This window comes from Neoarius graeffei, chromosome 6, assembly GCF_027579695.1.
Source record: "Neoarius graeffei isolate fNeoGra1 chromosome 6, fNeoGra1.pri, whole genome shotgun sequence".
NCBI lineage: Eukaryota > Metazoa > Chordata > Actinopteri > Siluriformes > Ariidae > Neoarius > Neoarius graeffei.
In genome coordinates this window covers 80,855,645-80,999,823 of record NC_083574.1, presented here as the reverse complement: position 1 = coordinate 80,999,823, position 144,179 = coordinate 80,855,645, and the positions used below count along the sequence as shown (strand labels likewise).

At 44.8% G+C, this 144,179-nt stretch overlaps 1 protein-coding gene across 1 annotated transcript; it reads left to right on the top strand.

Moving 5' to 3' along the window:
- Window positions 1–31,349: 31,349 nt before the first annotated feature.
- On the top strand, window positions 31,350–127,207 carry LOC132888105 (sodium- and chloride-dependent GABA transporter 3-like). Its single transcript, XM_060924098.1, has 14 exons — window positions 31,350–31,584; window positions 31,772–31,906; window positions 59,908–60,048; window positions 95,536–95,614; window positions 95,787–95,919; window positions 96,141–96,275; window positions 96,608–96,711; window positions 111,658–111,782; window positions 121,346–121,458; window positions 121,852–121,989; window positions 124,376–124,478; window positions 125,545–125,645; window positions 125,993–126,163; window positions 127,076–127,207. The coding sequence occupies exons 1-14, from the start codon at window positions 31,449–31,451 to the stop codon at window positions 127,160–127,162; spliced, it is 1,701 nt and encodes a 566-aa protein (XP_060780081.1). The 5' UTR covers window positions 31,350–31,448; the 3' UTR covers window positions 127,163–127,207.
- The last annotated feature ends 16,972 nt before the right edge of the window (window positions 127,208–144,179 follow it).

Genomic DNA, 144,179 nt, shown 5'->3' with positions numbered 1-144,179 from the left:
GAGTCTCCGGGCCAAAACCAGCAGGCTCAAGGACAGTTTCTTTCACCAGGCAGTCAAGAGGCTCAACTCGCTCCCTGTTCTGCCCCTCCTCCCCCCTCTGCCCCCAGCCACAGATTCTGCTTGCACACTAGAGTGTGGATCGGGCTGATTTTTTCTGTCCGAGACCGGCCCGCATCCGACAGAGCGATGCTCGAAACCGACCCGAGTCCGAAAGGAATTGAGATATTTGTGCCCGAGCCCAACTGAAGCCCGAAGCCATTTAAAGCACACTATTTTCATTAGCCTACTAAAGACCCATGTATGATATTTTGTGTGGAAAGTTTGTGTGGTTTTATCAACAAACTGAAAAGGGCATTTTGAGTCATCAACACCGGTGAGCGCTTTAAGCGCACGCTTGGAGCAAGTCTGCCAGGCTCATGTAGCCTACTCACTTAACCTAAGCAAACCAAAAATAACGGAACAGCAGAACAAATCCACAACATTCAGACAAAGGGTTCTGTTGACCTAATAAACACTAGGCCATTTAATGAAATTCAATAAATAATTGAAATGAAAATCCCGCTGTCTGTCTGCACACGTCATAAACACACACTCGCGTGTGCACCAAAATAACATAGCCACAATATTGCCGTAAAGCCATCACATAGCCTACAAACAGGCCTAACCAAGATATTATATGGGCCTAGGTCTGTAAATTAAATTAACTTCTGCTCCCAGCACGGTAACAATAGCCTATTGGCCAAACATAAATGGTTTAGGGGGATTAACAAAAACACTCACCATTCAAACAGGGAATTATTTACATTTACATGAGTCCATCCAAAGATTATGCTAATCCATATGCTTGTGGAGAAAAAGGATTGCATCAACGGTGGATGGCTTCAAGGCTGTCCTCCTCTGCTCAATTGTCCTGCCAGCAGCGCTGAAGTTGCGCTCACTGCTGCTGCTGCTGGCTGGTACGGCAAGGATGCCGCGGGCAAGAACGCTGAGCTTCGGGTATTTATGTTGCTGATCTCTCCACCAGCCCAAAAGATCTCTCTCGTCCTGCATTGCATGATTTTCAGTTGAGTACATTTCGACTTCGTCCCTGCCCTCTGCCATGGGTACATTTTCCCAGTCCTCAAATTCACATGCCGCTTTCTTGGGTGCTGCTGGTCCTTCAGAGGCGGCCTCGTCAGTGCGGAGCTCACTGACTTGTCTGCGAACCTCCAGGTGAAGATTGTCTCTGTCCGAGGCGGACAACATACGGAGCTGACTAAATTTAGGCCAAAGGAAAGTTGCGATTTTGTGGAGTTCTTGGATCTCCACTTTACGCAAAATCCATGTGAGATGTCGCTCGCGGATGGTGACCTGATAGGGGCTGTCAGTTGTCTTTCTGTTGCAGTGGCGCTTCAGTCGCTCGAACCACAAAAACACCAGGTTAATTGTTGGGTACTGGTCCCCTTCCAGTTCACGCTGGGCATCATAGAATGGTTGCAGAAACTCGATAAGAAAGTCAAGGACATCTAGGGATATGCCATCGAGCCGCCAGCCCTCTGCACGGTCATCCAGTTTCTCGCGCAGTTCTTGATACACTGAGCGGACAGAGTTCAAGGTGAGATAGACTGTGCTAAATCTCGTGTCTGCCATTTGCGTCACTGTTTTTGACAGTAAAGCTGCCATGCCTGACTTTTTCACATATTTCACAAGTGCCTTGGTAGCTTGCAAATTCTCTGAAACCGTCGGAGCATATTCGGCCAGTTCTGTGAGGTCCAGGGCGTGCCTCATCACTGTGTTGTACAGGTGGTCTTGACAATCAAGTCTCCGGTATGGTCTGAGGGCACTAATGATGTTAGAGCCTTGGTCTGTCACCCAGACCACTTTGTTCAGCAAACTCATGTCTAGGCCATACCCTGTCAGAAGTCGGATGATTTCTCTCCTGATATTCTCCCCCGTTTTAGCATCTTCCAGTGGGAATGCTGCTGTTGTCAGCACGGCGCTTGTCAATATAAATCCCCTCGTCACAAAATGGCAAGTAATGGTGATGTAGCTTAATTTGTTGTAGTCTTCTGTCCAGATGTCCGTTGTCATGCCAATTAAATTCACCTCGGCCAGAATGGCATTTAAATGCTCTACCAGATTTGCACGTTTCTCTGTTGCTAGCGATTGGCACCGTTTCGACACGGTGGTGGGGTCAGGCAGTATGTCCTGTGCTGCCAGTGAACCATACGTAGCACCAACATTGATAAGTTGCTGGGCCAATTCCATGAAACCCCTTCCTTCGATAGAACGAAATGGCCGTATATCTTTGCAGCAGAACTCGACACATTTTTCAATCACTTTCTCCTTAGCCTGCATTGGTATTTTTCTTGAGGTAGCAAATGCGGTGATATTCGGCTGCAATGGCCCATGCGACTTGCAACCTCTGTCCACGTGTCTCTGCAGCTGGGAATTTCCCGTTTTTTTGCTGTCATACTTCAAGATGGTTCCGCACATCTTACACTGAACATGTCCGATAAATTCGTTACTCTCGGCTCCAACGATCATGTTGAAATGTTTCCACACAGTGGATTTGCCCTTATCATTTTCAGTGGTTTTCAATTCTCCGGAGTGTAACTTCTTTTTGATGTCAGCTTCCATTGCACACTCAACTGCGCTGACCACGCTTTGTCACTACATCAAATCCCGCGCACAACTATGACGCGTATGAAGCGAAACTGGTTTAAAGTGACTGCTTTTAAATTTACACAGTAATTTTACACAAAGTCTTATCGTGAGCATACAGTATGTCCAAGCCCGACCCAAGCCCGAGCATAATTTCTAAATATTTGTTCGAGTCCGACCGAGCCCGTCGGGTTCCGACGGGTCCCGACGGGCTTCGATCGGGTTTCCATGCCTTGTTGCACACCCCCTGCCCCCCCTTCAGCATCTGACATGTCACCCTCACAGTTTCCCCCCCAACACACACACACACACACACACACTCTCAATGTTCATTAACGCACTGAACTCAGGGACTGCACATTTCACTTTACCTCGCTCATTTGCACTATTCCGCACTACCTCACCTTAACAGCTATTAGTTTATTGTTTATACTGCTTATTTCATGTTTACCATACCTGCTATACCTCAAGTGCCCTTGACTGTTTATTTGCTCCAATTTATATGTGTGTGTGTGTATATATATATATATATATATATATATATAGGGCAGTACGGTGGTGTAGTGGTTAGCGCTGTCGCCTCACAGCAAGAAGGTCCGGGTTCAAGCCTTTCTGTGTGGAGTTTGCATGTTCTCCCTGTGTCCGCGTGGGTTTCCTCCGGGTGCTCCGGTTTCCCCCACAGTCCAAAGACATGCAGGTTAGGTTAACTGGTGACTCTAAATTGACCGTAGGTGTGAGTGTGAATGGTTGTCTGTGTCTATGTGTCAGCACTGTGATGACCTGGCGACTTGTCCAGGGTGTACCCCGCCTTTCGCCCGTAGTCAGCTGGGATAGGCTCCAGCTTGCCTGCGACCCTGTAGAACAGGATAAAGCGGCTAGAGATAATGAGATGAGATTATATATATATATATATATATATATATATATGAGTGTTTAGTCTATGTCTAGTGTTTAGTCTATGTCCTCCTCACCACTGTCTACTGTTTCATTCACTGACGGGGATGGCTAGCCTGCAAAATCCCATACTGCTTTGCACAATCGTTCTGATCTGAAAAGACAGCATGGAAACTATGGTCTAAAGGCTCGCCTGAGTTAGGGAGCCAATCAGAGAGTGGGGAGGGGTGGAAAGACGGTGACGCGTACTACTCGACAAACGGAAGCTTGTAGTTTATTTGGGACTGTTTACGGATCACATTTAACATGGCGGCGAGCGATACGAACCAAACTAACCAAACCAGCTTCTCTCATATTTGTCTTGCACAAATGGCAGTAATCGTTCGGTGCCATTGTTTTCCTATTTTTGTTTTGCCTTCTCTTTCTCTTTCCTTCTTTCTTCGCCTCTTCATCGCTCTAACTACGTCACCGGGTACAACTGCCATGATTGGCCATGGGCTACGTATACGCCAAATGATAGACATTCGCAACGTCCAATAAACGGCCGTTGACAACCGTAAACCACACCTCCCCTACGAGAAATTCAATAGGCGGATTCCAGACCATATTTCACTTGTGATATGGTCTGGTGTTAACCAGACTAGGGGACGGACAGACTCTCCACCTGACTTTCGTGTCTGTCCCCCTCTCTGTTTTCACATAATGGTATGATCCTATATCCTCACATGTGATTGGCCACAAGGCCGCCATGCTGCCAATCAAAACAAAGTTCTGCCGTGAGCAGAGCTGAGGAAACAGGGAGGTGGGCAAAGGGTGGGCTTCCGCAGAGGGCGACGGCAGATTGTTGGCATAAACCGATTTGTGACTGGGTCTGGATTAGCCTTAGATCATGGGTGATGAGGATATGGAAGAGGATATTGGTGGGGGGAGAGGAAGAGGGAGCGGAGTTAGTACTCTGCAGTTAGGTAGTTCTAAAGAGGAAAACAAGAGGAAAGAATGTGAAAATGAACTGGGAGAGAGGAGTAGAGATGTGAGAAGGAGAGTTGTTCACAATCCTGACTCTGACTTGAAGGTGATCATTAAGTTTAAGGAAGGTAATGATGTTGGAGATATTAGTTTAGTTGCTTTAACTACAGGGTTGAAGAAGGCTTGTGGAGAGATCGAAATGGCGAAGGTGTTGAGGGATGGAAGCCTACTGGTTAAATGTAAGAACGGTGGACAAAGGGAAAAAGAGATTCAAGATTCAAGATGTTTATTTGTCATATACACAATAACAGACACAGCGGTTTATTATTGGGTCATGAAATTCTTATTTTGCAACTGCCCGACCAAACTATGCTTACTAATATAAAAAGAAATATGGTATGTGCATCATTGGTGTAAACCTGGGGGCTAGACTTAATGGCTGGGGTTTGGTGTGTGTGTGTGTGTGTGTGGGGGGGGGGGGGGGGGGGGCTGGTTGATTCATGGGGAGCTGCTGTGCAGTTTGCATTTCTGGGAAGGTGGGGTATGGGAGGCTTTGAAAGTGCAGGGTGTGCGTGGGCCTGTTCACACTGGCTGGGAATGGAAGAGCAGAGACCACTGTTGTCTGTACATCTGGAGGGGCTTCACCTTGAAGGCTGTAGTCGGACTTGTTGGTCTGGTGGCTTGGTCTCGCAACACAACAGGACTGGCATCAAAACAGTGCAAGGGTGCCTCTGTTAGAGATCTAGAGCCTGGCAAGGTGGATGCATGAGCTGGAGGAGAGCAGTGGTCAGTGTGAGATGGCTGTATTGGGGCTGGTGGGATGGGCTGTGCCCTTGGTCCTGAGTAGGTGGGCTGCCCACCAGTGTGGTGGTCTTGAGTGGGGCTCTGCAGTTGAGTGCTGGTGGGCCTAGAGAGATATTTAAGCTTTGGCCTCACTGGTTGCTGTTGGTTCACTGGACGGGTGTCAGCTGTTGCCCCCTCTCTTAAAGGGTGGGATTGTGCCATGTTTGGAGAGTCATAGCTGTGGTCTGTTGTAGGTGCAGTGTAGGGCTGGATGCCTGGTATTGTAGCAGAGGCACCTTCTAGCTGTAACTGATAATCTGCATAGTCATTCAACATTCTGATTTTTTTTCCAAATTACATTAACTAGTGTAACTGTTAGTGAGTGACAAAGTGGAAAATAGTGTGTATCAATTGTTTTGTACAAGTATGTGTTGATGTAATACATTAGACTGTGTGTGTAAAACTGTGCTTTTTTCAGGAATGTGCAATGACAAACACATGAAACTCACATTAAACTTAAATTACATTCACATTGTCAAAACACAACTCTTAGCCTAACCCCAAAAAACATGATTGTGAATGATCAGTAACTCTAGCTTAATATCAAACACAGTGAAAGAAAAAGAAAGAAAGCGCAACTTTATTCATCACACACTTGTGAAATTTCCTCTATGCATTTAACCCATCTGAAGCAGTGAACATGCACACACGCGTGAGCAATGAGCACACACACATACCCAGAACAGTGGACAGCCATGCTAACAGCGCCCGCGGAGCAGTTGGGAGTTAGGTGCCTTGCTCAAGGGCACCTCAGCCCAAGGCTGTCCCATATTATCCTAACCGCATGTCTTTGAACATGTTCCAGAATCTCTCACAAGATATACTAAATTCAGTTAGCAGTTCAGTTTGACAGGGTATCATGAAAAGTCCTCAAATGAAAGCACAATACAAGAAGTTTCACTCCGGTCTTAAAAGGATATGCTGGAGAAGGTGAATACCTTGCCAACACAGATGCGCAGGTGATAGTAGGTCAGTCCAACACACTGTCTACTCACTGACAGGAACACAGTTCAATACAGCAGCGTAGTTAGGGATGCTGCCCTCATTTTCTTTATCTCTTTGGTCTCAATGCACCACAATCTGGGTCATGGCACCAAAGATGTAACCCTCTCTGACATGCTGAAGCCTCCCTACACACCCAGGTTAGGGAGGCTAAAACACACTCTACGTTGTGTTTTGTTGTTGTGATGGGGTGATGATTAAGGAGAGAATGAAGCACCAGAGACAGGGGTTCTGGATTGTGGCTGAGACTTGTCAACACTTTATTGGCTGCTGGCTCTGTCACCCTTTCAGATCCATATATAAAAACATTTAACCAAGATGGCGACCTACACAACTATGGTGTCCCATGACGGACAAACATCAGATTTACCAAAAGAACAGACGGCACCACAGTGCTGCCATGCAGGTTAATTAGGCTACTGCCTTATATATAAAATTGTGTTAATGCTAAAGCCCATGCAGCAAATGTTAGTGTCCTGTACCCTTTAATGAAAATCACCTGCTAAATTATTTATACAAATCTACACTTCCTTTGAGAGTGATACACATATTCAACCCTAAGCTATCTTGCATTCACCCATGCAAAAGAGAATAATGTAACGGGTACCATGGCAACGGCACCGTGTGTGAACAGATATACTCCTGTAATACAGGAGAGAAATGAGGACACAGCATGTCAGGTTCAAGCTCTCTGCAGCAATGAGGAAAACCAACAATGCACCCGATCCTGCCCCCTGCTGGCTCGGAGCAAATACACCACAATTCACTTCAAAGGAGGAAGACCATATTGGAATGCAAAAACCTTGGGGATACATTTTTCCAAAATAAAGTACATTAAATTGTATTCAAATAAAAGATAATAAGTCTGAATATTCTAATTTCTCAAAACACAAATGCAACACTTTTTTGGTCATCACAATAACAATGTGATTAATTTACACCAGGGCTTTTCAAAGTGTGGGGCGCACCTCCCCTGGGGGGCGCCAGAGTTCTTCGGGGGGGGGGGGGGGGGCGCAACGTGAGGAAACATTCTCATCCCATTCTCATTATCTCTAGCCACTTTATCCTTCTACAGGGTCGCAGGCAAGCTGGAGCCTATCCCAGCTGACTATGGGCGAAAGGCGGGGTACACCCTGGACAAGTCGCCAGATCATCACAGGGCTGACACATAGACACAGACAACCATTCACACTCACATTCACACCTACGGTCAATTTAGAGTCACCAGTTAACCTAACCTGCATGTCTTTGGACTGTGGGGGAAACCGGAGCACCCGGAGGAAACCCACGCGGACACGGAGAGAACATGCAAACTCCACACAGAAAGGCCCTCGCCAGCCCCGGGGCTCGAACCCAGGACCTTCTTGCTGTGAGGCGACAGCGCTAACCACTACACCATCGTGCCGCCGGTGAGGAAACATGAACCAGAATAAGTTACTATTGCGGACATTTAGCGAACTTCAGCTCGCCTTTGCCAGAGACAAAATGCGTCTATTTTTAGTACCTAAAGCTACAGTGAGTGAGGAGACAGAGTCTGGGCCAAGCAAAAAAACAGACCCTCCAGGATTTCGCGATGTTGCGATTTGCAACTTCAACGCAAATTCAACCAATCCCCACAAATTCAGGGCGGTGTTGCAATTATATCCAATCACTGCAACTTTCCCACAAATTTGACCAATTGTTGGCGTCGTCTTGAGGTGATGTCAACAAACTACCTTCCACCTTACTTCCGTGTATATGTTCAAGAGAAGCAGCATGCGCGCAGTGTTTCCAGATTGGGCAGTTTTAAGTGCATTTTGGCGGATTTTGAATATATTTTGGACTGGAAAACGTCAGCAGTATCTGGCAACATTGCATGATGTGTGAATCAGTGTTTATGTAGGCTTAAATTCTGTTACTGAAAGTGTGTTATGTTTACAGTGAAGGACTGTGTGCACTTTACATTATTTTGTTACTTAATACAAGAAATTAATGGATGCCAACATTTTTGCCAAAATGGTATTTTATTTCCCATTGTTTAGGCAGCGTCAGCATCATACTGTGAGATTCTGTTGAAATTGTTGTTTTTTTCTTCTATGAAGCCTGAGCCATTTATTTTATTAGTTTATAATTATTGTTTAATTTAGTCTTCAGTAGAGACTGCCTGCACACAGTACGAGTATTAATAGTTTTTTCTTACATGAAAGCTGAGGTATTTATATTATATTTTAAGGTAACTTCATGTTGTGCTGTGAGGTTCTATGCACTTTAACTTTTGAACCGACAGGTGCATTTGGAGCGGCGGCATGGTGGTGTAGTGGTTAGCGCTGTCGCCTCACAGCAAGAAGGTCCAGGTTCGAGCCCCATGACCGGCAAGGGCCTTTCTGTGTGGAGTTTGCATGTTCTCCCCGTGTCCGCGTGGGTTTCCTCTGGGTGCTCCGGTTTCCCCCACAGTCCAAAGACATGCAGGTTAGGTTAACTGGTGACTCTAAATTGACCGTAGGTGTGAGTGTGAATGGTTGTCTGTGTCTATGTGTCAGCCCTGTGATGACCTGGCGACTTGTCCAGGCTGTGCCCTGCCTTTCGCCCGTAGTCAGCTGGGATAGGCTCCAGCTTGCCTGCGACCCTGTAGAACAGGATAAAGTGGCTAGAGATAATGAGATGAGATGAGGTGCATTTGGATAAGTAAAGCCTATTTTTCTGCATTTTTGTAGTCCTGGTAATCTTTTATATTGGTAAAGTTGTTTATAGGACCATTTCTCAGTGTCTTTGTTTTTTTAATCGATAGTTTTTTGGTAATAACTTAATATTTAACATATCACTCAATTTTAATCACAAAAAGAGAAAATGGCAACAATTTCTCGCAACTTTCACTTTCTCCCGCAATGTAATTGCAACAAAAACCTAAAAAACACTGCAACTTTCATTGCAATTTTTTGGAAAACCCCCGCAACATCAGACATTTTAGCCCGCAACAATCACAAAAAAGGCCCGCGGAATCCTGGGGGGACTGAAAAAAGAAGGAAGTATGACCATGATGATTTAAAGTTTGGATTCTCATGGACTGGATCTGAAGATGCTCCACTGCCACAGTGTGTTGTCTGCCAAGAGGTGCTAGCTAACGATGCTATGAGATGTTTAAAATGTGTAAAACAAGATGTTTTAAAAAGAAAAGCACAGATGTTTAAAATGTGTAAAAGAAAAAAAATAAAAATGTGTACAACAACCTTTTTTTTTAAATACGAATGGAACATTAAGTATAGCAACAACAAAAATTGTGAGGGGGGGCGCTGTTGTTTATTTGCTCTCTGAGGGGGGGCTGACTCTCCCACACTTTGAAAACCCCTGATCTAGACAAAACCATTAAAAGACCTCAGTTGCTTGCTCTGAGTAGTGCATTTGTCTTGCAAATCATACCTTAGTCAAAACAATGCAAATTTATTGCATTTTCACAGCAACAATGCTGCTGTCATGTGGGAAAAAGAAAACAAAACAAACAAACAAAAAAACCCTATCTGGTCATAAGGAACTTCTCAACCACACCTAGGTAGTCACTGGGCATAAACCTTCTGAAAGTAAAAGGAATCAATAAAATAATGTTAACCATTATTTTATCCAAAAATGGTCTCATAGTTGCAATGTAAATAAGATTTCAGCAAGAATATCATAGATATTATGCCTCATTTGAGTGTAATGTAATTATGTAAATGTGTTTTAGGGACTGCTTTTGGCTGTGTCTGCTAAACAGTGGTACCAGTTTTGTAGCAGGCTTTGCAGTGTTCTCAGTTCTGGGTTTCATGGCTCATGTGCAAGGTGTTCCTATTGAGGATGTGGCAGAGTCAGGTATAACTTGTGTAAAAAATGAAAAAGAATAGATAAAGTGTCATTCATTCATATATCTCACCTTCTTTATATATACAACCCCGATTCCAAAAAAGTTGGGACAAAGTACAAATTGTAAATAAAAACAGAATGCAATGATGTGGAAGTTTCAAAATTCCATATTTTATTCAGAATAGAACACAGATGACATATCAAATGTTTAAACTGAGAAAATTTATCATTTAAAGAGAAAAATTAGGTGATTTTAAATTTCATGACAACACATCTCAAAAAAGTTGGGACAAGGCCATGTTTACCACTGTGAGACATCCCCTTTTCTCTTTACAACAGTCTGTAACCGTCTGGGGACTGAGGAGACAAGTGGCTCAAGTTTAGGGATAGGAATGTTAACCCATTCTTGTCTAATGTAGGATTCTAGTTGTTCAACTGTCTTAGGTCTTTTTTGTCGTACCTTCCGTTTTATGATGCGCCAAATGTTTTCTATGGGTGAAAGATCTTGACTGCAGTCTGGCCAGTTCAGTACCCGGACCCTTCTTCTATGCAGCCATGATGCTGTAATTGATGCAATATGTGGTTTGGCATTGTCATGTTGGAAAATGCAAGGTTTTCCCTGAAAGAGACGTCGTCTGGATGGGAGCATATGTTGCTCTAGAACCTGGATATACCTTTCAGCATTGATGGTGTCTTTCCAGATGTGTAAGCTGCCCATGCCACATGCACGAATGCAACCCCATACCATCAGAGATGCAGGCTTCTGAACTGAGCGCTGATAACAACTTGGGTCGTCCTTCTCCTCTTTAGTTCGAATGACACGGCATCCCTGATTTCCATGAAGAACTTCAAATTTTGATTCGTCTGACCACAGAACAGTTTTCCACTTTGCCACAGTTCATTTTAAATGAGCCTTGGCCCAGAGAAGACATCTGCACTTCTGGATCATGTTTAGATACGGCTTCTTCTTTGAACTATAGAGTTTGAGCTGGCAACGGCGGATGGCACGGTGAATTGTGTTCACAGATAATGTTCTCTGGAAATATTCCTGAGCCCATTTTGTGATTTCCAATACAGAAGCATGCCTGTATGTGATGCAGTGCCTTCTAAGGGCCCGAAGATCACGGGCACCCAGTATCGTTTTCCGGCCTTGACCCTTATGCACAGAGATTCTTCCAGATTCTCTGAATCTTTTGATGATATTATGCACTGTAGATGATGATATGTTCAACCTCTTTGCAATTTTACACTGTCGAACTCCTTTCTGATATTGCTCCACTATTTGTCGGCGCAGAATTAGGGGGATTGGTGATCCTCTTCCCATCTTTACTTCTGAGAGCCACTTCCACTCCAAGATGCTCTTTTTATACCCAGTCATGTTAATGACCTATTGCCAATTGACCTAATGAGTTGCAATTTGGTCCTCCAGCTGTTCCTTTTTTGTACTTTAACTTTTCCAGCCTCTTATTGCCCCGTCCCAAATTTTTTGAGATGTGTTGCTGTCATGAAATTTCAAATGAGCCAATATTTCGCATGAAATTTCAAAATGTCTCACTTTCGACATTTGATATATTGTCTATGTTCTATTGTGAATACAAGATCAGTTTTTGAGATTTGTAAATTATTGCATTCCATTTTTATTTACAATTTGTACTTTGTCCCAACTTTTTTGGAATCGGGGTTGTATATAAAGAGGGTGAGATTTACTCAAGTTGACATACTCTGGCAGAATTTGTGAATTACTGGCCATTTTTTGGAAAACAACCAAGCAGATAACCTTTTTGATTTAGAGATAGTGTTCAGATGAATTCGTTTATCATCACCCAAGTGTGTTTCCTTTTTAAATCACAATGATTACTGAAATCACCCAAATGTCCCTTTTCATAAAAAAAAGTTTACATGCCCTTGAATATTTGGCCTGATAACATGTACACAGAAGTTGACCCACATGCTTAAATGGCTATTAAGTGCCAATTTCCACATCTGTGACTTGACTGATTAATTTGTGTCTGTGTATTGTTAATGAGTTTATTATCTCTTGAAAGACACTGCACATTTCATCCAGGTCTGCACTGACTGTTAGATAGTGAGCTGTGGGGAAAGACAAAGAATTGTGAAAAGAAGGGCAATAAAAGGTTGCTGAACTTTGTAAACCAGGGAAAAGACTCGCACACACACACACACACACACACACACACACACACACACACACACACACACACCCCTCTAAGGTATCCAAACACTGGAAAATGCAAATCAGTAGTTTTCAAACCACCAGGAAAATTATTCAGGATGCAAAATAAACCCACAAGCAACTTCGGTTTCTTTCAAAAAAAAAAAAGTGATGTGGCTGTTGCATGGTTGAGTTGCCAGAAAAAAGCTGTTACTGTATCAGTGCCACCAAACCATATATTGTTTACAATATGCCAAGCAGGACAGAGACAAGCCTCAAAAACTGTGGAAGAAAGTCAGGCTTTTTTTTTTCTGGCAACTCAAACCTGTAGCCCATGTTTGTTTCTTTTGCAATGCACATGGCTCAGTATCTGGCAAAATCAGTGCAGCCCTAGATGAAATGTGCAGGGGTGTCTTAAGAGCTATGAAAGTCTCATCTCATCTCATCATCTCTAGCTGTTTTATCCTGTTCTACAGGGTTGCAGGCAAACTGGAGCCTATCCCAGCTGACTACGGGCGAAAGGCGGGGTACACCCTGGACAAGTCGCCAGGTCATCACAGGGCTGACACATAGACACAGACAACCATTCACACTCACGGTCAATTTCGAGTCACCAGTTAACATAACCTGCATGTCTTTGGACTGTGCGGGAAACCAGAGCACCCGGAGGAAACCCACGCGGACAGAACATGCAAACTCCACACAGAAAGGCCCTCGCCGGCCCCGGGGCTCGAACCCAGGACCTTCTTGCTGTGAGGCGACAGCGCTAACCACTACACCACCGTGCTACCCGCTATGAAAGTCACTGACTATTTATACATAGACACTAATGACAAACAAACAAGTCACAGGTATGGAAACCAGGGAAAAGACACACATTCTTATAGCCTTTTAAACCTGTGCATGTTAACTTCTGTGTATATTATGAGGCAAAACATTCAATAGTATATCAACTTTTGATTTGGCCCATTTGGTTGATTTTAAATAATAATGCTAAATTAAAAGGGCACACACAATTATGTGATAAATGGCTTCACCTGACCACTATCCTCTTAAAAAAAAATCTGCATGATCAGTCATATTGTCCCAAAATGGCCAATATTTCATACTAAATTTAATGAAGAAAATATACATTTCAATTCCTTACCCCTTTAATATATTCACCTTCTGCAACTACACATTACTGAATTCTGGTCTTCCACTAATCAAAGCAGTGCAGTAGGTCTTATTCCATTAGTTGTCTCAGAAACTCCATTTTTTTCTTAAAAACTTCTTAAACAGACTTGAAACACTTTCCCTTGAGTGCAGACTTGATTTTTAGGGAAAAGAAAAAAAGTACTGGGATGGATTTCAACTTCATTGAGAGTATTGGGTATGCTCATGCATTGTCCTGATGAAGGATGGAACTATGATCCCACAGTTGTGGCCTCTTTCTTCTGACCATTTCTTGCAAAGTTTCTAGAATCCATTTGTAGTGTTGGTTCACTGTTACTCAATATGGAACCCAATTCTCCATAATTATGCCCTTAATGTCAAAGAAAACAATGAACATGGTCTGGAACTTGGGCTTGCTTTGTCGGGCTTTCTTCATCTTGGGTGAGAAGGGTGTTTTCCTGTACATTGTGTTCTCAGTGAAGCAGTTTTTGGCCGAGAAACACATTGCAGTACTTGACTGCTTGAATTTGTTCTTTTCCCTAAAATCAAGCCTGCACTCAGGGGAACCTGGTTTGAGGCTGTTCAAGAAGTGAAGAAGAAAAGGATGGAGTTTCTGAGACAACTAACAGAAGAAGACCTACTGCACTGCTTTGATGGTTTATGGTTATTTAGCACAAAAGTCTTTTAGCACAAGTTTTAAAGTCTCTTAGCACAACTCTGTTCTCTAGCATAAGCTCCAAGAACACTTTATTATGAATACTTACTCATCATGTTTAAATATGTTTGATGGATTTTTTTTATGAAAGTTACTGAGATTCCGATCGAAAACGAGAGATTTCCCTGTAAACTAGCTACAGCTTCGAGACTTGTCTTGATGATCAAACAACCCTTACATCTTAGCGTAATCTCTTCTTCTTCCAATTCTAAATTGTTTTGATCTTTAGAAATAAGTTTGAACAGTGTGAGGGAATTTTTAATGGATGAACATTATTATTCTCTGTGTTTCTGTGTGTTGAGCTCAAGTGGCCTATACTGAGAAAGATGTTTTTTCCTATGTTCTAATCGCTTTTCTGTGGCCTTGGTGGTAATGAGCAGGGTGCTTGAGTTCATCCTAGCTTGCATCTTCTCATGATGTAACCACCTTTCCTGACCTTGGTGGTGATAAGCAGGGTGCCTGAGTTCTCATAACTATGCATCCACCCGCACACCAGGTGCACGCTCTAACAAAGCTTCATAGAAAATCTTGAGCCAATCACGTGAAGACACAAGCAGTGAGCGAATGCTTTCAGAGTATAATAGATAACATTCCTAAAACACAACTCAGAGTGCGCGTACTCTCGGCATCATCAGAAGTGGTGTCTTCTTCTATTCTTCTCTTTCCTTTCCTATTTTATATATCTTTTATATGATCTACTATAATAAATGACTGAAAAGACAACTGTTAAGCGTTCTGAAGTGTTTATTAGAAATTTCCATTACAACAGTTAAACTGTTAAGTATATTGCTGTACTTGTATTGTGTTCCAGTTTCTTGCAATGGAGGTCATCGTTACATCAGTGACTGACGTGTTTCCAAAAATGCTACGTAGAACTGGATGCCGAGAAATCTTCCTGCTTCTTTTCTGTATTGTCTGCTTCTTCATTCAATTGACCATGGTCACAGAGGTGGGGATAATAAAAAAAAAGAGGGTAGAAACGATGAAGCTTGCCAGTCACTGCAGTCAAAACCATGTACTGTATGTTAAAAGATGCTAAGCTGGTAATAGCCCTTGTAGGATCTTAACATAGTATGAGGCAATGAGAACACACAAGAGAAACAGAAATAATTTCTCTAAAATACTGTAAAATGTTTAATTTGAGTCTCAGTTAAGTCAGGATGTGTGGTTTCTGGTTTTCTTCTGGCAGGGTTTGCTGAACAGCATTAGAAGTCTGGCTTTTTTAACTCCGAGATTCAGCAGACAAATAAAGCAAGAGTTTCATATATTGACATAATATTTACATTAATAGATTTACATATTATTTGAGAGAATAATACGGCTATAAGCAAATACAAAAGCAAGGTTCGCTGGGTTTCTTTCCTTTGAAAGCAGAGTTTATTGAATTATTTCAAAGCTTTGTACATCAAGGTCTCAGGAAATTGCACAATATTGACAGAGACATCAAGTCCCTCCAACACATCCATCGGTCTTATAATGTGCGACTACACCTTTCTCTCCCAAAGCCTGTTTTTTTTTCTTCCAGTTTTGAAACTAGGAAAGCATCATTATTTTGTCACACACTTGGATCTGAAATTTAATTTGCGATTCTATCTTGCAGGGTGGTATGTACGTGTTTCAGTTGTTTGACTACTATGCCTGTAGTGGAACCTGCATCTTCTTCCTTTCTGTGTTTCAGTCTCTGGCTGTGGGCTGGGCCTTTGGTGGGTCACAAACACCTCACATATTAACTGCATTCTCAAATTCATTTGTAAATTTGTATTCACAAGCTGCTTATACGTAGTCCATGCATTTTAAGAGACTATAGTTAATTGGATAGTTAGCTACTCACTTCTACCATACATCCATGCACTTCTATATGATGGATAAACAGAAAATGCAAATAAATAGAGGTTCAAAACTCAGGAGGGTGCCCACTGGTGGTCTGGAATGGGAATGTCCAGGCAGGGACAGTTGTACCGAAGATCATTTTAATTACGATCATGTTGATTTGTCTGAATATTAAGGTGCCCTGCATTAAGAACAACTATCTATAATAATGGCTGTGATTCCTTCATGTTTCAAACAGTTTTGATACTAATTCCTTTAAAATGCTGGAGTACGGAGTCAAAAAACAAAATAAGTTAGATTATCTTGTATAGTTATTCACTCATTGCATTATAAATACAGCATCCTGCCTCACATTGAGAAGTGGAGACACATTTACTATATGCCTTTAAGCCTGGGACCCTTTGCTGAGCGTATAGGTAAATGTAAGTTATTTTCTATAGGTAAACACAATACTACTCGATTTTGGACACACCTTCTGATTCAGTGGTTTTGCTTGAATTAAAAGACACATCATGTCTTAAAGTAATAATGGATCATCATTTCTCTTTACTTAGTTGAGCGGTTCTTGACATAATATGGATTAGTACAGTTGTGGAATAGGGCAGTTACTATTTACTGTTTGATCTTAAACACATTAAGTAGGCAAAAAATTGCACTAATCAGCTTTTGATGAGGCACACCCACAAATTGAAAAATATTCCAGGTGACTACCTCATGAAGCTTGTTAATATAATGCCAATTGTGTGCAAAGCATCATTAAAACCCTTTGGTGACTGACCCCTTGAAAATGGTTCCTCCAGGAACGATGACGTTTCAGTTGTCAAGACAATGGAAAATCTAAAATACAAAAACAGAAAGATACGTCACAATGCTCTTGTGCACAAAACAAAATGCTCTTGTATTTTAGTTTTTCCATTGTCTTGACAACTGAAACGTCATCGTTCCTGGAGGAACCATTTTCAAGGGGTCAGTCACCAAAGGGTTAAGGTAAACAGTGAATACAACCCCGATTCCAAAAAAGTTAGGACAAAGTACAAATTGTAAATAAAAATGGAATGCAATGATGTGGAAGTTTCAAAATTCCATATTCTATTCAGAATAGAACATAGATGACATATCAAATGTTTAAACTGAGAAAATCTATCATTTAAAGAGAAAAATTTGGTGATTTTAAATTTCATGACAACAACACATCTCAAAAAAGTTGGGACAAGGCCATGTTTACCACTGTGCGATCCCCTTTTCTTTTTAAAACAGTCTGTAAATGTCTGGGGACTGAGGAGACAAGTTGCTCAATTTTAGGGATAGGAATGTTAACCCATTCTTGTCTAATGTAGGATTCTAGTTGCTCAACTATCTTAGGTCTTTTTTGTCATATCTTCTGTTTGATGATGCACCAAATGTTTTCTATGGGTGAAAGATCTGGACTGCAGTCTGGCCAGTTCAGTACCCGGACCCTTCTTCTACGCAGCCGTGATGCTGTAATTGATGCAGTATGTGGTTTGGCATTGTCATGTTGGAAAATGCAAGGTCTTCCCTGAAAGAGACGTCGCCTGGATGGGAGCATATGTTGCTCTAGAACCTGGATATACCTTTCAACATTGATGGTGTCTTTCCCGATGTGTATGCTGCCCATGCCACACACACTAATGCAACCCCATACCATCAGAGATGCAGGCTTCTGAACTGAGTGCTGATAACAACTTGGGTCGTCCTTCTCCTCTTTAGTTCGAATGACACGGTGTCCCTGATTTCCATAAAGAACTTCAAATTTTGATTTGTCTGACCACAGAACAGTTTTCCACTTTGTCACAGTCCATTTTAAATGAGCCTTGGCCCAGAGAAGACGCCTGCGCTTCTGGATCATGTTTAGATACGGCTTCTTCTTTGAACTATAGAGTTTTAGCTGGCAACGGCGGATGGCACGGTGAATTGTGTTCACAGATAATGTTCTCTGGAAATATTCCTGAGCCCATTTTGTGATTTCCAATACAGAAGCATGCCTGTATGTGATGCAGTGCCATCTAAGGGCCCGAAGATCACGGGCACCCAGTATGGTTTTCCGGCCTTGACCCTTACGCACAGAGATTCTTCCAGATTCTCTGAATCTTTTGATGATATTATGCACTGTAGATGATGATATGTTCAAACTCTTTGCAATTTTACACCGTCGAACTCCTTTCTGATATTGCTTCATTATTTGTCGGCGCAGAATTAGGGGGATTGGTGATCCTCTTCTCATCTTTACTTCTGAGAGCCACTGCCGCTCCAAGATGCTCTTTTTATACCCAGTCATATTAATGACCTATTGCCAATTGACCTAATGAGTTGCAATTTTGTCCTCCAGTTGTTCCTTTTTTGTACCTTTAACTTTTTCAGCCTCTCATTGCCCCTGTCCCAACTTTTTTGAGATGTGTTGCTGTCATGAAATTTCAAATGAGCCAATATTTGGCATGAAATTTCAAAATGTCTCACTTTCGACATTTGATATGTTGTCTATGTTCTATTGTGAATACAATATCAGTTTTTGAGATTTGTAAATTATTGCATTCCATTTTTATTTACAATTTGTACTTTGTCCCAACTTTTTTGGAATCGGGGTTGTACTTTGAAGAATATAAAATATGAAACATTTATCTTTAACAATTTTTGTTTACTACATAGTTCCATATATGTTACATATGTTATGTCATAGCTTTGATTTCTTCAGTATTGTTCTACAATGGAGAAAATAGTCAAAATACAGGGAAAAAAAGCTATGAAGAAGTAGGGGTGTCCAAACTTTTGATTGGGACTGAAGGAACCCATTAAATCTCCATTAAAGACCTCATTAAAACTTTAATACATGCCTACATTACTTTTTCAGGGGCTGAACGAATGTCTGAGATCATTGAAGACATGACAGGGTCATACCCCCATGTCATTTTTAGGCTGTGCTGGAAATACATTACCCCATTTCTTTTTCTGGTAAGCTTCTGTTTGGTTGTTACACTATTGTCTTTAACAAAAAGAACCTTACTCTTATTAGATTAACTAATATTTTATAGTGTCTCAAATGACCAGTAGATAAAGTCATTTCAGATAATCTGAACAATGCAAATAATAATTGATTTAATTATTAGAGAAGAACCTAAACAATTATTGGATATCCCTGGTCTCATAGTATTTTCTCCTCATATCAGTTACAGAGCTCATTTTCATGTCCTTTCCTCGTAAATGGAAAATGTGTCCTCTTCACACAAATACAACATTGCTGCTACCTGCTACTATTTGTGGGCTTTACTGTTGACTAACACTCTCTCTTCCTTTGACCCAAGGTATCTTTCATATATTCTTTGGTGGAGTACCAGCCTCTGACGTTTAACCGCTGGTATGTGTACCCAGCTTGAGCATATGGGTTGGGCTGGCTGATGGCCCTCTCCTCCATCCTGCTGGTTCCTGCATGGGCATTGGGCCACTTATGGAAAGCAGAAGGTAACCTCAAGCAGGTGAGAATAGCCACATAACTTCTCTTCCCTTCCTTATATGTTGCTCACCACTTGAATTTTACATGTTCCTCAGGCCTGTAAAGTTCAAGCAACTTACACCTTTACCCTGTTTGGCATTGACTATATATTTTGAGAAGGAAAAAAAATCAGTTTTCCAGGCCTGGAGAAAATTCTCACTAATTTTATCCAGAATTATTGGATGCAAATTTAACATATTGCATAGCCCATTGTTTGCAGTGAAACACAGCATCTAGATAGCAAGAATATTATGATGAGTCTGGTATTATGCTTTTTGCTTTCACGTTATAGTTCACATCATCTTAGTTGTGTATTGTATATCATAGTGTTGCTGTCTCACAGTTTTACAGTGTCTATTTTGGTTTTCTATGGGTTCTCTAGTTTCCTTCTACTTCATAAAACATCCCAGTAGATAAATTGGCTAAATTGCTCCAAGCTCTGAATAAGTGTGTGAATGTGTGTATTTGCATGCTGCTCAGCAGTGAACTGTATTCTTGACTTTTTCCAGTTTTCTTAAAATAAGCTCCAGATCCACCATAACACCCCTCCCTCCTAATCCTCATGCCAGCATGGCATTGAGCCCACCAGTGCCATGAACTCTGCCATCTCTCATGGTTTTGCCTGAGTGCCGGGATGTCCTCCAGCCTCAAATTAATCTGCTGGAGGTCTTGACGAATGGCATCATTCCAATGGGTGTGTGGTCAGCTGCGAGGGCATCTCCATCCCATCATTGGCGGATCAAACTCATAAATGGCTCTTGTGGGGTGGTCATCTGTGCAGCACAGGACATGTCTGAGCCAACGAACATGGTGCTGTGAGATGGTACGGAGGATGTTTGATTGATTAGTCCTTCGGTGGAGCTCCTTGTTAGAGACACGGTCATACCAACGGACCCCCTCAATGGTTCTGAGGGCATGGGTCTCAACACTGAGAACATGGGTGGCCACGGTCTTGCTGACAGGCCAAGTTTCAGTGCCATAGAGCAGCACACACAAAACTGCAGCATTGTAGACCCGTAGTTTGGTGTGTCAGGAGATGTCACGTCGTCTCCAGAGTGGTCTCCAAAGGCTTCTCATGATTCCTGCTGCCAGTCCACATCGCCTATTGATCTCAGTGAGAAGGTCACCATTGTTAGCGACTTCCGATTGCAGGTAAAAAAAAAATGACGTGACGAATGCAATGTGATCGGTGCCAATGATGATGGGTGGTGAGTCAGAACTGTCACCTATATGCATCAGCTTGGTCTTGGACCAGTTGACACGTAGCCCAAGCCTGGATGCCTCTTCACTGAAAGCATGAAGAGTTCCATTCAATTCTGCCAACGAGCAGCAGAACAACGTTGCGTCATTGGCATAATCCAAGTCCGTCAGGTGGTAGTCTCTGAGCTGGACACCTAGGAAGCAGTTGCAGACTGCAGTCATCAGGTGGTATATGATGCAGTTGAACAGGTCAGGGGGCGGCCACGCTGCCCTGGTGAACTCCGGCAGCAATTGGGAACCAGTCAGAATCCTTACTGTTGATCCGAACACAGCTCTCAGTGCCATCGTAGAGCATCATGAAGAGTGTGATTAGCTTTGGTGGGAGGGATAAGGTATGGAGGATATTCCACATGGTAGGTTGGTCGATGGCGTCAAAGGCAGCCTTGAGGTCAATAAAGGTGATAAAATTCGCGGGACTTCTCGACGAGGAGCCATAAAGCAAAGATGTGGTCAGTAGTTGATGGGCCAGGCATGAATCCCACCTGTTGAAGGTGGTGTCTGGATCTGATGGCAGGGAGGGCATGGTCAAGGAGGATTCAGGTGAAGAGTTTGGTGGGGATGGGTGCCAAAATCATTAGAATGCCAGAAAATACCCTCAAAAAGTAAAGTGATTCCTCAGTGGTTGTTGTATACGAGATGGTTGCCTTTCCTCTTCCAAAATGGGAGGATAACACCATGCTGCCAGTTGTCTGGCAGCTCCTCCATCACCCACACTTGGTTGATGATAGTGACCGGCCAGTTGATCATGCATTCCTCGCTCTCCTTGAGGAATTCAGCAGTGATGCTACAGATACCTGGGGCTTTATTGTTCTTGAGCTTGTGAAGGGCCTTCACTACCTCATGTCTGCAGACCAGGTCGGTGTGGCAGTCATGGTTGTAATTGGTAGTGGAGGCGGCAGCAGCGTGAAGGTCTGGATGGGGTGGTGGAGGAGGTTGCTGGAAGTGCTCCTGAAAGTGCTCAACCCACCAGGCAAGACAGACATGTTTGGTAGTTATGATGTCATCATATTTGGACTTCATATGGGTGACCTTCTTGCGAGGACCACTACAAGCATCATGAAGAAAACGGTAGACCAATCTCTGATCGTTGCGGTGGGTGGCATCTTCCAGCCTTGCAGCCTTGATGTTCCAGTATCTCTCATGGTTGATCTTTATGGCAATGTTACAGGTCATGTTCAGTCAATGATACTCTGGCTGATCACCGTGAATACGGGCAGCACTATGTTCTTCAATGATGATGAGGGTGTTGTTGGAGATCCAGGGCTGCTGAGCAGTGGTGGTAGGGCAGCCAATGTTCATGGTGGTCACCTTGTTAACTGAGTAAGGTCGACCAGTCAGTAATAACTTTGGCAGCCAACATGATGTATCTTTTGGAAATGGAGCAGTTGTACTGAGTATGAATGGTTGGGTCATGAAGCCAGGATGAGTTGGCTCAAGGTTGGTGCCTACTGGCAGGGTTGGCCTTCAGGTATGGTCTCAGATGGGCAACAAGGAGGCAGTGATCAGTGTTGCCAAGCTGAGTGCCACAATAAATGCGACAGATGGTAATGCTGGATTGCCAACGGCGACTGATCAGGACGTGGTCCAGAGCTCATTGCATCACTCTGTCATTGCTATACCAAGTTCAGTGGTGTATACACTTCCTTGGGAACCATGAGTATGCAACAGACACATTAGTGTCAGTGAAGACCTGGAGGCATTGGTGGCGGGGTCCACAAAGTTGGTACCAACAGTGGAGGAGTAATTCCGAGTGTGAGAGCTAAGGGTAGCATTGGTGTCAGTGAGGAGAATGGAGAAGTCATGTGGAGAAACACACTCAAGAATGGAGTGAAGTTGATTGTCAAAGGTGTCCTTCTCCTGGTCATCTGCAATGTTGGTTAGAGCATAGGCAACAGTGATGACAACGGTCATTCATAGGCTCCCAGCTAATCAGGGAGTGGTGTGCAGTTCTAGGTAGGGCCAGTGCTACTCCGCCATGTCCCCTCCCATTGAGTGGTCTGCTCCAGAGGAAGATGTGTTCACTGGCTGTACACTTGTCGCTATCCATCCAGTGAACCTCACAGAGACTGGCAAAGGTGGTGATGTAGATGGAGAGCTCATGGAATAGAAGGGTGGCTGCACCAGTATGGAGAAGGCTGAAGATGTTCAAAGTTGCGATGTGGATGGTGTGTCGTAGATCCATGAATTGTAGTCTGTTGTTAAGAGACAAGGGTTGATTCTGTTGAAGCTCAGTCCTGTTATCTCTGGTAGGCATCATAACAGGCTGGGGTGTTAACCCGATGCAGACTAGACAGGTGGTGGGGCTGCCACCTTAATACCCAGCCATGGGGTGTCCTGGCCAGCTGTCGTGGACAGGGGTAAGATTGGACTACTCCTTCATCTGGCCTCTTCCCTTTGACCTGTCTGGCTTGGGTGGCCCTACCAGGAGCAATAGCTCTCGGTTTTATCAAGACACACAAGGCCCTCCACAACAACAAGGTGGTAGTCGGCAGAGGGCCACCATAACACTGACCAGGAGAAAAAGGTTAAAAAAAACCCCTCTGGTGCATGGTTTTGACCAGCGTGTAACTGGTACAAAAAGCAGAATAAACTACAGTATGTTCAGTGAAAATTTAGGTTCACTTTATTTTTGGGTAGAGAAAAAAAAAGTGTGTGTGTTGTGTGCTGCTTGGATGAGTTGTGCATGATTGTTGGTTGAATAGGTGTGCAGATCTGTTTGCAAGGGATATTTTATTACTCTGTTTCTGGAATGATATAGCAAATTACTACATAAATAAAAATAAAACAACTTGCTTCTTTCCACAGCGCTGGTGTCAACTTTGCAGTCCTCCAAGCAACTTACCTGTGACCCAGAAGCAGAGAGCTAAACGGCAGTTAATGACATCAGCTGTTTGACAAAGTTAGCAGTACTCAGGAACATAAACTATACAATATTGAACAAAGAGTGCCATTATCTTTTCACATACAAATGGAAAAAAATGATATTTGCTAATTTTATAAATAGAAGACAAATAATACTCTGAGTGACCAGGACTCTGTCTGATGGAACATGTTTATTCTGTGCAAATTATGAAACAGTTTACTGCTACATGAAACAATATTTGAATTTCTTGATGATAAGGAAAAAAAAAACCCTACTGTGACCTGAAAGACAATAAGTTAACCCATTTGTGCCAACATTGAATGCCTGCCAACTTTATTTGCTTGTAAGAAAACAGATTGTAATTGCACAAGTGCCTTAATCACAGTAGTCAGGACAAAGCCATGTGCTGATGAAGCACAAGACCTTGCTGTGACCTTGACCCTGTTAACCTCAATTTCAAAAGCTAATCAGTCCATCTGCTGATGACAACAATAATTAAGTATAAATCCTACAAACCAACCACTTGTTCTTGAATGATCTCACTAACGAGAATCTTAGACAGGTATATGGTCAGATAGATGGATGGACAACCTGAAAATATAAGAATGAGGCCCCCCCCCCAAGAAAGTGAACTAACAATGCTTTCAACCTTTTGGTCTTGCAATTTTGCATTTGGGGCGGCACGGTGGTGTAGTGGTTAGCGCTGTCGCCTCACAGCAAGAAGGTCCTGGGTTTGAGCCCTGTGGCCGACGAGGGCCTTTCTGTGTGGAGTTTGCATATTCTCCCCATGTCCGCGTGGGTTTCCTCCGGGTGCTCCAGTTTCCCCCACAGTCCAAAGACATGCAGGTTAGGTTAACTGCTGGCTCTAAATTGACTGTAGGTGTGAATGTGAGTGTGAATGGTTGTCTGTGTCTATGTGTCAGCCCTGTGTTGACCTGGCGACTTGTCCAGGGTGTACCCCGCCTTTCGCCCGTAGTCAGCTGGGATAAGCTCCAGCTTGCCTGTGACCCTGTAGAACAGGATAAAGCGGCTAGAGTTAATGAGATGACATGAGATTTGGAAATCAAGGTCCAAGAGTCAGGATGAAGAGTGGAGAGGCACAGACTCCAAGGTGTTTGAAGTCTAGTGTGAAATTCCCACAGTCTGTGATGATTTGGGGTGCCATGTCATCTGCTGGTGTTGGTCCACTGTGTTTTATCAAATCCAAAGTCAATGCAGCCATCTACCAGGAGATTTTAGAGCACTTCATGCTTCCATCTGATGAAAAGCTTTATGGAGATGCTGATTTCCTTTTCCAGAAGGACTTAGCACCTGCCCACAGTGCCAAAACTACGATCCAAAGGTTTGCTGACCATGATATTACTGTGCTTGGTTGGCCAGCCAACTTGCCTGACCTAATCCCTAAAGAGAATCTATGTTGTCAAGAGGAAGATGAGAAACACCTGACCCAAAAATGCAGATGAGATGAAGGTCACTATCAAAGCAACCTGGGCTTCAAGAACACCTTAGCAGTGCTACAGGCTGATCGTCTCCATGCCAAGCTGCATTGATGCAGTAATTCATGGTAAAGGAACCCCAGTCAAGTATTGAGTGTATAAATGAACATACTTTTCAGATGTTGGACATTTCTATATTGTAAATCCTTTTTTTAAAACTGATCATAGGAAATATGCTAATAATTTGAGACACCGTATTTCTGATTTTCATGAGCTATAAGCTATAATCATCAAAACTAAAACAAACAAAAAAGGCTTGAAACATTTCACTTTACATGTCATGAAGAAAGTGTGTGTATATGTGTGTATATAAAATATGAAATTTTTACCAATTTGAATTTTAAAAATGAACTTTTTTGTGATATTCTAATTGTTTGAGATGCACTTGTACAGTCATTGATTTGTAAAGAATTCTCACTGGAGAATGGTGAATTTGAAATTGTTTGGAGACGGGCTTATAACTTTCCGCAGAATGATTAGCAGTAACAATGGCTTCTCTGAGATTATGGCTGATGTCCTTTTTTCTTGGCATAATGTAGACATGTTGGTAAGATCAATGTGTGTGTGTGTGTGTGTGTGTGTGTGTGTGTGTGTGTGTGTGTGTGTGTGTGTACAATGTATGTATTTCAGCTGCTTGACTACTATACCTATAATGGAGCATGCATTGTCTTCATTGATGTGTTTCAGTACCTGGCAGTGGGCTGGGTCTTCAGTGGATTAAAAAAAAAACACCCATTTTTTAAAAGTAATGATACAATGTACATCATCTCTCATTTCTAGGACATGGGACATTTTCTTGTAGGCTTGACTGTTAAGCACAATCATGTTAAACTATATAACAATGACATTCAGAATATTCAGGAATTCAATTTACACTGAGATTATTATTATTATTATTATTATTATTATTATTATTATTATTATTATTATTATTATGTTAGTTTGAGTTATTTAGCCATTTTAAACCAACAACTGCATGCAGTGCACACAAAATGCACAAGATGATTACATATATGCCCCATGGGACTGCATAACAGTTACACACTTCTGGACTAAAATCACTTAGGAACTATCTCATTTTCTAAATCACAACATCCCACTGTGCCCTTCACTATCCTTACTAGGAGATGCATCTGGAAAAGGGAAAAGAAACAAAAATGTAGGCTATAAATTTGTGGAGACCATAAATAACTGGACATTCATTTAGTCATCAGTTCTTAGTTTTAGCTCTAAATTCACAATTCATAATAAATTTTGCATTAATACATTAAAATGTGCAAAATAATTGTGTAAAATTTGTATAAAAATTTACAAACATTAGGGTTAGGTTTGAATTTGTGATCATAGCGCTCCAATAAATTTTGTACAAGATTATTTTCCTTGCATACCATAAAACCCATCTGAATCATGGAATATGTTACATTTCTTTTCCAAGTAATGGAAAGTGTCTTTTAGGCATAAGATAAAGGAAAAAAAATTGAGTGAACATGGACATCATTTACTAAAAGCAAGATCAGAGGAACAAGCTTCAAAATAGTTAGAACATTTCAGTCTGAGAAGCATAAAGAAAGATATCCAGTGTTAGGTTATGAATGTACACTCTTCAAAGGAATGTGTAGAAAAACGACACAAATTATCTACAGCACTCTAGTTTACACATTGTGTCAATATTAAAATTCTGTTAGAAAAATTCACATTTTTATACATAGTTATGTCTCATCTCATCTCATTATCTCTAGCCGCTCCATCCTTCTACAGGGTCGCAGGCAAGCTGGAGCCTATCCCAGCTGACTACAGGCGAAAGGCGGGGTACACCCTGGACAAGTCGCCAGGTCATCACAGGGCTGACACATAGACACAGACAACCATTCACACTCACATTCACACCTACGGTCAATTTAGAGTCACCAGTTAACCTAACCTGCATGTCTTTGGACTGTGGGGGAAACCGGAGCACCCAGAGGAAACCCACGCGGACACGGGGAGAACATGCAACATAGTTATGTGTAGTTTGAAAACTAACACAACCTGGGAATTTATTCACAACATTCAGCACAGTATGTGTAGATTGATCTGCTCTACACAAACTCAGTATTAGTGTTTTAAATGCATGAGCTAATTGATTTGGCTGAAGAGCAGCCGCCTATAGTCTGATAATGAAATCTACTTGCCATTTTATTTTAATTTTATTCTATACTGTTGTACAACCCCGATTCCAAAAAGTAGGGACAAAGTACAAATTGTAAATAAAAACGAAATGCAATAATTTACAAATCTCAAAAACTGATATCGTATTCACAATAGAACATAGACAACATATCAAATGCCGAAAGTGAGAGATTTTGAAATTTCATGCCAAATATTGGCTCATTTGAAATTTCATGACAGCAACACATCTCAAAAAAGTTGGGACAGGGGCAATAAGAGGCTGGAAAAGTTAAAGGTACAAAAAAGGAACAGCTGGAGGACCAAATTGCAACTCATTAGGTCAATTGGCAATAGGTCATTAACATGACTGGGTATAAAAAGAGCATCTTGGAGTGGCAGCGGCTCTCAGAAGTAAAGATGGGAAGAGGATCACCAATCCCCCTAATTCTGTGCCGACAAATAGTGGAGCAATATCAGAAAGGAGTTTGACAGTGTAAAATTGCAGAGTTTGAACATATCATCATCTACAGTGCATAATATCATCAAAAGATTCAGAGAATCTGGAAGAATCTCTGTGCATAAGGGTCAAAGCCGGAAAACCATACTGGGTGCCTGTGATCTTTGGGCCCTTAGACGGCACTGCATCACATACAGGCATGCTTCTGTATTGGAAATCACAAAATGGGCTCAGGAATATTTTCAGAGAACATTATCTGTGAACAATTCACCATGCCATCCGCCATTGCCAGCCAAAACTCTATAGAAGAAGCTGTATCTAAACATGATCCAGAAGCACAGACATCTTCTCTGGGCCAAGGCTCATTTAAAATGGACTCTTGCAAAATGGAAAACTGTTCTGTGGTCAGACGAATCAAAATTTGAAGTTCTTTATGAAAATCAGGGACGCCGTGTCATTCGGATTAAAGAGGAGAAGACAACCCAAGTTGTTATCAGCGCTCAGTTCAGAAGCCTGCATCTCTGATGGTATGGGGTTGCATTAGTGCGTGTGGCATGGGCAGCTTACACATCTGGAAAGACACCATCAATGCTGAAAGGTATATCCAGGTTCTAGAGCAACATATGCTCCCATCCAGGCGACATCTCTTTCAGGGAAGACCTTGCATTTTCCAACATGACAATGCCAAACCACATACTGCATCAATTACAGCATCATGGCTGCGTAGAAGAAGGGTCTGGCTACTGAACTGGACAGCCTGCAGTCCAGATCTTTCACCCATAGAAAACATTTGGCGCATCATAAAACAGAAGATACGACAAAAAAGACCTAAGACAGTTGAGCAACTGGAATCCTACATTAGACAAGAATGGGTTAACATTCCTATCCCTAAAATTGAGCAACTTGTCTCCTCAGTCCCCAGACGTTTACAGACTGTTGTAAAGAGAAAAGGGGATGTCTCACAGTGGTAAACATGGCCTTGTCCCAACTTTTTTGAGATGTGTTGTTGTCATGAAATTTAAAAATCACCTAATTTTTCTCTTTAAATGATACATTTTCTCAGTTTAAACATTTGATATGTCATCTATGTTCTATTCTGAATAAAATATGGAATTTTGAAACTTCCACATCATTGCATTCCATTTTTATTGACAATTTGTACTTTGTCCCAACTTTTTTGGAATCGGGGTTGTACATAAAATATTAGATTTCATATGACAATCATTTCACTATGTGAAACACTCAGACAAAACAAAAAAATACATGTGGCTTAGTGTTCATTGAACACATTTGAACATCCTCTCCATTTCTCAGAGATGATGTGAACAACACTGCTAATGCCAGCCATTGAGAAATTCATCAGTACTTACTTCTCACAGTATAATACACCGGCCTTTTGCGGATAAGGTCGAAGACCCCTGATTACAACCTTCTAGAAATCAGTGTAACGTGACCAGACATCCCGGTTTGACTGGGACAGTCCCAATTTTGAGTTGCGTGTCCCCAATCCCGACAAAGGTCTGTCGGGATGCTGAAATGTCCCGGTTTACACCAAACACTAACAATCTGTCCCAGTTACAACGATCATATATAGCCAACGAGATGTCAATAAAGCTTCTAGCAATTCAGCGTCAACGTGAGTGTGTGCGCAGTCAACCTTACAATGTATCTATTTGTACAATGTTGCAATATAGAGGCCGTGTTATAATGGCTTTTTCTGCTAGTGGCTGTCAACTACTACGCGACAATGCCAAACGGATGAGCGCTGGGTGGAGATGTTCACGCACTTCAAGAGTAGGGAGATTCCTTACAGCAATGTCAGCCAGCTTTGCCAGTTTGCCATGTGCCTACCTGGCACCAGTGCTCCAGTTGAGTGAATATCTTCACTCATGATCAACACCTGGACTGACGAGAGGAATTACATGACCGTGATACTCTCAAAGCCTTGCTCATTACCCGGGCCAATTTCAACGATACTTGCTCGCAGTTTCACAGCAGGTTCTCGGGCAATAAAGCGCTACTGGAGCAAATTCACTCATCATATAAATATATGCAATAAAATGGCATCTTCTTTAGGGTGGGTTGGGTGGCTGTGTTTCTGAAACATTTTTTGTTGTCTTTCATCTGTTTCATCTGTCTTTAATCTGTATCACAGATTGTCTTGACTTGTTTGATGCTGTTGTCAACTCAGGGTTCACATTTTCAAAATAGTTAATAGCCTACACTGGTTAAGATTAAACAGAGGCATTTTGGGTAAAGGTTCAGAGGTGACAACTATTAGGCTCATGCACTCATTCCTGTTACAATGCATAGCCTATTGTTTAAAACAAAAAGTTCATCGCATAAAATGTTGATGTTAATATGCAAGGAATGCATTTTCTTGGCATTTTCACAAAGGTGAAATAAATCAGTTGAAATTTAGGCTATTGGCCTATTCCCTATTATCACATCTGTTGTCTGATTTTCTTACTTTAACTGAATTGTGATAGAAGTACATGTAGATAACAAGAAAATACTTGATTATTCTGTGAAATGTTGATAAAAGTGAGCTTCTACAAAATGATAAAAGCTCCTGTCTGAGCCATGGTTTGAGCCGGCGCATATTTACATCAAAATGCGTGTACGTGCATGACTATCACAGTCATGCGCAAAGTGTCCCAGTTTTAGACTTGGGAAATCTGGTCACCCGAAATCAGTGAAATGATATAATAACTCAGGTGAGGGATTTCAGTGGGGGAATTTTAACTACTGGGGTTACTTAAGTAGTGTTACATTACCGCTAGCTCTCTCTATCTTCAGCTTGAATAACATTAGCTTGCTACTTGTTTTTAACAACTACATCTGACATGCTCTCGAAATAGGTAAAGGCTGGTTTATGCTGTAGTCACAGTAGTGGTTAATTGGTTTTCTTTGGCAAGTGTGTGTTTCATGCATGGTGTTACCGGGTAATGCTAACTTCCAGTGACTTTGGCCGGAATGTGTGATGAGCATCATTGTATAATGTTAAAACTGCCATTTTGATGGGGAGCGGATTTGTGCCAGTGACAGCGAGAGCAAAATTCTTGAGGTAAGTTAGGTAACTGTTTTACTGGCGAAGGGAAGTTGTGCAAAGTATTAAATGCAGGGGTGCCAATAATAGCGGCACATGTGTTTTTGTTGAAAATAATTATTTCTTGATGAAGGATTTCTTTTTCTCTGAATAAATGAGTTTCAATGAAAGGTTGGATCTTTTTTTTTTATTTTTTCAGTGTGAGCTAAAGTGACTTCACCAAAAAGTGGATTTTTTCAAACCCTTTTTACTAATTTTTATAAGGAGTGCCAATAATTGTGGAGGGCGCACTGTGTGTGTACAGTATATATGAAGTCCACTCTCAGTATTCCATTAAAAAAATACATAGATTTGTCTTAATTATAAACATGCAACAGCTCACCTGTTCTCTCTCCTTCCCTTTGTGTCTTCAGTTCAGTTTTGACCACACCCCTTCACAGTTTAAACCTGTGCCTAATAATTAGCTTCAAGATGATGTGTGGGTATAAATATTGACAATTGTTTGCTTTCTTTGTTTTCAAGTTTGGGAAACGTGTAGACAACAGCTCAAAGTGTCAAATTTGGCTGTGGAGCCAGGAATCAAAGAGACGGCAGTTGTACAGTTCATCATAGCAGGAGACAGCACTTCATTAAAAGATGTTGAAAAACAGAAAATTAGAGGCAAGGGGACTCTGGGACAATAAAATTGAATTCTTTCTGGCTGTAGCAGGAGACATCGTGGGTCTGGGCAATGTTTGGAGATTCCCCTACCTCTGCTACAGGAATGGAGGAGGTAAGAACACTGATAGAGGTATTACATTGTCTATTATCCCTTTTTATACTGTATGTTGTATTAATGATTCATTGTGCTTTCTCTGACGTAAAAATTTCACAAAACATTCAACTACAAGAACAGGATTTTAGTATGTACAAATAATTTGTGACTAATTTGGAGGTTGGCATTGTTTGCATGTTATTAGGGGTGTTTTTGGTGCCCTACTTGGTGTTTGCTGTGACCTGTGGTTTGCCTCTCTTCCTTCTGGAAACTGCTATGGGACAGTACACACAAGAGGGGGGCATCACATGCTGGCAACATATCTGCCCACTGGCTGAGGGTAAGTGACATAAGGGTGCGTTGTGTTCTGTATTCAAGGTCAACTTGTGAAAAATATTTATTATGTGACAATCAAGTGTCTGTGTCTTGAACTTCATATTTTTGTGTCTCAGTGAGACATGCAGAATGATCACATAAGCCATTCAAAGTCCTTACACTCATTGAAGAAATAAGTAGAAAAATTGCACAAATTATGTGCAGTATTCTACACATTTTATCAAAATGAAATAAAACTGCATTGGAAGTATTCAGCTTTTTTACACAGTTTTGTGTAGATTTAAAATTAACAGTCTGTGAATTTGTGTACAACATTCAACACAGTATGTGTAGACTGATCTGCTCTACACATATTCAGTATCAGTTTTTTAAATGCATTAACTATTTGATTTAGCTCAACAGCACCCTGCCCATCGTCTGAGAATGACATCAATTTGTCATGTCATTTTCATTTTATTGTATACTGTTGAACATAAAATATCATATTTTCTATTATAATCACTTCACCATGTGACTCGCTAAAACAAAAAATAAAAAAATGTCTGCAGTTATGTTGGTCACTGGATGCCTCTGAACATCCTCTCTATTTCTCAGAGACAACGTAAACAACACTGCTAACACCAGGCATTTATGCTGTACATAAAATATATTTTATATTACAATCACTTCACTATGTCAATTACTAAAACAAACAAGCAAAAAAAAAAATCTGTAGCTCAGTGGTCATTGAATACCTCTGAACATCCTCATTGTTTCTCAGAGATGATGTGAACAACACTGCTAATGCCAGCTATTTAGAAACTTGTCAGTACTTTCTTACTACTCACAGTATAATACACTGGCCCTTTGCGGATAAGATTGAAGACCCCTGATTACAACCTCCTGGAAATTGGTGGAATGATAGTAACTCAGATGAGGGATATCAGTGGGTGATTTTTAATTAATTGGGTTACTCAAGTCATGTTACCTTAATGCTAGCTCTGTCTTCAGCTTAAATACAGATTTTATTCTTTAAAAAAATCTTCAATAACTGCTGTTTTGATGGGGAGAGGATTCATGGCGGTGACAAGTTGTGTTAGATTTCGAAGTAAATTTCCTGTTTTCTCATTCAATAAAGACTGCAAGCAGGCGCATACACTTAGAGAGAGGAAGATTTTATTAAAGAAGTTTCATGTATGTGTAACCTTCTGTCACTCCACGCTCGCCTGCCGGCTCTCTGGCACTTCCACACGCCGATGGCTCTGCGTTGTGTTATTGTGTAGTGGGCGGCTGATGGGGGCACAGCCAGTTGGAAGGACTCAGACACACACGGAGGGGTTCGGGATCGATGGGGTTGATTTATTGTTGCTTTTCTATAGGGTTGATTATCAATACTCGAATAAGTTTTCAAACAGTAAAAAAAAAAAGATGTTGCTATAAAAGGCTAATACAGCTCCATACAAATTCCCATTGCCGTTAGCATTCATTTTCAGTCATAGTGTAAACCGTTTATAATACAAAAAATACAAGTGTTAGATTCACAAATCACTCAGCTCGTAAGAGCTTAATATTTCAACATACAAAATAACTCAACAAAACTAACTTTCATGGGGTCATATTTCAAATATTTTATAGTTTAAATCTGAGGGAAAAGTATGTGGCTTACCTATAGGGTTGATTATCAATACTAAAGAAAATGGCAAACGAACTACAATCAGGTATCAACCCTACGGGGTAACAGAGGGACCAAAAAGCAATTCCAAAATATCGAACTCCTATCAAAACGTAATCCAACAGCGACACCTATTGGCGCCAGCAATACACTTACATACACTTAATACCTTACATCCACCCCTTCTTTAAGAGATGGCGTCCTCGCCATTAGACTCACCCAAACATATATATACCATACTCTCAGAGATTTAAACAAAAGAGAAAAAACAAAATAAGTGTGTGGTATGTGATGTGTGTAGTATTAAGTGCATACATGGGACTAGCAGTCATCTAGGTGTGTGCACTAGTGGTCCTAGATGTTTCCAGCCGCTCTTCTCGCTTTGGCTCATTGCCACAATTTCCTTCCTCTCTCTATCTTCTCTTGGTCAGTCTCAGTTTTCACGATATGACACTTATGACAGTTTCGGGGGGGGGGGACGTTGATTCCTTCTCGGGTACCTCCTTGGGATGTTACTCGTTTCAGGGGAAGCGGCTCCAGCACTGGTCACTGGGGTATCTGCCTGTGCCTCCACATTGGCCTGCTCCATACTGCGCTGTTCCTCCACATCTGTCTCAGTTGCCACTCCATCTCTCACTGCTTCTATATTGCCACTCTCCATTTCCTCTTTTCCATTGGTCTCACACGGCTCACTATCTGACTGGCCCTCCTCCAAGACCAATCTGCTGCTTCGCTCCACCGGGAGGAACATGCACTGGGTAAGGAGGTTTTGGTGAACAACTCTCTCAGGACCTCCACTCTCAGGGCGCACCACGTAAACAGGTAAGTTGGGCTGCTTCTTCACAATGATGTATGGGCGTGACTCCCACTGGTCTCCCAACTTCTGCCTCCCCTCCACCTGACAATCCTTGACTAAGACTCTGTCCCTTGTGTCGAAGTCTTCACTCCTGGCCTTCCGGTCATAGTACTTTTTCTGATGTTCCTTGGCATGCTGAGATGTCTGGCTAGCCAGAGCATAGGCCTGCATCAGAGAGTCATGCAGCGTTTGGACGTAGTCACTGTACTCGCAGGGCTTATTAATGGTGGAGGACTGGAAGATCAGGTCAATTGGGAGTCTTGGATGTCTACCGAACATCAGGTAGTATGGGCTATACCCCGTGGAGTCGTGTTGTGAGCAATTGTAGGCATGGGTCATGGCATCCACATGTTCGTGCCAGCGGGGCTTCAAGTGAGGTTCTAGTGTTCCAAGCATGTGCATCAGGGTGCGGTTGAACCTTTCGGTTGTCCCATTGCCCTGGGGGTGGTAGGGTGTTGTGTGTGTTTTAGTGATGCCGGTACACTTGCATAGCTCCCTCACAATGGCACTTTCGAAGTTGTGCCCCTGATCTGCATGCAGCTTTGCGGGGAAGCCAAACCGACAGAAGAAGTTCTTCCATAGTACTCTTGCCACTGTGCCCACCTTTTTGTTTCTGGTGGGGTAGGCCTGTGCATAATGGGAAAAGTGGTCAGTGACAATGAACACATTCTCCAGGCCACCTTTGGACTTCTCAACTGTCAAAGTCCATGCAAACCAGCTCCATGGGTGCACTTGTGTGGATACTGACTAGGGGAGCCCTGATGTTGGCCATGGGGGTCTTTCTCAGGCAACATTGCTCACACTATTCACACCAGGCTTTGACCTCCTGGAACATTCTTGGCCAGTAGAATCTCTCCCGTATCATCTGCAGCGTTCTCTCGAATCCCAAGTGCCCAGAGTCATCATGAAGAGCAGTTTTTACAGCTGCACGCAGCCTCTCTGGCAGTATTAGCTGCTCCACCCGTCCTCTATGGCAGTCCCGGACCCGGCGGTACATGACACCATTTCGCAGCACCAAACTCCTCCACTCTTTTAAGAGAAGGCCCCCACTTGCGCTCACCTCCATCCTCTCACCACGGCTTGGTTTCTGGTTGCGGGTCTTGAAGTGCAGGACTGGGCCGATGGCTGGGTCTTCTTTTTGCACTGCTCGGATCTCCTGTGTTGTCATGGCAGGCAGTGCCTCCATTCCCACCTCTGCATATAGCTCACTGGACTCTGGTGACTGACGGCTCTCAGGCTCCTCCATCGCAGCAGCAATCTCCACAGTGGGGGACTCCACTCCCTGGGCGACTTGTGCCACATCATGCCTCTGCCCAGCATTGATCACTTGCTGAGGACAGGTCTGCAGGATCTCAGTGACTTCCTGGTAAGACAGACGTGAGAGGGCATCGGCGTTGGAGTTGTCTTGTCCTCTCCGGTACTGGATGTCGAAGTCATATATTGACAGGTGAGAAACCCACCACTGGCCGGTGGCGTCGAGTTTGGCTGTGGTCATCACATACTTCAGGGGATTGTTGTCTGTGAGAACCGAGAACTTGTGCCCATAAAGGTGGTCATGGAATTTGTCTGTGACTGCCCACTTAAGAGTGAGGAACTCGAGCTTGTGTGCAGGATACCTTGTCTCAGGAGGGGTCAAGCCTCTGCTGGCATACGTGACGACTCTCTCTGTTCCACCCTGGATCTGTGCGAGCACAGCACCGAGCCCATCTCTGGATGCGTCAGTCTGCAGCAGAAACGGTAGACTGTAGTCTGGATAGCCCAGCACTGGTGCGTTGGTCAGCTTCACTTTCAGTGCCTGGAAGGCCTCCTCACATTCAACAGTCCACAGAAAGGGTTTTTCGGGGCGTGGACTTTTCTGGGCCCCTCTCTTCATTCTGGGGTCCCCTGAGGTGAGGCGGTACAAGGGAGCAGCCAGACTGGAGTAGGACTTCACGTACCATCTGTAGTAGCCAGCAAACCCGAGGAACTGGAGTACTTCCTTTCGATCTGTTGGCCGCGGCCAGTCCTTCACCCGGCTGATCTTCTCTGGGTCCGTCCTGATGCCGTGTGCTGACACCAGGTGACCAAGGTAGTTCACTTCCTTCCGAACAAACTGGCACTTTGAGGGCTTAAGCTTCAGGCCATGCTCCCTAAGTCTGTCAAAGACCCGTTGCAGTCTTTCCAAGTGTTCATCAAAAGATGAGGAAAAAATTATCAAATCATCCAAATAAATAAGAAGTTGTGTGAAGTTCAAGTCACCGAAGCAGCAGGTCATCAGTCTTTGGAAGGTGGAGGGAGCATTTTGGAGGCCAAATGGCATTCTGTTCGCCTCGAAAAGCCCCATGGGAGTGCTGAACGTGGTCTTGTGCTTATTGTGTTCTGCAACTTCCACCTGCCAGTAACCGGAGTTAAGGTCAAGTGTGGAGAAGTACTTGGCTTGCCCCTATGACTCGAGGGCCTCCTCAATCCTTGGTAGAGGGAAGGCGTCTCTGGTGCTGCAGGAATTGAGTTTTCTGTAGTCAATGCACAGTCTCAGCGATCCATCTTTCTTGGTCACGACCACCACTGGTGAGGCATAAGGGCTCCTACTGGGACGGATGAACCCTGCTGCCTCCATCTCAGTCAGCATCTGCCGCACGTCTTGAAACTGGGATGGGGGTATCTTCCGGTATGGCAGGCAGAAGGGCCTGGAGTCCACCAGTGGAATCTCATGCTGTATGGTTGTGGTGTGACTGTAGTCCAGGGAATGCTGGGAGAACACATCTGCATTCTTGTCAAGCAGCTCTTGGAGGCAGGCACGCTGGTCTTCATTCTCCACAGCCGCTTCACTTACGTCCACTCCACAACTTGTCACGACTTGGCCCAAACTGAGGCATGTACCTTCGTTGCCAGCTTCACCCTGTTTGTTCTCAGGAAACTCCATGACGCTTTGTACCAGGACTGCATTGGCCAGGTGAGTGTGGGGCTTGATGGTTAAGACACGCTGGGAGAGATTCATCACTCTGACTGGAGCACACCCTCTCTGTACGTCGGCAAGGACCTTGGCAACCAGGAGGTCCTGGGGAAGCCGCACCGAAGCCTGGCTTTCGATCAGGGCAGTGTAGGTCTCTCACCAGGGGCCAGCTTGAATCTTGCACCTCAAATCCATCTCTTTCCCTGCAGGTATACACACTTTGCGACCGGTGTACACAGCAGGACCTACGACGTCATGCATTTCACTCTGCTCGGCGCTCCCCACCTTCAGCAGTGCTGTATACCACTCTGGGTGCTTCTCCTTCACCAGGTGTAGGAACTGCTGGCCATAGAACACTTGGAGGTGACTGCGGGAGGCTCAAATGACATTTGTGCTGACAAGAAGGGGGACTGAAGAGCGGTAGTCAGAGTCAGGAACAACAAAGGTAGGCACAGCTTTATGCTCTTTTCCAAGGACATTCAGGTCAATATGTACAACACTGTGGTAGGGAACAGCCTGGCCTGCTGCACCTTTGATGGGTAACTTGGATGGCTTTAATCGCAGCCCCTTTAAGACAGGGTGGCTCTGCCAGTAGCTGTGTGTGATACTGGTTATCTGAGAGCCAGAGTCAACGAGAGCCCTGCACTTCATGCCGTTAACTTCAACCTCTCCCTCATTCCTAGGTCTGACTATGGGTGTTCCATTGTCTCCAGTGCTTTCGTTTCTTTGTGGTGAGTAGGGCTCTTGCTGGATGCCCATGGTTGCCCCAGCGACCACGGGCTTTAAGCGTTTAACGACTAGGCAGACTGGGGTGTAGGCCTCTCGGCAGGGGTGGTAGGTTGGGGAGTCCCAGCTGGGCTGAGAGGGGGGAGCACGGCTCTACAAACTCGGGCGGTGTGGCCAGGCTTACCACAACGGTGACAGATGAAGTTTGGGCGTGGGGCTGCTCTCACCGGTGCTGGCTGGGCTGCTGGTAGGGGGTGGTGAAGCTATTCTTAGCTCAAGGTGGGACAACTTTGCAATCTGTTCCTCCTGATTGCGAGCTAGCCTCTGTATCATCTCTGTCAGCTCAGACAATTGAGAACTTTCCACATTTTCTCTTTCCTCTGACATGACATGAACTTGTGTTACTGCCTTCTTTGTTCTGTTTTGGGGCTGGAACCTTTTGCTTTCTCTTGCCATGTTGCGAAGCTCAGACTGCAGCTCTCGAAAACTCATAAGACGGGGTGTCATGGGTGCTATTCTCATATACGCTTCTTCATCAGTGAGGCCTCTCATGAACTGTTGGACGAGTTTGCTGTTACGATCAGGGAAGGGCCTGCCACCCCTCTGCTTCTCCTCCACATCCCGCAATTTCGACTCTAGAGCTATGGCAAAGGAGCAGGCGGACTCACCGGGGTTCTGGCTCCGCTCATAGACGTCAGCCAATGGGTCTAGTGAACCTCACGTGTCACCATACTCTGCTTTCAGTTCCTCAAAGGCTTTCTCTGGGGTCTGGGTATGGGCAGGCAGGTTTAGAACCAACTTTCGAGCCTCACCACTCAGGTGCCTCACCACCATGGAAAAACGCAAGTGCAGAGGGAGCTCTATCACTTCTAGAAGGTATTGCATGTCACGTATCCAGTCCTCCACTAGGATCAGGGCTTCCGGTGAAAACTGGGACATTTTTCACTTGATGAGTTTGCATGAAGCCACCATAGGCTGACACTAGGGGGACTTGGCTGGCCATGGCTTGAACAGGGATGACTGACTGCGGCACATGTGGATAAGTGTACAGACTGGGCAATGTGGTGGGGCCAGGGTGTACACCAGCAGTGGTATGCTCTGACACTACTTGGGGGCTATACAGTAGGTGTTTGTGTTCGGGGCGCTCACATGAGGAGTGGGTAGAGGCAATGGACTCAGAGCAGTGTAAGAAAAATGCACTTGGGGGGCCGGCATTGTAGTGGCGGGACTGCTGGTTGTGCTCACTGACAGTGGTGGTTGAAAACGTGGCTCGGGCACCTGGGTAGCAGGGGTGGAGTGTGGGTAGCTTAGAAGCACCTGAGGGGTTGGTCTAATTGACTGGGGTGCATAAGGGTGAGCAACTGGGAAGGGCTTAGTAAACAGGTATGGAGCTGCTGGTATGGTGCTGACACTAGAGGAGGTTATTTGCAGAGGCAGGGGGCCTGTGGAGCCATGTACACTGGGGTTGGGAAGAGTAGCACCTGCCAATTGCTCTGTTAAACTGCTGGGATTAGTGACAGGTCTGGTGTCAAGGCAGAGTGGGGGTACCTGTCCTGGAGCCAAGCAGCCTGGATGGGAGGGCTGAGGTGATGTGCTGATCCATGTAAGACAGGCGCATGAGGGGCAGGGTAGTGTGTTGCTCAAGGGGTGGCAGCACATCAGCAGCTACAGCAGCTGGAGGTAAGAGGCTGGACATCACAGTGGAGGGGGACTGCAACTCAAGTGCTGGGTTAGTGTAATTCTGTGTCATCTTGTTTATATGTAGAATGTGGAGAGCAAATGAAATGTCATAACAATGTAATATGTATGTGGATATGTACTGTGTGCACAAAAAAAAGTTTCAAAACTATTAGTGTGTGATTCAATACTAATAGAGTAAGCAATTATATCAGTTCTTTAAAGCAAGTAAAGTAAGTAAAATAAGTAATAAAAGGCTGCTCAGCTAAATACTATCAGTTCACTTCAGTTTTAAGCTCAAAATGTCACTAAATACCAGTTAGCTGCATTAACAAGCATAGATAAACTCCAAAAGATGTCATATATCATAAAAATTCAGTAATACCACTTAAATGTCACTCATAAATACTCAAAATACGCAGAAAAATACTCAAATTGCAATAGAAAAACGATTTAGATTCATAAGTCATTAAAGGATATAAAGGGATGAAGATCACGAAATAACTGGCAAAAGTCCATTCATCAGAAACAGTTCACAGTTCAATATTCGATACCAGTCTGGATGTACGATATCCTCCTCAGAATGCAACGCCACCATCCTGGTCACGGCACCAAGATGTAACCCTGCTCTTCTGTCACTCCACGCTCGCCTGCCGGCTCTCTGGCACTTCCACATGCTGATGGCTCTGCGTTGTGTTATTGTGTAGTGGGCAGCTGATGGGGGCACAGCCGGTTGGAAGGACTCAGACGCACACGGAGGGGTTCGGGATCGATGGGGTTGATTTATTGTTGCTTTTCTATAGGGTTGATTATCAATACTCGAATAAGTTTTCAAACAGTAAAAAAAAAGAAGTTGCTATAAAAGGCTAATACAGCTCCATACAAATTCCCATTGCCGTTAGCATTCATTTTCAGTCATAGTGTAAACCGTTTATAATACAAAAAATACAAGTGTTAGATTCACAAATCACTCAGCTCGTAAGAGCTTAATATTTCAACATACAAAATAACTCAACAAAATGAACTTTCATGGGGTCATATTTTCAAATATTTTATAGTTTAAATCTGAGGGAAAAGTACGTGGCTTACCTACAGGGTTGATTATCAATACTAAAGAAAATGGCGAACGAACTACAATCAGGTATCAACCCTATGGGGTAACAGAGGGACCAAAAAGCAATTCCAAAATATCGAACTCCTATCAAAACGTAATCCAACAGTGACACCTATTGGCGCCAGCAATACACTTACATACACTTTTTTTTCTTTCGATTACGTTCATTATGTCTTATATTAAATATAGTTAGTTTTTTTTTTTTTTTTCTTTTTTATCAGACATCTAATTTTTGGGTTTGTTTACCTGACATGTTTCAACGTACAACTTCCGTCTTCCTCAGACTGTCACCGGATGTTAATTGGTGACGCATCTTTTATCAGCTGCTGTTTCTGAAGGCGTGGCCTTCCTGTCTGGTTTGACAGGTCGGTCACGCCTTCTACTGTCTGTTTGTCCCCTGCAAGATGGCACTCCAGGTGTGGGAGAGCATGTATGCTCCCTCATCCCGGTTGATGGTCCTCGGGCTTCGCTTACGGATCTCCATGGCCTCCCTGATCCAGCGCTGATGTTTGTTATCTTCTGTGCGGATGACTCTGGCATTCCCCCAGTCCATAATGTGATTTTCCCTTTTACAGTGATCTGTTATAGCTGACTTATAATTTTCCTGTTGTGCCTTTTCTTTTATTGTTCGGGTTTGTCTTGTAGCTGTCTCCTTTTCGCACTCTTTCTTATGTTCATGTTTTCTTGTGCTGAAACTCCTTCCTGTCTCCCCAATATAAGTTTTATTGCATAATTTACATGGAATCTCATATATGGTGTTGCATCTGTTGTCCGGATGTATTCTGTCTTTGGGATGAACTAGGATCTGACGGAGTGTTGTGTGTGGTTTGACAGGTGTGTTAACATTGTGTTTCCTCATTACTCTTTGAATGCGTTCCGTTATTCCTCTGATGTATGGTAATGTAACTACTCCCCTGTGTTCTTGTTTGTTAGTTTGTTTTTTCTCTTTCTTCTGTGTTTTGTTGTTTTTAACCTGTTCCGCCCCTCTGAGGAAGACGGAAGTTGTACGTCGAAACATGTCAGGTAAACAAACCCAAAAATTAGATGTCTGATAAAAAAGAAAAAAAAAAACTAACTATATTTAATATAAGACATAATGAACGTAATCGAAAGATTAAGAATTAGTTACGGAGACGAAAGCATCAAGGAGTTTCGCCGCCTAGAGCGATTGACACGGAAACGGGCATGCTACAGGAATCACCTGAGATTCAATCTGCGCTGCCGGGATGAGGAAGTCGTCCCGGCCAGCCTGAACATCAAGAACCCGATTCCAACCAGAAACGCGGAAAAGATGATCAGGAAAGTGCGGATGACTCTGGTAAAAGAACGGATACGGTGCACAACGGATAAACTAAATAATATCAACAGCGAACTACACAGAGAGACGGAAACTTTCAAACGCCGGTTTCCCCAGAACAAGGAAATGGAAATGGCAATACACGGACACTTGGCAGACATACACGAGCAGGAATTCACAGAGACAAAAACCCGACAAATACGAAAACTGGACAAACTCATTGCACAGAAAAAGAAGGCAGAACCGGAGCACGCACACATCAACGACAAATGGATTTACAACATATCAAGGTACAAACTCTCACAAGCAGAACGCAGTATACTAGCAAAAGGACTCCACTACGCTGTCACACCGAACAACATACCACACGACGAATTCATTCTGGCAACTGAGTTAGCATGTGAGAAAATACAGGATCAGGGACAAAAAGCAGCACTAAGAAACGCAATAGCTGGTATATTGAAAACGGCCAAACCACCACCCAGCAACATCACCAAACAGGAAGCCAAAGCCATGAAAACATTAGCAAAAAATAAAGATATCACAATCCTCCCAGCAGATAAAGGCAGAACAACAGTTATTATGGACACTGATGAATATGAACGAAAAATGAATGAATTACTCAGCGACAACGCATTTGAAATATTAAAAAAAGACCCAACAGAAGACAAGAAAAAGAAACTTAAAGCACTACTAAAACCACTACTCAATGAAAATAAAATAGATAAGCAGGATTACAATCATTTAGTACCCACAGCCAATGTCATCCCCAGGATTTACGGCACACCAAAAATACACAAACCAGGAACACCATTACGCCCCATAGTAGATAGCATTGGTTCGGTCACATACAACTTATCAAAAGCACTTACCGAAATAATTAAACCATTACTAGGACTCACAGACCAACACTGCAAAAACTCAAAACATCTGGCAGAAGAACTAAAAAACATCAAAATGCAGCAAGATGAAGTTTTCATTTCACATGATGTCATATCTCTTTTCACCAGAACACCCACGGAAGCCACCATACAGATAGTACAAGACAAATTAAAAACAGACAGGACGCTCAAGAAACGTACAAACCTCACCGTACAAGACATCACTCAGCTTCTTCAATTCATCGCCACATCCACATACTTTCAGTTCAGGAATACAATCTACAGACAGAAGGAAGGTTTTGCCATGGGAGACCCACTATCAGCCATCATGTGCGGCTTTTTCATGGAGGATCTGGAGCAGAAAGCACTCACTACAATACCAGCGGAATACAGACCAACACTCTGGAAACGGTATGTGGACGACATATTGGAAAAAGTAAAGAGGGGACACACTCAACAACTCACCGACCATCTTAACACCATAGACAATACCGGCAATATAAAATTCACACATGAAGAAGAAACGGAGCAGTCAATAGCATTTTTGGATTTAAAAATACAACACACAGAAGATGGGGATATCAAAATAAAAGTACACAGAAAACCCACACACACCGACCAATATTTAAACTGGACTTCCGAACACCCCATAATGCACAAAATATCCGTAGTTAGAACATTACATGAACGCACAGCAATAATTACAGATCCACAGGACAAAGAACAGGAGGAACAACATATACAACACGCACTGAAGGCATGTCAATATCCACAATGGGCAATATCCAAAGGGGCGGAACAGGTTAAAAACAACAAAACACAGAAGAAAGAGAAAAAACAAACTAACAAACAAGAACACAGGGGAGTAGTTACATTACCATACATCAGAGGAATAACGGAACGCATTCAAAGAGTAATGAGGAAACACAATGTTAACACACCTGTCAAACCACACACAACACTCCGTCAGATCCTGGTTCATCCCAAAGACAGAATACATCCGGACAACAGATGCAACACCATATATGAAATTCCATGTAAATTATGCAATAAAACTTATATTGGGGAGACAGGAAGGAGTTTCAGCACAAGAAAACATGAACATAAGAAAGAGTGCGAAAAGGAGACAGCTACAAGACAAACCCGAACAATAAAAGAAAAGGCACAACAGGAAAATTATAAGTCAGCTATAACAGATCACTGTAAAAGGGAAAATCACATTATGGACTGGGGGAATGCCAGAGTCATCCGCACAGAAGATAACAAACATCAGCGCTGGATCAGGGAGGCCATGGAGATCCGTAAGCGAAGCCCGAGGACCATCAACCGGGATGAGGGAGCATACATGCTCTCCCACACCTGGAGTGCCATCTTGCAGGGGACAAACAGACAGTAGAAGGCGTGACCGACCTGTCAAACCAGACAGGAAGGCCACGCCTTCAGAAACAGCAGCTGATAAAAGATGCGTCACCAATTAACATCCGGTGACACTCTGAGGAAGACGGAAGTTGTACGTCGAAACATGTCAGGTAAACAAACCCAAAAATTAGATGTCTGATAAAAAAGAAAAAAAAAAAAAACTAACACTTACATACACTTAATACCTTACATCTGTACACCTGTTTGTCCAAGACACACACTCTGAATGCCCCCCAAAACAAACAAACAAACAAACAAACAAACAACAAAAGCCCCTCACTCACTCACACTCTGGTTTCTCATAACAAAAAGCTCTTTCTCATAATATTTAAACTGAATAAAGATATACACACACACACACACACACACACACACACACACACACACACACACACACAGAGTGAACACTGTTCTGGTTCTCTCTCTGTGAATCCAAACATGAGTGGATTGACCCCAGCTTCTCTGCAAGCACAGGAGTTAGTAGGCCAGACTTTTCATGCGTTACCTTCTGGTTCTACCTGACTCCTCTCCACCCACAGCCGACACTTGATCATGCCCTGCTGCCACAACATATTAATGCAAATTACAACCCCGATTCCAAAAAAGTTGGGACAAAGTACAAATTGTAAATAAAAACTAAATGCAATAATTTACAAATCTCAAAAACTGATATTGTATTCACAATAGAACATAGACAACATATCAAATGTCGAAAGTGAGATATTTTGAAATTTCATGCCAAATATTGGCTCATTTGAAATTTCATGACAGCAACACATCTCAAAAAAGTTGGGGCAGGGGCAATAAGAGGCTGGAAAAGTTAAAGGTACAAAAAAGGAACAGCTGGAGGACCAAATTACAACTCATTAGGTCAATTGGCAATAGGTCATTGTAACAATTCTAACGAAGGGTGGAGCACAGAGGATGGCAGGACAGAGATCAGGTTCATAAACAAGGCTTTTACTGCCACACTTTTCAGTGAAACATCAGTGACTAACACAGACACACACACACAACTGGCGTCTGGCTCAGGGATGAGCCCTCTGCTCTCGCTCTCCCTCCTTAAGTAGGGCATGGTCACTGGGAAGACATACACAAACCCAGGTTAATTGACATCAGGTGTAGTGATTCTGCCACTCACCTTCCCTGACTCCACCCTCCTGTCACAGACCGGCACTTGACCACGCCCCCACTGCCACATACCCCCACCGCAGCCAACTCCCCCCCCCTTGACGGGAGAGGAAATCCGCCACGACCATCTGCGCCCCTGGCCTGTGGACCACCTTGAAATTAAAGGGTTGGAGTGCCAGATACCAACGGGTGATCCGTGCTTTGGCATCCTTCATGCAGTGGAGCCACTGGAGGGGTGCGTGGTCCAAACAGAGGGTGAAAGGGCGCCCCAGCAGGTAGTAACAGAGGGCGAGGACCGCCCACTTGATTGCCAGACACACTTTTTCTATTGTGCTGTAATGCCCCTCACACACCGACAGCTTCCGACTGATGTATAGGACTGGGAGGTCCTCCCCCTCCACCTCCTGGGACAAAACAGCCCCCAGCCCTCTGTCTGACGCATCCGTCTGTAATTTAAAGGGGAGAGAAAAGTCAGGGGAGTATAAAAGTGGCCCCCCACACAGTGCGGCCTTTACCTCAGAAAAAGCACACTGGCATTGCTCTGTCCACTGGACCAGATCTGGTGCCCCTTTTTAGTGAGATCAGTCAGCGGGCTGGCGACGTCCGAATAATTAGGTATAAACCTCCGATAATAGCCAGCCAGCCCCAGGAACTGTCTCACCCCTTTTTTGGTCTTGGGCCTTGGTCAGGCTGCAATTGCTGCAGTCTTGTTAATTTGGGGACGCACCTGCCCGTTGCCCAAGTGGAAGCCCAGATACCGTACTTCCACCCGCCCAATCACACACTTCTTCGGGTTGGCTGTGAGACCCGCTCGCCTCAGCGACCTAAGGACGGCCCTCAGATGTTTTGAGATGCCTCAGCCAGTCATTACTATAGATGATAATGTCATCAAGGTAGGCGGCTGCATAGGTGGTGTGGGGGCAGAGGACCCTGCACATCAGCCGCTGAAACGTAGCGGGCGCCCCAAACAGCCCAAAAGGAAGTGTGACAAATTGGTGTAAGCCGTACGGTGTGGAAAAGGCCATTTTTTCTCGGGATAGTGGAGTCAAGGGGATCTGCCAACATCCCTTCGTTAAATCCAGCATCGAATAAAAATGAGCAGCACCTAGTCGATTGAGCAACTCATCAATATGAGGCATTGGGTACACATTGAATTTAGACACCGCGTTGACTTTTCTATAGTCCACACAGAACCGGACCGACCCATCGGCCTTGGGTACCAAGACCACCGGGCTGCTCCAGTCACTGTGGGACTCCTCGATGATGCCCATTTCGAGCATGGCCTCGAGTTCTTCCCGAACCACTTGTTTCTTGTGTTCGGGTAGCCTGTAAGGGTGGCTATGCACTACCATCCCCGGGGGCGTCTCAATGTGGTGCTCTATGAGGTTGGTGCGGTCGGGCAGGGGCGAGAACACGTCCAAAAACTCAGTCTGCAACTGGGCAACCTCCGTGAGTTGGGTCGGGGAGAGGTGGTCTCCACAGGGGACCGGAGAGGTATGTGATGCCAATGTTCCCTTTTGAACCTCCAGCCCCAGCTCCGCCTTCTCCGGAACCACCGACACCAATGCCACGGCGACCTCCTCGTTCCAGAGTTTGAGTAGGTTGAGGTGGTAAACCTCTAGCGCCCCACCCCTGTCCATGTCCGTTCACCTCACCTCATAGTTGACGTCCCCGACTCGCTGTGTGACCTCAAAGGGTCCTTGCCACTTGGCGACTAATTTAGAGCTCGATGTGGGCAACAGTATGAGTACTTTATCTCCCGGTGCGAACTCTCTAAGGCGCATACCCTTGTCATACAGGCGGGTTTGCCGTTCTTGGGCCTGCCGCAAATTCTCCTGGGTTAGGTGCGTGAGTGTGTGGAGTTTTGCGCGCAGGTCAATAATGTATTGAATTTTGTTTTTACTTGGTGAAGGTCCCTCCTCCCAATTTTCTCACAGCACATCTAAAATGCGGCGCAGCTTATGCCCATATAATAATTCAAACGGGGAGAACCCCGTGGAGGCTTGGGGGACCTCTCGCACAGCAAATAACAAGAGTTCGAGCCATTTATCCCAGTTATGTGTGTCCTCACTTACGAATTTTTTCATTATGTTCTTGAGGGTGCGATTAAACCGTTCAACTAAACCGTCCATTTGTGGGTGATACACGCTGGTGCGGATCGGCTTAATACCCAACAACCCATACAGTTCAGTCAGTGTTCATGACATAAATGAGGTACCTTGATCAGTCAGAATCTCTTTCGGGATTCCAACTCGGGAGATGACACGGAAGAGTGCTTCCGCAATACTGTGTGCTGAGATATAGCGAAGAGGCACGGCTTCTGGGTATCGCGTTGCATAGTCCACCAGAACGAAAATAAAGCGGTACCCTCGTGTTGACCGATCTAATGGCCCGATGAGATCCATCCCAATTCTTTCGAACGGGGTCTCGATTAACGGTAGAGGGCGCAAAGGCGCTTTTGAAATGGCCGCTGGATTTACTAACTGGCATTCGCGGCACACCGTACACCACCTACGGACATCGCTGCGAATCCCCTGCCAATAGAATCGGGCCATTATTCGGGCTAGTGTCTTATCCTGCCCTAAGTGTCCAGCCATGGGATTAAAGTGAGCCGCCTGGAATACCAATTCCCAGCGGCTCTTCGGAATTAAAAGCTGCGTGACTCGCTCTTTAGTTTGAGTGTCCTGCATCACTCGGTATAATCTATCCTTCATAATCGCGAAGTATAAGGGAAGGACGGGGTGGCATTCGCCGGGAGCGTTTGACCATTGATTACTCTCACTTGGTCAAACGCATGCCGCAGAGTCTCGTCTCGCGACTGCTCTAATGGGAAATCTGCGAGGGATTCCCCAACAGAGAGAGGAGGGGCCGGCGGCTCCTCACTCTGACGCAGAGATGACGTAGACGGCTCTGCGACAGCTGCTCCCGCCAAAGCGACACCGGGACCTCCCCCTGTTAAATGGCAGGGCCCACTCTTCACTAAGTGTGTCATTAAATCCCGAAATCCTGGCCAATCAGTCCCCAAAATTAGAGAGTGGGTAAGGCGAGGATTAACCGCCGCCTTCACTATAAATTTTTCCCCTCGGAAAAAAATGTGGACCGACACCAAAGGGTAGCTGTGAACGTCCCCGTGCACACACAACACCTTCACCCCCTGTGCTCCCCCCAATGCCTTGTTTTGCACCAGGCTTTGGTGAATTGAGGTCTGATTACAACCAGAATCCACCAACACCTGATATGTATCCCCTTGAATACTCACCGGTATGCGATATGCTCCGGCCCTATCGAGGGCGGCTCCTGGCGCGTCAGGGATCTGAACCACCATGCCCACCTCCATTACCGTGCACTGTTGTTGGAGGTGGCCCGGTTCCCCGCTGCGCCAGCAAACTGGCCCGGGCTTCCTCTCCGCACCGGTGTTCTGGGGCTCACTCACCTGAGGGGGGGGAGAGACAGACACAGAAGGGAGAAATGGGAGGGCACCGTGGGTGTGGCGGGCTGGCACAGGTGGCGCTGGCCCCCGCCTCTGTGGTGGGGGAATGGGGCGAGGACGAGACACAGGAGGAGAGAGAGGGAGAGAGAGAGAGAGAGAGAGAGAGAGGAGAGAAGAGGCTATCTGCTGTCCTGCCGCCGGGACAGCTGCCATATGGTCCTCCGCCAGCTCGATTGCCTGATCCAGCGACGCCGGGCGGTGGCACTGGACCCACTCTGCGGTTCCTGCTGGCAAGCAAGCGACAAATTGCTCCAGTATCACCTGGTTGATGATCCCCTCGGCGTCACGGTTGTCGGCCCTCAACCACTGCCAGCAGGCGTCCCGGAGTTGCTGGCCAAACACGAACGGCCGGCCGACTTCCTCCAAGCGCAAAGCGCGGAAGCGCTGACGCTGCTGCTCAGGGGTGCACCCCACACGCTGGAGGACGGCCCGGTGGAGGTCCGTGTAGGCCAGCCGGCGGTCGGTGGGGAGCTGTAGCACGGCCAGCTGCACCTCTCCCGTTAGCAGGGGGAGGAGGCTCGCTGCGCGCTGCTCCATCGGCCACCCCGAGGTCTCCTCGACTTGCTCGAAGAGCGTGATAAATGCCTCAGGGTCATCCTGCGGGCCCATCTTGGTTAGGGTGAGGGGGGACGGGCCCGCGGTGGGAGTGCTGGTGGACCCCGCCGACATGAGGAGGTGCCGGAACGCCTCACGATCTTCTTGCTGGGCCAGCACCAGGGCCTCGAAGCGCTGTTCCTGTTCCTTTCGAAGGGTGATTAGCGCCTGGTGCTGGCTTTGCTGGGCTGTGGCGAGGGCGGGGACCAGTTCGGCGAACGGGGAGGAATCCATTGGGCTGATCGGCTGCTGTGCTCCACGTCCCAGGTTTCGGCACCACTGTAACAGTTCTAACGAAGGGTGGAGCACAGAGGACGGCAGGACAGAGATCAGGTTCATAAACAAGGCTTTTATTGCCACACTTTTCAGTGAAACATCAGTAACTAACACAGACACACACACACAACCGGCATCTGGTTCGGGGATGAGCCCTCTGCTCTCGCTCTCCCTCCTTAAGTAGGGCGCGGTCACTGGGAAGACACACACAAACCCAGGTTAATTGACATCAGGTGTAGTGATTCTGCCACTTACCTTCCCTGACTCCGCCCTCCTGTCACAGACTGGCGCTTGACCATGCCCCTGCTGCCACAGTCATTAACATGACTGGGTATAAAAAGAGCATCTTGGAGTGGCAGCGACTTTCAGAAGTAAAGATGGGAAGAGGATCACCAATCCCCCTAATTCTGCGCCAACAAATAGTGGAGCAATATCAGAAAGGAGTTCGACAGTGTAAAATTGCAAAGAGTTTGAACATATCATCAACTACAGTGCATAATATCATCAAAAGATTCAGAGAATCTGGAAGAATCTCTGTGCGTAAGGGTCAAGGCCGGAAAACCATACTGGGTGCCTGTGATCTTCAGGCCCTTAGACGGCACTGCATCACATATAGGCATGCTTCTGTATGGGAAATCACAAAATGGGCTCAGGAATATTTCCAGAGAACATTATCTGTGAACACAATTCACCGTGCCATCCGCCGTTGCCAGCTAAAACTCTATAGTTCAAAGAAGAAGCCGTATCTAAACATGATCCAGAAGCACAGACATCTTCTCTGGGCCAAGGCTCATTTAAAATGGACTGTGGCAAAGTGGAAAACTGTTCTGTGGTCAGACGAATCAAAATTTGAAGTTCTTTATGGAAATCAGGGATGCCGTGTCATTCGGACTAAAGAGGAGAAGGACGACCCAAGTTGTTATCAGCGCTCAGTTCAGAAGCCTGCATCTCTGATGGTATGGGGTTACATTAGTGCGTGTGGCATGGGCAGCTTACACATCTGGAAAGACACCATCAATGCTGAAAGGTATATCCAGGTTCTAGAGCAACATATGCTCCCATCCAGACGACGTCTCTTTCAGGGAAGACCTTGCATTTTCCAACATGACAATGCCAAACCACATACTGCATCAATTACAGCATCATGGCTGCGTAGAAGAAGGGTCTGGGTACTGAACTGGCCAGCCTGCAGTCCAGATCTTTCACCCATAGAAAACATTTGGCGCATCATAAAATGAAAGATACGACAAAAAAGACCCAAGACAGTTGAGCAACTAGAATCCTACATTAGACAAGAATGGGTTAACATTCCTATCCCTAAACTTGCGCAACTTGTCTCCTCAGTCCCCAGACGTTTACAGACTGTTGTAAAGAGAAAAGGGGATGTCTCACAGTGGTAAACATGGCCTTGTCCCAACTTTTTTGAGATGTGTTGTTGTCATGAAATTTAAAAATCACCTAATTTTTCTCTTTAAATGATACGTTTTCTCAGTTTAAACATTTGATATGTCATCTATGTTCTATTCTGAATAAAATATGGAATTTTGAATCTTCCACATCATTGCATTCCATTTTTATTTACAATTTGTACTTTGTCCCAACTTTTTTGGAATCGGGGTTGTACATGCCAGATTTAAACTGTCTCAGAGCTTCAAAACATCAAATGCATTCAATGAATCTTGATACATTCAAAAAAAAATTATTAGTTGTTTGACATAAGCATACTTATTTGATTAGAAATAGGGCAAGATACATTCACATTGATTAAAATACTGATTATTCTAACATTTCTACAGGCACACACAAATAACACATTGGTCTGGGAATAAATTGATTATTCAACACCTTTTCTCTTACTAAGGAGCATCCCCCTGTCTTCTGCCCACATGGTGACTAGGTTTTTATTTATTTATTTTTATTTGTGTGTGTGTGTGGGGGGGGGGGGTGCAAATGCACTTGTGCACATTTCCTGAATATTTCATTGATTCAGTTCGCGTTAACGTTCATTTGTGACAAAGATCTTTTCAACAGAGCCGATAAAATACTGAGTCGGGGAAAAGAGAGAAACTTTGATCAAGTGATCAGTTCATAAAATTGTTTTCATTGTTCTCTGTTCCAATGAAGACTCATTTCCTTGGGAGTTAGTTTGAGGTCATTAGAGGTAAACCATCATGTCTTAGGTGCCAGAGCACCATAAAAGATATGGTTCTCCAAGTTTGTGTGGAAGAAGTCGAGTGGTCTGCACAGAGCTCTACTCCACTGAACACTTTTGGGATGAATTGGAACACCAACCTTTTGTTTCTACCAGACCTAAATGGCATTCATTGTCCAAATTATTGTGCTCTTGTGGCTGATTCCCAAAGCCCTTGTGAAATTTGTTTTGTTGAACATCAGGTCCTATATTTTTGCGCAATATTTTTCTGCAGTTAAACAATGATAAAAACAAAATCCTGGTTTAGCTGATTTATCTGTCTGTGAAGGCTAAAAACTGAGGAAAAAAAACAAAAAAACATGGGAGTTATTGCTGATACCAGCCTCAGCTTGAGGACCCACATAAGTACTGTCTGCAAAACAGCATTCTCTCACCTTCAAAAACATATCCAAGGTCTGTTACATTCTTCTGACTACTGATGGTGAGAAACGTATATATGCATTTTGGTCAACTTATCGGGATGACTGTAAGACTCTTATCTGGTTTACAGAGAGTGAAAAATAACGCTGCAGTAATTTTGACATGTACAAGAATTCATCTGTTTTTAAGCAGCTATGCTGGTTACCAGTAGCTCCATTTATTCATTTTTGAATGCCTTCATGGTCTTGCTTCACTGTACCTAATGAATTAATTGTTCAACATGTTTCAGAGTCTCAGATAAACAGAAGTATCCTGGTCATGCCCATGTATGATCAAAACCTAGCCATGGAGAAATATTAAATCAGAAACATTTATCAATGACAACTCTCAAAATGTTGGATTCTTTTAAGACATATTCAGCAAATTAGTACCTCAAAGTAGGTTGTTTCAAACACCACACAGATTTCTGCTGTCTCGTTATTTCTACCAAGGTGATCATACAACCCTAGGAAGATGCTAGAATGCATAAGATGTTTGTTAAACCCAGTCTGCCAGCACCTTGATGAGCATCTGGTAGTGATGTGTCATGCGCAAAATCATCGGCTCTAAGAGCCAATGCTTTGTAGTGAATCAGAAGAGCCAACTCCCATCGAGTAAGAGCCGGCTCCCCACTTTTTTTTCCTTTTGCTGCTCAGATCTCACTCTCAGTGGCTCAGCTCTGCTCACAGCAGAACTTTGTTTTGATTGGCAGCATGGTGGCTTTGTGGCCAATCACATGTGAGGATATAGGATCATACCATTATGTGAAAACAGAGAGGGGGACAGACGCGACAGTCAGATCTGTCCGTCCCCGTCAGTGAGTGAGACAGTAGACCGTGGTGAGGAGGAGAGGGCGAGTGCATCGCAAAAACATGTAAATATGACTTACACCCGTAAACGAAGCAGCATCAGGCTGCAGTTTAAAGATATTGGGAATAGCAGAACAGAGTGCCTTCACTGTAAAATGAAAATAACAGTAAGAGCAGGTTCCACCACAAACCCAGCGGCCGGCGAGGGCCTTTCGGTGTGGAGTTTGCATGTTCTCCCCGTGTCTGTGTGGGTTTCCTCCGGGTGCTCCGGTTTCCCCCACAGTCCAAAAGACATGCAGGTTAGGTTAACATGGGGCGGCCTTGGGATGAGGTGCCCTTGAGCAAGGTACCTAACCCCTGACTGCTCCCTGGGCGCTTTGGTGTGGCTGCCCACTGCTCTGAGTGTGTGTGTATGTTTTCACTGCTTCAGATGGGTTAAATGCAGAGGATGAATTTCACTGTGCTTGAAGTGTGCATGTGACGAATAAAGGTTTCTTCTTCTTCTTCTTCTTAAAAACCTGCACAAACACATCAGAACTGTCCATCCCACAGTGCAGTTGGAGGGGAGAGAGGGCAAGCTGGCTCAACATCTACTGACCCTGGTGTGTCTGGTCCCAAACCAACAACTGCCTGTCAAAAACAGGGCAGATACTAACTGAGTGGAGAAACCGGTGCATCAGCCCATCCAAGCTGAGGCATTTGATTTTTTTGAATGCCAACCTGCACTGAGGACATAGTGTTTGGTTACTGTAATGTATTGTTGTCGTGAGTTCGCGTTTGCCTTTGGGCTTCCATAGCTGCCTACCTATGTATCACCCTCTGCACCCTGTACTGCTCTGTGTGTGCACGCCAAGGAAGTAGTAAAATATAAGTCTTGTGCAACACTGGCCTCGTTACTGTGTTATGCTCAACATACTCAAAGTGAGTATATTACATAGTGTCAGAAGTCTGTCAAGAACAGTACACGCAGCCATGACTACGCAGTTTGATCACCCCAGGATCGACTGTGATACCGCCAATCTTTATCAAGAATTTGAGAGGTTCTGCTGCCACGTGAGCTTCATCTTCGCCGGTCCTCTCTCGGCGCTAGAAGCTAAACAGAAAGTCGGCTGGCTAGGAACGTGGATCGGCGAGCAAGTCAGGGAAATCTACAAAACGCTAACATGGGCGGATGGTGAGAAAGAAGATCCAGTCAAAGTATTGAATAAGTTTGCCAGCTACATAAGACCAAGAAAGAATAAAAGGATAGCCAGACATTGTTTCAAGCAGAGGAAACAAGGTTTAACTGAGAGTTTTGACCACTTTCTGAAGGATCTGAGGCTACTACTAATGGACTGTGAGTATGCTGACTCAGACGACATGTTGATTGATGCTATAATAGCAGGAATTAGATAAAAACGGGTCCAAGAAAGGCTGTTGGATAAAGGTGAAGATCTGACATTGGCTAAAGCCATTGAAATTCCCCAGCAATTCAAAATGTCACAAAAGCAGATGAGAATTGTTAGAGAGGAGGACTCACAAGTGTCAACAGTGGCCACAAGAACAAAGCACACAGCCTATGCTAATAAAATGTCACATAGCAATGTGCAGACAAAGCCCATTCAGCAGAAACAGACAGTAAACAAATTCAAAAACTGCTTAAAATGCGGAAAACACCCACAACATACATGGAACCAAGGAAAATGTCCAGCTAAAGGCTCTGTATGCTCATACTGTCACAAACCAAACCACTGAGCAGCAGTCTGCCACAACCGTAGCATGAGTTCAGTGAGCGTGGAGCCAGAGGACACACCTGAGGAAGAAATGCTGGACATAAACCTGACATGAGTGGATGTTCCAGTAGCAATTGTGGCAGATGACAAGTGGATTGTAGACATCAGTGTTCTTTCCGAGGAAGTGCAGTTTAGAATAGACACAGGTGCAAAGTGTAATACACTGACTTTGGACTGTTATCAGTTATTGATGCACACAGGTGAACTGAAACGCTCCATCAAGGTGCTGCGCACCTATTCCAACCACAAGGTGAAGCCAGTTGCTGCAGTTGACCTTCCCCTGAAATACAAAGACCGTGAAACAAATGCAGAGCTGGAAATTGTGGACATTGTTCAAGAGAACATGTTCAGCGGCACTTCAGCTGAGGCTCTTGGCCTGATTGTTCGGCTGGACACTCTGCAAGATGGTGCTATCAGAAACAAGGTGAGCACTAACACTGAAGCCACTCTGAACCCAAACACACATGCACCAGTTGGACTGGAAGATTTTCCTGAACTTACATGCACCACAGGCACCTTGCTAGGCAAATACAGCATAAAGATTGATCCAGATGCAAAGGGCGTTGTGCATCCAGTGCGCCGACAACCAGTAGCACTCAGGGCTAAGATAATTGAGAAGCTTAATGAGATGGTCAAAGATGGACACATTGTCAAAGGAGACCAACTGACAGAGTGGGTCAGCTCCATGGTCATTGTCACACGTAAGGACAAGATAAGAATCTGCATAAATCCGAGTGACCTGAACAAGGCAATTAAGAGGGAGCACTACCCCATGTGCACCACAGAAGAGGTCATATCCACCATACAGTACCTGGTGCAAAAGTATTCTCAGTTTTGGATGCTAAATCGGGCTTCCTTCAGATAGTTAGATGAGGCGTCATCCCTCCTTACAACCTTCAACACACCAATAGGCAGGTTCAGATGGCTAAGACTGCTGTTTGGTATAAAATGCACACCTGAGATTTTCCAGCGCATCATGGACCAAATGCTCAAGGGCATTAATGGAGCCACAGGCATGATGGATGATATTCTTATAGCAGCATCCACGATGAAGGAGCACGATGCGATACTCCGCAAAGTAGTTGAGAGAGCCACAAGCTATAATCCGAAGCTTAATTTCAACAAGTGTCACATCCGCCAGTCAGCCTGATTACAGCTGATGGGTTAAAACCAGACCCAGCAAAAACTGAAGCAGTAAGGAGCATGCCTCCGCCAACAGACAAGAAAGGTGTCCGTCGCTTCTTAGGGTTTGTGACATGCCTGTCAAAGTTTATTCCAAACTTAAGTGAAGTAGATGCTCCACTGCGGCAGCTCATGAAGAGCAACATTGCGTTCGCATGGCAGCAAGTGCAACAACAGGCATTTGACAAGCTCAAGCAGTTATGCTCACCCCCCCCCCCCCCCACACACACACACACTACTCAAGTTTTATGATCCAGCAAAGCCTGTTGAAATATACTGTGACACGAGCAGCATGGGACTAGGAGCCATGTTACTACTGGACAACCAGCCTGTTACCTTCTCATCCAGATCGCTGACTGATGCAGAGATGCGCTATGCGCAAATCGAGAAGGAGATGCTCTCCATTGTCCATGCCTGCATTAAGTTTCACCACTACATATTTGGTAAACATGTCACAGTATACAACGACCACAAGCCACTTGAGGATATCTACAAAAAGCCACTGCTGTCTACTCCTATGCGTATCCATAGAATGCGTCTGCGATTACAGTAGTATGACATCATGGTGAGCTACAGAAGAGGAAAGGACATGGAGCTGCGTGACACCCTTTCCAGAGCACAGCTAGCAGACGACACGCCAGAGGCAACTGGCCTGGAGTGTGTCTCCATGCTCAACTTCGTATCAGTGAGTGATCAGAAATATGCTGAACTTCAAGAACGCACAAAAGAGAAGTTAAGTCTTCTCCAACAGACAATTCAGCGAGGCTGGCCGGACAATAGACGGGAAGTTCCTGTTCAGCCCTACTGGGACTCAAGAAGCCAATTAGCTGTATCTGATGGCATAGTGTATAAGGGACTGCACATCGTGGTGCCCCCCCCACCATGCAAAGACACATGTTGGAGCTCATACACGAGTCCCACCTAGGAATGGTGAAGAGTAAGCAGTGAGCACGTGAAGTGTTATACTGGCCAGGCATGAGCGCTGAAATAGAAAACATGATCAAAAATTGTTGCAAGTGTGCTGAAATCCAAAACAGACTTCCCAGGCAACCACTTGTACCAACAGAGACACCAGAACTGCCATTTGAAGAGGTAGCCTCCGACCTGTTCGAGTTTGAAAGAAAACGGTACATTGTACTTGTGGATTATTACTCAAAATACATTGAAGTGGATGAACTGAAAGATCAGCGCAGCTGCACTGCAGTAGAGACTCTGAAAACTCAGTTCAGCAGACATGGCATCCCTGCCACCCTTAGGACAGATAATGGTCTGCAGTATTCATCAGAGGAATTCAAGGAGTTCTGTAAGAGCTATGGCATCCTGCATAAGACATCTTCACCACACATGCCACACTCCAATGGTGAAGCAGAGCGTGCGGTGCAAACAGTCAAGAGGCTTTGGAGCAAAGCACCCGACAAACACCTTGCACTGGTGGACTACAGAACTACTCCACTCGAGTCAGTAGGCCTGTCACCAGCTCAACTGCTCATGGGCAGGAGGCCTCGCAACAAACTGCCTACTGCTTGTGCACTACTTACACCCATGGCCCATGACCCTGTCAAAGTCAAGCATCTGCTAGACAAGGCCAAGCACACCCAGAAATTCTACTACGACAGCAAGAGAGCAGCCAAACCCCATACTGCCCTACAACCTGGAAATGAAGTCAGAATGGCTCCATATCCTGGAAGCCACAAATGGATGCCTGGTGTTGTAGTTCAGCCACACAGTACTCCACGATCTTACATTGTGGACAGTGGAGGTAAGAACTTCCGCCATAACAACCAATACCTCTGTGCCAGCACTACAGTGGCCAACCAGTCATGCCATGTGATGTGTGATGAGTCTTGACATGAGACCCCTGGACCGCCTGCAGCAAAAGAGCAGCAGCCCCCGCCAGCTCCTCCAGAACTACACCCTTCATCTCGTGAGGTAGCACCATGCTCCCCACGAGCCCAACCAGGTGAACTACAGTATATATCACCAGACGGGGCAGAGTTGTTAAACCGCCTGATAGACTGAACTTAGTTTGATGGACTGACTGTGTATCTGTTAGCACCTCAGTTCTACACTCAGGGACAGGTGTGGTAAAGACACCTGAAGGAAGTGATGTGCTGGTAACCTCTCCTTCCTAGTTAAATATTTGAGTTCAGTTGTTATTTAGTTATGTCGAGGAGACAGAGACATTGGACACTACCAGGGCAAGCAGATTGTTTGTTCATTGAAAAAAGAAGTAAAGAGGAAATCAGTTCATTATCATTCTCATCTCATCTCATCTCATTATCTCTAGCCGCTTTATCCTTCTACAGGGTCGCAGGCAAGCTGGAGCCTATCCCAGCTGACTACGGGCGAAAGGCGGGGTACACCCTGGACAAGTCGCCAGGTCATCACAGGGCTGACACATAGACACAGACAACCATTCACACTCACATTCACACCTACGGTCAATTTAGAGTCACCAGTTAACCTAACCTGCATGTCTTTGGACTGTGGGGGAAACCGGAGCACCCGGAGGAAACCCACGCGGACACGGGGAGAACATGCAAACTCCACACAGAAAGGCCCTTGCTGGCCCCGGGGCTCGAACCCAGGACCTTCTTGCTGTGAGGCGACAGTGCTAACCACTACACCACCGTGCCGCCTCATTATCATTCTGTTATAAGGAAAAGAGAAATGAAAAGCAATTCACTATTACATTTGTTAATACTGGCAAAGCAGTTGTTATAGCTTACACGTAACACAGACAACAACAGTTTTGCTGAGGAAGGGAGATGTAATGTACTGTTGTTGTGAGTTCGCGTTTGCCGTTGGGCTTCCGTAGCTGCCTGCCTGTGTATCACTCTCTGCACCCTGTACTGCTCTGTGTGTGTGCGCGTCAAGGAAGCAGTAAAATATCAATCTTGTGCAACACTGGCCTCGTTACTGTGTTACGCTTAATATACTCAAAGTGAGTATATTACAGTTACTGGGTTTGGTTCTGTTTCTGTTCTGGTTCTGTTCTGTGGATTTGTTTGCAGTGTTTTGTTCATTTGTTTTTGTGTTAAATTAAAATTAAAAGTTTGATTAAACTATTAAACAAAAGTAAGAATGCCTGCTTTTGTAACAGAACAAATACACAAAATTAGGCAATTATAAGGCTTCTCATAAAAACACTAAATGCAAAAGAGTTTATCAACACACAAAGCATTCATATTTGCCAAGTTAGGCTAAAGTATGAGGCTACAGATGATAATAAATTAAGAGCCGTTTGGGAGCCGAAAGAGTCGGCTCTTCTTTGGGAGCTGTGCCACAAGAGCCGGCTCTCTGAAAAGAGCCGAACGTCCCATTACTACTTTCTATACAGGGGCATTGTCATACTGAAACAGGTTTGGGACTCTTAGCTCCAGTGAAGGGAAATCATGATGTAACTGCAAACAAAGACCTTCTGGACAATTGTATGTTTCCAACTCTAGGGCAAGAGTTTAGAGAAGGCCCAGATATGGGTTTAAATTTCAGGTGTTCACATACTTCAGGCCATACAGTGTACTTTGCAATGTTTGGAATTTTATTCCCTGTGGTCTGTAACTTAGTGGCTCTCTGTCCTCTTTCAGGTGTTGGCTATGCAGGCCAAGTGGCTGGACTGTATAGCTGCATCTGTTACTTCATAATCCTGGCCTGGGCACTGCTCTATTTGATCTTCTCCTTCAAGTCCCAGCTTCCCTGGGCCAGTTGTGACAACATCTGGAACACAAGTATGTGCTCATACAAATATGAAATGGTACCAAGAGTGACTTAAATTAATGAAACTGATCATCTGCTCGCCTCACTATATTAGCAATGCTACATTTATTTGCATTTTCCATTTTTCTTAAACTGCTTTTTTGTGCTTGATGCTACTTTGAAGTTGAGTGAGTGAAAGCCAACCTCAGAAAAAAATTCTATACATTTTAGAAGATGAAAAAAAAGGGCTCAGGTGGCAGAGTCTGAAGCTTAACATTGAACATGGATGTTCTTCTCATGTATGTATAGGTTTCCATTTAACATCCAAAAACATTTTAGTACGTGGATTAACTACTCTAAAGTGTGCACTGATGTGAATGAGCATGCAAGTGATTGTGTATGTGATTCCCAGTAATTGACCGGAGTCCTATTCAGGTTACCTTGCACCCAGTGTTCCCAAGACAAGCTCTGGATTGACTGCTGCCCTATCCTAGGAAGAAAGAAGAAATCTTTATTTATCACGTGCACACTTGAAAGAACTTAAAGAACTTTATTTAAGGGTGACACTAAATATCATTATAGATAATTTACACGTGGCCCTCTAAATAACTAAAATTACTAACAAAAAATAAATAAATAAAAAGGGGGGACTCTAAAAAAGAAAAACTACAATATACAATTTGGAATTCATGAAAACTTTTAGCTAAGAAAAAATTATTACAAATTACAACTTAGATTTCTTGAGGGCCGCACCAAAAGAGGCTAACGATTTACACTCTTTAACGTCTCTTGGTAAAGCATTCCAGAGATTTGCACCACTGAAGCTGAATGTTCTTTCACCAAAAGAGTGTTGTATTTTTGGCAACTGCAGGTTGCTTTGTGAAGATCTTGTATTTTTAGAGTGAATTGCCCCAAAGTTTTTAAATTTTGCTTTTAGATAATCTGGTGCAAATCCATTTAAATATTTAAACATGAGATGACATTTCAAACGTCTGACTCGAACAGTAAAAGGTTCTATGTTTAGGGCTTGAAACAGTTCGCTGGAGGGATGGTCCCATCTTGCATCACATATAATGCGGCCTGCACGTTTTTGTAGCATTAACATTGCGTTGTCGTGTTTTTGGAAATTATCTCCCCAAACTGTCCCACAATAGTCCATGATTGGTTGAATTAGAGAATCATAAAACATTTTCCTTGCCTTGAATGTTAAAAAATGTTTTATTCTCCGGAGTAGTCCAATTCGTTTTCGTATCTTTTTAGAGATATACTCCATGTGATTATTCCATGATATACTTGAAGCACAGTGAGATTCATCCTTTGCATTTAACCCATCTGAAGCAGTGAACACATGTGCGCACACACACCCAGAGCAGTGAGCAGCCATACTACAGCGCCTGGGGAGCAGTCAGGGGCAGAGGTGGGTAGAGTAACCAAAAATTGTACTCAAGCAAGAGTATTGTTACTTTAGAACAGGGGTCACCAAACTACGGCCCGCGGGCCAGATCCGGCCCGCCACCCCCCTTTGACCGGCCCCCCAGCCCCTCTGCCCCCCATCACTTGAACCGGCCCTATGAGGCAATCCCCAAAAGTGGTCATGGCCTATTTTTTTAAATTGCTTTTTGGCAAATAATAACATGTCTGCATCTTGTATTTTGTTGATTTTATCAATTAAAATTGATATTTAGTTATAAAATGAACTATTCATATTTTCCGAATTTTCGTCATATGCTCACGATCAAGCAGTGACAGGCAGCGCATGCGCAGAGAACTGTCAGTGTTCAGGACAGCAAAATGGCTAGCGGTAAGCAAAAAGCTGACAGAGAGTGCAGAGTTTTTAAAGAACAGTGGACCACCGATTATTTTTTCGTTCAGTGTAAGGACCGTGCAGTTTATCTTGTATGTAAAGAAAGTGTGCCGGTTTTCAAAGAATATAATCTGCGTCGTCACTATGAAACCCACCACAAAGAGTATGCTAGTTTGCGAGGGCAAACAAGAGAAGACAGGATTCGGAGGATGAAATGTGGACTGGCTGCACAACAGAATGTAATCCTTCACCAAACCCAGATCAACCAGGCTGCTGTCTGAGCTAGCTATAAGGTAGCTCACCTACTAGCTACCCATGGAAAGCCGTTTACTGATGGGGACTTTGTTAAAGTATGCATGCTTGCTGTGGCTGAGGAGGTGTGTCCCGACAAGAAGGATGTGCTCAATGCGGTGAGTCTCTCCGCACCTACTATGACCAGGCGAACCGAAGATTTGGGGGACAACGTGTATGACCAGCTGAATGAGAGAGCATCAGAATTCGAGTTTTTTGCTTTGGCCATGGATGAGAGCAATGACGTGCAGGACACAGCACAACTGCTGTGATCTATTGATCTATTGCTCATATTATTATAATTTCACTGTTTTTTAAAATGTATTTATTTTATAGGCCTATTTATTTGACCTTTATTAAGTGCTGCATACAATTATTATTTATATTATTAATAATATCAACAGGCCTACCTACAATTTATAATTTTCCACTCACCTTTGCCAGTGTCAATCACCTCAAATAGGCAGATGTTTCTTACCTTGACAGCTTTGATATTATTTTTATTAGAAAATAAATAAATGGAATATCAGTGGTATTTCAAATTAAAACAAAGTGTGAAGACTTGATTACTACTTTTGCAAACCACTAGTAAAGATAAACAAATATGTGCCAGGAATCAAGTGTTGATATAGTAGTATGGATATAGTAGTGGGGATGGCCGTGCCAGGCTAGTAATCTCTACTACACAATGAGGCCTGCTGGTGGTCATATTTGTCTGGGTCATACAATTCTATGTGATATAGCTGACCCGACCCCGGCCCCCATCACAGTCAGGAACGACAATGTGGCCCCCAGAGAAAAAAGTTTGGTGACCCCTGCTTTAGAATAATATTACTCAAGTAAAAGTAAAAAGTAGTTGTCCAATTAATTACTTGAGTAAGAGTAAAAAGTACTGAGTGAAAAAACTACTCAAGTACTGAGTAACTGCTGAGTAACTTTTGTTTATTGATCAGGATGTCATAACAGGCAGAGATTTCATATATATTTCACACATATAAACTGTGTGTGTGTAGTTCTGTGTATTAACAATAACAACAAGCAGCTCAAGGCAGTCTGCACATAAACCATAACACTGTGTGTGCGCATGCACATTCACTCCGTGAAGTGACTGTTCAGCTTTAACAGCAGCTGGCTCTCAATTTTGCACTGTGAAGCTGTGACCTTTTAGCTGTGAACAGGTGAAAACAATAATAAATTAAATATTAATTAATTAAATCTTTACAAAGTAACATAAAAACAAAACAATGGGTAGAGGTTACAAAGAAAAATAAGCTCAAGGCAGTCTACACATAAACCATAACACTGTGCGCGCATGCATGTTCACTCCATGAAGTGACTGTTCAGCTTTAACAGCAGTTGAACATCACATGCAATATCTCCTCGTACGAAAAAGACTGGAAATAATCCTGTAAGATGCGATCAACGATGTTAACCCTTTCATCTCCCAAAAAGTTGTTTACTGGCTGCATCTCGCAGAGGAGTTAGCAAGTGGAAGTAACAAGCAAAAAGGTTGCTAACTAGCTGCCAATGCCCAGCTTGGCTGGGTGGTGGTGGGGATTGCTAGCAAGCGGTCAAGCTAACAAGCTAATGCCCTTCCTTTTGTGAACAAGCACTTGTAGACAAATAATAAAACAAATCTCACAGAAAAAAAAACACCTAAAGTCTTCACAAATCCCTCTAATCCACAACAAATACAGTAGCTTGAAAAATGGAGATTTCACAAACGATACTGTGGCAGCGGGGGCGTGGTCAAGCGCCGGTCTGTGACAGGAGGGCGGAGTCAGGGAAGGTAAGTGGCAGAATCACTTCACCTGAGAGCAATTAACCTGTGTTTGTGTGTCTTCCCAGCAACCACGCCCTATATAAGGAGAGAGAGAGCAGAGGAAGTGAGCTCTCTCCCGCACCAGACGACTTGTGTGTGCGCGTGTGTGTCTGGGTGACTGAGAGTGTGTTTGACTGAAAAGTGAAACAATAAATAGTTTTTGGAACTCAGTTCTGTCCTGCCGTACTTCTGTGCTCCACCCACCTGCTCTGACCGCTACAGATACAAACGTGTTTTGTTATTTAGTAAGTTTTCACCAGTCTTCCATTCCCAGTTTTTGACCAGAGCCGTGTACAACTGTAACGCTATTGAGGAGCTGACATTAGGCGAGCAACCTTATTTTCATGAGCATTTTTTGGTTTCACATCAATAAAAAGTGATTGTTAGAAAGATTTTTTTGTAGTTTTATTTCTTGGTTCTCTGGTGTGTGTGTGTGTGTGTGTGTGTGTGTGTGTGTGTGTGTTATCTTGCCATCTGAGGCCGCGGTGCGTCAATACATTTCCACAAAACAATGTATTTTACAGTTATTTATGATGTTACAACAGGGCTAACGTCTGCCTACGAAGACAGCCAAAAGCACATAGCCTACTTACCGCAATGTGTTTCCTCAAATTCGATGTTGAGTTTTTATAAGCTGAAACGTCCACTGGTTTGGGGAGACATATGTGACACCGCATAACATAACTATTATTTTTTGTTGTTTGGAGAGTGAACACGGTTTGTATGTGTGGCCAGGGGTGTGCCTCTTCGGCTTGATGAGAAACGCTGGCCGTTGTCTCTGCCATTTTTCTTCTGCTTCCGTGCTCTTTTCCACCTGGACTGGTCTTGCTGCGGGAATTTTGTGTGCGGGCGTGCGCGGCGGCTTGGCTCTGTTTGATTGGTGAAACGGAGTTAAACCATAGCTCCTCCCACTATGGCTCTGGCTGCTACATTTGATCGGTGAGATGCTGTCATGTAGAACCCTGCACTCCCGCGGGAGTCCCGCGGGACCCGACGCAAAGCAGTGCGGCGCGGGACAAATTTTGAAAGCTCATTGCGGGCGCGGACGGGAGGGGGAGTGCACAATGCGGGAGCGGGAGGGAGAGGTGATAAGCTGCAGTCCCGTTAACTAAAAACGTGTTTAAAATAAAATGTATAAATGATTAATTTATGTCTATCATATATAATTTGTGCTGGATATTTTATTTGGCATTAATAAAAACATTTTAAGATGCCTAAATTTGCGGATGTGGTCTAATCTCGTGTATGTTTCCGATTCCTTTCCGCTCTTCTGTGTTTGAGATCTCCGATCATGGCAGAAGAGCAGAGCTCCTCTAGTGAAGCTCACAGTGCTTTAAAAGTGCATGCTGCTTTAAAAAGAGGTACATTTACCGTTAAAAAGTCAAGAGTCCTGAAATCAGACATTTGGAAGTCGTTCTCACTCGTGTACGATGCAGAGGGAAATCAGCTGCCCTTTGCTTGTTGTGATAAGTGCCAAAAGGTTCTGACATACAACGGCCATAAATCAGGTACATCAGGCCTGAATCGCCATGTAAGTAGGGGGCAGGGCACCATTACGCTGTGTCTTTAAATTATATTAATTTCTTATAGGCCTACTTGTATTTCCTAGAATGTAAATGTGAGGAGTGACATATAAGCTATGTGCAATGTACAATATTTTTAATATCCACTGTAGATTTTGGTAGGTGTGTTGGGTATCTCTGTAAAGCCTCAGCTACGCATGCCGCCTGGCAACGCGCACCCTCGCTACGTGCGCTAGGTGAAGGATCGGTCAGTGGAGAGCTCAGCTAAGCTCAGCATGTTTAATTCCCCAAGCCAATGATAAGAACTTTTGTGAGAAATAACGCGAACGTCTGCATCATGCGGGATTTGCGGGCGGGAGAGGGACAAAATATGGCAGGCGGGAGTGGGACTGAAAATCATAATTCTTTGCGGGAGCGGACAGGAGCGGGACTGCACAATGCGGGAGCGGGTGGGAGCGGGACTGAAAATTCTGTCCCGCACAGACCTCTACTGTCATGTGACAGAGCCTCTGCTGGAAGTCTCGACAAAACATAAACAAACAGACCACCCATCGCACAGATCAATAAAAATAAAGTAGCGAGTAATGAGCAGAATATAGCCCAATGTAATGGAGTAAAAGTACCGCTTCTTCTTCACAAATATACTCAAGTAAAAGTAAAAAGTATGCTGCATTAAAACTACTCTTACAAGTACAATTCATCCAAAAAGTTACTCAAGTAAATGTAACGGAGTAAATGTAGCGCGTTACTACCCACCTCTGGTCAGGGGTTAGGTACCTTGCTCAAGGGCACTTCAGCCCAAGGCTGCCCCATGTTAACCTAACTGCATGTCTTTGAACTGTGGGGGAAACTGGAACACCCAGAGGAAACCCGGACAGACACAGGGAGAACATGCAAAGTCCACACAGAAAGGCCGTTGTTGGCCACTGGACTTAAACCCAGAACCTTCTTGCTGTGACGCAACAGTGCTAACCACTAGAGCACCGTGCCGCCCCAGGATAAAATCTTATTTCATATGAATGAATCCAGACTTTCTGGTTGAATCTCAATGAAATTTCTTGATTATACCAGAAAAAAAATCAGATTCACTCATGTTTATTTTTTATATAACACATAAGATAAGATGCCTTTATCGTTACTATACAAGTACACTGAGTTCATTTGGAGCAAACCAGTAGATGCCATTACAGTAAAATTCAACAATAGGTATAAATTAAGAACGCAAATAAAGACTTTCAAGTATTCAAGGATGAAAACTTATTCAAATGTCAGTACAAATAAAGCAGAATAGTAGAAATACAATAAAGAGTACCAGTAACATAAGAAGGATCAAGTAATTAGATTACAAGTGGTATTGCACATTGCACAGGGGGTGGAGGTGGGGGGGTAGATAACTTTTATACAGTCAGTGCCATCAGAAATGGATTGAACACAGATCAGCATGCAATCTGTGCCATTAGAAATGGGTTGTTCTCAGAGGTGCTGCCAGCATACCATGCTGTAATGCATGCAGTATGTGATGACGATTGCTTACCTATGTCATTGTTTGGGGTCTACTGGTCAAAGTCCAGAATCCAATTGCACAAGTGTGTGTAGAGGCCAAGGTTGTTTAGTTTAATGGCCAGCTTGTTGGGGGTTGGTGTTAAATGTTGAGCTGTAAGCAATGAACAAAATCTAGAAATTGCTGTCCCCCTGTTCCAAGTGTGACATGACAGTGTAAAGGGCCAGTGAGACAGCGTCCTCAGTTGACCTCTTTGCCCTGTAAGCAAACTCGTGTTGGTCTAGGGAAAGGGAAATATTACTTTTTGTGTGTCAAGAGAAGTCATTCAAAACATTTCATAACTAAGGGGGTCAAAGCCTCTGGGTAATTCAGAGACCTGATCACTACTTGTTTTGGAACAGGGAAGATTATAGTATACTTTAGGACAGTGGGGACAGTGGCCTGTTCCAAAGAGATGTTAAACAGGCTGGTGAACACTGCTGTCAGCTGTCCAGAGCAGTACTTAAGGACCCTTTCAGGAACCCTGTCAGGTCCACTGGCTTTATTGAGGTTGATTTGTCTTAGAGTCCTTCTCACCTCTTGCAAGTTCAGCCCCAGTGCACATGATGGTGCCTCCTACAGTGTCAGCTTTGTGACAGGTTGGTTGCTGTTCTTGTCGACCCATACAGAGAAGTGGTTCAGATTGTCAGGGAAATATTAGTTTGCTGTGTTGGTAGGACAGGTGCTGTTGCCTTTATTGTCTGTGATGGACTTAATACCTTACCATATACACCAGGAGTCTGAGCTTTTAAACTGTTCATCTATTTACATTTTGTAGTGGGGTTTAATCTCCCTAATACCTTTCCTCAGATTGGACCTGGCTGTTTTATCAGCCTCTGGATCTCCCATGCAGAAAGTATTGCCATGTTCCTTCAACAGGCTTTGAACATCTCTGTTCATCCAAGATTTTCAGTTGGGTAATGTGTGAATGCGTTTAGCAGTGGTAAGATTGTCCATACAGAAGTTGATGAGGGGGAGGCATAGGTGTTTAAATCTGTGTGGTTGTTCTGAGTGGCTTCCAATTTGAACAGATCAGAGTCTGTGTTGTTGAACCAGTCCTGTGGTTTAGTTATGGCTCCCTCTGGCCAGACTCTGACAGTCTGCACAGTGGTCTTTGTGTTGGCAATGAGGGATGTGTATGCTGTGGTCAGCAACAGAGTATTGTGATTAGAAGCTTTGTAAGCATTCGTTATACTGCAGCAAATATGGTGTAATGTATTATTTCTTCTTGTCAGAAAATCAACAAACTGATGGAATTTGGGGAGCACAATCTTAAGGCTGGTGTGATTTAACTTCCATTGCTATAATAACTACACCATCTGGATGAGAACTTTTCAGTCTGTTTGTCACATTTGTGCATTTAGCCAGTGCTCACTTAGCGTTACCTTGTGGGGAGACCTACACTGCAGTGAGAAACATGACTGTAAATTTGCTTGGCAAATGGAAAGATCTGTACATCAGTGTTATCAATTCTAATTCTGGAGAGGAAAATTTTCAGTAATGTCTGTGGAGGTGCACCAAGCACTGCCGAAATATATGCACACTCTGCTGCCTTTGTCCTTAATTGATTCAGTGGTCTGATGTGAGCACTAAATTGACTGGTCTACTAGCTTGATAGCCACATCGGGGATGCTAGCATTTAGCCAGGTTTTGGTGAAAAATAAGGTGCAACTTTTCATTGCATGGGAGGAAATCATCATCATTCTCAGCTTTTCAGTTGTGCTGATTGTGAACTAGGTGTTTGTGATGAACAGGCTGGGTAGAGTTGGTTTCTTCTGGGAGCTGTTTAGCCTCATATGAATGCTAGCTTGCTTGCCCCGCTTCTGCTTCTTCTTTTGTGTTGACTGTAAACTTTGTTTTTGTGACTGTAATGCTTCCCTGATAGTTGGTGGACACTGAATAACAGGCAGGTGGGTATTATATTATTATAGGTTTAAAAAGGTTATATATATTACATTATAGGTTTAAAGTTTTAAGGTGTTTGAGGCAGTTGTATTCGGAAACCAAAGGCGCGACATTTTTGGTTTGTTGTGCTTTGAGTTATTGACTGCAACTGCTTTTAAATACATATATTTACTTTTTTCATAATTTTTATTGGTGTGGTAATGTTTTAATTTCCTTCTATTTTCTTTTTGTAAGAGCATAGAAACTTTGTTTATATGCTCCATTATTATTATTATTATTATTATTAAATTTTTTTTTTAACAGATTTATATTTGCACTTTGTTTTATTTCTGTCTCCAGTCTGTTCCATAAAATCACCTCACAGGTCGATACGCACATGGTTTTTCATATTTGTTCGAACCTTTGGTTTTTTAAAATTTAGGTCTCCCCTTAGATTATATCCCCCCTCTCTCTCACTAAACATTCCTTGTATATTTTTTGGTAATAGATTCTTTCTCGCTTTGTACATTATTTGTGCTGTTCTGAATTTGACCAGATCCATAAATTTCAACATGTGTGATTTTATGAATAGTGAGTTTGTTTGATCTCTGTATCCTGTTTTGTTTATTGTCCTTATTGCTCTTTTCTGTATTGTACATATCGGCTGCAGAGTGGTTTTGTAGGTGTTTCCCCAGACTTCAACACAGTAAGTCAGATATGGCAAAAATAACGCGTAATATAGAGTATGCAAAGATTTGCAATCAAGAATATGTTTTGTTTTCCAAAGAATTGCCGAGCACTTTGCCAGTTTTGCTCGTATGTATCCTACATGAGGTTTCCAGCAGACTTTATGATCCAAAATCTCATCTCATCTCATTATCTCTAGCCGCTTTATCCTTCTACAGGGCCGCAGGCAAGCTGGAGCCTATCCCAGCTGACTACGGGCGAAAGGCGGGGTACACCCTGGACAAGCCGCCAGGTCATCACAGGGCTGACACATAGACACAGACAACCATTCACACTCACATTCACACCTACGGTCAATTTCGAGTCACCAGTTAACCTAACCTGCATGTCTTTGGACTGTGGGGGAAACCGGAGCACCCGGAGGAAACCCACGCGGACACGGGGAGAACATGCAAACTCCACACAGAAAGGCCCTCGCCGGCCACGGGGCTCGAACCCAGGACCTTCTTGCTGTGAGGCGACAGCGCTAACCACTACACCACCGTGCCGCCCTGATCCAAAATCACACCAAGAAATTTAATTTCCTGTACCATTTCTATCTTAGTATTGTCTATTATCAATTCTACATTACAATCTATTTTGTGTCTCCCAAACAACATGATCTTTTTTTTGCTTAGATTTAATGATAATTTATTTTTGTCAAACCATAGTTTTAGTTTATTTATTTCAGTCGTGATTGTCTCCAAAGTCTGCTGCAAATTCTCACCGGAACAAAAAATATTGGTGTCGTCTGCAAACAAAACAAATTTCAGTACTTGCGAAATTCTACATATGTCATTGATATATAATATGAATAATTTCGGACCTAATATTGACCCCTGTGGTACCCCGCATGTAATGTTCATGAAATCAGATTTATGGTCACCTATCTGCACAAACTGTTGCCTGTTTCTTAGATAGCTCGACAGCCAGCTCCACCCAACTCCCCTAACACCACACTTTTCTAGTTTACTTAATAATATACTATGATCAATGGTATCAAATGCTTTTTTTAGGTCCACAAATACTCCAATTGCTATTTTTTTATTGTCTATACAGTTTGTGATTTCCTCTATTAGTTCCATTAGTTCCATCGATGTTGATCTGTCCGTTCTGAATCCATATTGATTGTCTGTAAGGAGGTTGTGTTTTCAATAAATGTGTCCAGTCTATCTGAAAAAAGTTTTTCGAGTATTTTGGAGAATTGGGGGAGTAAAGAAACAGGCCTGTAGTTTGTGAAATGGTGTCTAGCTCCGGTTTTAAACAATGGTATCACTTTTGCAATTTTCATTTTGTCTGGAAATGTACCTGATTGAAAAGATAAATTGCAGATGTGGGTGAGTGGTTTCACAATTCCCTCAATAACTGTCTTTACTGTTAACATGTCTATATCATTCCAGTCTGCAAAGGTTTTGTTTTTACATTTTCTTACAATTTGCATAATTTCTTCATCAACAGTTGCAGTTAGAAAAATTGTACTTTGATTTCTGTCCCCCATATCTTCTGTGTCCCCACATTGTGTTGTCTCGGGTTCCTTTATTTTTGCCTCTAAATCTGGCCCAACATTTACAAAGAATTGGTTAAAACCATTCACCACATCCTCCATATTATTTATGGTCTTATCATTTTCAGTGTAGTACTCCGGGTAATTTGTAGTTTTGGATCCATTTCTCACAATACCATTTAGTACAGTCCATATACCTTTAATATTGTTTTTATTCTTCTCCACTAATTTATTATAATAGTCTTTCTTACATATCCTCATAATATTAGTTAATTTATTTTTATATTTTTTATATTTTTCCTCTGCCTCTATAGTTCGATACATTAAGAATTGTCTGTATAATATATTTTTCTTTTTGCAGGCATTTTGTAGCCCCTTGGTGACCCACAGACTATTTGTATATTTATGTATATTACTGTATTTCTTTATAGGACAATTTTTATTATATAGTTCATTGAATATTATTAAAAATTCCTCATATGCTTTATCAACATCTTTTTCTTTATAAACTACATTCCAGTCCTGTATCATTGTCATTTTTTAGTGCAATCATGGTTTCTTCAGTTTTCACTCTTATATATTTATAATTTTTAGTATCCTTTTTCTTGCTATAATTACAGTAATATACATTAAAAATAGGTTGGTGGTCACTGATGTCTGTTAATAGTAGTCCACTCTCTATATTATTTTCCAGGATATTAGTAAATATATTATCTATTAAAGTGGTGCTGTGAGAAGTGATCCTGTTTGGTCTACTAATAGTTGGATACAGTCCCATACTGAACATTGAGTTAATGAACTCTTCTGTCATTTTATGTTTCTTATAATTTAAGAGGTCGATGTTAAAATCACCACAGATGTACATGACCTTCTGTGTTGATTTTATAAACATACTTTCCATCCAATCTATAAAAACTTCTATGCTTGATCCAGGAGATCTGTATATACAGCTCACCATTATATTTTTCATTTTTTCACAACATATTTCTACTGTAATACACTCCATCCAATCATCAACAGCTACCATCATTTATTATTAATTTTATATTCCAAACTATTATCAACATATATTGCCACTCCCCCTCCTCTTTTGTTCTTTCTGTTGACATAATTAAGTTCATACCCGTTTAGCTCAAAATCTACTCCCAACTCATCATTGATCCAAGTTTCTGATATGGCTATTATATTGAATGGAGTATTGAACTGACTGAGATATTCCTTAATTTTTTGGAAATTGGCATACAGACTTCTGGTATTGAAATCAATAATTGATATCTTATTTCCTTCTCTGATCGTTGCATTGTATTGATTTTCAGTGTAATACTGGCAGTTGATATTGATGTTGCTAAAAAGATTATTTTCTGGATCAATATTATTTTCCATATCTTGTGTTTTATGCTCCATAAGGAAAGTGTCCAGTTCTTGTGTCCAGTGTCCCGTCCTTGTGTCATGATTGTAAGTTGCTTTTGGCTCCCTCAGAATTCGTCCAGTTCCTCAATATCTCGGCTGACCAGGATCTTGGCCTCTTCTGGAGATCCCTTCAGCTTTATGAATATCTTGCAGTTGTGTGTCCAGGTGTTTTGGATTTTCCCCTGTTTCCTCAGGAGTCTCACCTTTCTTGCAATGTCTGCATTTTTTTAAGTGCTCATTTAGAAAAACGTCTGAGCCTTTCAGTTTCCTCCCTTGCTTTAACAGTTGCATTTTATGCTTTCTGTTGGCAAATCTTATTACAGCCAGTTTGCCTGTGTTGCTTCTCCGTGGGAGAGGGTGGCATGCTTCAATGTTTGTGCTTTTTATCTCTATCCCTTTGGAGTGCAGGAATGCTATCACCTATTGCTCCACAGAGTTAGCATCCTCCTCGTTCTGCTCCTCTCCGTCTCCTCTCGCCACTGCTCCAGCATATGTCTGGGGTTTAATCTGCAGTCCGGTCACAATGATGATATTTATCCGGGTGTATTGCTCCAGATCCTCCACTCGGTTCTCGAGAAAGGCGATCCTCTTTGCCTTCTCCGTGTTCTGCAGTCGCAGAGCTTTGACCTCTTCCACCAGGTCCAGGATGGTCTTCTGCTGCATCCTGACAGCAGAGATTTCCTCCCCCAGAAAGTCGAGGGATTTTTTGATGTCGTCAATCTCCTCGACCGTAGGAGCTCTCTTCGGGGGCATTGCGTTTGTTGTTATGCAGCCCGCAGGTAGCTCTCGGCCCGCTCTCGCGCAGCCTCTCGGCCCGCTCTCGCGCAGCCTCTCGGCCCACTCTCGCGCAACCTCTCGGCCCGCTCTCGCGCAACCTCTCGGCCCGCTCTCGCACAACCTCTCGGCCCGCTCTCGCGCAGTCTCACTCTTGCGCAACCTCTCGGCCCGCCCTTGCCGATCCCAGATTTATAAACTTCATCCCAGATTTAGATTTTGGCTCATTGTGAATTTGAGTTTGACACCCCTGACTTAATACTTATTCTAGAAATGGCACCCTTGGTACCAGTACTCTTTTTTAACCCCATTAGTGGAAGTGAACTTGCGCATTAATGTGGTTTCCTTTTACACTTAGACATTTATCAATTCATGTCCAACACAATACTATTAAGATAGAAACAATGAGAAGACAGAAAATGAATTTGGATTTACATTTTAATGAATTTACGATGTGTGTATGTGTGTACGCGCGCGCGTGTGATCTTGCTCTCCGGCTTCTGCCACCATCTCTGTCCGCGGCAAGTTGAAGCCATCTAATGATAAGGATCTCTATTTCCTTATCTGTTGTGGCTTGGGTGAGAGTATTTGAGCGGACTGCATCTGGAAAACACAAGAGGAGGATAGTATGATACTCAGTGTAACACAGTATGATACTCAGTGTAACACTTGTGTCACTGCAACCATCTGGATCAGTTGTATGTTCGGTAAGTGGTGTATGTTGTATTTAAGACATGCGACATGCCAGCAGTTTACTAACAAGAATAAAATTGAAATAGGTTAGCATATTGATATTTATATTATTTATACAGTGACTCACCCACAATCACATTTTTTAAAAGCAGGTCTTTAAAGGCTACTTTTTGATTTGCCCCACTCCAGTTCGTATGTTTTGCCAGGGAGGTGTCAATTGTTCTTTTCAGGATATGCCAGATTGTATCTTTAAGTGACATGCCCCCCACCGTTCCCAGGAGAACAGTCTGAAACAAGACATGCATCTCAGTTATTTAATGAATATTACATTACATTAAGCAGACACTTTTATCCAAAGCAACTTACAAAAGACATACTGTATATAATCAGCAACATACAATGTGTGGGGGGAAAACAGAGTACACAGGCATAACAAGGTTAATGCAGATGAGCAGGGTTTTGTTTGTTAAAGTTTTGTTAAAGAGAAAAAGAGTCTTCACGAGCTTCTTGAAGGTTGAGAGAAATGACCTTAGTCTTTTAGTGGCTGATATCTTGTTCCACCATTGGGGGAATAAATCATGGGTGAGAGTCAGGACTAACTTTTAGGATTGAATTGATTAATCAACCATTTAACTCACCAAGTTCTTCTTCTTCTCCTCCTCCTCTGTCTGTAAGATTTGCTCAAGGTGTTTAAGGTCTTCTGGTGTCTTGAGAGGGAGCCTAAACTCTCTTGGGTCAGGAGCTGCTCCACTGACCCCGGTGTTACTGAGCTGTTGTAGCTGCATGAGGATTAGCAGCTGGGTCTCCTGGATGGTGTTCACTTGTATAAGAATCTCCCTTTCAAATGCTGTTAAAACATGAGAAAAAAAGGCGTAAAGAATTATTAGCAAAACATGGTACATAGTTATGTCAAGGTAAAAAGAGAGAGATCACTGTATTATTCCTACCTGAAGGTTGGGCATCAGGTGACTGTACTGCAAATTGCATGGTGTTCTAGAAGAAAAAAATAAAATGAATATTTTAACCTCATCACACATAATATCAGGGTGATTGTTTTCCCACATGAACTATAGAATATTCAATTTTTCTTACTTGAAAGCCAGTTTGGCTGGATGACTGACTGGTTGGCTGGACACTGGGCTGTAAGTGGGTACAGGCCATAAACCGCTCGGCAGGTCTGTGGGCCCTGTGATGTCCACAGTAGATTAGTAGCAAAAAATGGTACACGTGTCAAGGTAAAAAGAGAGAGATCACTGTAGTATTCCTACCTGTAGGTTGGGCGTCAGGTGACCTTATTTGTACTACGTCTACGTCATGTACAGTGTCATCAATCCGGTCAGCATTCTCAATATCTTGCAGTAAATTAAACACTGATTTCACTGCCTTGCGTCTAAGATTAGATTTTAACGAATGTATGGGATTATCCATACTTGCCTTAGAGCAGGGTTAATAGAAATTAGCTGAGAGAGAGATATTACCTGACTGAGAAAGAAAGAAGAAAAAAACATTAGAATGGCAGGGGAATCATGGAAGAAAATAAATACACATTAATTTTATCCATATACTAAGACAATGACCCTTAAATAATATTTTGTTATTGATTCAGTAGATATATAATTTCTCAATACAGTCTTCTGGTATCATGTAGTTTTTGTCTTCTTCTATGCATAAACTATATGGCAATTTATAACACACACATTTGTTAATAGCTCACTGCTTTACACGCAGGGTGTAATTATACCAACTTAGCATAGGTCTATTAAAATAACTCAATTCAGGCTCTCATTTTCGATGAACCTCAGATCTATCTGGCGGTCCATCATGCCAGGGACGTTAAATTGCTAAGAATCCACAAGGTAAGCCATGCTAGTCAATGCTACCTTGACCTATAGTATACCGGTAATGCTTGATAAGTCCTTTGCGCCATTAATGTACAACTGAACCAACTAACATTTTCCATTTTATTTTCTTCCTTAGGTCAAATACCGTGCTCGTAAACAATATACTACTACATTGCATTCAAGCTCCAAAGAAACTAATGAGCTAAGCCCCACATAGTCCTCCTTGAGCTAATAGTCATTGAGCTAAAACGGTTAGTTCGCACCATAGTTGAAGCCAATTTCATATACATCTTCCCCAACTTGCACTGCTTAACTCGACATGATAAAGAATTTTCGGTTGCTGTTCTAATTAATAATGGTTAGCTGCTGTTTAAATTACATTTTATTCTGTCTGTTCATTTCATCTGGAGCAAGGAATCCAATGAACAAGAACATATTTCAACGGTTAAATAATAATCGACATATATCAGCAACAACTCGAAATATTAATGTACGATGTTGTTGGAACTCTATTGTTTCCATTTTTTTACAGAAATTTTAAACAACATTTGCTTCACCGCGCGGGAGCAGGAAAAGAACGTTTAGTAGAGTCTTCTTTTTTGTGTCCCCTGATGTCACAGTCACTGTGAACCAGTCATACACACCGCCTAGTGGCCAGTGTTAGTAATTACCAGTCATACACCCCGCCTAGTGGTCAGTGTTAGTAATTACCAGTCATACACACCGCGTGCATAGACAAGACTGTGAACGGCGTGCATAGACAAGAAGTATTTCATAAACATATGAGATTAAAAAGGTTTTCTTTGTTTACTGTCTAGTGAAATGCAAACTGAATATATAATAGTATGTCTGCTATTTTAATTTATCTTACGAAATATAATCAGTCAATGCAGTCAGTGATTGAACTGTGTGCAAATGATGCTTGCTGCAGTACCACTGGCATTTTCAATCGGCTTCATACTGGTAGCCGAGCGCTCAGGTTTTAACCTGGGTGCCATGATTCAGCCGATGCTGCCAAATCACAGTCGGCATGAGCTGCAGTTTTACGGAAGCGGCACGATCCCGGTTGCCATGGCTCAGCCGATGGTCAGTCAGACGGAGCCAATTAAAGACCTGGCCCAATTGCGGTTGCCACTATTCAGCCAATGCCGCCACTCAGCCGATGGCACTGGAGGTTTTACGGAAGCGGCCCGATTCTCATTGCTACTTGGGCTGGTTGCTTGGGGAGACAACCTCTCACCGGCCCAACTCATGGAGGTGGCCAAGTTGCAAAAGGAATTTTCGAATGTGTTCTCACCCCTTCCTGGTCGTACCCACCTCATAGAACACCACACTGAAACGCCCCTGGGGGTGGTAGTGCGTAGCCACCCTTACCACTTGCCCGAACACAAGAAAAAGGTGGTTCAGGATGAACTCAAGGCCATGCTCAAAATGGGCATAATCAAGGAGTCCCATAGTGACTGGAGCAGTCCAGTGGTCCTGGTTCCCAAGACCCATGGGTTGGTCCGGTTCTGTGTGGACTATAGAAAAGTCAATGTGGTGTCTAAATTTGATGTAAACCCAATGCTTCACATTGAGTTGCTTGATTGGTTAGGCACTGCTCACTTTTATTCAACACTGGATCTAACAAAGGGATATTGGCAGATCCCCTTGACTCCTCTATCCTGAGAGAAAACAGCCTTTTCCAAACCGTTTGGATTACACCAATTTGTCACGCTCCCTTTTGGGTTATTTGGGGTGCCCGCTACGTTCCAGCGGCTCATGGACCGGGTCCTCCGCCCTCACGCTGCCTACACGGCTGCATACTTAGATGACTGTGGCAGCGGGGGCGTGGTCAAGCGCCGGTCTGTGACAGGAGGGCGGAGTCAGGGAAGGTAAGTGGCAGAATCACGTCACCTGAGAGCAATTAACCTGTTTGTGTGTCTTCCCAGTGACTGCGCCCTATATCAGGAGGGAGAGCGAGAGCAGAGGGAAGCTCAACCCTGAACCAGACGCCGGTTGTGTGTGTGTCTGGGAGAATTATTGTTAGACTGAAAAGTGTGGCAATAAAGCCAATTTATAAAACCTGATCTCTGTCCTGCCGTCCTCTGTGCTCCACCCACACGTAGGGTCGCTTACAGTGGTGCCGAAACCCGGGACAGTGGAGCACCAAACCAGCAGCCCCATGGAATCCTCCCCGTTCGCCGATCTGGTCCACGCCCTCGCCACGGCTCAGCAAAGCCAGCACCAGGCACTCGTCACGCTCCGAAAGGAGCAGGAGCAGCGCTTCGAAGCCCTGGTGCTGGCCCAGCAGGAAGATCGCGAGGCGTTCCGGCATCTCCTCGCGTCGGCGGGGTCCACCAGCGCTCCGGCCGCGGGCCCGTCTTCCCTCATGGTCACCAAGATGGGCCCGCAGGACGACCCCGAGGCGCTCATCACGTTGTTTGAACAGGTCGCCGAAGCCTCGGGGTGGCCGATGGAGCAGCGCGCGGCGCGCCTCCTCCCCCTGCTCACGGGAGAGGCACAGCTGGCCGCGCTACAGCTCCCCGCCGACCGCCGGCTGGCCTACGCGGACCTCCGCCGGGCCGTCCGCCGGGGCGCACACCGGAGCAACAGCGCCAGCGCTTCCGCGCGCTGCGACTGGAGGAAGTCGGCCGGCCGTTCGCGTTCGGCCAGCAGCTCCGGGACGCCTGCTGGCGGTGGCTGAGGGCCAACGATCGCGACGCCAAGGGAATCGTCGACCAGGTGGTACTGGAACAGTTCATCGCCCGCTTACCAGCCGGAACCGCGGAGTGGGTCCAGTGCCACCGCCCGGCGTCGCTGGATCAGGCAGTCGAGCTGGCGGAGGATCATCTGGCGGCTGTCCTGGCGGCAGGACAGCAGATGGCATCTTCTCTTCTCTCCTCTTCTCTCTCTCCCCCTCCTCCTGTGTCCTGTCCTCGCCCCATTCCCCCTCCGTGGAGGCGGGGGCCGGCACCCCCCCAGCCGGCCCGCCGCACCCGCGGTGCCCTCCCGTTTCTCCCTTCTGTGTCTGTCTCTCCCCCACCTCAGGTGAGTGAGCCCCAGATCACCGGTGCAGAGGGAAAGCCCGGGCCGGTTTGCTGGCGCTGCGGGGAGCCGGGCCACCTTCAACAGCAGTGCACGGCAATGGAAGTGGGCGCAGTGGTTCGGATCCCCGACGCGCCAGAGGCCGCCCTTGATCGGGCCGGAGCGTATCGCATACCGGTGAGTATCCAAGGGGCTACATATCAGGCGTTGGTGGATTCTGGTGGTAATCAGACCTCAATTCGCCAAAGCCTGGTTCAAAACGAGGCATTGGGGGGAGCACAAGGGGTGAAGGTGTTATGTGTGCACGGGGATGTTCACAGCTACCCTTTGGTGTCGGTCCACATTATTTTCAGAGGGGAAAAATTTATAGTGAAGGCGGCGGTTAATCCTCGCCTTACCCACTCTCTAATTTTGGGGACTGATTGGCCGGGATTTCGGGGTTTAATGACACGCCTAGTCGAGAGTGGGTCCTGCCATTTGACAGGGGGAGGTCCCGGTGTCGCTTTGGCGGGAGCAGCTGTCACAGAGCCGTCTACGTCATCTCCGCGTCAGAGTGAGGAGCCGCCGGCTCCTCCTCTCTCTATTGGGGAATCCCTCGCGGATTTCCCATTAGAGCAGTCGCGAGACGAGACTCTGCGGCATGTGTTTGACCAAGTGAGAGTAATCGATGGTCAAACGCTCCAGCCGAACGCCACCCCGTCCTTCCCCTACTTTGCGATTATGAAGGATAGATTATACCGAGTGACGCAGGACACTCAAACTAAAGAGCGAGTCACGCAGCTTTTAATTCCGAAGAGCCGCCGGGAATTGGTATTCCAGGCGGCTCACTTTAATCCCATGGCCGGACACTTGGGGCAGGATAAAACACTAGCCCGAATAATGGCCCGTTTCTATTGGCCGGGGATTCGCGGCGATGTCCGTAGGTGGTGTACGGCATGCCGCGAATGCCAGTTAGTAAACCCAGCGGCCATTCCAAAAGCGCCTTTGCGCCCTCTACCGTTAATCGAGACCCCATTTGAGAGAATTGGGATGGATCTCGTTGGGCCATTAGATCGGTCAGCACGAGGGTACCGCTTTATATTAGTTCTGGTGGACTATGCAACGCGATACCCGGAAGCAGTGCCTCTGCGCAATATCTCAGCACGCAGTATTGCCGAGGCACTCTTCCGCGTCATCTCCCGAGTTGGAATCCCGAAAGAGATTCTGACTGATCAAGGCACTACGTTTATGTCACGAACACTGCGCGAACTGTATGGGTTATTGGGGATTAAGCCGATCCGCACCAGCGTGTATCACCCACAAACGGACGGTTTAGTGGAACGATTCAACCGCACCCTCAAAAATATTCTTAAAAAATTCGTAAGTGAGGACGCACGTAACTGGGATAAGTGGCTCGAACCCTTGCTGTTCTCAGTGCGAGAGGTCCCCCAAGCCTCCACGGGGTTCTCCCTGTTTGAATTATTATATGGGCGTAAGCCGCGCGGCATCCTGGACGTGCTGCGGGAAAATTGGGAGGAGGGACCTTCACAAAGTAAGAACGAAATTCAGTACGTTATGGACCTGCGCGCAAAACTCCACACGCTCACCCACCTAACTCAGGAGAATTTGCGGTAGGCCCAGGAACGGCAAGCCCGCCTGTACAACAAGGGTACGCGCCTTAGAGAGTTCACTCCGGGAGATAAGGTACTCGTACTGTTGCCCACGTCGAGCTCCAAATTGATCGCCAAGTGGCAAGGACCCTTTGAGGTCACACGGCGAGTCGGGGACGTCGACTATGAGGTGAGGCGAACGGACAGGGGTGGGGCGCTACAGATTTACCACCTCAACCTGCTTAAACTCTGGAACGAGGAGGTCCCCGTGGCGTTGGTGTCGGTAGTTCCAGAGAAGGCGGAGCTGGGGCCGGAGGTTCAAAAAGGGACATTGGCATCACGTACCTCTCCGGTCCCCTGTGGAGACCACCTCTCCCCGACCCAACTCACGGAGGTCGCCCAGTTGCAGACCGAGTTTTCGGATGTGTTCTCGCCCCTGCCCGGTCGCACTAACCTCATAGAGCACCACATAGAGACGCCCCCGGGGGTGGTAGTGCGTAGCCGCCCTTACAGGCTACCCGAACACAAAAAAAAGGTGGTTCTGGAAGAACTTCAGACCATGCTCGAAATGGGCATCGTCGAGGAGTCCTACAGTGACTGGAGCAGCCCGGTGGTCTTGGTACCCAAGGCCAACGGGTCGGTCCGGTTCTGTGTGGACTATAGAAAAGTCAACGCGGTGTCTAAATTCGACGCGTACCCAATGCCTCGTATTGATGAGTTGCTCGATCGACTCGGCACTGCTCGCTTTTATTCGACACTGGATTTGACGAAGGGATATTGGCAGATCCCCTTGACTCCACTATCCCGAGAAAAAATGGCCTTTTCCACACCGTTTGGTTTACACCAATTCGTCACCCTTCTGTTTGGGCTGTTTGGGGCGCCCGCGACGTTTCAGCGGCTGATGGACAGAGTCCTCCGCCCTCACGCCACGTATGCGGCAGCATATTTAGATGACATAATCATCTATAGCAATGACTGGCAGCGGCACCTCGAACATCTGAGGGCCGTCCTTAGGTCACTGAGGCGAGCGGGGCTCACAGCCAACCCAAAGAAGTGTGCGATTGGGCGGGTGGAAGTACGGTATCTGGGCTTCCACTTGGGCAACGGGCAGGTGCGTCCCCAAATTAATAAGACGGCAGCAATTGCGGCCTGCCCGAGGCCCAAGACCAAAAAGGGGGTGAGACAGTTCCTGGGGCTGGCTGGCTATTATCGCAGGTTTATACCTAATTATTCGGACGTCACCAGCCCGCTGACTGATCTCACTAAAAAGGGGGCACCAGATCCGGTCCAGTGGACGGAGCAGTGCCAGCGGGCTTTCTCAGAGGTAAAGGCTGCACTGTGTGGGGGGCCACTTCTACACTCCCCTGACTTTTCTCTCCCTTTTATGTTGCAGACCGATGCATCAGACAGAGGGCTGGGGGCGGTTTTGTCCCAGGAGGTGGAGGGGGAGGACCGCCCTGTCCTGTATATCAGCAGGAAGCTGTCGGTGCGTGAGGGGCGCTACAGCACCATAGAGAAAGAGTGTCTGGCCATCAAGTGGGCGGTTCTCGCCCTCCGGTACTACCTGCTGGGGCGCCCTTTCACCCTCTGTTCAGACCACGCGCCCCTCCAGTGGCTCCACCACATGAAAGATGCCAACGCGCGGATCACCCGTTGGTATCTGGCGCTCCAACCCTTTAATTTCAAGGTGGTCCACAGGCCGGGGGCGCAGATGGTCGTGGCGGACTTCCTCTCCCGTCAAGGGGGGGGGGAGTCGGCTGCAGGCCGGACGGCCGCCCGGCCTGAGTCGGGTGGTGGGGGTATGTGGCAGCGGGGGCGTGGTCAAGCGCCAGTCTGTGACAGGAGGGCGGAGTCAGGGAAGGTAAGTGGCAGAATCACGTCACCTGAGAGCAATTAACCTGTTTGTGTGTCTTCCCAGTGACTGCGCCCTATATCAGGAGGGAGAGCAAGAGCAAAGGGAAGCTCAACCCTGAACCAGACGCCGGTTGTGTGTGTGTCTGGGAGAATTATTGTTAGACTGAAAAGTGTGGCAATAAAGCCAATTTATAAAACCTGATCTCTGTCCTGCCGTCCTCTGTGCTCCACCCACACGTAGGGTCGCTTACAATGACATAATAATCTACAGCCATGATTGGCCATGGCATCTGGAACATCTGAGGGCTGTTCTAAAATTGCGGAGGCACGCAGGTCTCACAGCTAACCTGAAGAAGTGTGCAATTGGGCGGGTGGAAGTACGGTATCTGGGGTTCCATTTGGGTCATGGGCAGGTGCATCCCCAAATTAACAAGACTGCAGCGATTGTGGCCTGCCTGAGGCCCAAGACCAAAAAGGGGGTGAGACAGTTCCTGGGGCTGGCTGGCTATTATCGTAGGTTTATACCTAATTACTCAGATGTCACCAATCTCACTAAAAAGGGGGCTCCAGATCCAGCCAACAGGCTTTCGCTGAGGTAAAAGCTGCACTGTGTGGGGGGCCACTTTTGCACTCCCCTGACTTCTCTCTCCCCTTTATTTTGCAGACTGATGCATTGGACAGAGGGCTGGGGGCCATTTTGTCCAGAAGGTGGAGGGTGAGGAGCGCTCCGTGCTGTACATCAGCCGTAAACACTCGATGCGTGAAAGCAAGTACAGCACCATCAAAAAAGAGTGTCTTGCCATCAAGTGGGCAGTCCTTGCCCTCTGATACTACCTGCTGTGGCACCCTTTCACTCTCTGTTTGGACCAAGTGCCCCTTCAGTGGCTCAATCGCAAGAAGGATGCCAATGGGCGGATCACCCGTTGGTATCTCGCCATCCAGCCATTTAAGTTTGAGGTGGTCCAAAGGCCGGGGGCGCAGATAATAGCGGCGGACTTCCTGTCCCATCGGGGGGGAGTCTGCTTCAGGCCGGACGTCTTCCCAGCCTGTGTTGGGCAGTGGGAGTATGTGGCAACGGGGGCATGGCCAAGCGGCAGTTTGTCAATGGAGGGCAGAGTTGGGGAAGGTAAGTGGCTAAGTCATTAGACCTGGTGTCAATTAATGTGGGTGTGTGTGTTTGTTGCAGGGATGGAGCATAAAAGGAGGGGGAGAGCAGAGAAGAGCTGACTCCCGACCAGAACGTATATGTGTGTGTGTGTGTGTGTGTGTGTGTGTGTGTGTGTGTGTGTGTGTGAGAGAGAGAGAGTGAGTGAATAAATAAAATAACACGAGTGAAGCTGAAAAGCTAAACACAAAGTTTGCAAGAACTTCAGTTCCTGCCTGCCATGCTTCTGTACTCCACCCACATCAGTGATTTACTACAACTATATATTAACTTTGTTGATTATGAGAAAGCGTTTGACAGTGTGAATAGAGAAACTATCTGGAAACTTATGAGGCATTACAGAATACCTGCGAAGCTGGTAAATCTAGTTAGGAACAGTTACGAGAAAACAAAATGCAGAGTGGTACATGAGGGATAACTTACCAAACAATTTGAAATCAAGACTGAGGTAAGAGAGGGATGCCTCCTCTCTCCTTTTCTCTTTTTACTTGCCATCAACTGGATAATGAGGATAACTACTGAAGGGAGGAAAAATGGAATACAGTAGACATTGTGGTCACAACTCGATGACCTTGATTTATAATAATAATAATAATACATTTTATTTATGTTAGTTTTTTTTTTTCCATCTCTGGCCCTCACCATCTCGAGATCAGTCCCCCCGTGTCACCCAGGCGTCTGGGGGTGAGTTGCAAAAGAAAGACAGGAACCCCACAAAGTAGTTCGCATCTTTATTCACAAGTCCCCCAATACAACGAGAGTATACAGGGTTTTTATACGTGTCTTATCTGTGTGGATGAAATGACATCACTGTTTGATATCTGTCTGTGTGTGTGTGTCTGTGTGGATATGCAGCTATGCTATGTGTGTGGGTATGTACAGTATGTGTGTGTGTGTTATGTGTGTGCGACGTAGGATGTGTTCTTGTGCTAAGTCAGCAAATCACATCTTAATTTCATCAATATGTAGAGCCTTGAATCAATCATAAGCAAAATATTTCATATCAACATTTACGCACAACCTTATGTTCTGATAGAATGCTCCAAAAGATATCAGTATTATGTCTCGAGCAATGTGTTTAGCTTAGACAGAAGGTCGCACAGTAACTTGGTCAAGTTACACAGAATTCAATGCCTTCTTGGTCAAGAATAAATACTTACAATTATTTATCCTTACAAAGGAATAAAACCTTACAATTTTTAAGCACCTGTAACAGCTCCTGATGTGGGTGGAGCACAGAAGCACGGCAGGCGAGAGTTGATATTTGTACATCTTTTATTCAGGCTTTTCAGCTTGCTTGTTTGTTTGCTTCCATTCATTCACTCACTCACTCACTCACTCACATGCATTGTGGTTGGGGAGAGAGCTCCCTTTCTCTGCTCTCTCCTTTTTTTGCTTAGTCCCTGTAACAAACACACACACACACACACACACACACACACACACACACACACACATTAATTGACAGCAGGTGGAATGACTTAGCCACTTACCTTCCCCGAGCCCGCCCTCCATTCCCAGACTGCTGCTTGGCCATGCCCATTATGCCACATACCCCTACCACCCGACTCAGGCCAGGGAGCCGTCCGGCCTGAAGCTGACTCCCCCCTCGATGGGACAGGAAGTCCGCCACCACCATCTGTGCCCCCGGCCTGTGGATCACCTCGAACTTAAATGGCTGGAGGGTGAGATACCAACGGGTGATCCACGCATTGGCATTCTTCATGCGGTGGAGCCACTGGAGGGGCGCATGGTCCGAACAGAGAGTGAAAGGGCACCCCAGCAGGTAGTATCGGAGGGCAAGGACCACCCACTTGATGGCGAGACACTTCTTCTCAATTGTGCTGTACCTGCTTTCACGCATCGAGAGTTTCCGGCTGATGTACAGCATGGGGCGCTCCTCACCCTCCACCTCCTGGGACAAAATGGCCCCCAGCCCTCTGTCCAATGCATCAGTCTGCAAAATAAAGGGGAGAGAGAAGTCAGGGGAGTGTAAGAGTGGCCCCCCACACAGTGCAGCTTTTACCTCAGAGAAGGCCTGTTGGCACTGCTCCATCCACTGGACCAGATCTGGAGCCTCCTTTTTAGTGAGATCAGTTAGCGGGCTGGTGACGTCTGAATAATTAGGTAGAAAACTACGATAATAGCCAGCCAGCCCCAAGAACCATCTCACCTCCTTTTTGGTCTTGGGCCTTGGGCAGGCCGCAATTGCTGTGGTCTTGTTAATTTGGGGATGCACCTGCCCATGACCCAAGTGGAACCCCAGATACTGTACTTCCACCCGCCCAATCGCACACGTTTTTTGGGTTAGCTGTGAGGCCCACTCGCCTCAATGACTTCAGAACAGCCCTCAGGTGTTCCAAGTGCCACGGCCAATCATTACTGTAGATCACAATGTTGTCTAGATAGGCGGCCGCGTAGGCAGTGTGAGGGCGGAGGACCCTGTCCATAAGCCGCTGGAATGTAGCGGGTGACCCAAACAACCCAAAAGGGAGCATGACAAATTGGTGTTATCCAAACGGTGTGGAAAAGGCCATTTTCTCTCAGGATAGAGGAGTCAAGGGGATCTGCCAATATCCCTTTGTTAGATCCAGTGTTGAATAAAAGCGAGCAGCGCCTAACCGATCAGCAACTCATCAATGCGAGGCATTGGGTATGCGTCAAATTTAGACACTGCATTGACCTTTCTATAGTCCACACAGAACCGGACCGACCCGTTGGTCTTGGGAACCAGGACCACTGGGCTGCTCCAGTCACTGTGGGACTCCTCAACTATGCCTATTTCGAGCATGGCCTGGAGTTCGTCCCGAACGACCTTTTTCTTGTGTTTGGGCAAGCGGTAAGGGCAGCTACGCACTACCACCCCCGGGGACGTTTCGATGTGGTGTTCTATGAGGTGGGTACGACCAGGAAGGGGTGAGAACATGTCGGAAAATTCCTTCTGCAACTTGGCTACCTCCGTGAGTTGGACTGGTGAGAGGTGGTCTCCACAAGGGACCGGAGTGGTCCGAGATGTTATCCTTTTTACCTCCGACCCCAGCTCCGCCTTCTTTGGGACTACCGATGCCAACGCCACAGGGACCCCCTCATTCCAGCATTTTAAAAGGTTGAGGTGGTAGATTTGCAGTGCCCCACCCCTATCTGTTCACTTCACCTCATAGTCGATGTCCCCGACTCGTTGTGTGACCTCAAAGGTCCCTTGCCACTTGGCCACTAATTTAGAACTCGACGTGGGCAATAATATGAGCACTTTGTCTCCCAGCGTGAACTCTCTAAGGCGCGTGCCCCTGTCATACAGCCGGCTTTGACGTTCTTGTGCCTGCCATAAACTCTCCTGTGTTAGGTGCGTGAGGGTGTGGAGTTTTGCGTGCAGGTCAAGAACTTACTGGATTTTATTTTTACTCTGTGAAGGTCCCTCCTCCCAATTTTCCCATAGCATGTCCAGAATGCCACGCGGCTTACGCCTATATAATAATTCGAAGGGAGAAAACACCATGGAGGCTTGCGGCACCTCTCGTACTGCGAACAACTTATCCCAATTATGCGCATCTTCACTTATGAATTTACGGATTATGTTTTTGAGTGTCTGGTTAAATCGCTCTACTAATCCATCCGTTTGTGGGTGATAGACACTGGTGCGGATAGACTTAATCCCCAGTAACCCATACAGCTTGTGCAGTGTGTGTGACATAAATGAAGTGCCTTGGTCTGTCAGGATTTCTTTTGGAATCCCGACCCAGGAGATAAAGCGGAAGAGTGCTTCCGCAATACTGCGTGCTGAGATATTGCGGAGAGGCACTGCTTCCAGATATCGCATTGCATAGTCCACTAGAACTAAAATAAAGTGATATCCCCGTGCTGACCGATCTAATGGCCTGATGGGATCCATCCCAATTCGCTCAAACGGGGTCTCGATTAGAGGAAGAGGGCGCAAAGGCACTTTTGGAGTGGCCGTGGGATTTACTAATTGGTATTCACGGCATGCCGCACACCACCAACGGACATCCCCGCGAATCCCTGGCCAATAGAATCAGGCCATTATTCGGGCTAGTGTTTTATCTTGCCCCAAGTGTCCAGCCATGGGATTAAAGTGAGCCGCATGGAACACGAGTTCCCTACGGCTCTTTGGGATTAACAACTGGGTTATTTGTTCCTTGGTTTGAGTGTCCTGCATCACTCGGTACAATGTATCTTTAATAATGGAAAAATAGGGGAAGGTCAGTGCCGCACTTGGCTGAAGAGTTTGACCATCGATTACTCTCACTTGGTCAAACGCATGCTGCAGAGTCTCATCTCACGACTGCTCTAATGGGAAATCCCCAAGGGAATCCCCGAGAGAGGGAGGAGGAGCGGGCTGCTCCTCACTCTGATGCAGTGTTGATGTAGACGGCTCTGCGACAGCTTCTCCAGTCAATGCCACACCGGGATCTTCCCGTGACCTACTAGTGCAGGACCTACTGTGTGTTAAATATTCCATTAGGTTTTTAAGTCCCGGCCAATCAGTACCCAAAATAAATGAGTGGGTGAGACGGGGACTAACCGCCGCCTTTATTCTATGCATTTGGCCACGGAATAGAATTTGGACAGACACTAGAGGGTAATGGTGAACATCCCCGTGCACACACAACAATTTCACCGCTTGTGCTCCCCCCAGTGCCTCACCTTGCACCAGGCGTTGGTTAATTGAGGTCTGATTACAACCGGAATCCACCAAAGCGTGATATGTAGCCCCTTGGCTACTCACCGGTATGCAATACGTTCCGGCCTGATCGGGGGCGGTTTTTGGTGCATCAGGGATCCAGATTACAGCACCCACCTCCCTTGCGGAGCTCTGACCTTGGAGATGCTCCGATTCCCCGCTGCGCCAGCACACCGGCCCAGGCTTTCCCTCTGCACTGGTGTTATGGGTGTCACTCACCTGAGGGGGAGACAACACAGACACAGGAGAGGGGAGGACACCACGGGTGCAATAGGCCGGCTGGGAAGGAGCCAGCCGCCACGTCCGTGGCAGGGGAACAGGGTGGGGAGGAGGGCAAGAGACGGGGAGAAAAGAGAGAGAGAGAAGAGAAGCGAGGGGAGATGCCTCATCTGCCTGCCGTCGGAGCCGCCTCCAGATGGTCCTCCACCAGCTCGATGGCTTGCTCCAGCAATGTTGGGTGATGACACTGGACCCATTCCACCGTTCCTTCCAGAAGTCAAAAGACAAACTGCTCCAGTGCCACCAGACCGATGATCTCGTCGGCGTCACGATTTTCCACCCTCAGCCACAGCCAGCAGGCGTCCCGGAGTTGCTGGCCGAAAGCAAATGGCTGGCCAACTTCCTCCAATGCCGGCGTCTGGAAGCGCTGGCGATGTTGCTCTGGGGAGCGGCCGAGCTGCTGCAGGATAGTTTTTGTCAGGTCAGCGTAGACCAGCCAACTGTCAGCAGGGAGCTGCTGTGCTGCGAGCTGCGCCTCGCCAGTCAGAAGCGGGAGAAGGCGCGCCGCATGCTGCTCCAGCAGCCACCCCCACGCCTCGGCTGCTTGCTCGAAAAGAGCGAGGAGCACTTCCGGATCATCCTGCGGTCCCATCTTTGTGAGGGTGGCAGCAGCAGTGGTCAATGCCCCTGCTGATGCGAGCCGGTGCCGGAACGCCTGGTGATCTTCCTGCTGGGCCAGCATCAAGGCTTCGAAGCGTTGCTCCTGCTCCTTTCGGAGGGCTATCAGTGCTTGATGCTGGTTCTGCTGGGTGGTAGCGAGGGCAAGGATGAGCTCTTTGAATGGCGTGGACTCCATGGGGTGGTTCCCTTCTGTGCTCCTGGGTTTCAGCACCACTGTAACAGTTCCTGATGTGGGTGGAGCACAGAAGCACGGCAGGCGAGAGTTGATATTTGTACAATATCTTTTATTCAGGCTTTTCAGCTTGCTTGCTTGTTTGCTTCCTTTCATTCATTCATTAATTCCTCACTCACTCACTCACATGCATTGTGGTTGGGGAGAGAGCTCCCTTTCTCTGCTCTCTCTCTCCTTTTATCCTTAGTTCCTGTAACAAACAAACAGACACACATAAATTAATTGGCAGCAGGTGGAATGATTTAGCCACTTACCTTCCCCGACCCTGCCCTCCATTCACAGACTGCTGCTTGGCCACGCCCCCGCTACCACAGCACCTTTCAATACACTCAAGGACACTGTCCAATGAATAAAAACAACAATAAATAAAATCAACATACAGAAAAGAAACAATGGAAAGTGTAATAGAAGTTAAAATGAGTGAGCAATCTCAAACAGGTGAATTTTGAGTTTAGACTTGAAGATGGGGAGAGAGTCAGAGTTATGGATATGAGGAAGCAGAGAGTTCCAAAGGTGGGGAGCAGATTGGCTGAAAACTCTGCTCCCCATGGTGCTGAGATGGGCAGAGGGGACAGTGTGATAGATGGAAGAGGAGGAATGAAGGGAATGGGCTGGAGTGGCGATGTGAAGGAGGTCAGACAAATATGGAGGGGTGAGGTTGTGGATGGCCTTGAAGGTATACAGGAGGAGTCTGAATTCTATATGTTGCTTGACCGGGAGCCAGTGGAGTTGCCGGATGATGGGGGCAATGTGGTGATAAGAGGGGGTTTTAGTGATGATACAGGCAGCAGAGTTCTGGACCAGTTGGAGTTTATGGAGGGACTTTTGAGGGAGGCCAAAAAGAAGAGAGTTGCAGTAGTCAATCTGGGAGGCCACAAGGCTGTGAACAAGGATGGAGGCAGTATGGGGGGTGAGATAGGGGCAGAGTTGATTAATGTTATGTAGATGGAAGTATGCAGAGATGGTAATGTTATTGATGTGGGATTGGAAAGATAGTGTGCTATCGAGGATGACACCCAGGCTCTTAACCTGAGGAGAGGGGGAAACTAAGACATTGTCAATGGTGAGGGAAATGGTGTCAGGTTTAGACAGTATGGATTTGGTGCCAATGAGGAGGAATTCAGTTTTATCGTTGCTTAATTTTAGGAAATTTGAGGTGAACCAGGATTTTATTTCAGGTATGCAGGAAGTGAGGGAGGAGGGAGGGAGACAGGAGTCTGGTTTGCAGGATAAGTAGAGCTGAATGTCATCCGCGAAGCAGTGGAAATGAATGTTGAATTTGTGGAAAATGTGGCCAAGGGGAAGGAGGTAGATAATAAAGCGAAGGGGCCCCAGGACAGAACCCTGGGGCACACCTGAAGTGACAGGAGAGGGGTCAGATTTAAAAGTTTTGAGCTGTATGAACTGAGTGCGGCCTAAGAGATAGGAGTGAAACCAATCCAGGGGGGTATGAGTGATGCCAAGGGAGAAGAGTCGGCTGAGGAGGATGGGATGTGAGATGGTGTCAAAGGCTGCACTCAGGTCAAGGAGGATGAGGATGGAGAGTAACCTGGAGTCAGCTGCAAGGAGGAGATCGTTTGTAATTTTTAATAGGGCAGTTTCAGTGCTATGCCGGGGGCGGAAGCCAGACTGGAAACGGTCATAGAGGCAGTTTTGAGTTAAATGTGTGTGTAGCTGGCTGGCGACTATTTTCTCAAGAATTTTGGAGATGAATGGTAAGTTAGAAATGGGGCAGAGATTATTGTAGTTACTGGGATCTGAACCAGGTTTTTTCAGTACTGGAGTGACTGCTGCAGTTTTGAATTGTGATGGAACAGCGCCAGTGGAGAGTGAAGAGTGAATAATGGCAGATGTGAGGGGAAGCAATGAGGAGAGGCAAGATTTGACCAAGATTGTGCAAAGGGGATCAAGCTGACATGTGGAGGGCTTGGATTTAAGGATAAGGTCAGAGATTTCAGAGGCATCAGGAAATTGAAAACTGGAAAATGGCTGGCAATGCGGGAGAAATTCAAAAGGGGAGAGAGGCAATGGATTTAAACACAAGTGCTGGTGAATATTGTGTATTTTTTCACCAAAAAAAACAACATTAGAGATTTACAGGTGTCAGTTGAGTACAAATGGGGGGTGGGGTGGGGAGTAAGATGACTGGAGGATTTTATTGAGGAGCGAGAACAGTGTCTTAGTGTTTCCTTCATTGAAGATGATTAAACCAGAATAGTAGTTTGATTTGGTATGAGCAATGGAGTCCTTGTAAAGTAGAATATGGGTTTTGTGCATATCTTTATCAACAGTGAGACCAGTCTTTTTGTAGAGTCGCTCAAATTGTCGACCTTTGGCTTTCATTGTCCGGAGCTCGGGGGTATACCAGGGAGCAGCTGAAGAGAAGGAAACAGACCATGTTTTCACTGGGGCAAGAGAGTTGAGAATGTTTTGCAAGCCATTGTTGTAGTGTGCTACCAGTTCATCAGGGTTGGAAAGATAGTCCAGGATCAGAAGATTGTTGATATTGGAATGAAGAGTGTCTATATTAATATCCTTCATATTCCGAAATGAAGTGAGACATGAAGAGTTGGTTACAGAAAGGCAGAGTACGACATTAAATGTAAAGAGGAAATGATCGGTAACAGGAAGTTCATCGGCAGAGCAGTTCAAGAGGGTGAGACCAGAGCAGCAGATTAAGTCCAGAGTGTGTCCTTTTGTGTGTGTTGGAAAATGTATGTATTGATGGAATCCAAAACTCTCAAGGCATGATGAAAAATCCCTGGTAAGAGGCAAATTACTATTATCTATATGCATGTTGAACCCCCAACAATATTACATTTGGTGAGAGAGTGGACAGATGGGTGAGTAACGGGGCAAAGTCATTTAAAAAGTCACTGTGAAGCTTAGGTGGGCGGTACACTGTAGCAACAATGGTGGGAATAGGTCCAGGCAGCTTAAACATAATGTATTCAAATGAACTAAAGGTAGACAAAGATACTGGAAGGACTTTCCACTTCTCACGGTGAATTATCGCGAGACCCCCTCCCCAGCCATTGCCACGGGGATGGCAGATGTAAACAAAGCCGAGAGGAGTGGATTCATTCAGTTCAAAAAAGACATTGGGCTGCTGCCAAGTTTCTGTTAGACAAAGAAAGTCAAGCTTATGGTCAGTGAGGAGATCCTGAATGAGATGTCCTTTGCTTGTGAGTGAGCGGATGTTAAGCAGACTGAAGTTGACAGTGATGTTGTCAAGTTTGGCAGAAGCATTAGCCGACCTAGCTAGGCTGACTAATGCATGGCGGTCAACAGTCCGGCTGGAGTTTCTGGCAGGACAGTGAGAGGTGGACCAGAAAGAGTTTATTGTTTTGGAGTTGTCATGGAGGAAATTCCTGTGAGACCCATGATGGATGTATCTCTGGCAGGGGAAGAGAGCGATTTCTGGGTGGTGGTGCAGCACTGGCGGTGGAGGCTCAGGCAAGTGTCAGCAGATCCACAAAAGCTCAGTGGCTGTATAGCAAAATAAACCTGCCACAGGATGATGGCAGAGTGACAAGAACGTCCAGACAAGCGCAGACCAGATACAAAACCTGCTGGTCCACATAACGACTGCAGCAGCCAGGTGCATCTGTGTAGCCAGGTGCTGTGTTCAAGCTGGTGAGCTAATATTTGCCCACACGGACACAAAACGCAGGAGCAACAACTGAACCCGTGCTTATACAAGCAAAGTGACTGCTTTAACTCACACAAAAAAGCAATTATACAGTCCATGCAGGCCATAAAACCATAAAAACACTTTAACACTTTTCCAGTGAGCTGCAGCAGCAAGTCGTGCCAGCGTCCACTCAACCCGGAAGTTCCAATTCAATCCAATTTTGCTGATGACCTTGCTTTACTATCTTACAACCATTACCAGATGCAGAATAAGACTGATATATTGGCAACAACCTCTCTACAAGTAGGATTAAACATACACAAAGGAAAAAACAAAGCTCATGAGGATAAGTACAGCTAACAATGAACTGGTTAAAATAGATGGTAACAGACTCAAAGAAGTAGAAGCCTTCACCTGCAAGAATAGGCAAGGCAAGAATAGCCTTTTTGCAGCTCAAAAACATCTGGAGCTCAAAAGTATATCAACAGCAGACCAAAATAAGGATCTTTAACTCAAATGTGAAATCAATACTCCTCTATGTTTCGGAGTCATGGAGAATGACCAAAAATACGATCAGTAGTGTAGACATCTGTTAACAACTGCTTAAGAAAGATCCTGAAAATACATTGGTCCAATAAGATCAGTAACAGAGCTCTCTAGTCAAAAACTAACCAACTACCAATAGAAGAAGAAATTGGACAAGGACGATGGAAGTGGATTGGCCACACCCTGTGAAAGGCAGCATCAAATGCCACCAGACAAGCCATTATGGAACCCCCAAGTGAAGAGAAGAAGAAGAGGCAGACCTAGGAACAGCTGGCATAGGGACCTTCACGTAGACATGAGGAGGCTTGGGCACACATGGGCCAAGCTGGAAAGGATCGCTGAAGACAGAGTTGCTTGGAGAGCAATTGTCAATGGCCTATACCCCAGGAGGGGTGACCGAGCAGAGAGAGAGAGAGAGAGAGAGAGAGATGAAATGTCCAGGTTTGCCACAGCAAATGCAGGACCTGGTCTCACGGTGGTGTTTTCTCTCCTTGGGAGTGACACAGGTTCTGCCTAACTGCATGGACTCCGGTTCAGGAGAAGCAGTGGCCTCAGATGAGGAAATAGCACCTTTAGGTTCAAACTTGGGGCTCCTTCTCAGGTTCTGTTGGTGTAACTGGTTACCCACCCAACCAGCAAGGTCCATCAGGCCATTCAGAGTCTAGGGGAGGTTGAGAGGGATGATCTTATCCAATATAGAGCTATTAAGTCCATGAAAAAAAAAAACACATCAAACAGGGCACCAGTATTCCAGTCCACAGCCACAGTCAAGGTACAAAACTCAATTGCAAAGTCATAAACTAGCCTTGCTTGAGCCACTGCATGAGTCACTTTGCTGCCTCCTTGCCCATGGGTAACCAGTCAAAAACCTTCTGCATCTCATCAAAGAATTCCTTGTACTTAGAACAACAGGGGGCACTGGGATCCCAAACTACTGTTCCCCACTCCTGAGCCCTTCCAGTCAGAAGCATGATGATATAGGCAACTTGAGAGCTCTTGGAAGGGAAAGCAGCGGCCTGAAGTTCCATCGACAAGGAGCACTTGGGAAAAGAATGAGCGGCAGGTCCCAGGCTCCCCATTGTAAGGTTGCAGGGCAGGCAGGCATGGCTCTCAGTGGGATTGCAGAGTCAGAACGGCCATTGGGACAACAGGTGAGCTGACAGCTGCAGGTGCTGGCTGACTCGAGATTGAATTCTGAAGGATCTCCATCTAAGAGGAGAGTTTCTGCAGTGTCTCTGTGATGGTCGTCATACTCTGGACAGCCACAATCTCCTGCTGATGGTAACCCAAAATAGAGCCTTGGTGGGTCAGTGCTGTTCTGACCGCATCCAAGTCTGCTGGGGCCATTCCTCTTGGCAGCATTGTTCTCTCATGAGCCAAATGGTCATTGATGCTGGTGAGACTCAAAAAGCAGACTCGCGTGCACAAAAGTTGAAGAAAAAGGTCTTTAATCTTTAAAACGCAAAGCACTGGAAGAGTGGAGCAGCAGCCAGGCAAAAATCTGAAACTGAGATAATGGAAATGGGAGTTAGTGCCAAACAGGAAAAGTAGAAATTCCAAGACAAGTGTGGAAGCAGAAAAAAGTCACAAAGTCTAGAGCACAACCCTGCAGTGGGAAAAATTTGCTCACAACACAGACGCAAAAAGTAAAAGAGTCCAGCGCGCACCCACAGCAGGAGAAATGTGCTCACAGTCCCAAAACAGCAAAGGTAATCACAAAAGGAAAGCAGAGTAATCCCAACATTCACAGCAAAGTAGCAAAATAATGAGGGTCCCAGGAAAAACTAGGACAATAATACAAGCAAAAAACATCGCACGAAGCAAAGACAATCCCACATCAAGAGAATCTCCAAGCAGTGTAATATAGAGCCATAGATGAGCTGGTGAGAGACAGATGTGCTGGCCACAGTGTGGGGAAGGCTCAGGGAAAACCAGGGAGTGGAGTGAAAAGCCCAGATCAGAACCTAGATGTTCCCGGCTGGCTCGTGACAGTATACGGTACATGCATTAATGTGATAATTTGTGCCATAATTCATGTAGATTCCCTTCTCTCTTTCTCAGACAGCTGTATTACTGATGTAAATAATGCCAACTGGACCAGACAGGTCAACTCAACATCAGCAGCCACTGAGTTTTGGGAGTAAGTGTCATGTACATGCAAATGTAGTAAAGCTTTTCATCAACATCATTTCAGTAGTTACAAAAATCTACATAATTAACTGAAACCAACTATGTATTAAATCCATACTGAGACACACCTAAGTTACAGAGAACACTATGCTATCACTTATTTTCATTATATTAATGTACAGGCGAAGAGTGCTTTCTATCTCCAAAGGTATTGATGAAGTAGGTAACATCAACTGGGAGATTCTCCTGTGTCTAATTGCAATTTGGATCATATGCTATTTTTCTCTATGGAAAGGAGTCAAGTCCACTGGGAAGGTATATGTGTGCTTGGTTTCCATAATTGGCTATTCAAATAAGTTTGTTACCATTAAAACCATATCAGCTTCTGAACTCATTTATTCTTCTTTGTTCTAGTTCAGTTTCTCGTGCAATAGTTTTTAGTCACTAGGAATGGTTAAGTCATAAACACTTAAATGCAACATTGGAACTTGTTTTACATGACATTACTTAATGTGTTTTCCATCCACTGTTCTGAGGTGGTGTATTTCACAGCCACATTCCCCTATGTAATGTTGCTGGTGTTGCTGATTCGTGGACTGACTCTCCCTGGAGCCATGCAGGGTGTTATTTTCTACCTCTATCCTGACTTCCAGCGACTGTTGGAGCCCCAGGTACTGTAAGCGCACAACACACAAATAGACACAGGACTAACAATTTACACAGTGTTACTTTTACAGACCTTGATTATTAATAATAATTGTACAACAGAATTATTTTAGTTGTCTAATGTTTGTTCTTGAAAGAAAAAAAATCTGTCTTCTGTATTGAAAGACATGTTCTGAAGATTTACTTTTAAAAGTTTGGGTTAACTGCAAAATTTGACAAAAGCAAATTTATGGTGGATAACTGTTCATAAATTTACTTTCAAATCTACTTAACAAAGTAAGTGTAGTGTATTACTCACTGCTTTTATAAATTTCTGTGTGTTTGTATGGGTGTGCAGGTATGGATGGAGGCAGCCAGTCAAATTGGCTTCTCTTATAGTATAGGTTTGGGAATACTGACTGTGTTAAGCAGCTACAACCAATACAACACCAAATGCTACAGGTGACCTGAACATTTTCTAACATCACATTTTGCTCCCATTCACCTATAAAATACTAGCCCCATTGCCAGAAAAGTTTAGATATTATCCAAAATGCAAGAAAAACAAAAATCTGTGATTTGATAATTCACATGAACCTTTATTTAACTAACAAAAGTACCAAGAAAAGATTTCCAAGACTTTTACTGACCAACTAAATTGTTTTCTTTCTTTCTTTTTTATATACATGAAGTTAGAATTTGATGCCTGCAACACTCAAAAAAGTTGGAACAGAGGCAACATAACACTGAAAAGTTCATAGGATATTCAAGTAACACCATTGTGGAAGATTCTACAATAAGCAGGCTAATTGGTAACTTGATTGGGTATCAAAGGAGCATGCACCAAAGGCTCAGTCGTTGCATGCAAGGATGGGTTCTTTGTGTGAAAATTTGTGAGAGAATTGTGAGTCAATTCAAAAAGAACATTTCTCAGTGCAAGATTTTAGGTCTTTCAAAATCTACAATATTGTGAAAAGATTCAGGGTATTCTGAGACTTTTCAGTGCTTAAAGGGTAAGGTTGGAAACCACTGTTGAATGTGTATGACCTTCTAGCCCTGAGGAGGCACTGCCTGAGAAACCATCATACTGATGTTCTAAATATAGCTATCTGGGCACAAGATACTTGGGAAAACAATTGTCACTCAACAGAGTCTGCCATTGTATCCAGAAATTTCAAGCTGAAACTATATTATGTAAGGAGAAAGCCATTCATCAATTCTATGCAGAAATGCTGCCAATTTCTCTGGGTACAGACTCATCTCAAGTGGACTGAAAGACAGTGGAAACGTGCTGCGATCAGATGAGTCCACATTTCAGCTTGCTTTTAGGAATAGCAGATATTGAGTTCTCAGTATCAAAGGTGAACATGTTTGTTATCAGAGAAAGGTCCAAAAGCCAACATCTGTGATGGTATGGGGTGCATCAGTGTCCACTGCATGGGAGAGTTGTACGTGTGTGAAGACACCATTGACATATTGGGGCATGTATTGGGATTTTAGAGAGACATATTCATCAAGGCAACATCTCTTCCCAGGAAGTCCATGCTTATTTGAGCAGGACAATGCCATGCCTCATAGAGCATGGGCTACAACAGCATGGCTTTGTCAATTATGGAATGCCCTTGCTTGACTGGCCTGCTGCCAGTCCAGACCTGTCTCATATCAGGGCCTTTCACATGATGTCACCATAACTCCAGATTTGTTTCTGCAGCAATGTTGCTATGCAAGCTTTGTGTTTGACAATGGCTGGCACAAGTGTGTGCAAGTAATTGTAAACCAAATTTAGTAAACATCTATTGATAAACTTGTAGAAGTTACATTTAAAAGAACAATGCCAGAGACATGTAGTGCTTTTGGATGTAATAACAAATGTGGGGATTAGCCCGGTTTAATTTTTCGCCACTTCCTGGCGAACCCAGAAAGATAAGAAAAAGGTCAAGCTACAGTTATGTGGGAAGACTGGATGCCAACAAACCATTCTCGTGTATGTGGAGAACATTTTATATCAGGTTAATATGAAAACTTTGTGCACCTGTTATTTCCCCTAACACTTTTTCTAGCTCAAGGCCATTCAGTTATAAAAATCTCAAATATCTAGATCTAGCCTACGTATACTCAAGTTAACATTCAACAAGTCCAAAAATTGGCGTAACATTGACAGAACTTTGGTCTTGATAGTCAATCTTTTAACAGACTGTATGGTCTGGCATTACTCAGTATGGACTACTGATACATACACAAGCATGTCATACTTAGCAGCTCTACAGCACTACAAACAAACCAAAAAACATAACAAAACAACAACAAAAAAATACCCAAATGGCAAATGTATGAACATTAAACTCTATATCTGGATGTGGGCTTTGGACGCAATATATTTTCTTACACCTTTTGCTTGGCGAGACTAGTAGCATGTTTGTGATGTACTGATGATGTAGACCAGGCTAAACATCATAAAATATGCGAGATCTAGCCCCTGGCTTGTTTATTACTGTTAGAAGTGCACATTTTAGCTTACCTTTGTCATAACAAGGTGTGGCAGCGGGGGCGTGGTCAAGCGCCGGCCTGTGACAGGAGGGCGGAGTCAGGGAAGGTAAGTGGCAGAATCACTACACCTGTCGTTAATTAATGTTTGTGTGTCTTCCCAGTGACCGCGCCCTATTTAAGGAGAGAGAGCGAGAGCAGAGGGAGCTCTCTCCACACCTAGATGGCTGATGTGTGTGCGTGTGTCTGAGTGTGTGTGTGTGTGTGTGTGTGTGTGTGTGTGAGAGAGAATACAGAGATACGCTGAAAAGCTGAATAAAGTGAGTTTTGTGAACTCAGTTCTGTCCTGCCGTCCTTCTGTGCTCCACCCACTTACACGAACTGTTACAGTGGTGCCGAAACTCGGGAGAATGAGCACAGAAGAGAACAGCTCCATGGAGTCCTCCCCCCTCGCTGACCTGATCCACGCCCTCACCACGGCCCAACAGAGCCAGCACCAGGCGCTGCTCACCCTCCGAAAGGAGCAAGAACAATGGTTCGAGGCCCTGGTGCTGGCGCAACAGGAAGATCGTCGGGCGTTCCGGCACCTCCTCGCGTCGGCGGGGTCCACTATCTCCACCGCCGCGGGCCCTTCCCCCTCACCCTCACGAAGATGGGCCCGCAGGACGACCCCGAGGCATTCCTCACGCTCTTTGAGCAGGAAGCGGAGACCTCGGGGTGGCCGGTGGAACAGCGCGCGGCGCGCCTCCTCCCCCTGCTAACAGGAGAGGTGCAGCTGGCCACGCTACAGCTCCCCGCCAACCGCCAGCTGGCCTACGCGGACCTTCGCCGGGCCGTCCTCCAGCGGGTGGGACGCACCCCGGAGCAACAGCGTCAGCGTTTCCGCGCTCTGTGCTTGGAGGAAGTCGGCCAGCCATTTGCGTTTGGCCAGCAACTCCGGGACGCCTGCTGGCAGTGGTTGAGGGCCGACAGCTGTGACGCCGAGGGACTCATCGACCAGGTGGTACTGGAGCAGTTCGTCACGCGTTTACCAGCGGGAACCGCAGAGTGGGTCCAGTGCCACCGCCCGGCGTCGCTGGATCAGGCAATCGAGCTGGCGGAGGACCATCTGGCGGCTGTCCCAATGGCAGGACAGCAGACGACCTCTTCTCTTCTCTCCTCTCTCTCTCTCTCTCCCCTCCTCCCTCCTCATGTGTCTCCTCCTCGCCCTATTCCCCCACCGCGGAGGCGGGGGCCGGCGCACCCGCACCCGCGGTGCCCTCCCATGTCTCCCTTCTGTGTCCGTCTCTCTCCCCCCTCAGGTGAGTGAGACCCAGAGCACTAGTGCAGAGAGGAAGCCCGGGCCGGTTCGCTGGCGCGGCGGGGAGCCGGGCCACCTCCAACAGCAGTGCTCGGTAATGGAGGTGGGCGTGGTGGTTTGGATCCCCGATGCGCCGGGAGCCGCCCTCGATCGGGCCGGAGCGTATCGCATACCGGTGAGTATCCAAGGGGATACATATCAGGCATTGGTGGATTCTGGCTGTAATCAGACCTCAATCCACCAAAGCCTGGTGCAGGACGAGGCATTGGGGGGAGCACAACTGGTGAAAGTGTTGTGTGTGCACGGGGATGTTCACAACTACCCTTTAGTGTCGGTCCACATTTTTTTTCGAGGGGAAAAATTTATAGTGATTGCGGCGGTTAATCCTCGCCTTACCCACTCTCTAATTTTGGGGACTGATTGGCCGGGATTTTGGGATTTAATGACACATTTAGTGAAGAGTGGGTCCTGTCATCTAACAGGGGGATGTCCCGGTGTCGCATTGGCGGGAGTAGCTGTCACAGAGCCGTCTACGTCATCTCCGCGTCAGAGTGAGGAGCCGCTGGCTCCTCCTCCCTCTCTCGGGGAATCCCTCGCGGATTTCCCGTTAGAGCAGTCGCAAGACGAGACTCTGCGGCATGCATTTGACCAAGTGAGAGTAATCGATGGTCAAACGCTCCCGCCGAACGCCACCCTGTCCTTCCCTACTTTGCAATTATGAAGGATAGTTTATACCGAGGGCGGCACGGTGGTGTAGTGGTTAGCGCTGTCGCCTCACAGCAAGAAGGTCCTGGGTTCGAGCCCCGGGGCCGGCGAGGGCCTTTCTGTGTGGAGTTTGCATGTTCTCCCCGTGTCCACGTGGGTTTCCTCCGGGTGCTCCGGTTTCCCCCACAGTCCAAAGACATGCAGGTTAGGTTAACTGGTGACTTTAAATTGACCGTAGGTGTGAATGTGAGTGTGAATGGTTGTCTGTGTCTATGTGTCAGCCCTGTGATGACCTGGCGACTTGTCCAGGGTGTACCCCGCCTTTCGCCCGTAGTCAGCTGGGATAGGCTCCAGCTTGCCTGCGACCCTGTAGAAGGATAAAGCGGCTAGAGATAATGAGATGAGATTATACCGAGTGACACAGGACACTCAAACTAAAGAGCGAGTCACGCGGCTTTTAATTCCGAAGAGCCGCCGGGAATTGGTATTCCAGGCAGCTCACTTTAATCCCATGGCTGGACACTTAGGGCAGGATAAAACACTAGCCCGAATAATGGCCCGGTTCTATTGGCCAGGGATTCGCGGCGATGTCCGTAGGTGGTGTACGGCATGCCGCGAATGCCAGTTAGTAAATCCAGCGGCAATTCCAAAAGCGCCTTTGCGCCCTCTACCATTAATCGAGACCCCGTTCGAAAGAATTGGGATGGATCTCGTCGGGCCATTAGATCGGTCAACACGAGGGTACCGCTTTATATTAGTTCTAGTGGACTATGCAACACGATACCCGGAAGCAGTGCCTCTTCGCAATATCTCAGCATGCAGTATTGCGGAGGCACTCTTCCGCGTTATCTCCCGAGTTGGAATCCTGAAAGAGATTCTGACTGACCAAGGCACCTCGTTTATGTCACGTACACTGAACGAACTGTATGGGTTGTTGGGTATTAAGCCAATCCGCACCAGCGTGTATCACCCACAAACGGATGGTTTAGTTAAACGGTTCAATCGCACTCTCAAGAACATAATGAAAAAATTCGTAAGTGAGGACACACATAACTGGGATAGATGGCTCAAACCCTTGCTCTTTGCAGTGCGAGAGGTCCCCCAAGCCTCCACGGGGTTCTCCCAGTTTGAATTGTTATAAGGGCGTAAGCCGCGCAGCATCCTAGATGTGCTGCGGGAAAATTGAAAGGAGGGACCTTCACCAAGTAAAAACGAAATCCAATACATTATTGACCTGTGCGCAAAACTCCACACACTCACGAACCTAACTCAGGAGGATTTGCGGCAGGCCCAAGAACGACAGACCCGCCTGTATGACAAGGGTACGCGCCTTAGGGAGTTCGCACTGGGAGAGAAAGTACTCGTACTGTTGCCCACATTGAGCTCCAAATTAGTCGCCAAGTGGCAAGGACCCTTTGAGGTCACACGGCGAGTCAGGGACGTCGACTATGAGGTGAGGTGAACGGATAGGGGTGGGGCGCTACAGATTTACCACCTCAACCTGCTCAAACTCTGGAATGAGGAGGTCCCCGTGGCATTGGTTTCGGTGGTTCCGGAGAAGGCGGAGCTGGAGCCAGAGGTGCAAAAGGGAACATTGGCATCGCGTACCTCTCTGGTCCCCTGTGGAGACCACCTCTCCCCGACCCAACTCGCGGAGGTTGCCCAGTTGCAGACCGAGTTTTCGGACATGTTCTCGCGCCTGCCCGGCTGCACCAACCTCATAGAGCACCACATTGAGACGCCCCCAGGGGTGGTAGTGCATAGTCACCCTTACAGGTTACCCGAGCACAAGAAAAAAGTGGTTCAGGAAGAACTCGAGGCCATGCTCGAAATGGGCATTGTTGAGGAGTCCCACAGTGACTGGAGCAGCCCGGTGGTCTTGGTACCCAAGGTCGACGGGTCGGTCCGGTTCTGTGTTGACTATAGAAAAGTCAACGCGGTGTCTAAATTCGATGCGTACCCAATGCCTCGTATTGATGAGTTGCTCGATCGGCTAGGCACAGCTCGTTTTTACTCGACACTGGATTTAACAAAGGGTTATTTGCAGATCCCCTTGACTCCATTATCCCGGGAAAAGACTGACTTTTCCACACCGTTCGGCTTACACCAATTCGTCACACTTTCTTTTGGGCTGTTTGGGGCGCCCACTACATTTCAGCAGCTGATGGACAGGGTCCTCCCCCCCACGCCACCTATGCGGCCGCATACCTTGACGATATCATTATTTATAGTAATGACTGGCAGCGGCACTTACAACACCTGAGGGCCGTCCTTAAGTCGCTGAGGCGAGCGGGTCTCACAGCCAACCCAAAGAAGTGTGCGATTGGGCGAGTGAAAGTACGGTATCTGGGCTTCCACTTGGGCAACGGGCAGGTGCGTCCCCAAATTAACAAGACTGCAGCAATTGTGGCCTGCCCGAGGCCCAAGACCAAAAAGGGGGTGAGACAGTTCCTGGGGCTGGCTGGCTACTATCGTAGGTTTATACCTAATTATTCAGACGTCACCAGCCCACTGACTGATCTCACTAAAAAGGGGGCACCAGATCCGGTCCAGTGGACAGAGCAATGCCAGTGGGCTTTCTCTGAGGTAAAGGCTGCACTGTGCGGGGGGCCACTATTACACTCCCCTGACTTTTCTCTCCCTTTTATGTTACAGACGGATGCGTCGGACAGAGGGCTGGGGGCCGTGTTGTCCCAGGAGGTGGAGGGGGAGGATCGTCCCATGCTGTACATCAGCAGAAAGCTGTCGGTACACGAGGGGCACTACAGCACGATAGAAAAGGAGTGCCTCGCGATCAAGTGGGCGGTCCTCGCCCTCTGCTACTACCTGCTGGGACACCCTTTCACCCTCTGTTCGGACCATGCGCCCCTCCAGTGGCTCCACTGCATGAAGGATGCCAACGCGCGGATCACCCGTTGGTATCTGGCACTCCAACCCTTTAATTTCAAGGTGATCCACAGGCCGGGGGCACAGATGGTTGTGGTGGACTTTCTCTCCCATCAAGGGGGGGGGGAGTCGGCTGCAGGCCGGACGGCTGCCCGGCCTGAGTCGGGCGGTGGGGGTATGTGGCAGCGGGGGCGTGGTCAAGCCCCGGCCTGTGACAGGAGGGCGGAGTCAGGGAAGGTAAGTGGCAGAATCACTACACCTGTCGTTAATTAATGTTTGTGTGTCTTCCCAGTGACCGCGCCCTATTTAAGGAGAGAGAGCGAGAGCAGAGGGAGCTCTCTCCACACCTAGACAGCTGATGTGTGTGCGTGTGTCTGAGTGTGTGTGTGTGTGTGTGTGTGTGTGTGTGAGAGAGAGAGAATACAGAGATAAGCTGAAAAGCTGAATAAAGCGAGTTTTGTGAACTCAGTTCTGTCCTGCCGTCCTTCTGTGCTCCACCCACTTACATGAACTGTCACACAAGGTATTTTTCTTTATCAAGAATTTCCCATTACATTTCGGCATACACAAACATTGCCTCGAAATATTGGTAGACATTTGTATTTTTGTATGCTTTTAGCAACTTTTCAGTGTATTTAGATGTCCCAAATACTAAACAGTTCAGGATGACGTAGGATCCCAAATCTGGTAATTGGTCTGCCATACACTTTTCAAGTGGAATAAATACATTTGTGAGTAAATTAAGACACAGACATCTTTATTTTTGCAACATGTACACTCAAGGACAGCAAAATTCCTCCTCTGCATTTAAACCATCTCAAGTACTGAACACATGCACACATGCCCAGAGGAGTGTGCAGAATAAATAATAATTACATTTTTGAGTAAATTGTATGGATCTGTGTTGCCTGCATGTTTTAGCTTTTGGATATATTGTGATCTGCTGGTATAAGATAAATTTTTAATTGTTTCAGAGAGATTGTACTGACTGCAGTCATCTTGTTAAGCATATTTGATTAATAGTGGCAAAGTCATGTTAAATAGCTTACACAGTGATGTCATGCTGACATCATGCTGGCACATTGAGTACCTGCGCACACCGGGATGTATATATTGAGCATGCGCAGAATAAAAGGCCAGTGAGTTAGTGAGTGTCAGAGGCCAAAGAGACAACGGTGTGTCAGTTATTTTCTCCCGTGAATATTAGCCATTAGCTGCTGCTAGTTAGCCACTGTGGTGACTGTACACGCGATAGACTGCTACGGAAAATGTCTAACACTACAGGTTATGGGCCCAGTCAGGCAGGCCACAGGTGGCTGAGACTTTTATTTGACAGTGACGAGAAAAGTTACGAACTCTGGGAAACAAGGTTCCTCGCGCACATGGAGTTGCGTGGTCTCAGAGATGTTATCCTGGAGGATCCGGAGATAGATTCAGGTCACGAAGGAGCGCTCACGGAAGATGAGGCAAAGAACGGAGAGGCTTATGCAGAGCTAGTGCAATGTCTGGACAACAAAAGTTTGTCGTTGGTAATGAGAGATGAGAAATGTGATGGAAGAAAAGCACTGGGGATTCTTTGCGAGCACTACGCAGGAAAGGACAAACCCCGCATTGTGAGTTTATACTGTGAACTTTCCTCGCTCTATAAAGCTAGCAATGAAACAGTTACTGACTATATAATTTGAGCAGAGACTATATTCACGTCATTAAGAAGAGCAGATGAACAAATAAGTGATGGACTTCAGATAGCAATGGTAGTAAAAGGGCTACCTGAATCATACAAGCCGTTCGTAGTGCACATCACACAGACAAATGATGTTGTAACGTTCAGCGAGTTTAAAACGAAACTGCGAAGTTATAAGAGTACAGAGAAATATGGGAGAAGTGATGTGAATGTGGGAGACAATGTAATGAAGACTAGCGGGGCAACAAAAGCATGTGGTAGAGGACGTGGAAAGAAAATGGACTTGGCTGATGTCGAGTGTTATATGAGTGGTAAAAAGGGACACATGGCAAGGGCATGTCTGGACAACACCCCACAGAGAAGAGAAGATCAAAAGTGGGACACACCACGGCGAGGCAGAGGGCGCGGTCGAGGACGAGGCCGTGACTACGTGAAGAAAGCTGATGGAGAGGCCGAAGAAGAGTCTACAACTTTCTGTTTCTTCCAGATAAGTGACTGTCCAATACAGCAAGGAAACAAGAAGGGTCTCATGGTAGACTGTGGCGCCACTTCACACATGATCAATGATGCGACAAAGTTCAAAACAGTGGACAAGAGCTTCAGACCCGAGGACCACAAGATCGAGCTTGCCGATGGAACCAAGGTGAGAGGGGTGGCGAAAATGAGAGGAGACGCCGAGATCTACTTGCTGGACAGCGAGGGACGACGAGTGAGAACAAGGCTCAAGCAAGCACTCTACATCCCATCATTTCCACAGAACATCTTTTCAGTCAAAGCGGCGACAACCAATGGAGCCGAGATTCGCTTCAAGGACGGTGATGACTGGCTGGTCAACAAGGACGGTACAAACTTCAAAATGGAGGTGTATGGTAGGCTGTATTACCTTAGCACAGTAGAGGATGAAAATGTTGATGAAGTGTATGGTTGTCATGACATTCAAACCTGGCATAGGATACTTGATCATTGTAATTTTGATGATATTGCAAAATTGGAAAAGGTGGTTGAAGGAATGTCGATAAAAGGGAAAAATGACAAATCTACTCAAAACTGTGAAATATGCATACAGGGCAAGTTTACACAAAGCAGAAACAGGCAGGCAGACGCCAAAGCTACTGCAGTACTAGAGCTAGTACACACAGACTTGTGCGGCCCTATAGAACCAGCAGATAAGGATGGATACAGATATGCGATAGCATTTACTAATGATTACAGTGGGATGATTTTTCCATACTTTATCAAAGCAAAAAGTGGCACGACAAAAGCTACGGAGAAATTCATAGCAGACGTAGCTCCATATGGAAAGATAAAGTGCATAAGGTCAGATAACGGTACAGAGTTTACCGGGCAGGAGTTCCAGTCTTTACTTAGGAGTAAAGGGATAAGGCACGAGACAAGTGCACCCTACTCACCTCATCAGAACGGAACTGCCGAAAGAGGATGGAGGGCCCTATTTGAGATCTCACGATGCATGCTGTTGGAGAGTAACCTCCCAAAGCAATTATGGACCTATGCTGTACAGACAGCAGCCAAAATTCATAACAGGTGTTACAGTAAACGCCTAGAGCAGACACCTTACCGTGTTTTCACAGGAAAAACACCTAACCTATCTCACATGAAGGTATTTGGCTCTGAATGTTATGTATATAAGCAGGAAAAGAAGAAGTTGGATTCTAAATGTAACAAAGGGATCTTTGTCGGCTATGATAAGTATAGCCCAGCATACAATGTGTATTATCCTGAGACAGGGAAAGTCCTAAAACATAGGCTAGTGAAATTTATCTCCAAAGGCAGCGCAGATAGCCAAACTCAGACAGGTTGTGACATGGGGGACAACATTGAGAGTTACGGAAATACTCCACCAAAGATAGTCAACCAGGGTCAGGGACAGCCTGAAGAGAGTAGAGAGCCTAGTGTGGAGGAGACTACTGAGGCAGATCCAACTCAGGCAGATAGCAGTCAGAGAGAACAGGGAGAAAGGAGATATCCTACAAGAGAGAGAAAAGCTCCAGAGTACTTAAAGGAGTACCAATGTAAAGCTGAGTGTGATAATGATGAATGTGAAAACGTGGATTATTTCTACTGGGTGGCCTATGATGTACCTAAAACATTTAGAGAGGCTATAGACTCTGAGAAATCAAAAATATGGACTGATGCAATGAGAGAAGAGATAAACTCTTTAACAGAGAATAAGACTTTCACTCTGACTCCACTGCTGAAGGGCAAACAAGCAGTGGGAGGTCGCTGGGATATGCAGTGAAAGAGAGCCCAGATGGATCTGAGACTTGTAAAGCAAGATATGTGGCAAAGGGGTATGGTCAAGTGGAAGGGATTGACTATAAAGAGACATTCTCACCCACGGCCAACATGACCTCTGTCCGAGCATTAATGCAGGTTGCTGTACAGGAGGATCTTACACTACACCAAATGGATGTAAAGTCTGCTTACCTCCATGCTCCAATGGACTGCGAGGTATATATGGAGCAGCCGGAAGGTTTTGAGATTAAGTCAGAAACAGGAGAATACTTAGGCTACGTTCACACTGCAGGCTGAAGTGACTCAAATCCGATCTTTTTGCCCGTATGTGACCTGTATCCGATCTTTTATTGACAATATGAACGACACAGATCCGATTTTTTCAAATCCGACCCAGGCCGTTTGGATATGTGGTCCTAATTCCGATTCCTATCCGCTCTTTTCATATGCGACTTCAGTCTGAACCGCCAGGTCACATTCATCCGACTTACACGTCATCAACAAGCCACAAACGTCACTATTCTGTGCTGAAGTAGGCGGCGGGTCTCTCAAAAAAAGTTACAACAACATGGCGCATAATCACGGGCGCAGATAGAGGGTGTGACGGGTGGGATTCGTCCCACCCAGATTTAAATTCACTTCGTTCAGTCCCCCCCACTTATAGGGAGGAAAAAACGTCTATGCTGTCTTTCTTTGCATAAGGCAAACCTCATGGAAAAATCAAAAGACTAATTACCATTCGGTTTATTGAGGTGCACGGCAGTGTATACATAGTTGCAACAACTCACATAAAACAAAACAAAGACTGATATTCGGTCGGTTGAGCTGCGCAGACTGCACAGGTTGCGAGCTCGAGCTTGGTTGCTATGGTAACCCACAACAAGTTTGACAGGCATATCGGGGTTGGGGTTGGTTTGCTGGCAGCTTTGTCCCCCCCAGTTTTTTGTCCCCCCCAGTTCAAAAAACGTATCTGCGCCCCTGCGCATGACATCAATGCGAGGGACGCTTCAGGCTGTGAAGGTTCTGAATCTTCTCAATGGAAGGACGCAGAGGTTAGGGAGCTGATTTCCATTTGGGGGGATACAGCTATTCAAGCTAGATTGGATGGGTCATACCGCAACCAGGCGGTTTTACTTCCATAAACACTGGCCATGCTCACTGCGTTTGACGTCGTCGTATCCTGCAATGCACATGCGGAACACTTTTAGGTCGCTTTTCGTTCATACTGAGGATCACATACAAGTCGCATATATTTGTTAATGTGAACAACCTCACAAAAAAATCGGATTTCACAAAAAAATCAGAATTTAGCATTAAGCCTTGCAGTGTGAACATAGCGTTAGTGTGCAAAATCAACAAGTCATTGTATGGGTTAAAACAGTCCGGTCGTAACTGGAACCTGTTACTGCATGATCACCTTACGGGGAATGGTTTTGTGCAAAATGATGCTGATCATTGTGTCTACAGCAGAGAATCTGACAATGAGAAAGTGATTCTGTTAGTGTGGGTAGATGACTTGATCATAGCAGTGAGTAACGGCACATTACTCAGTGATGTAAAGGAGATGCTGAAGAGAAGGTTTAAGATGAAGGATATGGGTCCACTTAAGCACTTTCTGGGTATTGACTTTAGTCACAGTGAAGGAGAGATCAAAATGACTCAAAAGAGACACATTGTAAAAATGTTAGCAAAATTTGGAATGTCTGAATGTAAACCGAGATCCACCCCATCTGAGCAAAAGTTGAATTTTGACAATGAGGGTGAGGCTATTGACTCAACAGGATATAGAGAAATAGTAGGTAGCTTGATTTACATTATGACATGTACCAGACCTGACTTGAGCTGGGTTGTTAGTAAGCTTTCACAACACTTAGCTGAACCAAAGCAACAGCATTGGGCTGCAGCAAAACACCTACTGAGATACCTAAAGGGTACGATAGATCAAGAATTACACTATCGAAAATGTGAGGAAAGCCTACAACTTGAGGGATATAGTGACGCTGATTGGGCAACTGACAAAAATGATAGGAGGAGCACAACTGGGTACTGTTTCAGCTTAACTGAGAGTGGTCCAGTTATATCATGGAAGAGTAGAAAGCAGCCAACAGTGGCACTATCTACCTGCGAGGCGGAGTATATAGCACTATCAGCCACTACTCAAGAGAGTATGTACCTAGTACAACTACTTAAAGGAATGGATGGTAGTAACCAGCATGTACCAGTCAAGATATATGAGGACAATCAGGGGGCAATAGCGTTGTCTAAAAACCCAGTATGCAGGCAGAGAAGCAAACATGTGGATATTAAGTATCACTTTGTACGTTCTGCACACACAGAAGGGAAGATATTAATAGAATACTGCCCTACTGCAAACATGGTAGCTGATGTTCTTACCAAGCCATTGACAAAGGCTAAATTTGAGAAGTTCAAGGGATATTTGTTTGGAGAGTAATGAGAGCTGACAGATGTAAATGTTTCTGGAGAGAAATGTGAACTGTTAAGTTTTGTAATGATAAGTTTTATTTGAAGTTTTCAGAACACTGCCAGTACTGTATGCCAAAGGTTTTATTTTGAGTTTTGGAGTTATGTATTTTTGGTTTTGTTTACCACTAGAGGGAGCTATAAACATGCCTTTGAGTGGGAGTGTTAAGCATATTTGATAAATAGTGGCAAAGTCATGTTAAATAGCTTACACAGTGATGTCTTGCTGAACGTGAGTGCCTGCGCGCACCGGGATGTATATATTGAGCATGCGCAGAATAAAAGGCCAGTGAGTTAGTGAGTGTCAGAGGCCAAAGAGACAACGGTGTGTCAGTTATTTTCTCCCGTGAATATTAGCCATTAGCTGCTGCTAGTTAGCCACTGTGGTGACTGTACACACGATAGACTGCTGTGGAAAATGTCTAACGCTACACATCTCGATTTTCATGATCAACTGGTGCAGCTATGTTTTTTTGTTTGCCCAGCAATATGAAAGATGCTGTGTGATAAAAAAAAAAAAATCTGTGACGTCAGTGAAAAGCCCCGATTGAGAATATATGGTGCATCATGAAGAGGTGAATCAGACAATGGCGACCATGGACTGTTGAGCAGTTGAAGTCTTGTATCAAGCAATAATGAACAAAAATTCCAATTGCAAAACTGCAACAATTAGCATCCTCAGATTCCCATATGATTAAAAAGTGTCATTAAAAGGAAAGATTATGCAATACAATGGTAATGATGCCTCAGTCCCAACTTTTTTTGAGTGACAATTACATTGGTCAGTAAAACTATTGAATATATTTTCTTTGTACTTTTGTCAGTTAAATAAATGCTCATGTGAGTTAACAAATCAGATTTTTGTTTTTATTGCATTTTGGAAAATATCCCAACTTTTCTGTAAATGGGATTAATAATAATGTTTTGCACTAAAAACAAATAAACAAACAAAATGGATTAACTTACATGTTAGTGAAGGGTGATTATTAGGTCACTGGTATAAATAAACCTGATTAAATGAGCCACCATAAACTGAATATTTTATATTAATTATATATCATAATGCAGGTGTCTTACTTTAATAATAATAATTGTTTAAAAAAAATAGTGATTTGTGTGTTAAGGCTGAAGCTGATGGTTTATTAAGGTTTAGTTATGCAGTAAATGTTAATTCTCTTTACTTTAATGGAAAACATGATCAAATTACTGATACAAATCTACAGTTCCTTTCTGAGAGACACAAACATTCAACTGTAAGCCATCTTGGGTTCAGCCATGCACAGTAAATAACAGATGTGATTATACTCGACTTCAGGTCATTGCTCAGTGTAGTACATTTGTCTTGCAAATAATCCCTTTCTTAAAAACACCAGCAACAAAAGTCCTACAGTGATGAAAAAAAGAACTATCTAGTCATCAGGAACTTCTCAGCCTCACTGGCTCGTCACTGGTTATAAAGCTACTAAAAGTAAAATAAATCAGAAAGAATTTTAATTGTGATTATGATCCAAAAAGGGCCTAAAAGTTAGAGTTGTAGATAATAAAATATATTCGCAAGAATATCATAGATATTTTGCCTCATTGATTGTAATATAATCATGTATCTGTGTTTTAGGGACTGCTTTTGGCTGTGTCTGCTAAACAGTGGTACCAGTGTTGTAGCAGGCTTTGCAGTGTTCTCAGTTCTGGGCTTCATGGCTCATGTGCAAGGTGTTCCTATAGAGGATGTGGCAGAGTCAGGTATTACTTCTGGGGGGAAAAAAAAGTATATGTGTGTGTGTGTGTAGTATCTAGAGGATGTGACATGGTTGCATGAAGATTGGAAAGTTTATCTTCAAGTAGTGAATGTATATTTCACAAGTGAGCGAAGCAAAGGAGTAATATCTCATCTCATCTCATTATCTCTAGCCGCTTTATCCTTCTACAGGGTCGCAGGCAAGCTGGAGCCTATCCCAGCTGACTACGGGCGAAAGGCGGGGTACACCCTGGACAAGTCGCCAGGTCATCACAGGGCTGACACATAGACACAGACAACCATTCACACTCACATTCCCACCTACGGTCAATTTAGAGTCACCAGTTAACCTAACCTGCATGTCTTTGGACTGTGGGGGAAACCGGAGCACCCGGAGGAAACCCACGTGGACACGGGGAGAACATGCAAACTCCACACAGAAAGGCCCTCGCCGGCCCCGGGGCTCGAACCCAGGACCTTCTTGCTGTGAGGCGACAGTGCTAACCACTACACCACCGTGCCGCCCTGCAAAGGAGTAATATATTTTTCAAAATGAGAAGATGAACTTCATACCTTCGCACCACCGTGTAATGTTCTTATGCCAATTAGTAAATCCTGCAGACACTCCAAAAGCGCCTTTGTGCCCCCTCCCTTTGATCGAGACCCCTTTTGAAAGAATCGGGATGGATCTCATTGGGCCATTAGTTTGGTCAGCACAGGGATATTGCTTTATTTTAGTTCTGGTGGATGATGCAACGTGATATCCAGAAGCAGTGCCTCTCTGCAATATCTCAGCACGCAGTACTGCGGAAGCATTCTTCCAAATTTTCTCCCAGGTTGGGATTCCGAAAGAAATCCTGACAGACCAAGGCACTACATTTACGTCACACGTTACGCAAACTGTATGGGCTATTGAGGATTAAGCCTATCTGCACCAGTGTCTGTCACCCACAAACGGATGGCTAAGTGGCTGCACGGTGGTGTAATGGTTAGCACTGTCGCCTCACAACAAGAAGGTTCTGGGTTTGATCCCAGCGGCCTGTGGGGGCCTTTCTGTGTGGAGTTTGCATGTTCTCCCCATGTCTGCCTGGGTTTCCTCTGGGTGCTCCGGTTTCCCCCACAGTCCAAAGACATGTAGGTTAGGTTAACTGGCGACTCTAAATTGACCGTAGGTGTGAATGAGAGTGTGAGTGGCTTTCTGTGTCTGTGTCAGCCCTGTGATGACCTTGCGACTTGTCCAGGGTGTACCCTGCCTTTCGCCCATAGTCAGCTGGGATAGGCTCCAGCTTGCCTGCGACCCTGTAGAACAGCATAAAGCGGCTAGAGATAATGAGATGAGACACTACGCAAACTGTATGGGCTATTTGGGCATTAAGCCTATCTGCACCAGTGTCTGTCACCCACAAATAGATGGCTGAGTGGCCGCACTGTGGTGTAGTGGTTAGCACTGTCGCCTCACAACAAGAACGTTCTCGGTTCGATCCCTGCAGCCTGTGGGGGGCCTTTCTGTGTGGAGTTTGCATGTTCTCCCCATGTCTGCCTGGGTTTCCTCCAGGTGCTCCGGTTTCCCCCACAGTTCAAAGACATGTGATTAAGGTTAACATGGGGAGGCCTTGGGCTGAACTGTCTTTGAGCAAGGGACCTAATCCTTAACTGCTCCCTGGGCACTGTAGCATAGCTGCCCACTGCTCTGGGTATGCATGTGTGCTCATTGCTCACTTGTGTGTGTGCATGCATGTGTTCACTGCTTCAAATGGGTTAAATGCAGAGAACAAATTTCACTGTGAGTGTGCATGTGACAAATAAAGGTTTCCTCTTCTTCTTAGTATGCTGGCACATTGTCCAGATGGAGGATGAAACCATTTCCCCACAGGTGTACCCTATTTTTCCATATCCTTTCTTCTGACACCTATCCTTCTATCCTTTCTCACAAAGTTTCTAGAGCCCGTTTGTAATAGTGTGGGTTCTCTGTTCCCCCATCTGGACCCCAATTCTTTAAAATTATATGTCCTTAACATCAAAGAAAACAATCAACATGGTCTTGAACTTCGACTTGCTTTATCAAACATTCTTCATCTTTGTTGAAGGTGTTTTCCAGTGCACTGGACTCTAGGTGGAGTAGTTTTTGGGTGACAAACACGTCGCAGTACTTGACCACCCTCCCAGTTCATGTTGTCTAGCACCATGTGACTTTTCTTTTCCTTCAAATCACACTTGTTCTTGAGGGAACCTGTCGAAGCTGCCCGGATGTGGGTGGAGCACAGAAGTATGGCAGGCTGTTGTTAGCGTTCAGATTTGTTTTTATTTGGCTTTTCAGCACAATACTTTCTCACTTGGGACAGTCACACAGACACTCAAACACACACACACCATCGTGCTCTGGTCCCAATCTCTCGTCCTCTGCTCTCTTACTCATTTTATAGAGCGCCATCACTGCAAGAGACACACAAACACACATTAATTGACAACAGGTGTAGTGATTTGGCCACTCACCTTCCCCAACTCCGCCCTCCATTCACAAACCGATGCTCAGGCATGCCTCCACTGCCACATACCCCCACCGTCCGCCTCAGACCAGGGAGCCATCCAGCCTGCAGTGGACCCGCCCCCCCCCCAACAGGACAGGAAGTCTGCCACCACCATCTGCGCCCCCAGCCTGTGGACCACCTTGAATTTGAATGGCTGGAGGGCGAGATACCAACGGGTGATCTGCGCTTTGGCATCCTTCATGTGGTGGAGCCACTGGAGGGGCGTGTGGTCCAAACAGAGGGTGAAAGGGCATCCCAGTAGGTAGTACTGGAGGGTGAGGACCACCCACTTGATGGCCTGGCACTCTTTCTCTATCGTGCTGTACTTGCTTTCACGCATTGACAACTTTCGGCTAACGTACAGCATGGGACGTTCCTCCACCTCCAGGGACAGAACATCCCCCTGTCCGATGCATCCGTCTGCAAAACAAAGGGGAGAGAAAAGTCAGGGGAGTGTAAAAGTGGCTCCCCACACAGTGCAGCCTTTACCCTAGAGCAGGGGTATTCAATTAAAAGTCACTGAGGTCTAGTTATTAAATTTTGTCCAAGTAGAAGGTCTGAACCGAAGTCCAGCTTGTGTCTTATAGCCTTCCCCTATGTCCACATTTTTCATATGGTTTCAACAATATTTATTGTTAATTTCCAATGCAGGAAATGAACCGAGTGCACAACTATCTCTTTTACCATAAATAAAAGTAGTCCCAGGAAAATAAATTCAAGGCCTTTATTTCAGATTAAAGAAAACAGAAACCTCAGAATAAAATAAATAAAAAAAGTGCAAACAGAGTGGAATAACTCCTTTTTCTCTTAAATTAAAGAGGTCCCAACCTGAAGAATCGAAGGCCTACACTTCAAGTAAAAAAGTCAACTCAGAAAACATTCACTAAAAAGTGCAAACAGAGCATTGACTTAACATTTTCTCTTCTTTGTTCTTAAAATAATGTGATCCCAGCCTAAAAAAATGAGGGCCAACTTTTCAAGAAAAAAAAGTCCACATCTTCAGAAAACAAGTGGCTTTTTAGGAGGGGAAATGCAAACAGAACATTTTTCTTTGAACTTTTCTCTTTTAATTCTTCTTTTACTTTTCTTAATGAGAAAAATGGGCATGTGGCTGACCTGCCAGTAATTTAAATCTTGGTTGGAATGGAGTTAGTGCCATTCTCATGCAGATATGTAGGTGTTCATTGTTGAGCCTCAAATAATGTCTCAGCAATGGCGTTTAAGCACTCCTTCACAACTGTCCCACGGCAACGGATTCAGGTGAATCTGATAAAATTGTTTATCGTTTTGGCCTGGCATCCACACTGCACCGGCGTTTTGGGTGCCCCACAACATTTTTTGAGAACGGGTTCCAGAGTGGAAAAATCTGGCAATGGCGCCGTTGCAAAGTCGTCTGGATGAGTAGAACGGATTTGTTTACGATGACGTCACAACCACATGACTAGAACAAGCAGCACTCTCGCTGTTTTGTATGAACCACTGCATTGCATTCACTTTTGTATACAGCTTTTCTTTTAAATAAACAAGTAACTGAACCATTTCTTGAATTTTTTTTTATTGGATAAAGCTGCTTTTCAAAATGTTCACACACAATATAAAAAGTTATATAAATTATATAAAAATGCTTTTCAAAATGTTCACACACAATAAGAAAATTAAGTTATATAAAACTATGCACACTAATAAAACTAATTTGTATACACAGAAGGCACGATTTCCTCGCGTAGTCGCAGCCATCTTCTTCTTGTTGTGTGTTTGTTCCTGACAGTGCTTCACACCGGGTAGAAGAAGGGGATTATGCGCATGCATCCTACTTCTTCTATTGTTCTGGTGTCTCCGATGGGACCGTCTTACAGCGCCCCTAGAGGTGTGGCATGTGTATTGCATCATTTTCAGCAAGTGTTGCGTTGCCATATGTACCTGATATTTTACTGATCCGTTGCCCATGTGGACGTGATATTTTTTTTAATAAAATCTCGTTGCCGTTGTCGTGTGGATGTAGCCTAAATGTTTTTTTATGTTGCCCCAAAATCCATGCTACTTTTAAGGAACATTCGTTTATACGTTGCTGGGCTGTAAATGTATGTGTGATGAGTTGGGTAGACCTGTCATACTGTGCTTGCAGTTCGGTTATTTTGTGTGCCCTCAGCTCAGACTTCAGGGGACAACTTTGCTCAAAAGAGCTGTGCTTTTTTTTTGTAGTGGCACTTCATGTTGCCGCTTTTAATTAATGCCACGTTTTCGGAGCATATGAGGCACACTGGTTTTGAACTGCTCGCCGGAAGAATGAACATATATTTCTCCATCCATTCATCTTTAAAACAATGATTTTCCTTGTCTACTTTCCGCCACCTTTTGGAGCAAGCCATGTTGTCTCGGTCGGTTGTCTCTTAACTTAACTCTCTTCCTCTCTGCTTGTCGCTCTGTGTAAACTAATGATTTTATTGGCTCAACTGAGTGAAGCTATTGTCTTATTAACTGGAGTAGCAGCGCCCACTGTCAATAGCCACAACCGTCCAAAATAATGCTCCATGAAAATTACTTAATCTTGTCAATTTACCATTGGTCACAGGTCCGGACAGAACCATCACTGGGTCCGTATCCGGACCGAGGTCCGCCATTTGGTGATGCCTGCCCTAGAGAAAGCCTGTTGGCATTGCTCCATCCACTAGACCGGATCTAGTGCTCCCTTTTTAGTGAGATCAGTTAGCGGGCTAGTGACGTCTGAATAATTAGGTATGAACCTACGATAGTAGCCAGCCAGCCCCAGGAACTGTCTCATTCCCTTTTTGGTCTTGGCCCTTAGGCATTCCACAATCACTGCAGTCTTGTTAATTTTGGGACGCACCTGCCCATGACTTAAGTGGAAACCCAGATGCTGTACTTCCACCCGCCCAATTGCACACTCGTTTGGGTTAGCTGTGAGACCTGCATACTTCAGCGACTTTAGGACAGCCCTAAGGTGTTCAAGGTGCCGCGGCCAATCATTGCTATAGATGATAATATTGTCTAGGGCCAGGGAGAGGTGGTCTCCTCAAGGGACCGGAGTGGTTGGAGATGTCAATTTTTTTTTTGTACCTCCGGCCCCAGTGTCGGCGGTGTGGGGGCGTAGAACCCTGTCCATGAGCCGGTGGAACGTCATGGGAGCCCAAAACAACCCAAAAGGAAGTGTGATGAATTGTTGTAACCTAAACAGTGTGGAAAAGGCTGTTTTCTCTCGGGATAGAGGAGTCAAGGGGATCTGCCAATATCCTTTCCTTAAATCCAGTATCAAGTAAAAACAAGCAGTGCCCAATCAATCGAGCAGCTCGTCAATGTGAGGCATTGGGTATGTGTCGAACTTAGACACCGCGTTGACCTTTCTATAGTCCACACAGAACCAGACTGATCCATCGGTCTTGGGAACCAGGACCACTGGCCTGCTCCAGTCACTGGGGGACTCCTCGATTATACCCATTTTGAGCATGGCCTTGAGTTCATCCCGAACCACTTTTTTGTGTGTTCGGGCAGGCGGTAAGGGCGGTTGTGCACTACCACCCCCGGGGGCATCTCAATGTGGTGTTCTAGGAGGTGGGTGCGGCCGGGCAGGGGCGAAAACATGTCGGAAAATTCCTTCTGCAACTGGGCTACCTCCATAAGTTGGGCCAGGGAGAGGTGGTCTCCTCAAGGGACTGGAGTGGTTGGATATGTCAATTTTTTTTTTTTTGTACCTCCGGCCCCAGCTCCTCCTTCTCTGGGACTACTGACACCAGTGCCACGGGGACCTCTTCATTCCAGTGTTTTAACAGATTGAGGTGGTAAATTAGCAATGCCCCACCCCTGTCTGTTTGCCTCATCTCACAGTCGATGTCCCCGTCTCACCGTGTGACCTCGAAGGGCCCTTGCCACTTGGCGATTAATTTGGAACTTGACGTGGGCAATAATACGAGTACTTTGTCTGCTGGCATGAACTCTCTAAGGTGCGAGCCCCTGTCATACAGTCACACTTGACGTTCTTGTGCCTCCGCAAATTCTCCTGGGTTAAGTGCATGAGTGTGTGGAGTTTGGTGTGGAGGTTGAGAATATATTGAATTTCATTCTTCCTAGGCGAAGGTCCCTCCTCCCAATTTTACGTAGCACATCCAAAATGCCATGCGGCTTCTACCCACATAATAATTTGAATGGTGAAAAACGTGGGACCTCTCGTACTGCAAATAACAGGGGCTCAAGCCAATTATCCCAATTACGTGCATCCTCACTTAGGAACTTCCAAATTATGTTTCTGAGTGTTTGATTAAAATGTTCCACTAAGCCACCCATTTGTGGGTGACAGACACTGGTGCGGATAGGCTTAATCCCCAATAGCCCATACAGTTTGCGTAGTGTGCATGACATAAATGTAGTGCCTTGGTCTGTCAGAATTTCTTTCGGAATCCCAACCCGGGAGATCATACGGAAAAGCGCTTCCGCAATACTGCATGCTGAGATATTCCGGAGAGGCACTGCTTCTGGATATCGCGTTGCATCGTCCACCAGAATTAAAATAAAGCAATATCCCCATGCTGACCAAACTAATGGCCCGATGAGATCCATCCCGATTCTTTCAAAAGGGGTCTCGATCAAAGGGAGGGGGCGCAAAGGTGCTTTGAGAGTGGCCGCGGGATTTACTAATTGGCATTCGCGGCACGCTGCACACCACCGACAGACATCCCCACGAGTCCCTGGCCAATAGAACCGGGCCATTATTCGGGCTAGTGTTTTGTCCTGCCCCAAGTGTCCGGCCATGGGATTAAAGTGAGCTGCATGGAATATGGAGTTCCTGGCGGCTCTTTGGGATTAATAACTGTGTTATCTTTTCACCAGTTTGCGTGTCCTGTGTCACTCGGTATAACCTATCCTTAATAATATAAAAGTATGAGAAGGCCGGAGTTGCATTTGGCTGGAGAATTTGACCATCGATTACTCTCACTTGGTCAAATGCATGCTGCAGAATCCTGTCTTGCAACTGCTCTAATGGGAAATCATCAAGGGAATCCCCAAGAGAGGGAGGAGGGGCAGGGTGCTCCTTGCACTGCATATCGCCCTGAGGCAGTGCTGACATAGATGGTTCTGTGACAGCTTCTCCTGCCAATGCTAGTCCGGGTCCTTCCCAAGACGCATTACTGCAGGACCCACTTCTTACTATGTGTTTCATTAACTCTTTAAATCCTGGCCAATCAGTCCCCAAAATCAGTTAGTGGGTGAGATTAACCACTGCCTTGACACTTTGCTTTTCTCCATGAAAGAGAAGGTGGACAGACACTAAAGGGTATTTGTGAACATCCCTGTGCACACAAAATACCTTCACCACTTCTGCTCTCTCCAATGCCTCACCTTGCACCAGGCTTTGGTGAATTGAGGTCTGGTTACAGCCGGAATCCACCATGGCCTGATATGTATCCCCTTGGACACTTACCGGTATACGATATGCTCCGGCCCGATCGAGCGTGGTTTTTGGGGAGTCAGGGACCCAGACCACCACACCCATCTCCATTGGGGTGTATCGATTTTGGAAATGTCCCAGCTCACCGCAGCATCAGCACACCAGCCCAGGCTCTCCCTCTGCACTGGTGTTATGGACATCACTCACTGGGGGGGGGGAGAAGACACAGACAATGAAGGAGGAAACGGGAGGCCACCACAGGTGTGTCAGGCCGGCTGGGGGAAGCCGGCCCCTGCCTCCACGGTGGGGGAACAGGCGAGGACGGGAAACAGAGGGAAAGAGAGAGAGAGAGAGAGAAGGAGAAGCATGTCTTCCTGCCGTTGGAACCGTCGCCATGTGGTCCTCTGCCAGCTCGATGGCTTGATCCAGTGATGCTGGGTGAGGACACTGGACCCACTCCACCGATCTTTCCGGAAGTCGCACGATGAACTGTTCCAGTGTCACCAGGTTGATAATTCCTTCTGTGTCGCAGTCGTCTGCCCTCAGCCACCACTGGCAGGCGTCCCAGAGTTGGCCTAGCACAAACGGCTGGCTGACCTCCTCCAAGCGCAGCGGAAGCGCTGACATTGTTGCTCCGGGAAGCAGCCAACATGCTGGAGGATGGCTTTCTTGAGGTCTGCATATGCGAGCTGGTTGTCGATGGGGAGCTGCAGCGCAGCTCGACTGGCCAACCCCACGCCTCCGCTGCTTGCTCAAAGAGCGCGAGGAAGGTTTCTGGATTGTCATGCAGACCCATCTTTGTTAGGATGAGGTGGGGAGGGTCCACTACAGTGGCAGTCATGGACCCCGTTGATGTGAGTAGGTGCTGGAACGCCTGGCGGTCTTCTTGTTGGGCCAGCATCAAAGCTTCAAACCATTGTTCCTGCTCCTTTTGGAGGGCGATCAGCACTTGTTGCTGGTTCTGCTGTGCCGTGGCGAGGGCATGGATGAGGTCTTTAAAGGGCGAGGACTCCATGGGGGGGTTCCTTTCTGCACTCCTGGGTTTCGGCACCACTGTCAAAGCTGCCCGGATGTGGATGGAGCACAGAAGTATGGCAGGCTGTTGTTAGCATTCAGATTTGTTTTTATTTGGCTTTTCAACACAATACTTTCTCACTTGGGACAGTCACACAGACATTCAGACACACACACACAGTCGTGCTCTGGTCCCAATCTCTCGTCCTCTGCTCCCTTACTCCTTTTATGGAGCGCTGTCACTGCAAGAGACACACAAACACACATTAATTGACAACAGGTGTAGCGATTTAACCACTCGCCTTCCCCGACTCCACCCTCCATTCACAAACCGACACTCAGCCACACCCCCGCTGCCACAGAACCCTTATTGAGTCTTTTCCAGAAATGACAAAGACAGTGACGGCCCTTCTGAGACAACTAACAAAAGAAGACCTACCGCACTGCATTAATCAGCAGAAGACAAGAATACAGCAGTGTGCAGTTGCAGAAGTGGAATATATTAAAGGAGAAAGGAATTGAAATGTACATTTTCTTCTTTAAAATTGAATAACAGCATCAGTCTTGTTATTGAATAGCCATACCTTTTATATATAAATTTCTTATTCCAATTTCTTTCCCTCAGGTCCTGGCCTAGCTTTTGTAGCTTATCCTCAGGCTGTGGCTTTGATGCCTTTGCCTCAGCTGTGGGCTGTGGTGTTCTTCATTATGATTATTTTGCTTGGTCTGGACACACAGGTGCATGCACACACACCAACAGACAGTGTATTTAGGGTTTCAAAATAATACCTTAAATAATAATTAAGCAATTTAAATGTTAATTAAGTAATCATGGCTGTTCCTTACATTATCGATGCCAGTGGCATCTATAATGATGCTTTGAATTATGCCATTGTCTTGTCATGAATGAAGACATAGTCAATGATGTTTGCACATGTCTCTTCAGTGATGCATTGTCATGCCTCTTCTTTCTTTTCTTGGCCACCTCTCCTTTACCTTGTGACTTTTGTTTGATTGTTTTCCATTTCATCATCATGCCAAAAGAGCTCACAGACATTGTGCTTTATCTTCAGAAATAGTTTTGAACAGTTAAACTCTTAAGCATATTGTTGTACTTGTATGATTTTCCAGTTTATTTTAATCCACATGATAATGACATCACTGACGGACGTGTTGCCAAACGTGCTACGTAGAACTGGATCCCGAGAAATCTTCCTGCTTCTTTTCTGTATTGTCTGCTTCTTCAGCCAACTGATCATGGTCACAGAGGTGGGGATAATTAAGAAATAATCACCAATATGAGGGTAGAAACATAAAGAAACTTGCCAGTCACTACAGTCAAAACTATGTTTTGTAAAAGATGCTAAGTTGCCAATAGCACTTGTGGGATCTTAAAGTATGAGGGAATGAGAATGAATAAGACACTAGAGAAATAATTTCACAAAAATACTATGAAATATACTTCACTTGAGTCTCATTTCATTTAAGTCAGGATATGTTTTCTGGATTTCTTTTGGCTGTGTCTGCTGAACAGTGTGTGAGAAGTTTGGCTTTTTGCAACCTTGAGATTCAGCAGACAAAGCAAAAAGTTTCATATATCTACATTTCATATATTAACATGGATTGATTTACGTATGGCGGCACGGTGGTGTAATGGTTGGCACTGTCGCCTCACAGCAAGAAGGTTCTGGGTTCAAGCCCAGTGGCTGACAGGGGCCTTTCTGTGTGGAGTTTGCATGTTCTCCCCCTGTCTGTGTGGGTTTCCTCTGGGTGCTCTGGTTTCCCCCAAAGACATGCAGCTTAGGCTAATTGATAGCTCTAAATTGACCGTAGGTGTGAGTGTGAATGATTGTTTGTGTCTATGTGTCAGCCCTGTGATAACCTGGCGACTTGTCGAGGGTGTACCACGCCTCTCGTCCATAGTCAGCTGGGATAGGCTCCAGCTTGCCTGCAACCCTGTAGAACAGGATAAGCGCTACAGATAATAGATGGATGATTTACATATTGTTTACATTTACACATTTGAGGGAATTTCTCTCACAACTATAGGCAAATGTAAAATTTAAAAAATATAAATACATCTCACACACACACACATGTGCTTGACTGACGGTTTGTGAACCCTTTAGAATTTTGTAGATTTCTGCATAAATATGACATAAAACATCATCAGATTTTCACAAGTCCTAAAAGTAGATAAAGATAACCCAGTTAAACAAATGAGAGAAAAATATCATACTTGGTCATTTATTTACTGAGGCAAATCATCCAATATTACATATCTGTGAGTGTCAAAAGTATGTGAAATTAGAAGGTGAAATTAGAGTCAGGTGTCAATGGGATGACAATCAGGTGTGAGTGGGCACCCTGTTTTACTTAAAGAACACTGGACTCCACTAATCCACAGTCAGGCAGATTGTGTACAAATGGAGGAAATTCAAGACCATCGTTACCCTCCCCAGGAGTGGTCGACCAACAAAGATCACTCCAAGAGCAAGGCGTGTAATAGTCGGCGAGGTCACAAAGGACCCCAGGGTAACTTCTAAGCAACTGAAGGCCTTGCTCACATTGGCTTAACATTAACCAATGTTCATGAGTCCACCATCAGGAGAACACTGAACAGCAATGGTGTGCATGGCAGGGTTGCAAGGAGAAAGCCACTGCTCTCCAAAAAGAACATTGCTGTTTGTCTGCAGTTTGCTAAAGATCACGTGGACAAGCCAGAAGCTATTGGAAAAATGTTTTGATGACGGATGAGACCAAAATAGAACTTTTTGGTTTAAATAAGAAGCCTTATGTTTGGAGAATGGAAAAACACTGCATTCCAGCATAAGAACTTTATCCCATCTGTGAAACGTGGTGGTAGTATCATGGTTTGGGCCTGTTTTGCTGCATCTGGGCCAGGACGGCTTGCCATCATTGATGGAACAATGAATTCTGAATTATACCAGCCAATTCTAAAGGAAAATGTCAGGACATCTGTCCATGAACTGAACCTCAAGAGAAGGTGGGTAATGGTTAAAGAAGAATAAAAAGTTATGTTTTGGAATGGCCAAGTCAAAGTCCTGACCTTAATCCAATCGAAATGTTGTGGAAGGACCTGAAGCGAGCAGTTCATGTGAGGAAATTACCAACATCCAAGAGTTGAAGCTGTTCTGTATGGAGGAATGGGATAAAATTCCTCCAAGCCGGTGTGCAGGACTGATCAACAGTTCTCGGAAACATTTAGTTATTGCTGCACAAGGGGGTCACACCAGATACTGAAAGCAAAGGTTCACATACTTTTGCCACTCACAGATATGTAATATTGGATCATTTTCCTCAATAAATAAATGACCAAGTATAATATTTTTGTCTCATTTGTTTAACTGGGTTCTCTTTATCTACCTTTAGGACTTGTGTGAAAATCTGAAGTTTTAGGTTATATTTATGCAGAAAGACAGAAAATTCTAAAGGGTTCACAAACTTTCAAGCACCACTGTGTGTGTATATATATATTTCTTCCCAACCCCTCCAACACATCCATAATTCTCAGATGGTGAGACGACACCTGTCTCTCCCAAAGTGTTTTTTTTTTAAGTTTTGTAACTTCAAAGATGTCATTATTTTGTCTCACAGTCTGATCTGCATTTTCATTTGTCATTCTGTCTTGCAGGGTGGTATGTACGTGTTTCAGCTGTTTGACTACTATGCCTGCAATGGAGCCTGCATCTTCTTCCTTTCTGTGTCTCAGTCTCTCGCTGTGGGCTGGGCCTTTGGTGGGTCACAAACACTTCACATAGTAGCTGTGCTCTCGTTCATTTGTAATTGGCAAAGTAGTCAGAGTCTGCTTATACATAGTCCACACATTTTAGGAGACAATAATTAATTGGATATTTAGCTACTCAATTTTACCATACATCAATGTGCTTTTTTTTTTAAAGATTGCAGTTAAACAGGAAATGAGCATAAACATCAAATAAGAGGTTCAAAACTCAGGAGAGGTTGTCCTCTAATGGTATGAAGTGGGAATGCCGAGGCTGGTTATTGCAGTTGTACTGAACATGATCAATTTAATTTGGATCATGTGGATTTGTCCGAATATTAAGGTGCCCTGAGTTAAGAACACTACGTATAAAACTGGCTGCGAGTCCTTTGATTCAAACAGTTTAGTTACAAATTCCTTTAAAATGCTGGAGTACAGAATCAAAAACAAAATCTTCTCTTGTATAATGTAGCTTACTTATTCACACATTGCACTATAAATAGAGCACCAGTCCTCACATTGAGAAGTGGAGACAAACGAAGTACAGTATAAGGCCTTATGCCTGGGATCCTTTGCTAAATGTATCGGTAAATGTAAATCTGTTTCCACAGGTAAATACAGGATCAGTCAAAAGTCTGGACACCTAATTAATTGGGGTTTTCTTTTGCTTTATTAATTAAGACACTTTGTGTCTTAAAGTAATGATGGACTGTCGTTTCTCTTTACTGAGCTGAGCATTTCGCTACAAAATATAGATTACTACAGTTGTGGAATAGGGCTATTTACTGTATTTTTATTCTTGACTATTTACTGTTTGATCTTAAACGCATTAAGAAGGCAGGAAATTGTCCTAATTAACTTTTGATGAGGCACTCCTGTTAATTGGAAAGCATTCCAGGTGACTACCACATGAAGCTGGTTAAGATAATGCCAATAGTGTGCAAAGCGTCTATGAATGAGCAGGGGTGTCCAAGCTTTTGATTGCTACTTTAGGAAACCCATTAAATTTTATTAAAGACCCCAATAAACTTTAATACATGCCTGCATTCACCCCATTTATATGCTGTGACTCTTTTCAGGGGCTGAACGAATGTCTGAAATCATTGAAGACATGACAGGGTCATACCCTCATGTCATCTTTAGGCTGTGCTGGAAATACATTACCCCATTTCTTTTTCTGGTAAGCTTCTGTTTGGCTGTTACACTCTCTTCTTTAACTAAAAGAAGATTACTCTTACCAAATTAACTAATATTTCATCATACCTCAAACAACCAGTTGATAAAGCCATTTCAGATAATCTGAATAACGCAACTAATAAATGATTTAATTATTAGAGAAGAAGCCACACAATGATTGGATATCCCTGGTCTCACAGTATTTTCTCCACATATCAGTTACAGAGCTCATTTTTACATCTTTCCCTGGACAATGAAAAATTTTTCCTCTTCAAACAAATACAACATTGCTGCTACCTACTCCCATTTGTGGACTTGACTGACTACTTACCTCTCTTCCTTTAACCCAAGATATCCTTCATATATTCCATGGTGGAGTACCAGCCTCTGACATTTAACCGCTGGTATGTGTACCCAGCCTGGGCATATGGGTTGGGCTGGCTGATGGCCCTCTCCTCCATCCTGCTGGTTCCTGCATGGGCATTGGGCCTCTTATGGAAAGCAGAAGGTAACCTCAAGCAGGTGAGAATAGCCACATAACTTCTCTTCCCTTCATTACATGTTGCTCACCACTTGAATTTTACACTTTCCTGAGACCCATAAAGTTCAAGCAACTTACACTTTTACCCTGTTTGGCACTGACTATTTTGATAAGGGGAAAATATATATATATATATATATATATATATATATATATATATATATATATATATATATATATATATTAGTTTTTACAGGCCTGGAGAAGATTCTCACTATTACACTAATTTTACCCAGAATTATTTGATGCAACTTTATAATATTGCATAGCCCACTGTCAGCAGTGAAACACAGCATCTATATAACAATTATACCTTGATAAGTATGGTATGATGCTTTTTGCTTTAACATTGTAGTTCACATCATTTTAATTCTACATGGTATATCTAAGTGTTGCTGTCTCAGTTTTGCAGTGTCTATTTTGTTCTTCTCTGGGTTCTCTAGGTAAATTGGCTATTCTAAATTCCTCCAAGCTGTGAATAAGTGTGTTAATGTGTGTATGTGCATGTTGCCCAGCAGTGGACTAGCATCCCCTCCAGGCTGTATTCCTGAATTTTATCCAGTTTTCCTGGGATAAGCTCCAGATCTACCATAACAGTAATCAGGAGAAAGAGGTTAACAAATAAACTCTGGTGCTGGTTTTGACCAGGATGTAATCAGTTGGTACAAAAAGAAGAAACTATATTCAGTGAAAATTTAGGTTAATTTTATTTTTAGACAGAGAAAAAAAAAAGTTTGTGTGTTGCTTGCATGAGTGATGCATGATTCTTGGTTGAGTAGGTGTGCAGGTCTTTTAGCAAGCGTTATTTATTACGCTGTATTTTTTTTTTCTGGAATGATAGTCAATTAGTATGGAAATCGGAAAAAAAAATTAATAACTTGCTTTTTCCACAGCGTTGGTGTCAACTGTGCAGTCCGAAGAGCAACTTACCTTTGACCCATAACCAGAGACCTAAAAGGAAAATGACATCAGCTGTTTGACAAAGCCATCAACACTAAGGAACAAACTACACAATATTAAACAAATAGTGCCACTGTCTTTTCACATACATATGGAGAAATGACATTTGCCAATTCTATAAATGAGACAAATAATAGTCTGAAATCTTAAACAATGACTTGTTCTTGAATGATTACACTAACAAGAATCTCAGACAGGCACATGGACAGACAGATTGATGGACAACCAGAAAATATAAACGAGGAGAGTTGTTACTTTTTTCCCATAGATTGGATGTCCATTGATGCTTTAGACCTTTTGGTGCTGCAATTTTATATTTGTAATTTGTCAGATCTTGTCTATGCTGGTCAGGTAAAGCACTCGTTTAATTTCAGAGATAAAATTAAAAAAAAGTTCTGCGAGTCACCACCTCTGCCTCCTGTGTCTCTTTTTCACAATCAAGAGCATTGTGGTGTTAAACCAGGGGAGGATGCAAATAAAATAAATAAATAAATAAAATAATCCCATCATGAAGAGGTGATGAGCCATTGCCAGCCAACTTCGAGTGGGAGCAATACATTCAAACATTTTGAAATATTGGAAAAGCACAGGCCAGATATTGACCACTTTCATAGTAGTCTTGGCTGTGCTATACTGGTCTGTAGACTGGAGAAAGTACTTGGTGGTACTTATTCTCTCCTGGCAGATACATCACTTCTATTCTTAGACAGATAAACAAAGACTCCATAGGCTTGATTACAGGTTGAGTGTATTTTACTGAAATCTTGTTGAAAGTTTGTAAAACTAAAAACACAAAAAATTAAAATAAATACGTTATTTACCAGCTGGGAGGTCCGTATCGTGAAATACCGTGACCGAGGTCTTGAAAGTACTGACCGAGACCCTCTGGGCCGAGGTCAGTATTCAAGGCCGAGGTCACGGTATTTCACCATACAGACAGACCTTAAGCTAGTAAACAATATTTATTTTTTTCTTTACCAAATTCTAACAGAAAATGAGAGTGCCCGAAAGGGAAAACCGAGCCAAGCCGCCATTTTGAATCCTCATTCACAGCTGTAATGCAAATTGCTTTCTCATCGGTATACAAGTGCACTTCCATGGCAGGAAAAAAAAAACCTACATTTTGCCACCTATGCAGTCCCCTATTTATGCAAATAGGAGTCATTCAGGATTCAGCCATGTTTTTGCTCAGTGTTAGCAAATTACAGGTTTTTAGCTTTCTCCTGAAATGTTTTATTTTATTTCTTCTTCCTCCTCAGGGTAGTAAAACTCGCTTGCAAATCTGTATGCAGATCTGTAAGCCACACACCTATAGTCAAATACAGATCTAATGAGGCTAATGTAAATAGTTTTCAAGGCTGGCCTATTTGCACCCCAATCCACCCCACGCAAGCATCGCATCACATTTAAAACTTTTTTACATTTCTCAATCATCTTCTGTATATGCACAGACCAGGTTAGTCTCTTATCAAACCATAGGCCTAAATATTTGAAGCAGTCAACTCTTTCTAACTCTGTGCCAGATATCTTCAACTTGAAGTCGAGAGGAATAATCCTCCTGGTAAAAAATACTGTTTTAGTCTTATCTATAGAAATTCTAAATCCCCATTCAAGGGCCCACTTTTGGACAGCATTCACTGACTGCTGCATCTTATTCACAATAAAGTTAACATTTCTACCCCTCTTCCACATAGCCCCATCGTTTGCAAACAATGCAACATTAACTGATCTCTGTAAATCTTTAAAAACATCATTGATCGTAATCAAGAATAGTACTGGGCTGATAATACTACCTTGGCGCGTACCATTCTCAACTATACTCATTACTAAATTCTTCATTAATTTTACCTATAATTCTCCTACCAGATAAGAAGTATCTAACCCACTGGAACATTCTTCCTTTAATTCCCATCTGTTTAAACTTAATAAGAAGACCCTCTCTCCAGACCATGTCATAGGCCTTTTCAACATCAAAAAATATGGCCAAAACAGTCTGTTTATTAACCTGAGCTTTCCTTATTGAGTCCTACAGGGCAAGTATTGGATCCATAGTCCCCCTTTCCTTCCTAAAAACCACTCTGGTAGCTATGTAATAGATTTCTAGTTTCTAACCAGTAGACCAGCCTTTCATTCACCATTCTTTCCATTACTTTACCCATTTGAGAAGTTAATGCTATAGGTCTGTAGTTACTTGGGTACTCTTTGCATCTTTCCCAGGTTTCCTAATAGGGATGATAACAGGCTGCTTCCATTCTGCTGGGATTACTCCTTCTGTCCACAACTTATGGCCCTTTTCCACTACCCTTTTTCAGCTCACTTCAGCCCGACACGGCTCGCGTTTCGACTACCTCAGAGCAGCACGACTCAGCTCGCTTCAGCCCTACTCAGCACTCAAAACTCGCACGGTTTTGGAGTAGGGCTGAAGCGAGCCAAACCGAACCGAGTGGGGCTAGGGGCGTGAGGAGACACTCCCCTGTGCACTGATTGGTGAGGAGGAGTGTCCTCACATGCCCACACATGCCCCGCGAGCACGCTGGGATCTGTAAACACCGTAAACCTGGAAGAAGAAGAATTACGAATTACAAGAATTTCTGAAGCCTTATGCGCCTCGCCTCATCTATACGCTCTTGCCAGTATCTGTTGGCGTTGTCGGTGACAACAAGCCACAGCACCAAGACCAGCAACACTAACGACTCCATGTCCTCCATGTTTATTGTTTACTAGCCGGGTCGTGAGACTACCGCTTAAAAGGTCACTGATGTGGTTTGCGCCGCCTAAAGACATAACGTGACGTCCACCCACTTTCGCTAACTCCACCCAATGTGTCCACCCACTTCCAGCCAGCACGGTTCAGCGCGGTTGTAGTCGAAATGCAACTCCAACAGCCCCACTCAGCTTGACTCAGCCCAACTCAGCACCGCACGGCTCAGCCCAACTCAGCCGCGTTGGTAGTGGAAAAGCAGCAATATTGAATAAGGTCAACACCACCTCCTTCCCTTTATCAGTCAAATTCTCCAACATTGGGTAACAGATCATATCCATCCCTGGGGTAGACTTTCCAACTTTCTTTAATACACTATTAAGTTCTCGTAAGTTGAAAGGTGTATTTAAAATTTCCCCATCTCCTGTCTCTTCAAATAAAACATCCCTGTACTTTCCTATTGTCATTTCTCTTTTCTCCTCATGAGTGAGGTTCTCTGAGCTATGCACCTTTACCAATGCCTTCGCTATGGCCCCAGCTTTATCTTTACTATTTGTAATAACTCTTTGATCATCAATCATTACTGGATACTCAAAATCCCTCCCATTGCCTCTCATTTTCTTAATCATGTTCCATACACTTTGAATTGGAGTTGTTCTTTCCAGCGGTCTCAAAAGTAGCCGGTCACCGGCGGCAAATCGCCGGCTATGGCTTGTTATGCCGCCGGCTATTGTCAGTCGAGTCACACAATTTAATATTAAATATTTCTGACAGCAAAAAAAGTTGTGAACATAAATTACATCCACCATGTCATGTATGTCCGTTGCCGCGTCAACTGTGTTTACATCCTCGACACGAGTGCAGCCATTACTGCCCTGTGTTGCCAGATTGTGTTAACATCCTCGACACGAGTGCAGCCGTTCCTGCCTGTGTTGCCAGATTTTGTTATCATCCTCGACATGAGTGCAGCCATTACTTCCGCCTGTGTTGCCAGATTGCGCGTTTTCCCACCGAATTTGGGCGGTTTTAAGTGCATTTTGGCGGGTTTTGAACATATTTTGGACTGGAAAACGTCAGCAGTATCTGGCAACATATATATATTTTTTTACTTAATACAAGAAATTAATGGATGCCAACGTTTTTGCCAAAATGGTATTTTATTTTCCATTGTTTAGGCAGCTTCAGCATCATACTGTGAGATTCTGTTCAAATTGTTTTTTTTCTTCTATGAAGCCTGAGCCATTTATTTTATTAGTTTATAATTATTGTTTAATTTAGTCTTCAGGAGAGACTGCCTGCACACAGCACTAGTATTACTTTTTTTTTCTTACATGAAAGCTGAGGCATTTATATTATATTTTAAGGTAACTTTATGTTGTGCTGTGAGGTTCTCTGCACTTTAACTTTTGAACCAACAGGTGCATTTGGATAAGTAAAGCCTATTTTTCTGCATTATTGTAGTCCTGGTAATCTTTTATATTGGTAAAGTTGTTTATAGGACCATTTCTCAGTGTCTGTTTTTTTAATCAATAGTTTTTCAGTAATAACTTAATATTTAACATATCACTCAATTTTAAACAACCCCTGCACCGCCCCCATAGTCTCCAAAATTTCTGTGGGAAACACTGGCGTGCGTAACAACGCTAATCAAGCTTAAGCTAGACGACCCGCCTCAAATACCCGTCCCGGGTAAATGTTATCCCAATTTTAGACGACCTGTTCCAAACCATCCCGCCCCATGAAAAATTCGTACTTGCATATCTATCTATCTATCTATCTATCTATCTATCTATCTATCTATCTATCTATCTATCTATCTATATCCCTGCACGCTTTGCGTGCATTATGTCTGCCGCTGGCAGACATTTTACCATTTTGCACCCTGCTGTAAATTATTTGTACCCTGCTATTCTCCCAAACTTTGAAGCCTCTGTCTTTCTATTGAATCACAAAACTTTTTCCAATACTCCCTTTTTGTATTCTTGACTGTTTTCCTCACCACAGCTTGACACTGTTTGTATTTAATCAAGTTTCCAAAATTTAGAGTTTGTTTTAAAGTTCTAAAATCTTTATTACGGTCCCTGAATGCCCTACTACATTCCTCAAACCACCAAGGAACAATCCTTCCCTTACTACCTGACTTTGACTTGGGAATGGTTAGTTCAGCAGCTCTAATTATGTTGTTTGTAACAGAATAGCACATGTAGTCAACACTGGCATTAGCTTCAGTACCCATTAGACTGCTCTCACTGATGACTGAAAAGGTTTCCCAATCTGCTTCCCTTAAAATCCATCTCCCATTTCTTACCACCTGATCTCTTATTAGTTCTAGCTTAAACTGAACCACAACAGGATAGTGATCACTACCCAGTGTACTGTAACTTAATACCTCCCAACTACATCTGCCAGCTAAAGTTTGAGAAACTATTGTGAGGTCTATAGACCCTTTTCACATGACGTCACGACAAACGCGGCCGCCATTTTGGACATGTACTACCAGTAGTTTACCACAGCCAGCATTGAGGAACGGCAGCAAAGAAAGTGTTTATTTTCAGCAAGACTTCCATCGTGCCACTATATTGTTGTGCACCTGGATGTAGTAACCATCAACAAACAAGGCAAGGGTTATCATTTTATCGGATCCCGGTAGATGCTGACCGACGGAGAAGATGGATAGCGGCATACCAACGCTTGTGTAGTGACCACTTTGTTGGAGGTAAGACGAATAAAATTAGCCAGAAAAGGCATTACATTGCTGTTAACATTCTGTGGCGGCGAGTGTGTAACCAAATAGGCTAAAATAACCCATTGTAACCTCTTTGTTCTTCTGTAGTAGCTATTAGCTAACGACATTAGCTAGCATTGTGTTCCTTTGCTGTTGATAGACTGTAGGACAGATCAGAGGCAGTGTCCTACAAACAGCACTTAATTTGAGGGAGAGCAAGCCGGAGCGCGCTCCGGAACCTCGGGCGTTAGCTCCGGCAGCTATTTACACTGGATCCGGTGATCCGACACCTCTTTTGACTATGTAACAACAAAAAAAACAAAAACAAATAATTAAATTAAAAAATGCAAGTTTATTTAGTGTTAATGTATGATTTTGATATCTGTCTTGTTGGTGATTTCTCTCATGAAACGACATCCACAAAATATCTGCAGATGAACTTAATTTGCAGTGTTATTACAAAACATGCCCAGAAGCGCAGCACCGCGCCCCCCTCCCCCCTCTTTTTTTCCGCACCGGAGCCGCTCATCCTCTGCGCTCCGGGACCTCCCACTTTACAAATTAAGCACTGCCTACAAATAAGTGTTCAAAACAAGAGGAACATGTATTTGTCTCTTAAATCCAGGCTGTTCCCTGTAATCTGTAACAACGGTTGGAGAAAGTAATGGCAAATAGTGAGTGCACAAACCATAGAAGGTAAACTGTACACAGCGCCAGGGCAGTGTGATGGTATGTCTACTTTTAGATTGTGTTAGCTTATCAATGAACACACTCGTCACTCGACGAGTTTCACGTCTTTACGACGGATACTTAAATGTGTGTTAGGTATTATTGTTGCAGTCTAAGCAGTCATTGTAGCAGCTAGATGAGCAAGAACCGAAAGGGTCTGTGCCATAAACCATTATTTCTGTACGGCGTTGCTAATGTGTCGTTACTGTTGTTATTTCTCCCTCTGCTCGCCCTGTAAATGCCCTACGTCGCTGGATAGCGAAGGTGTTTTCTGCATCTCGCTCCTTTTTCTTGTATGTTCTCCGTTTGTCGCCTTCCTCAGATTCAAACCAATTCGAGACGAAGTCCGCTACATGTCCAAAATGGTGGTCGCATTTACGAAAGTCACGTCACTGAAAAGGGTCTATAGCTGACTCATTACCTCTTGCTACATCTATTCTTGTATATGACCCATCATTCAAACATACAAGCTCTTTCTCATCTAAAAACTCTTCAATTATATTACCATTTATATCATTTTTATCTCCCCAGAGTGAACTGTGAGCATTAAAATCCCCACACCAAATGACCTTTTCACCCAAACCCCTCCAAATTTCTTCTAAATGCTCTAACTCAATCTGGTTACATGGATTATAAAAATTTATCACCCTCACACTCCCTTCTTTAGTCCATACCTCAACACCTATATATTCCAGATCATCTCCTTTCTTTAGCTCTCTATATTGTAGTCTCCTCTTGACAAAAGTAACACACCCTCCACCATTACCCCCCACCCTGTCTCTCCTGATACTAGAGTAACCCTTAATTACAAAGTCCAATGAACTCTTTAGCCAGGATTCCTGAACACAGATGACATCCGGTTTTTCATTTAAATCTTGAATGAAACCTTTAAATTCCTGACCATTAGCTAGAAGACTTCTAGCATTCCATTGTAAGATCACTAAGGTTGACTTATCAATGGTGGTGCAGATGATATCTCTGGGGGTTCACCCAACCTATTCAGATCTGCATATATCTTTTCCCAAGATAAATTAGTGAGATTTAAGAATTTTGCTGCAGCTTTCACTATAATTCTGATTTTCTCTGTCCTGTTTTTAGCCTGTTCAGTGCAATTTATTACATGTGCTATAAATAACACTAAACGTTCTGAAATGATCATGGTTTCATTTAGCCTTTTTTCCTTGTCAACTTCTTTCACTGTTTCAGCATAAGAGAGGTTTTTAGTTGCTCTAACCTGCTGCACAACAACAGCCTTTTTCCTCGCTGGACAACCGCCATAAGCGACTGTATGATCCCCGCCGCAATTACAACACTTCCTTACCACTCCCTCCCCGCACTGGCCATACTCATGGTTACCTCCACACTTACTACATCTCTGACTACCTTTACAAATTGCAGCTACATGACCATACCGCTGGCACTTAAAGCACCTAATTGGAGGGGGTACATACTCCCGCACATTAAAACTCATAAAGCCTATCATCACCCTTTCAGGCAGATGATGTTCTTTAAACTCCAAGAGCAGTGATGTACTCTCAACCTTAGCTCCATCTCTCTTTGCCATCAATCTTTTAATTCCCAAAACCGACCCTCCTTTAATGTTTTTTTTATTTCCTCCAAGTTTTCACCAAGCGCCATTCCTGAAATTACTCCTCTTGCTCCACACTCACCAAACTTTCTTACCTCCGCTATTTCTTGCTTACAGACTGACTGAGCTTTGCGACGCGCTCCTGACACCGATTATCTTTATTGTTTATTTTAGTACTTTTGATTGTGACAAATGCTCAGTGCTTGTACACTAGGATCACCTACAGCAAAGACACACTTCTGGACATTGGCAAAATTCACCACGGGCCCAGTCCAGTCCTTCTGGACTGTAGCTTTCTTCTCCTCGCTGACACCAACCGGAGCCACACCGACACCATCCGGCAGGCCGCATCATCACCAGACTCAAGTAGGGGAAACGGCCGACAATCCACACACCCAAAACGGAGGCTCGGTAAGAGAGGCGGGCTACATGCTAGGCTAAAGGCTAGAGCTACAAGACCACCGCTACCTAGCCTTCTGCTAGCTAACGTTCACTCGCTCGAGAATAAGATGGATGAGCTGAGAACCAGGATAACATCTCAACGTGAGATCAGAGAGTGTTGTGCCCTGATTTTTTACAGAAACCTGGACTACTGCAAGCCTGCCAGACCCGGCCATTGAACTACAGACCCACTCCATGCACTGCGGAGACCGCACATCTGCTTCCGGTAAAAACAAAGGTGGCAGTGTGTGTGTTTATGTTAACAACAGATGGTGTACGGACGTACAGGTGGTTGAAAAACACTGTTGTGCGGACATTGAAGTGCTGATGGTGAAGTGCAGACCCTTTTATCTACCGAGGGAGTTCAGTGCTGTGTTTATGCTGGGTGTTTACATCCCGCCACGGGCCGACCGGACTACAGCGCTAGGACTACTACATGACATCATCGGCAAACACGAGACCACACACCCAGATGCCGTGTTCGTCGTGGCCGGGGATTTTAATCATTGCACCCTCAGGGCTGTGCTACCGAAGTACCATCAACACATGAGCTTTCCAACAAGAGACAACAACATCCTGGACCATGTCTACAGCAACGTGAGAAATGGCTACAAGGCTATGCCCCGCCCCCACTTTGGACAGTCTGACCACATCTCTGTGTTCCTCTACCCAGCCTACAAGGCCCTTCTCAAACAAGCCCCCCCCAGTGAGTAAAACTGTTAAAGTTTGGAATGAAGGGACTGATCTGATGCTCCAGGACTGCTTCAGTTCTACAAACTGGGATGTGTTTAAGACTGCTGCTTTGAGAGAAGACTGTTTGGTGGATTTAGAGGAATATGCATCTGTGGTCACCAGCTACATCAGCACGTGCATTAATGACATTGTCCCCACCAAGCGCTGCAAAATATATCCAAACCAAAAACCTTGGATTAACAGTGAAGTACACTCCATGCTACATGCACGCTCCACCGCTTTTGCCTCTGGTGACACAGATGGATATAAAAAGGCCAGATATGACCTACGCAGATCCATCAGGGAAGCCAAGAGGCAGTATAGACTGAAGCTGGAAGGATATTACAACAACAGACTCCAGATGCTTGTGGCAGGGCCTGCAACACATCACCAATTTCTAGCAGAAGAACAGCAGGGTCACAGCCAACCACAACACATCACCAGATGAGCTGAACGAGTTCTATGCTCGCTTCGACACCCTCAATGCCAACCAACGCAGAGGGATTCTACCAGCAGAGGCAGCACAGAGCTCTTCACCTTGACCATAACCGAGGTGAGCAAGGTCTTCAGGAGGACTAACCCCCGAAAGGCAGCCAGCCCTGACAACATCCCCGGCCGTGCTTTGAGGGCCTGCCCCACACAGTTAGCAGAGGTCTTCACAGACATTTTCAACCTGTCCCTCTCCATGTCATCTGTGCCCACATGCTTCAAGACCACCACCATAGTGCCCCTCCCAAAGAAAAACAATATAACATGCCTGAATGACTATCGCCCAATTGCACTCACTTCAGTTGTAATGAAGTGTTTTGAGAGGATAGTCATGTCACACATCAAAAAGGACATCCCAGACACAATAGACCCCCTTCAATTTGCATATCGTCAGAACCGTTCAACTGACGATGCCGTCAATGCAGCCATCCACACAGCCTTGTCACACCTGAAACACAGGGACACCTATGTTCGAATGCTGTTTGTGGACTACAGTTCAGCCTTCAACACTGAGTGCGTTTACATGCACATAGAGAAAATCGAATTTCTGCCGTTGCTCATCTGAAATCAAAGTTCTAAATGGCATGTAAACACCTTAGCTAGGCTGAAATTGAACCGAACTTGATTTCTCAGAATCGAGCTACACGACCTAGATTATGCAATTTCTGCCGAGCTACTTAGTGCATGTAAACCCTATCGAGCTACGTAGTCCAGCTACTTTCTTCAGCACTGCCCCTTCCGGAAGTGACGAGTGATGAGACCACAAGTGGGAAACACAACAGCCTCGGTCGGAAAAAAAATAAACAGCCTCGGTTGGCATGACACTTCACCTTAGCCACCCACTTTATTAGGAACACTTCTGTTCGTACATACAAACTACAAACACTCTTCTTAGAGTTTAGAGTTTATTTTATTTTTAAAAGGGACAGTGTACAAATTAAACATTATCCTTGTGGTAAGGACAGATGTCTGTACCATGTTATAGCAGTACATGCTAATTTCCGCCTGTAGTCCCTTTGTTTATACTCTTGAATAGCTCTTCTTCATGACGACAACTGGAAGTGTACCAACACGATGGGGCGTGTAGCGCCACCTGTGGCTCGGGTGCACAATGCACCTCACACAATAGCTCGATTTCACAGTATGCATGTAGGATTGGATTTCTCTGGCACCCCTGCTGGGACCCTTTGCTCGATTACCGACAGCAGCTCAATTTGGATGCGCATGTAAACGTACTGACTGTCATCCCCAGCAGACTGACTGAAAAGCTCTCCACCCTTGGACTGACATTCTCCCTCTGCTGCTGGGTCCTGGACTTTCTCACAAACAGACCCCAGGCTGTCAGAGTCGGTACCAGAACATCCAGCACCAAGACAGTGAGCACAGGGACCCCTCAAGGCTGTGTGCTCAGTCCACTCCTGTAAACCCTCTTCACCTACGACTGCACCCCCTCCCAGAGTAACACTTCCATCATCAAGTTCGCTGATGACACCACTGTCATTGGGCTGATCACCGGCGGAGATGAGAGAGGTGGCTCGGCTGGTCTCCTGGTGCCGGAAAATAACCTCTCCTTGAATGCTGAGAAGACCAAGGAGATGATTATTGACCTGAGGAAGAGGAGGAGAGACCAGCACGCCTCACTGCACATCGACGGGATACAGGTGGAGAGGGTGAAAACATTTAAATTCTTTGGAACTCACATCAGTGAGGCTCTCACCTGGACACACAACACACAGCAGACGATCAAGAAGGCTCAACAGAGACTTTTCTTCCTGAGGAAGCTGAGGAAATTTGGACTGTCCACCAAACTCCTCAGCAACTTCTACAGGTGTACAGTGGAGAGTGTCCTGACAAATTCCATCACTGTGTTGTATGGGAACTGCACAACTCAGGACAGAAAGGCTCTCCAGCATGTCATTAAAATGGCACAGTTCATCTGTGGAGCTGTCCTCCCCCCACTACAGGACATTTACAACACCCGGGTCACAAAAAGGGCACAGAGCATCATCAGGGACCAAACACACCCACAACACAGACTATTCACACTCCTACCATCTGGCAGATGCTACAGGAGTGTGAAAGCAAGGACTACTAGACTGACAAACAGTTTTTACCCCCAGGCCATCAGGCTTTTGAACCACGGATTATAATCACCATCTACCTCTATATTTCCATCAGGCTTTTGAACCACGGATTATAATCACCATCTACCTCTATATTTCCATCAGGCTTTTGAACCACAGATTATAATCACCATCTACCTCTATATTTGCAATTTTGCACAAGACATTGCACATTGCACAGTATATCTACCTCTATCTTTGCATATTGTTTGATTGCCTTTTTTATGTTATCTTCGTTTATTTTCATTCTACTTTTATATTTTGCATTCCATATGCACTTTTATATTTTGTATTTTATATATATTTCTTTTTATATTAGTAAGCATAGTTTGGTCAGGCAGTTGCAAAATAAGAATTTCATTACCCAATAATAAACCGCTGTGTCTGTTATTGTGTATATGACAAATAAACATCTTGAATCTTGAATCTCTTTTTCCCTTTGTCCACCGTCCTTACATTTAACCAGTAGGCTTCCATCCCTCAACACCTTCGCCATTTCAATCTCTCCACAAGCCTTCTTCAACCCTGTAGTTAAAGCAACTAAACTAATATCTCCAACATCATTACCTTCCTTAAACTTAATGATCACCTTCAAGTCAGAGTCAGGATCGTGAACAACTCTCCTTCTCACATCTCTACTCCTCTCTCCCAGTTCATTTTCACATTCTTTCCTCTTGTTTTCCTCTTTAGAACTATCTAACCACGGAGTACTAACTCCGCTCCCTCTTCCTCTCCCCCCACCAATATCCTCTTCCATATCCTCATCACCCATGATCTAAGGCTAATCCAGACCCAGTCACAAATTGGTTTATGCCAACAATCTGCCGTCGCTCTCTGCGGAAGCCCACTCTTTGCCCACCTCCCTATTTCCTCAGCTCTGCTCACGGCAGAACTTTGTTTTGATTGGCAGCATGGCAGCCTTGTGGCCAATCACATGTGAGGATATAGGATCATACCATTATGTGAAAACAGAGAGGGGGACAGATGCGAAAGTCAGGTGGAGCGTCTGTCCGTCCCCGTCAGTGAATGAGACAGTAGACAGTGGTGAGGAGGAGAGTGCGAGTACGTCGCAAAAATACATAAATATGACCAACACCCATAAACGAAGCAGCATCTGGCTGCAGTTTAAAAATATTGGGAATAGTCAAGTCAAGTCAGCTTTATTGTCAAATATGCTATACATGCTCAACATACAGCACAGATAAAATTACAGTCCTCTCTGACCCACAGTGCAAACAGGCAATGCAATAAAGAAAAATCAGGGATGAGAATGAAAAATATTTTAAAAGTCTGAAAAAACCAGGGCGGGGCCCGGAGGGGCGGGGCCCGGGAGCGGGGCCCGGGGGCCCATGGGGCTAATGATTTTTGGCTATTTTTTTTTTTTACCCCAAAACCATTAATTTTATCAGCAAAAATTTGCAATTTATTTGGAAATAAATTCCCCTTCTTGGTGGACTCCCAGGTGAAAATGATTAATATGGTACAAGAAACTTGTTTTTAATCAATTCACATTTGATGATTTCAAAAAATCAATGCACCTTTTAATATAAACGAGCTCTACAGTATTATATTTCTGCATTTTAGCTATTCATGTCTTTGAATACTCTAATCCTTTAAAATGAAGTGCCAACCAGAAAAAAAGTTCTATCATATAATTCTCTTAAGCTTTCTTCTGATATCATCATGGTAGCAGGAGGTCTTGCATATTAAGCAGGCAACATTCAACATCACTTATCACTTCCCTTTCAACTGTTGTGTGTACTAACTAGGTTTTATCTGGACAGGATGTTGTGTAATGTAATACAGATACCATACGGCTAATCTGAAGATCGAGATGGTGATTTTGAATTAAAGAACAGGCATGTACAATGGGCATTACATATTGGAAATTTTTTTTTTAAATCAAAAACTATAAGTTCATCTCGGCCTAAAAAATTTGGGCAGACGCTCCCGCGCGGCACATGCCAGCAATTCCCTTCCGTCCCCCTATGAAATGAGCAATAAGTAGGACAGTTATAGATAGTTTTCACATGACGTCACAGAGTCGGGGATTCCCTGGTGGCGGCCATCTTGGAGGGCTAGCTTACCGTACGGGTCACTGAGCACACATTGTAGCGCGCGAGTTACATTCATTTATATATTATTTACATTTATAGTTACATTACTACTATTTAAAGCTAGCAATGGTGCAAACTTGTTGTATTCACGGCTGTCGTAATAGGTCAAATGATGAAGTCAAGCGGAGCTTTTATGGAATTCCCACTGTACGGGAGCACGAAGGCGAGCAAACAAACTCAGCATACAAAGGAGAAATCTATGGCTTGCGAGAATCAACCGCAAGGATTATCAGCCTTCCAAACACAGCAAAGTCTGCTCCGATCATTTTATAAGTGGTAAGTTGTTTAAATAAACAATCAATTGTGTTTAAGTTTGTTTTTGGAAACCAAAACATCATGTGAACAATCTCTGGAGACTGCCTAACTGGAACCGCTGAGTGTACGTTTACATTGTAATGTACACTTAATATCGCTCGTTTCTCACGTTTCTATTTGAAACTTGTCACTTCACTCACGCAAGGGTCATTTTTGAAAAACATTTTAGGTCTATTCTGTATGATTTGATTTGTGTTTGGGATGCAAACAGCGCGCCTTTTGGCGGATGCTGCCTGAATCGCACAGATCTGATTTTTTTTTTTTTAGGGGGGGCATTGGAGTGTCTGATTATAATTTCAAAGTAAATTCTGTATTAAAATTACTAAATAAGCAAATCCGTTACAGTCCATGAAACAGGAAGTATAAGGATGAGAAAAAAACAGTTTAAATCGGGAAGCTGCACACATTTGTGCAGCCTGAGTGGTGTGCAGGACTGCGCAAATGTGCGCAGCTTCCCGATTTAAACTGTTTTTTTCTCATCCTTATACTTCCTGTTTCATGGACTGTAACAGATTTGCTTATTTAGTAATTTTAATACAGAATTTACTTTGAAATTATAATCAGACACTCCAATGCCCCCCCTAAAAAAAAAAAAATCGGATCTGCGCGATTCAGGCGGGATCCGCCAAAAGGCGCGCTGTGAATATATACTAAAGTTGTATATATCAGACAGCCTTTAAAGTTTGATGAAGTCAGTTTCAGGCTTTGGAGCAGGCTTTGGCAGTTTCAGGCTTTGGCAGCCCTGCACAGTCACTTGAAAATGCATCTTTGTCCACTTCGTAGGGGTCAATTCCCCCAATCAAGGCCAGTTTGGCTGCATACTGAGAGATGTGTATCTATATACTTCTGTTGGCTTGATTTTGCTGACATTGATCTTTATTTTAGACAACTGACTATATAACTTTATAAATTCGTCTGAGATAACGTAGCCAGTAGTGGCGATGGTCCGTTTTGTTTGCCCACCAAGATGGCGGCTGGGGGGCGTTCCCCGGAATGCCGTGACGTCAGTGAAAACTATCTATACATGCTATCATACTTAAAATTTCGTCAGAAATACAGATATGATATTATGATTCTCCCCAACATGCTACATTAGATAAGTTAACCCCATTTATAAAAGATACACACTTATATATGACATGTAATTGATATATATTTTTGGGGGCGCGCGCTCTCTGCCATGCCGATCCTGTAGGCTGCACTGACTCAATACAACTGAAAACTCCGGTCCTCGAGAAAAGGGATAAAAGCCCGCCCACACTGAAAGCTGATTGGCTTATTTTGCTGAGTAACCCTATCAAGATGCTCTTTGTCTGGCATGCGCTACATGAACAGGCACACAGGCAGTGTTGCCAGATTGGGTGGTTTTAAGTGTATTTTGGCAGGTTTTGAACATATTTTGGGCTGGAAAATGTCAGCAGTATCTGGCAACACGGCACACAGTCTCCCTCGCGCACCCCCTTGCGCGCGCACATTCTCAGATGTGTGATGCAGACCTTAATGTTGCGCGTGCATGCTCTTGCTCGCTTCTATCAATATGCAGGAGACTCCCGGAACTTCCGGGAGACTTGGGATGTCTGCGTTATAAGGTGACCACAGATTGTTAATCATACTCCCCCCCCCCCCAAAAAAAAAAAATTCTCAACGGATTTACATCGATCTCAAAAATGATGATTTTGGTCTGAAAAAGTCGGAAATCCGCCAATCAGCGGAAAATTCTCATCCCTGAAAAATAGAATAATTGGAAAAAACAAAACAAACAGTATAAACACTCTAGATAAGAACTAGACATAGACTAAACATATATATATATATATATATATATATATATATATATATACACACACACACACACACACACATATAAACTGGAGCAAATAAACAGTCAAGGGCACTTGAGGTATAGCGGGTATGGTAAACATGAAATAAGCAGTATAAACAATAAACTAATAGCTGTTAAGGTGAGGTAGTGCGGAATAGTGCAAATGAGTGAGGTAAAGTGAAATGTGTAGTCCCTGAGTTCAGTGTGTTAATGAACATTGAGAGTATGTGTGTGTGTGTGTGTGTGTGTGTGTGTGTGTGTGTGTGTGTGTGTTGGGGGAGGGAAACTGTGAGGGTGACATGTCAGATGCTGAAGGGGGGGCAGGGGTGTGTGTGAGCAGAATCTGTGGCAGGGGGCAGGGGGGGAGGAGGGGCAGAACAGGGAGGGAGTTGAGCCTCCTGACTGCCTGGTGAAAGAAACTGTCCTTGAGCCTGCTGGTTTTGGCCCAGAGACTCTGCAGACTCCTCCCCAATGGCAGCAGACTGAAGAGGCCGTGAGATGGGTGGGTGGGGCCACCTGCAATCTTGATGGCTTTGCGGGTGAGGCGGGAGTTATAGATATCCATTAGAGAAGGCAGAGAGACACCAATGATCCTCTCAGCTGCTCTCAGAATGCACTGCAGAGTCTTGCAGCAGGACACGGTGCAGGCGCCGTACCACACAGTGATGCAGCTGGTCAGGATGTTCTCGATGGTGCTTCTGTAGAATGTGTGCATGATGGGGGCCAGGACTCTTGCTCTCCTCAGTTTGTGGAGGAAGTACAGACGCTGTTGGGCTTTTTTGGTCAGTGATGCAGTGTTGTTGCTCCAGGACAGGTCTTCAGAGATGTGCACACCCAGAAACTTGGTGCTGCTCACCCTCTCCACTGCAGCACTGTCGATAGATAGTGGAGCATGCTGGGTGTGCGCTCTCCTGAAGTCCACAACAATCTCCTTTGTCTTCTCCACATTCAGGCGGAGATTGTTGTCCTTGCACCACATGGCCAAGTGGCTCACCTCACTCCTGTAGATTGTCTCATCGCCATTGTTGATGAGACCCACTACAGTCGTGTCATCCGCAAACTTAATGAAGAGATTGAAGAGGAGGGGGCTCAGCACATGTCCTTGGGGGGCCCCCATGTTCAATGTGATGGTGCTGGAGGAGTTGCTGCCGACCTGTACAGCCTGTGGTCTCCCCGTCAGGAAGTCCAGCAGCCAGTTGCACAGGGAGGTGTTGAGTCCCAGTTGGTCCAGTTTATGAATGAGCTGCTGAGGAAT

Excerpts from the sequence above, each read along its gene's own strand:
- LOC132888105 (XM_060924098.1), top strand. The coding sequence starts at position 31,449 with ATGTTGAAAAACAGAAAATTAGAGGCAAGGGGACTCTGGGACAATAAA. Across the intron at positions 60,049-95,535 it reads TGACAACATCTGGAACACAA|ACAGCTGTATTACTGATGTA; the intron begins GTATGTGCTCAT and ends TCTCTTTCTCAG. Across the intron at positions 125,646-125,992 it reads TTACCCCATTTCTTTTTCTG|ATATCCTTCATATATTCCAT; the intron begins GTAAGCTTCTGT and ends CTTTAACCCAAG.